Source organism: Tauraco erythrolophus, chromosome 2 (assembly GCF_009769465.1).
Source record: "Tauraco erythrolophus isolate bTauEry1 chromosome 2, bTauEry1.pri, whole genome shotgun sequence".
NCBI lineage: Eukaryota > Metazoa > Chordata > Aves > Musophagiformes > Musophagidae > Tauraco > Tauraco erythrolophus.
This window is the reverse complement of record NC_141466.1, coordinates 121938681-122069161: the sequence shown is the minus strand read 5'-3', so window position 1 is coordinate 122069161 and position 130481 is coordinate 121938681. Positions and strand designations below refer to the sequence as shown.

The 130481-nt window shown below is 44.2% G+C and overlaps 2 protein-coding genes across 5 annotated transcripts; one reads left to right on the top strand and one right to left on the bottom strand.

The window, feature by feature from the left end:
• The first annotated feature begins 17743 nt into the window (after positions 1-17743).
• VPS54 (VPS54 subunit of GARP complex) lies at positions 17744-69739 on the top strand. Of its 3 annotated transcripts, XM_086631852.1 has the most exons (23): positions 17744-17837; positions 28420-28581; positions 29050-29291; positions 30737-30815; positions 33689-33723; positions 35056-35187; positions 37829-38214; positions 42756-42882; positions 43957-44064; positions 47263-47318; positions 49210-49306; positions 49786-50123; positions 52034-52163; positions 52621-52802; positions 53622-53734; positions 55046-55109; positions 56906-57011; positions 60420-60507; positions 62130-62251; positions 62362-62442; positions 65987-66094; positions 67001-67095; positions 69104-69739. In XM_086631852.1, exons 2-23 carry the CDS (start codon positions 28446-28448, stop codon positions 69207-69209), a joined length of 2931 nt encoding a protein of 976 aa, XP_086487978.1. In that variant the 5' UTR covers positions 17744-17837; positions 28420-28445; the 3' UTR covers positions 69210-69739. The 3 variants fall into 3 exon arrangements, with proteins under 3 accessions (XP_086487978.1, XP_086487979.1, XP_086487982.1); XM_086631853.1 differs by lacking the exons at positions 60420-60507; positions 62130-62251; positions 62362-62442; XM_086631856.1 differs by lacking the exons at positions 65987-66094; positions 67001-67095; positions 69104-69739 and having other exon boundaries at positions 62182-62251; positions 62362-62419.
• A 912-nt stretch (positions 69740-70651) lies between these two features.
• UGP2 (UDP-glucose pyrophosphorylase 2) lies at positions 70652-97088 on the bottom strand. Of its 2 annotated transcripts, none has more exons than XM_086631000.1 (10): positions 97060-97088; positions 90648-90775; positions 89994-90101; positions 77345-77530; positions 75698-75831; positions 74761-75058; positions 73470-73667; positions 73037-73279; positions 72483-72587; positions 70652-71543 (listed from the first exon to the last, which is right to left on the bottom strand). In XM_086631000.1, exons 2-10 carry the CDS (start codon positions 90759-90761, stop codon positions 71436-71438), a joined length of 1494 nt encoding a protein of 497 aa, XP_086487126.1. In that variant the 5' UTR covers positions 90762-90775; positions 97060-97088; the 3' UTR covers positions 70652-71435. The 2 variants fall into 2 exon arrangements, with proteins under 2 accessions (XP_086487126.1, XP_009986952.1); XM_009988650.2 differs by lacking the exon at positions 97060-97088 and adding an exon at positions 96433-96451.
• Positions 97089-130481: the final 33393 nt, after the last annotated feature.

Below are 130481 nucleotides of genomic sequence, written 5' to 3'. Positions count from 1 at the left end.
CCACTCCTTGGCTCCAGCGCTCCCCCAAGATCTCTGAGCTTCTTGGCTGCTGCTGTGCAGAGCATCAGGGAAATGGCAAAACGGGAGGAGAGTGCCAGGTCCTGGTGTGGAAAAGGGGGAGTGGACCCTCAATCTGGTGTCTGAACTGTAGAGCAGGAGAGCTGATGGTGGTCCTCCAGGTCTGCCTACATGAAAAGCATTTGGATCCTGAATAATCACTCTTTTGTAGAGCGAGGTCCATCCAACCCCGTTGTTTGGTTTCCAGTGGTGGATGTGAGTGTGTGCCTGACAGGAGTAAGAATAGGACAAGCAGATGTGACACTGCCCAAGTCTCATAAAAGTTGTGCCTCGGAGACTTTGAGTGAAAGGTAGCATCCTTGGATTTTTCTTCCTTTAATACAACTGCATTTGAGTTCAAATAGGCTTCCAGCACCTGAAAATCTTGTGGTGAGGAGAGCCAAGGCTCAGCCACACACTATGAAGTGCCTCTTGCTTGTTTTGAGCCTGTTGCCTGATGAATTTGCTTTAGACCCAATTTCTTGTGTTAGAAGAAATAGTTAATTACCCTTTCCCATTCACCTTTTATCTGCCACTCTTGATTTTGCCGCTAGCGTGTCCAACTGTCTGTCCTTGTCCTACTGCCCCTCTTGCAGGCCTGGCAGGAGGGAATGGGAACCAGCACTGAAGTTGCCCTAATTTCTGCCCTGTGATGTTTGCCTGGCTCTGCTGGCAAGGATGTGTTTGTGCCAGCAGCGAAGGCACCAGCAAATACTCGGTTCTGCTACCACGCGGGGGGGTTGAGACATCTTGCGTCCTTTGCGTGGGCACAAAGGACCTTACGGATCAACTAGAGAAGCACTTTCCTGCTGGCAGAGGCGACTCCTTTGTAATTTGGCAATGCCAGCAGTATTGTGATGTTTTTATTTTGAATGCTTGTGCTGATTTAGTGTCACTAAACAGCTCTGAGGCAGGAGTAAATTATTCATGTGCTCCGACTTCCTCTGCCGCATCTACGTACGTAGAAACAGCTCTGTACTGAGATCGCTACAGGAGATCTGCTGCCTTTAGAAGCAGGATGAGAGTAGAGTCCTTTGGAGTTATAACTCACACCAGGATTGTCTATCGTTCTTCTTCCTAGCAGAAAGGTCTCATGAAAAGGTTTCCTTTCCACAGCACACGATGTACTCCTAAGGATTCCCCGTAAGCACGCTGCACGAAGCGTGAGCGGCATGGAGAGGGAAGGTAGGAAACGATAGTTCACGTTTTCAGACAGTAGATGAAAGTGCAGTACACAGTTAAATCACTCGAGGAGGGAAAAGCTTCCTTATGTGTGTTCTTTACCAATAACTCCCAAGATCATCCTGTCTGCTTATTTAGAGCTCATTGTCTTTTGTCCTTGTATTTGTTTCCGCTTCAACCCTCCCCAGAAAATTAAATCAGATTCACTTTTCTCTGACAGTTTCTCAGCCGTGTTCACTGTGGTTATAATTATTTTTTTAAATGTTTCTACTGAAATACTTGACTTTTCATGCACTGAACCATGCTGGCTGGACTCAGGCCCTGCAAAATGTGTTTTGGGTTATTTTTGGGAATCTGTTCTTCAGATAGGGCTTCCCTTCAGTCTCTCCTGGCAAATGTTGGCAATGTGAGCTGGTAAAGGGTAAGGAAAGAGCGATGGCTTTCCTCGGAAACAGCCACATGAAGGATGAGCATTTCATCTCTGCGCTGACGACATCCACTTCTTTGCCTGGATGATGCTCAGATCTCACTGAGCCTCAGCACTTCCCATGTCTCAGTACTCTCATACCTGTAAAATAACTTTTAAATACGACCATCTCACAAATGGGATCTATCTGTGCTATTCCCTTTGGTTGCAATTTAGGAGCTGAATGAAGATGAAGCCTTTAGTGCTTCCATATCCTCTTCTCCCAAAAATAATAATTTTAGCTGATCCCAGACGATTTGAAAGAAAACAAATGCAGGCAGTGTTATTCTAAACTTGCCTGGATGCAAAGCTAAAAACTGCAGCTTGCTGTCATGCGCTGTAGGAAAGGAATTGAGTCAACTCATCCTTTCCAAAAAAACCCATGCTGTTTTTTTATTTTTTATTTTTTCTCTTGTGTGGGAGAAGGAGCGAATTAGTTATTCAGTGGAATGGGGACAATTAAAAGCAAATGCAGCTTCCAGCGATGCTATCGTCTGTTCTGTTAGCCCTGAGCAACATGGAGACAACCTGGCTTTTTAATTGGCCTCTTTTTTCTCTCTGGCTTGTGCTTGCAGTTGGCACGGTGGCTGGCATTTTCAAAAGTCTCCATAGCACTGCAATGCAGGCGTGCCCGCTGTCGTTTTGCCTGGACAATCACCTAAAACGTGACTTTAAAGAGGATGAGAGGCTCCAAACTGCAGGGGATTGAGATGGTATGGTCTCACCTGCCCAGCTTGCCTTCCTGTGAAAGGGCAGGTCACCTGCAATGACGACATGTCCATGGGTCCCACCACAGCATGAACCTATGGTGCCACCCTCCACCATGGCTGGAGGATAAGCGTTGTCCGAGATGGGTCGCAGGGATGTGGGCACCCCTCCCATCTGCTGTCCCTTCCCTGCAGCCTGTGGTCATGGGGTCCTCAGTTCATTTAATTAGCTTGCTTCACATCTAAAGGGGAGCTAAATCAATCACAAGGTCTTTTAAATGCCACATAACCTCATGGAACATGGATATTTAATGCTTTTTCACTTCTTCACATTAAAAGTGGATTCAGAGCAGCTTTCCTGAGAGGCAGGGTAAGCGATGCCGAAGACCTCAGCTCCGCCATCGCTCCGGGTGTTTTCAGTGTTACTCAGCGTTTCTGCCAGCGTCACTCTTCATCACTCGGAAATCTCGCTCTGCCTGTTCTGGAGCAGGAGAAGCAGAAGGTGTGTGCAAGTGCCTTTGGGCGGTGATGAATCAGTGCTCATGTCGCACTCCTTGGCAGCTCCTGGCAACTGCCTGCCAGGGAAAGCCATCGCCAGAGCAAGTGCCTTTGCAAAAGAGGGGCTTGACTAGAGACCGTGCCAGCCCTAAAGGGAAAAACCACTCTGGCTCCTCTGTCCTTAGAACAATATTGCCAAATATACAGTATTTATACAGCCGAGTGCGTTTCATACCGTGGAGGCCTGGGATTAGTGTTCCTCACAACAGCATTAATGTATTTATAGACCATGTGTCTGCGTTTTGCCTTATTTTTATCTTTATAGGCTAATGGCTGATAAAGCCAGGCTGTATTTATGTTTCTGCGGTGAAAAATATGTTGAATTGTATCACAGAAGAGGTTTAGGCTCTGCTGGCCCCAATCTTTCAGACTGTAATTTAGGGGCTAACGCACATCAGAGAGGTATAAAGGTGTGATGTGAGATGTTGGCTTCCCCAGGACATGGCAGGGGAAGCAAAAAGCAGCTGTGGGAGTCCCCAGGGTGGGAGTATTCAACCCACCTTTGCTCTCAGTACTCAGCAGTTTCTAAAAATTACTTTCCTCAGCCCAGCTTGTGACTCAGATGATCCTTACGCCCTGTATCCATACTGTCAGCCATCGCCTTAGGTTTGCTGCCCGATCCTGAGCGGCAATGTGAAGCAGCCTCAGGTCCGAGCGGTTCTGTCCCGTCCGTGGCAGAGCCTCCACCAGGGAGCTGTCAGCCAACCTATTTAACCTGGGCTTTTCTGATAGGGAAGAGTGCTAATCTTTTAGTCATAACTTTTAGTCATAATGGCCGGTCAGCCTCACCTCTGTGCCTGGCAAGGTCATGGAGCAGATTCTCCTGGGAACCATGCTAAGGCACATGGAGAGCAAGGAGGTGGTGGGTGACAGCCAGCATGGCTTCACCAAAGGCAGATCGTGCCTGACCAACTTGGTGGCCTTTTATGATGGGGTGACAGCATCGGTGGACAAGGGTCGACCAATGGATATCATCTACCTGGACTTGTGCAAAGCTTTTGACACTGTCCCGCACGACATTCTTCTCTCTAAACTAGAGAGGCATGGGTTTGATGGATGGACCACTTGGTGGATAAGGAATTGGCTCAATGGCCGCACTCAGAGAGTAGTGGTCAACGGCTCGATGTCCAAGTGGAGACCGGTCACGAGTGGCGTCCCTCAGGGGTCCGTGTTGGGCCCGGCCCTCTTCAACATCTTTGTCGGTGACGTGGACAGTGGCATGGAGTGCACCCTCAGCAAGTTCGCCGATGACACCAAGCTGTGTGGTGCCGTCGACACGCTGGAAGGGAGGGATGCCATCCAGAGGGACCTCGACAGGCTGGAGAGGTGGGCCCGTGTCAACCTCATGAAGTTCAACCAGGCCAAATGCAAGGTCCTACATCTGGGTCGTGGCAATCCCAGGCACAAATACAGACTGGGTGGTGAATGGATCGAGAGCAGCCCTGAGGAGAAGGTCTTGGGAGTACTGGTGGACGAGAAGCTCAATATGAGCCGGCAATGTGCTCTTGCGGCCCAGAAGGCCAACCGCATCCTGGGCTGTATCAAGAGGAGCGTGGCCAGCAGGTCGAGAGAGGTGATTCTTTCCCTCTACTCTGCCCTCGTGAGACCTCACTTGGAGTACTGCGTCCAGTTCTGGAGCCCCCAACATAAGAAGGACATGGACCAGTTGGAGAGGGTCCAGAGGAGGGCCACGAAGATGATAAGAGGGCTGGAGCACCTTTCCTATGAGGACAGGCTGTAAGAGTTGGGGCTCTTCAGCCTGAGGAAGAGGAGGCTCCGGGGTGACCTTATAGCGGTCTTCCAGTACCTCAAGGGGGCCTACAAGAAAGATGGGGAGAGGCTGTTCAGGAGGGCCAGTTGTGATAGGACAAGGGGTAATGGTTTTAAAATAGAGGGAGGTAGATTCAGATTGGATATTAGGAAAAAATTTTTTACCATGAGAGTTGTAGAACACTGGAACAGGTTGCCCAGAGAGGTGGTGGATGCTCCATCCCTGGAGACGTTCAAGGCCAGGTTGGACGAGGCCCTGAGCAACCTGATCTAGTTGGAGATATCCCTGTTCCTTGCAGGGGGGTTGGACTAGTTGACCTTTGAAGGTCCCTTCCAGCCCTAACCATTCTATGATTCTATGATAACGTTGTTCCATACTGAGTCAAACATCTTCCAAAATTCCATTATGACTGCCTTTTATCCGCCAAACTTGCTCTCTCAAAGGAGGAAAGCAGGTTTGCCACAGGTGAGTTTTTCTTCCAAAAAAACCCATGCTGATTGGCATTTTGTTATTGCCCTTTACACGTGAGCTGATCAGCTTTCTCTTTGTTTTGCTCAGTATGGATGTCAGATGAGCTAGTGTAAAATGGTAGTTCTGGCTCTCTTTTGAGTGCTAGATCTTAGTGTCTCTGGAATTTCCCTATTATTTGAAATAAAGAAAAGAAAGTCTTTCTTAAAGAAAAGAAAGAAAGGAGGAAAAAAAAAAAAATAAATCCAGTAAGGGTTCCTGGATTGCATCAAACTTTTTTTCCATGAGTTTTAGATGCAAGCTTCTTCCCATCAGCTGATTAAAAAATGCATTGTTTGTAACGTAATCATGGATCCATGGAAGTCCTCTCCCGCCTTAGTTTGCCCCATGGCAGGGTTGGTTCTACCCAAATCCTGCTTGTGAGTGTTCATCTCGCTTACCCTTTCAAAATTCGCAGATTAATGGAGACTCCACAACCTCTCTAGGCAGCCTGTTCCTCCATTCAACTACCCTCCTAGTGAGAAATTGCCCCTCATCTGGAACTTAAAGCCCTCCAGAAGGAAAAATTTAGCATATTACTTCTTGTTATTGCCTCCACAACCCAGAGGATGAGGAGGCAATATGTTTTTCTCCCTCCTTCTAACAGCCTTTTACATATGGGAAGGCTGTGAGCATGCCTCTTCTCAGCCTTTTCTTCTCTACACTGAAGCTGTCCTTTTGATCTTGTGCTTGCCAGACTGCTGGGGTTCTTGCTTGTTTCCTGTGCTCTGTCTTCAACTTTGCCACGTTCTCCCCGAGCCCTTCCGCTCACTGAGAAGTGAGAAGATCCTTGCCCATATCCTGCATGACATATGTCCTTCCAAAGACTCCTACCTCCCTTCTCCAGTGAGGAAAAATACCCTGACGGTTCTTCGTTTCAGTATGTTTCTGTCTATCAAGAACCATTTCAGTTTTGAGTGCCTGAGCCCCAAACACTGAGCCATTTGGATCTTCTACAGAGTCCTCCTTTCAAGTTTTAACCTCAAGGTGAGAGAATTGTTCACACCAGAACAACCCTACACAAGCAAATATTGGTACTGCTGTGCCGAGGATTGGGGCTGTGCATCCCTGGCATAGGGGTAGAGCAACTTCCACCCTGAAAAACATGGAGAGGCTCCTTCCCTGCCACGGGCTTCTGTGCTTCTCTTGGAGCATCCCTAATTCACCGTTCTTCGAGGGATAAATACTGCATTAGGATGGGTCCTACGCAGATCAAGTCTTACGCAGCCAGGCTACTCCCATCTTCCCTGTGAAAGCAACTCATTAATGAACAAAGCTAAAACTCCCACTCTAATACAGTAAACTGAAGAGCAAGTTGAGACCAAAGACTGACTTACCGTTTGGGGTTTGTTGTTTTGTTGCTTGTTGGGTTTTTTTCCTAAAGAACAAAACAACTCCAAGCACTTCTGCAGAGTTTGGAAATAAAGATGTTACAACTTTTGGCAAAAGGCCTGCCTGTAATCAATCGAAAGCTTCCCCGGCATGACACTGAATGAACTCATCCAACAAATGGACCCGAAAGTAAAAAAGGGAGCAAAGGTGCTTAACAAGCCTTAAACCTCTGATATTCAATTTATTAAAATTTAATGATGAGCTATTAATAATGAATGTGTAGCCAGGAAGATGGGAGAACTGCAGTATAATGGCCTCAAGATTTCTAGTTAGCCAAATTTCTCTACAGAGCTGGGAAAGAAGAGGGCAGCTTTCAAAAGGATGAAAAAGCTCCTTCGAGGGACGAATATAAGCAGTGGTCTGCAGCAGTTTCTGCAGGCTGGATACATTGGTGGAAAAGTGTTTTAAGTGTTTCTTTCATTAAAAGCTGAACTAGGGGTAGGTGGTGCGCATGTCGTGTACGGAAAAGATGATCATGAATGCCAAGACCTTGAGTCTAACTAGGGAATTGGGGTCATTTCCTCACTGACGGTGATTTCCTGTGTGAAATTAACTCTTTCTTCCTGCATCCCCCATCCCTGGCGGTATGCACGCAGAAATGCAGCCTCCTGCCTCTTCAGCCAGATTTTGGGAGCCGATGTTCCCAGCGCGGGTGGCTGTCAGGGACACACCAAGCCAGGGACATGATGAACACAACACCTTGAGCATAAGCAACTCACCCATTCACCTCGTAGTAACGTTGTCTAGACCGTTTCCTTTGGTGGCTGCAGGAGCCAGTGTTATTCAAGAGAAGATACAGCACATCTGTGACTTCCCTTTCCTAGCTGCCCGGCCAGCTGCCTTATCAAAGAGAGAAATGGAGTAGGTTAGACATGGCTTGTTGCTGTAAGCCCATAGCGGTTGCTTTAGGATCACGTGGGTCTCTAAGATTAATTAATGCTGGATTTGGACGTCCCCCTAGATACAGATAATAGGTTCTCCAGTCCTGTGGGACCTCTCTTGTCCCCTAGAGTTTTTAAAATTGTTCAGTGACAACCGTTTGATTAGTTTCTTGAAGGCTCCAGAGTAAATTCTGCTTGGCCCTGCTGGCTCTGAATTCCTCTCATCTCTCTTAACTATTGTTTAAGCTGTTCTTCTCCCCATCTGGCCTGTATTTCCTGTCTCTGGTTGTTAGTATGAAACGTGTTAATAAGCATCTGGATGCCATTAGCATATTTTGTGAGAACAGAAGCAGGATAAAAAGTAGAAATTGAAGGCAGAGCCTACATAGAAATAAATCTGTGTTGTTTTGTGTTTGCATCAGGAGCAATCTCCCAGAAGACGACACCTTTGCACCTCTCTTGTCCTTGTGAATCAGAACATTAGGACTGATTAATACTGGTCAGATAGGTATAAAAACACAGTACAGACAAGGGAGTTGCCACGTGGTAATAAAAAATGCTTCCACAGGATCTAGAGAGTGTTAGAAAGAGCTTGGTGTGCCTGTGGTCATCTCCAAAAACCCCATCCCAGTAAGCTTTCCTGTTCTGCCTCTGTGAGCAGGGAATAGAAAGGGGCAGGACAGAAGTGTGCTGATCACTTTTCTCCTTGCTTTTCAGGGGTGGGTGAATCCACCGAGTGTATCTGAGGCTCTTTTGAACAGTCACCAGCAGATGAAGTAATTTGAGGCCTCGCCCACACTGCTGTTTATTCAGCCAGCTGCTGTAGGTCTTTTAACAGAGGTGCTTTTTGATATACCATGGGCATCTTTCTAAATCAAGCACTGGAAAATGTCACTTTGATTTTGACATGCTGCCCACAAATTATGATGTATTTTCTGTTATGTAGTGTTGTCAAGGTGAAGAAATGAATTAGCATGGATTTTTAATTACTTTGATCTTGAACTCTAACATAATTCGGAAGGCAAACATTGTCCTAGCCAAATAAAGAGGTGGTGCAACAGCCTATCAGACCTCTGGTGAGGTGCTAAGCCCTGAAAATGCAAGAAGATTATTTCATTCTTGTCTCCATCTCTAGCTTCTTCCATCTGGCTGCTTAGTTCCTATGGAGGCTTCCGCTGGCAGCAAGCAGACACCAGGAGACAAGAAAAGACATGTATTGTCTGAAATCCTGGTACTCTTCATTTCTGGAAATTTGGGGAAAGGCTGCCATCTGCTGTAACACAATGCAGTTGCTGGAAATAAATCTGACCTAAATCAAATCATCATAGTCACGTTGAAGCTGTGATGAGCTTAGAGTAGAGGCAAGATAAGACAAGCGAAGACGAGCTGTGCACTTCAAGGCAACGTTGATGCTTTCCAAGTAGATTGCTCTCCCAATAACGGCTATGACCTATCCTGACAAAATCACTCTCTTGGAGGTAAAGAACCATCCTTGTGGGCCTCACCTGCTTTAATCCCTGGCATTTCCAGTTGAGGTCAGGGATGGACTGAGGCAGCGATGCGTATAGCACCATTCAGGCTTGGGGAGCCTGCTATGAGGGGACACTGTACTCCTGTCTCAGTTTAATTTAGGTGCTCCTGCTAGTTCTGCAGCCAACTGTAGAATTTTAAAATACACAGAGGTGTGTGTGGTTTTTTTCTCTCAGTGGTACGCGTGTCATACCTAAGAGAGCAACGAGTTAGCTTGGCCACTTCTGCGTTATTTGATTGGGATTCCTGTGGCTGTACTGCTGGACCTTGCAGCCTAGAGCAGAGCAAAGTCTAAGAACACCTATAATTCAGGGCCTTTATTGCTGATCTTTAAAAAAAATTCGTACTGAAACCTGTGGTAAAATTATAACCAAATTCATCTCTCTGAAAGTCCCTAAGATCCCAGCCCTGCTTGCTTGGTACCTTCTTTAGACATCACCAACTTGGTCTGCTTTTTCTGTACTTTTTTTCTTTTTCTCACTCCACATCACCGCTTGCTATGAAACTGCACATTTTGACTCACAAGTAATCTCAGAAACCAAAGCTTTTAGTTTGCCCAAGTAAAGACAGACTGAGAGGCCAGAAAGAATTGTTCCAAATAAACAAGTTTGCATGGAAAAAGGTGGGAGTAAAGGACAGGAGCTCCTGACACCCTGCTCGTTTTGTAAAAAGAAATTTACTGCATGGCTGTGGGGTGGCAACTCCCGTGGACACATGTTCCTGGAGTCCTTTAAGAATCAAACACTTCCTCTCACGCATGCTCAGATGAAAAGGATGCACTTAGGAGCTGTAGGTTTTAAAAAAACTGACTTGTGTATTGTCTGCCTGCTTGTGGGCACGCGTCCGTCCCTCTGCCAGATGGTGCCTAAAATCCAGTAAAGTCAAGATGTTTTGCTGCTTCTGGGAGATCAGGATGGTTGGAAACAGTGAAGTCTGAGAAGGAAAATAATTGATTTTTGGCTGTGTTTTGTTACAGTGGCCAGGAGATCTAACATCAAATATTGCTGAAGAGATGGTCAGATCCAGATGGCAGGTACTCAAGCCTAAAGGGTGGAAGTGGGAGAAGAGAGAGATGCCAGTAAAAGAGAGGTAAATATTTGTGAGCTGTACAAAGGTGAGGGTCAGACTGGTGAAAACGCTCAGGGTGAAATGAAGATGGAAAAAAGAAAGGGGAGAGAGAGGAACTTCTTCAGAAGTATCTCAATGAGCAACGGGATTAGAGAAAGAGTCTACAGGCTGCAAAAGCAGAAGTCTCACTTATACCTAGCAAAGCTGGAGGGCTTGATAAGGTATCTTAGTCCCCATGGATGATGTAAATAAACGCTAGATGAATTCCATACGCATCAGGTATGCCTGGTCTTTACACAGAGATTCCTTGTTGCCCAACAGGAGAATCTCCTGTTGTGTTTTTCAATAACTTCCTGTGCCACCATTTAATTTAAAAGTAAAGCCCTGTTGGAGTCCCTGGTTGATGATACTGGAGTTGCTGCTCGGACCAGACTGTTTCCCATTACACTTCCCTGAAAACATCCCACCAGAATCCCTCCTTTTGTAATGTCGGGGTGGCAGTGGCTGAATTCAAAGGGAGCGCTGCACATAACAAAGCTAGCCTGGAAAGCTGACATAAAAAAAAAGCCAGAGCCCCTGATGACTCAGGTATTAATGTACTCCACTTATAGCAGCACAATAAGCTGCTATCTGATAAAATGTGCTCACTCCAGACACAGAGCAAGAGCTTTTAATTTTACGCAGCCTCTTTATTGGAGGCTGGCAGGATCAAGAAGAAACTGGGTTAAACGCAGAGACATCTGCAGCACGTCTGGCGTGCTGAGGAACGACGCAGAGCCAGGAGGAGCTCCGCTACCATTGCAGGCATAGAAGAACAAATGCCGTATCATTTAGGAGCAACGAGAGAGATTTGGTATCCCTGTTTTATGGACTGTCCCTATGTTGTGACAGTGTCTTAACGGAGTTTATTAAGATAACTGTCCTAGACAGAGCTGTTGACTGCCACTACCCTGATCCAGCCACTTTTCCTTCCTGCAGGCCCCTTCTTCTCACGCTTTGTGCATTCTGACATGCAGCAGTGGCTCAGCTCATCCCCGTATCTGAAGCAAAATGTGGATATTGTCCTCCGGGGTCAGACCAGGTGCCCATCCTGCCCTGCATCTCACCTCTAGGCAAGGATATGACATGTCAGGTGGTGGTCCGTGAGCACAAAGGTGAGCCAGTCATCTGTCCTCTCTACGTGGGTCTGATCCTGAGCTCTAATAGTCAGCACTTGGTTGGCATGATAAAAGTAATCTTCAAAATTGTCGTAGGTGTTCGTTTTGAAAGCCACTAGTGTTGCCCTATAAAACTGCCATCCCGTTCTGCACCTTTCTAAGCTCCTGTCTTGAAAGGTTTCTTGTGGCATTGAGCACCATGCTCCACTTACACAAGGCATGGAAATGTTTCCTGCTATTGGCATAAAAAATTCAGTTTTTATATCCCTTCACATGACTGAAGACAAGGAAAGCAGAAACTCTCCATCTGCTTTCTCTGCAGTGTTCATTATTTTACATATTTCTTTTATATCTCTTGCTTTCTCCAAGGAGAGCTTTTCCTTGATGTTTTGTTGTTCCTATCACTGTTGAATGCTGCTCTTTTAGAGATGGGATTACTCGCTACACTCAGGGTTCCTGGGGGACCTGCCCCTCTAATTACATTTAATCATTCTTTTCTCTCATATTCCTTATGGATCCCAACACCTTGTTCATTTTTTACTTGTAGTACAAGCTGAGCAAAGGTTTTCTGTGAAAGTTTCTAAAAGCTAGCTGTACCAGGGCCCCACAAGCAAGGAACTTCTAAAACATTATAGCATCCCAAGAAAGGAGCCCAGATATTCCTACAGATAACCCAGCTTTTACAATAGTTGGCTACCAGTTCTGCCACCGAACAGTAATACGCATTTCCTTACCTATTATTGTCTCTTGCACTCTTTCATATCTGGGAAAATGTCGAGCTACATTGTTTTTCTTACTGTCTATTTTCTACATCACAAACCCCACTGTTTCCCCTGTTTCTTTTCCAGGAAGACTCCCCAGAAGACTCCTCAACCAGAGTGAGCGTAGGAAAAAAAAAACTGTCATATTTCTGTTGTTTTTTGAGAGTGCCAATTTAACTCATGTATCTGAAGAAGCAGCAGTAGAAAAATTTTCCTGGCTAAAACTCCTGGGGATTGGACTTGTTTACCCAAGGAGATTCTTTGTAGGACTACATCGCACAGGCACAGGAAGAAGGATGTTTGTCGTTTTATATCACCAGGGCACTGTAACACGCTGGCAGCGCTGAGTCACGTTCTCCCGCAAAGCCAACGTGGCCCTTGACAATCAGTCGGAAGTGGAGATAACCAAAATGCTACAGTCAGAAGACTTACTGTAAAAGCCTACTTTACGGACATAAGTTGTACTCGAAGAGGTAGACAGACAACACATCAAGTGAGCTATGGTTGACTGACTCACAATTTCCTCACCAAACTCTGCTGGTAAAGAAACGACCATTCTTATCTGCAGAGAACCGTCAGCACGTTTCAGGCTGCGAATGTGAGAGTTCACAAGACCAGCCACGCTGCTGTGCCCTGGGGAAGTTTTTTAATGGGTTAAACCAGCCTTTCTTCTCAAAGTCACTAGAAACCACCCACAGTATCCCACAGTCCAGGGAGCAGGGAGGAGATATCTTGGGCTGGACTGCTGTTGCTAATGCCACCGTGGTGTTTAGCCAAAAGATGACAGTCAGAAAAGCAATCAGCAGGAGGTAACTGCATGCCTGTCACCCTTTCCTTCTGGTCCACAAATATTATGCAGCATTAGTTTATTCTTCCCAAGGGGAACAGAGGGCTTTGCTGTTAACAGAAAATGCAGCAGAACAGTAACAACGTTTAATTCGGAGATAATGTCAATGAAGCATAAGGTAGAAAATCAAACAATTAAGGTAGAAAATCAAGCAATTTCTTACTTGCCCTGTGTAAGCAGAAACCAAGACTCTCTTCATTGCAACTGAAAAATATTAAAGGTCATGGGAGGGCACATGGCTAAAAGGTCACCTTGAGGGTACAGCTTTCCCCTGTGTTTCTGGCACAATTAATCATTGTGGATTTGAACATTCCTCTCTGGTGAAAGAGAAACACAGACCTGAGGTTTTCAGCCAGATCAGTACTTCCTGGGCAAATGTCAACTGAGGGGAGGTCCAGCTCCACATAAAGGTCATTTCATGCTAAGCGAGTGATTCAAAATTTCTTTCCAAAGCTGCTCTGAGTGATGGCCTGAGATTAACCTGGCAGGACATCTCCCTAACTGAGGTGAAGACGCTTCACTATCAGAGATCTGAACTTCACCAGCTGAGCACTGAGGTCAGTCCTGCACATTTGGACTTGGCTCCGGCTCAGTTTGCAGTCCAAGACCGGACACATTGCAGTGGTGTGAGTGTATTGGCCCATGACTCATCCAAGGGAGGCACAGAAAATGTTATCCATGCTGCAGCACTCACTCTCAGCCTCAGGCTGACCCATGGGGCTGGAGAGGGGAAACCTGGATTACCATCGAGGCTGTGGGAAGGGCTTTCCCTTTACAAACAGCAGCTGTAGTTAATGACTGCCCACAGCTGCTCCTCTGCTGGGGATTCCCTTTCTTTTTTGTCTTTCCCTTCCCTTCCTTTCCCATCCATCTCTTTACCAGTGGAAAGAGGTTATGTAGATACTCCTGGATCCCTTTCCAGAAAGTCAGCCTACTGAAAGCAAATAATGAATATGCTTTGGGCAAAGCTAAACTTTCCATTTTGCTCACGAGCACTTAGAGGACCCATAGGGAACACCTCCAGCCAGCCGTGCGCAATGACAAGGTGGCAAGGCAGGAATGCCATCCTTGACCCACATGGCTGAGGATGTTCATCTGAGACAACAGTAAGTAACACAAAGCAAAAGCAGAATGGCAACGGGGGACAAGGCTAACACGGCCTCTATCCCTCCCACAGCCTCTCTGATTTCATTGACTTTATCCACGTAAGTAAATCCTGTAAACTCAGTCTTTCTGCAGTCTGGATCTATATACAGCGGTTGGTATTACCTTATGCTCATGATCCCTCACTTTATTGCAACTGTATCATACTTTGGGGATTAAAAGATAGGTAGGCTCCAATCAATGTGATCCCCAACTGAAAAAAAAAAAAAAAGTATTTTTTCCCCACGAGAAGCGTGTCAAACATGTGCCTGCAGTCTGAACACGGCTGAGGCTGTTAAGGACAAAGATTTCTGCCAGGTAGTAGAAAAGCTGCTACAAAGATATGGTGATTGACATTTGCGGGTTGCTGGAGGGAAATTTCTGTAGGCTTCCTAAAAAGTATTAAATATTCAACTCTTTTTTTTTTTTTTACTGCTTTTGCTGTTTCAGCTTCCAATAAAGCCTGTTTGAGCTGTGCTGAGCTGATATTAATTCCAGTGCCACAGAACGCCAAGGATGGTATTTTGAAGCATGAGGAGGTACATCTTTATTTTCTAAAGCATATCTAGGAAAAGTATAAAGGATGCAAAGAGGGTGCACCAGTGGTGGTCATGACATCAGACACTGAAGCCAACAGTTAGAAGTAATAGTAATATTAAACTAGTACTTCTTTCTGGTAGTGTCACCTTTTCTGCTCTTTAAACTCACCATAGAAACCAGTTACCTCTTGCAGGGTAAGACAAGAGATCAGATTTCATTGCAACTCCACAACCAAAGCAGCAAATGGTGCTATTTCAGCCTACTTCAGTGTCTCCTAGACTGTAGTGCACACGAGAGGCAGTATCAGCATTCCAGGCTGAGTGGCCAGCACTCCAGTCCACATAGGAGCACGTTAAGCTGTGCTTTCAACAAGCTTTACAATGAAAACTTTGGTGCTGTGGGAGTTGTGAGCCACGCAGACATTGTAAACAGTGCCAGGAATATTCTGATGCAAAAAGCTTGGGATCCTCAGCAGCAGGTTTCACTCTCCAAGCGTTGCGGCTTTAGGGTGCTAACCTGAATCAACAATAGCAACAACAACAAAAACACCTAAATCTCTACCTGGGCATGAAATGACCACTTCCAAACAAGGCTGAAATGTTTTACTTACTGGAAAACAGCGGTACCCAAACTGTAAATGAAAGAGAGTCAAAGGTGCTCCCTGTGCCCTCAATAAATTGTGATGTTGCACAACTAGGGCTGCAAGACATGCAGGCTTGGGCTGTGATTATCCCAGCAAAGGATCCTGGACTGATCTCCTGCACATTCACGTGCCTCTGTGTGGACTGTGGATGAGTTTGTTTGGCTTTGTAGCATCAGAGCAGCCGGGGCCTTGCAGATAGGGAAGTAATTGCAAGGTAGGAATCTTAAGATCCTTGTTTGTGCTCCATGGCATTACCCAGTATTTTGCAACCTGAAACCTGGGAACCCACGGGTGCATCCAGATGTGTGGTGGCGTGAGAAAGTGAAATTAAGCAGTGAATGCAGGAAAACTGCAGCCACAAATTTCCATTGGCCTCTGTGGATAAATGCTAATGAAATCCTCCCACCTACTTCTCTCAGGTGTTCCTTTCTGTAGCGTCCTAAGGTCTGCAGAACGAAAAAGTGACTTGAGCTCCACAACCCCACAGGAAAATAGCTGTGTGCTAGGTAAGACAGCAGGTTCCACAAATAGTTGTGACCCAGCAGGTTTCATATCTGGGTCCAAAAGCTGTGACTCAGCCTAGCACTTAAGTTCATGCTAATGTGAGGCAGGAGAGTAGTCCCACTGGAAACAGCAGCTGAGGTGTGTGATACCAGCAGCAGTACTCAGGAGTGACTACCTGCGTCAGTTTTGCTGCTGGAGACAAAACACAGCCTTGAAGTGACACAGACATGTGTGGTTCACCCTGTGAGCACAACATCCACGCACCAGGCTCTGCTGTGGGATGTACAACGCCTTGCTTGCTGATGGGTCTGTGCTTTAAATGTACCAAATCTGGTCATCCTTTGGGATAACCTTTCACAGCCTGTGGTAGTGATGCTCGTGTGTATCTTTAGCCTGATGCAGCCTTTTGCCATGGTGCAAACTAAGTCTGATGGGAAGAATGAAATGAGATACTGCAATATGCAGCATCCCCCCGACAGCCACCATCTGGAACAGAGCAAATAATGGTCTTAAAGCAGGGTTGTGTGGCAAACAAAGCATCTCCACAAGTCTCTTGTATTTTCTTCCTGCTATTTATTTATCTTTTGTGTGTATATATGTATTTCTTTCTTCTGCATCTACAGCTCGTTCCTTGTCTTGCAAAAATCCCAGCCTGCTGCACCAGCGACTGGCACAGGGTAGTCATGGGTGGCAGCAGCTTTCTGTTGCCTTTAGTACATATGACAAGAGAAAAGCTGGAGGCAAGAGCCTGCTACCTGGCAGAGGAGCCTCCTGAGCTAAAGGATGAACACAGGTCCAGCTCTCAAGGAGGCCATCCAAGAGTCCCTGTGACTCCCAGGTGCCTGATCCTGGCCGTGGCCGTTTGGGATTTACTGGTCCAGAGCTTGCAAAACAAATCTGTACCCAACAAAGGTCTGTCGACATCGAGGACCGAAAAACATCTTCAGCCCAGCTGGGGCAACACCGATCCGTTTGGTGTCAGCGCAGGGGCAGACACACAGATGAGTTAGGGAGCTGCAAGCCAGGGTGGGATTGCATGGATTCCCACACACATGGAGCATTTACGCAGCCTGCAGCCACGTGCCTCTGCTCGTTAACACAAACGGAATTAGGGTTATTAATTAATCAGACCTTCCGTGCGTTTTGATACACCTTTTGTTGACCGCCGCAGGATTACGGCCGAGAAGTTGTGTTTAAGACGCGGCGATGGAGGCTGTTACTGCTTCGCTGGGACCGGGCACGTCCCTCCGCCCTGGGATGGCGGTGCCGCAGCGGCGGGGCTATCCATGGGGCCTCTCGTCCCGCGGGATGGCGGCGGACACCGCGCTCCCCCTCTCCCGCCCCGGGGCCCCTCGCCAGGAGCCACAACCGCTCCCGCGACGACGGAACCACCGCCCCCCGCGCCGCCGGCCAGGCTCAGCCCCTTCCGCCCGCCGCGGCCGTCGCTCCTCCCCCGGGCGGCGGGGAGAGGCGGCGCCTCGGTTCCTCCCGCCGCTGCCGCCGCCGCCTGGGCCGCTTCCTGCGCCGCCCTGCGCCGGGGGGTAACGACGTGTCGCCGCGGAGGCGCCGGCGCCGCGCTAAGGCCGCGCCGCCCGCCCGGCGCCGCAGGTAGGCGGCGGGGAACCCCCCCGCTCGGCCCGGCCCGGCCCGGCCGCCCGCCGCTAGGCCGCCGGCGCAGGTGCCTCCCCCCGAGGCCGAGGGGCTCTCCCGGGGAGCGGCCGGGAAAGTTGAGTTTTCCCGGGTGTCCTTTGTCTTTGCGAGCAGGGCCCTGCGCGGGGCGTGCGGGGGGGAGGAGGGCGTGAGGGAAGAGGCGCCCACCTCCAGGCCGCCCGGTTCTCCCCTTTTTCTGCAAATTTACGTTCCGCATTTCCATGGTAACCCCTCCCGGTGGGAAACGGGCGGTGTCTGAAATCGGTGCTCCTCTGGCGGGGAGGTGTGGAGCGTGTGGAGGTGTCAGCATTCAGCCAGGCTCTCCTGGGCCGCCCTCGCTCATCTGGGCTCGCTTCTGCAGGTGAGCCACGTCCTGTCCCTGAGCTCCGACACCGGCTGGTTTTCCGTACGATGCGACACGGAGAGATATGACGACGGCCTCCCTGGGATGCCCCTGGCGTGTTCTCACTGAGGTACGGCTGGATCCACCCGTATTGGTCACCAGACACAGGTTTTATAAGCCGTTGGTGCTGGCACGGAGAAGTAAAGTTTGGAGCAAGTGTCTGGGGTTTTTCTCTGGAATGCCGGCACGTGACGGCCGTGTTAATGGCAACCAGGATGGACTGGGACATGGAGTGCTAAAGGGTTTGTTGGTTCCAAAAACCGTTTAGGATTGCGATGGTTCCTGGATTTATAGACAATCCTAAAATTGTGTGCATAGGGAAACGTAATTTCTTACCTCTCCTTACTGTAATTTTACAAACATAGTGTGTCCTGTTGAGAGAAATACCAGGTGTGTTTGTGAAATATCGACCTCCTGCACGCTTAACAAAAAACTATCTTTGACTGTCCAGTTTGGGCCTTGGTATTTTATTGATTCTCTTTTCTGATTTTTCTTACGTTCTCAAAGTACTTAGGATTTCTGCTACAGAACACCAGGTGATCCCAGATGTGTAAAGTACCTATTTTTTTAGTAAATCAGAATATTTATTTCCCTACAGATTTGCATGTATGGGGTTTTTTTTTGAGAGTTTTAAAGCGTAGGTGGTGTGTTGATGTTATTTTCTTACCTGTGCACTATCTGAGGGAGTCCTGATTGAGACGAAGTTCTGTGGACATCTGTGCAGCTGTGGCCCTGTGCCACCACAGCTGCTTTGCAGTCCTATGAAAAAATGCTCTTACTTAAAAACCAGACTGCAGTGCATTAGTTGTTGTAGTGGCTGCAGTAATTACTCCTTTAGCCTGAGAGCCAGTGTGACTCTTTCCCTAACTGTGGTACAGACACAAGCTGTAGTTGCCTTGAAATCCTCTGGGCATAGGATGGTGCTTCTGTTGGTAGGAAAACAACGCCTAAAATGAACTAATTGACAGGAGATCTACGGCTGTCTAAGCAAAAGCTGATGTGCATCGTGTGGACAGCCTCACTAGTGAGATCTGAAGGCCACATGCTAAGAAGCAGTTCTACCTCTCCCATCCCATTTGCCAGTTAGTAGGATCTGTCCTGGATGTCCCTGTGTCTTCAGTAACGTCTTTCTCTGTAGTAGGAGTCTGGTGTATGTGTGGAGGAATTTTGCCTTCCTGTTGACAGCACGAACATCATGGGAGGAGAAGGGGATGTATGTTTCCAAGGTTAAACAGGAATATTGTTTGCCTGAGAAGTGTCAGGAGTCAGCAGAGAGAGTGGAGAAAGCAGACCACAGACTTGCTCTTTGGCAGTTTGAGCGGGAAGAAGTTGAGAAATGGAATCATGTAGGTATTGTTTCTTCTTTTGAGGCAGCAGCTCTGTGTAGAAGCCACTTCTGCTTTCATTCTTCAGACTTTTGGGGAAATGAGGAGCTGCAAGTCTCTCAAGAAGAGTGAAGGGCCATGAATATCTTACCGTCCTTCCAGTTGGGAAGCACAGTTTTCTGTTGGTTTCTGTTTCTCCCCCTCCCTCCCCTCCTTTTTTTTTTTTTTTACGCTTTATTTCATTTATTCCTCATCTTATTTATGAATGTAGCATAAAGAGAGAAAGGATGAGCATGAATGGATGTTCTACATATGTATTTCTGGGGCCTCATATGTTTAAGTCCAAAGAAATATTTACCAGCACATCTAAGATTTGTCTTCCCCATTTTAACTTTTTGCACCCATTTCACCTAGGTGCTAGGTTTTAAAAAGGAGATCTGAGTGTTCTTTTTCAAAAGGTAAAGAATCCTTAATGTGTTCACCTCATAGTCAAAAATGGCAGATCCATTTACTGGTCAGATGTTCCAAAATACTTATCTTTGAATAGCGAAAAAGCTAGGATATTTCAACTCTTAATGTGGTTCTTAAAACAAAAAAAGGATCCGCTTGGGACACGGGGATGTGTGTGTTTCAGATAGGTTATTAGAGTTGGAGTAGCATGTCTGGTGCTTTGCAATATGGCTGAGAGTTCTGATCAGTTTTACATACTTACTGTAAGCAGCAGTGTAAGACCTTGCTTTTGTTTTTTGGCATTCTATGTGTAGCATAACCATACTGGTTTTTACATTGTTAGGAATATTCATTCTTGCAAACGAAAGCTCTTTGAGGAATGGAAAGGAAGTGCTGTGAATAGAGCTGATGTGTTCCGTTTGATCTTCTGTTGGGCAGGTATTAACGTCACAAAAACGATCAGCAAACATGAGTGGCACTCTCTGGTGCTCACCAAGGCAAAGTTTGGATGGTCTTGTTTGCTGAGTGCTTGCCCTACAGAGTGACTTATTGCCTCCCGCTAGTGGACTGGCATCCTATGTCAAGGCCACTCGATCAGGCTTGCAATGAGGAATGCCGTGCCTGCTTTTGGATAATCCCTGGTCTCAACTTTTTGCATGTTGTCAAAACTACTAAGTGTTTTTTGTTTGGCTCTTTCAGAGTTACTTGGGTTGTTCAGGGCTTTGGTAAGGCTTTGGAAACAACGCATGATTCTCATGGAAAATCACATTTTTAGAAAACTAGTTTCAGATTAACAAATTGAGCCTAGCCCCACTGAAGGTAGCGAGTGGAGAGCCTGTGCAGGGGAACTTGCTTTTGACACAAATTGCTGTGAGCTTCTTTCAAACTCCTTTCATCAAGTCAGGACCTCAGCGTTAATGATTTTTGCTCTTACTGATGCAGTTCTTGTGCCTTTCCTCAAAATGTCACTGCTCCGTGGTCTCTGCCTTTGACAGACTTCTAGCTGGAATGCCTGCCGGGCATTCTTGATCTTCGTTCAGCTGCGTGTACCTCTGTGGAGCTATATGAGATGCTCATATTTCACCATTTTCCAAGGGGATGATGCACACTGTAATGCTGATGCGTGAAAAAAAAGTACAAAGAGATTTCACACTCATCTTGTGTGAGAGTGCGGGCAGCTAACCACAAGGCCTTTTTTCTTCTGACATATATTTTTACTGCTTTGTTAATTGTTTCTGAATGATTCTGCCACCCCTGGCATGGAAGAACTTGACGCATAATGACCTGAGCAGCTGTAGGAAGGTCTGTTCCTCCAGCACAGAAGCTGCCTTCCGATTCCAAATTAGTGTTCGCCATTGGGAAGTTAGGTTTCCGGATGAGAGGAAGTGCATTTGGTGCATTAGCTTTATCACAGATGTTTCATTTAATTGTTTTATTCAGTACCTGAATAAAAGTGAAATATTACTTTTAGGATAGTTTGTCTGTAGGGAGATAAATTGCTTTCCAAGTTTTGGCAAGATGTTTACACTTGTGTATTAGTCTAAATAACTTGTGCACACGTACATTCAAATAACAATACCTTGTTCAGTGATAGGGCTTTTTGGGGTATTTTTTTTCAGAGGATCTTATTCTTGTATTTAAAGAAGTGAAGCTCAGCTAAAACTCTTTTTTCATTTATTGTTTTCTTTTAAATCTACTGTTCAGGTGACTTCAGCTGGGGAGGGCAAAAGAAACAGGTGCAAAATAAAATAATATGAAAATCAGATGCTGTTTTACCCTGGCCTTGTAGTTGACCCACAGTGCTTTGCAGTGGGGATGCAGCTGTTCTGTTTGTTGTTTTATAGTTAGAGTACTTTTTTCCCTTTCCTGTTTCCCCATTTGAGGAGAGCATTTTGATATGGTGTTATGAAAGAGATGATATAAGGGGAGGGTGGTGGCATTACTCTTTAAGCTATTCAAGTGCTCCTGCTTTTCCACTTCCCTATTATTATTTCCACTGTCCCTGTTATGCAGTTTGCTGAGAAAGTAGCACAGTCTGGCTCAGCTCAGCACCATCCAAGGAATTGCAGAATATGCTGGATTGTAAAAGCACATGTGGCTAAGCAGAGCTGATGAGAAATGCAGATAACTTATATATAGCTTCCTTGTTAGGTTGCTTTGGTCCCAGCAAGGCTAGTAAGGATGGTCATCACTCATGCTGACTTTGCAGAGAAGGTATACCCTCAGTGTGGGAACGTGAGGTTTGGGGTACTACTAAAAGGTGTGCAGAATGCACTGAAATACCTGTGTGTTCATGAATACAAATATAGGTATATTTGTTAGGCTTTCAGAAAGGCAGGGCTGACAGACTTATCTCTAAGTTTTATAAGGATGTTTGGTGTTGGAGTGCACACCAAATGTGGATGACTTGTCACAGGGACAAGTCACAGCTACCCTCTGACTCTAGCCTCATCATCTCGACAATCATCTGAAACCCCGGGGTGGAAATAGGTGTTCAGAAAGAGCTTGAGTTAGCAGAACAGCTTCCACAGCTTTAACCTCATTCTCTGAAACTGCTTAAACATTTCTGCTGAAAGCTAAACCACCTTGACTCCCCTGCTGAAAGGGGGATGTCTGTCTTGGGGCACAGGGGCAAGCATGGAAACTTCAGCCCGAGGAATTGGCTGGTTGAAAGAAGCTGAAAGCTTGTGTTAGTCCGGGCTGGTTCACGTCGTCTTACTAAGGCAGCGTGCACTTTGCTCATACCATGGTTTCCTTGTTACAGGGTTAAATCCTGTTGATTTAACAAAAAGAGCTGGATAATGACGAAGTGGGAAAGCTAAACTTTTGAGGACAGAGTAAATATATTAGACAAATAACAGGCATGTTATTGGTGTTGAGGTCCTGGAAGAAATCTCGTGTGCATTTTTTCTCTTTTAATTGTGTTTCAGATATCGCTTTTCTTAGTAAGTATCTCCAATATTTATCATTTCTTCTAGGAATGGTGAAATGTTTTGCTTTAGTGTGATTTGTGAGTGGTGTCAATTGTGAGTGGTGCATTTTCTATTCCGAAGGGTGTTGGGTAACCAGAACAGTGCTTTAAAATGTTTTGATTTCACTCTGTTGTTGCCAGACAAAGCCATGAAAAAGAGCAGGGGCTTTAGCATGCCATTTGTTTTGACAAAGAAACTTCTTGTTTCCTTACCTTTGGGATGCAGAGTGTACCTCTTGAGAAGTACCTAGTGGTGTCCAAGGGTGGCTCCTCATGGGCTATGTGGAATCCTTAAAAGAGAACTAGCTCCGTGTCCTGTGGTCAGATGGAAGTCTTGGTCCCTTTTCCGTGGGTGCTTAGTGTCTCTTCTCAGATGTCGCTATTTTTGAAGCCAAAATCAAGTTTGGAGAGCAGATTCTATGAGCTGTATGAAGGGCTGGAGCTAATAAGCTCCGTGTTCCTGGGTGCCCCTTGTAGTACCAGCTAACTTATCAAAACTACCATTTTAAGTTGAAGGTATTACTAGTAGGTTGTAGATATATTTGCATTTGGGAGGGAGAGCGCAGAGAAAGAAATATGGGTTTCTTTAGTGCATAAATTAAGACTTACTTCAGGCACCTCGCAGGGATTATGCTGGCTTCATAAATTCTAATTTGTGTTGTTAATACAAATTACAGCTTTACAAACTGGAGTGTGCACACATGAAGATTCCGAGTAAAAATGATTAGCTCATGTGAAGCTGCTACCTGAAGTAGGAAATAGAAAATTGGTTGATGATGCTAACGAAAAACTGCCAGAAAGTGAGGAAATATGAAATTAATATCCATGAATAGGTGAGATTTAGTTTGCATCTTCTATAATACCATGTTTATATAGAGATAGTACTGGATGTTTTGGTAGCGAAGACTTACCATCTGAAAAACAAAGAGTGTGGATAACACTCAGAATACAGAAAGGCAGTTTCTGAAGAACTCTGTGCAAGTGTTGGTGCTTACAAAAACAAGCACATGCTCAAGAGTTACAACCATCCTGTGCAATTACTTCTGAGTAATACGCTTTGTTGTTTGTTGTGCTGCTCTTCTAACTGCTGAAACCTTGCGTGTGAAACTCAGGAGTCAGAGAGTAGTCATCACAGAAATGACTTCTTAAAATTCATGTGATTAATACATTACTGACTGCACAGATCTTCTGTTTTGCTGACTGTACAGTATCCAAGCAAGAGGTTATTACATTTGTCATCCGTCGTTTTATTCCATGCTGTATGTCATACGACTGTGTCATAGAATCATAGAATGGTTAGGGTTGGAAGGGACATCAAAGATCAACTAGTTCCAACCCCCCTGCCATGGGCAGGGAAACCCTCCACTACACCAGGTTGCCCAAAGCCTCATCTAGCCCGGCCTTGAACATTTCCAGGGATGGGGCATCTACAACTTCTCTGGGCAATATGTTCCAGTGCCTCACTACCCTCAGACTGAAAAATTTCTTTCTTATATCCAATCTAAATCTCCCTTCTTTCAGTTGAAAGCCATTACCCCTTGTCCTGTCACTACATGCCCTTGTAAAAAGTCCCTCTCCAGCTTTCCTGTAGGTCCCCTTTAAATACTGGACCTGGTGAATCCAGATCACCCCGGAGCCTTCTCTTCTCCAGGCTGAACAGCCCCAACTCTCTCAGCCTGTCTTCGTAGCAGAGGTGCTCCAGCCCTCGGATCATCTTCATGGCCCTTCTCTGGACTCGTTCCAGTAGCTCCATGTCCTTCTTGTGTTGGACACTCCAGAGCTGAACGCAGCACTGCATGGGGGGTCTCAGGAGAGCAGAGTAGAGGGGCAGAATCATCTCCCTCGACCTGCTGGCCATGCTTCTTTTGATGCAGCCCAGGATACGGCCTTTTCCTCCGGGCTGCTCTTGATCCATTTTCTGTCCAGCTTGTGCTTGTGCTTGGGACTGCCCCGACCCACGGGCAGGACCTTGCACTTGTTCTTGTTGAACTTCATGAGGTTCGTACAGGCCCACCTCTCCAGCCTGTCAAGGTCCCTCTGGATGGCATCCCTTCCCTCCAGCGTGTCCACCACACCACGCAACTTGGTGTCATCTGCAAACTTGCTGAGGGTGCGCTCGTGCGTGTCATACCATAGCTCCTAAGCATATTGTCGAACAAGGATTTTTTTTTTAAATAGAAGAAGCTGTAAGATTGTTGAACACATGAAGATTAATATTTCATTTTCAGACTGTAAGAATATCGTAAATTCAAATCATAGAAGCTATTTTCATTGTTGCGATGATTGTTTTTTTTAATTTGTTTTTAATGTTTAACTTCAGTGATATTAAGTCGTCACAGTGACACTGTAATTTAATGCCATTTTTTAACTTAAGGAAAATAATACAATGTGTGCAAAATAGACTTAATATATTGAAGGCATGTTGCAAATACAGCCATAATCCTATAAGTGTTTCCGTTATTACTCTTCTATCCTCTTGTACCTTTGAAGTTTTTTTTATTGTGTTAGTTTAATATACATCGCTAGACAAAATGTGAGTAAATGATGATTACTGGAGAGAACAGAGTTAATCTAACCCCGTTTTAATTGTATATAATTTAAATATTGATGCCGTTAAGTTACACAGTTGCACATTCTCATCGCTGCACATATGTTTTTCTAAGTAGGAGGCTCAGGGGACTCAGCATTTCATAATTCATTCTGCACAGCTTGTGCAGTTAACCTCATTTATCTGCATTTCACTTGCATTTAAAGTTGAATGAGTTAAAATATTCTGCAGCAGTTTCGTTCTATGTTCACATTAAGTTTCATTTTTTTGTTATGTTTAAATCAGCAAATGTATATATTGTTGCATATTTTAAAATGCTGATTCGGAAGGCTTGTTCTAGATTCACTTGTCTATAGAATGCTTAGTAGTACAGCCCAAGGAATGGCTGTTCTTTTGGTGAATGAAACTGTTTTTCTGTTGTCTGCAAGGTCAGCATACACAGAAGGGCTCAGGTGTAGGGCAGGATTTTTGTCTTCATGTAGACTTGCCACATCTTCCTTTTTGTAATTTCAATTTAATTCGAGTAATTTTGTCCAGTTTTCTTTTTCTCTCTGAAGCTATACTTAACTTGGCTAATTTAAGGACTGCAGTTTGAGCAATGTCTGATTTTGGGCAGTACAGATGGGTTTATTCCTGTGCAAATGTGGCTGTTCATTGAGGTTAATTATCCATAAGGTCCTGACTTACGAGGCTGCTGGAATAGCTGTTAACTATGAATAATTTAGTACAGCATCATATTGCACACCACTTAAGAAGGCCTCTGCCTGTGAATCCTTACTTCTCGAAATCCACTCAATAGTATGAAGGTTACTGCTTGTATTGATATTTTATTTCTTTTTGTTCTATTTTAAGATTTGTCAGTGTACAAAGACAGTGTGTATATTTTATGGTGATAAATAATAAAAATACCTGTGCAAGAGTAGGCATAGTTTGTTTTTGAAAAGTAGAGGTATTGAACTAGTCTTCAGTGTTAAATTGTCTGTTAAATTTATTTTAAATTTTACACTGTCATAATGCAGTTAGCATTTTCTGCACTGAGATTTACGTAGTGGAGACAATTCACATCATAGAATGTACTTTTAGGCAATACCTCATTGTAGGGGAAGGAAAGAGATTTAACGAAAGACTTGCTAGCAAGAGCACAAGATTTCCCTGCTTTCTACAAATTGTCTTAGTTGCTCGTACATCTGGGCAGAGCAGCCTGTGTGTCATATTACAGAGGCTCTTTCAGGAGAAAAACTGCGGATATATAACTTTGAAGCAGTTCCAAGTGCAGATAAAGTTACTGTATGCCTTTAGGAGGCTTAGCACTGGATATGTTTTTTTTAAAGAACACTAAAACAGTAAGAATTCTGTCATTATCATTAAGTAGCTTTTTCACAAAAGCGCCTCAAAATACTAGGGAAGAGCTTCGTAAAGAAGTTGCTTTGGAAACATCAAGGGAAGAACATGAGGATATGAACATGTAACAGAAGTAGTAGTGAAAAAGTTTTGTTTGGGGCGTTTTGGGGAGAGAGACTGACGTTTTATGATATTTAAGGAAGGTCTGTCAGACGTCTGGGAAGGTTTTTTTTTCCCCTTTCTGACTACTTCCAGATTTCTGTTTAGTGTTCCCGTTCTCTATCTCGACTAGTAAGTTTTTCTACGATAAGAAAGAAGGGAATCCCCTCCTGAGAAAAACAGGAGACAGATTTTTCAGTCCTTTTGCAGCGTTTTTAGAAAGGATTCTGGTGGTCTATTTTCACGCCCTTTAAAAGTCACTTCTAAAAATGACAGTGGATGCACGTTATTCTCCTGCATAGCATCAGCAGTGGCACGTGATGGACAGAGGGCTGGTGAGAATGCACGTTCCTGTTCACGAGGATGCTCTGTTATAGCTGTATGTATCTTAACTCATCTTTAGAATTGTTTTGTAGGACACTTCCAGCCTCGTTTAGAAAGCAGAACTTTTTTTTTTCCCCCAAATGAGATTTGCTGTAAAATATGTGATGCTGTTAGAAGTTGACATGGTGACGTACAGTCATCCCTTGGTGCCTGCTTCAGCGATTGAAGATAAAACAGACCTTTTATCTTTTTCTGCTCCTTCACAGGGTAGTAAGTAATTTAGGTGTCCCTTAAGGGTTGGTAGTTAAATGTTAAGATCTTGCTAGATGTTTTTATTTCTCTTTAAAGGCGAGGATTCAGATCAGTCCCTTTGAACGGGCACTCTTTGAGCTGTACATTATGGGGATGTTTTAATAAACTCTCAAACCTGTAATAGTTTTGCAGTTTACTACTGGCTCAACTGATACTTTCATGGAAATACAGCTTTGTTTACAGGTGGGAAGGACTCAGTATGTTGTTCATCTGGTGTAAAATTTTTAAGGCTGTTTATTTTCAGAGATTAAAATTCAACTGAGAATTAGTGGGACTTTCCTTACTCCAGAGCTTTTTGATCTGTGTTTTAATTGTCTTCTCTCTGCAAATGCTTTTTATGTTGAAATAAGCTATAGTTTACCTTACTAGACAGCCATGAAAAGTCGAATTGCCATTTTTCCTGATTTGAGTGATAAAAGATGTCAGTGTTCTATGCATGGTGCGTACTCCTGCTTTTCTGGTACGCATCGTGCGCTCGTATTCGTCAGGTTCTGATACGTCTGGAGTCTGATGATCTCAATTGCTATAAATCATTAATGGTATCTTACATCTGTGGGTGGCTGTTGCTGGGTTTGTCTGAATCACGAACCTGGGTTGCACATCTCCTCCTTCGGAAAAAAGCAGGTCACCTCCTGTTGCTGGGGTCCAAACATTAAGGCACTGTGACCGAGGGAGGGCACAGAATATCTCACCCGCCCCCGTTACCTTTTTCGCTGCAGCACGTAGCACCCAGTGGTTAAACGTCCCTGCGCGTGGCATGCCTCTGCAGATGGAAAAGGTCATCTGCTCCCTGCAGCCACTGAAGATAGTAGGTAGGTGGGAGGGAAGAGAAGATGGAAGGCTATACATTTGTCTACCCAAGCTCCCTGATATCCGTGAGGAAGTTCCACTGCGAATGTGTGCACTATGGCTGCAATAGTTGTGGCAATAGAAAGGAAGAAGTGCCTGAAGGACTGATTTTTTTTTTTTTTTTTTTTTAATGTATGATTTTATTGGTGCTGTGTGCAAGAGCAAGCTATCCCCCAAACCTAGAGGTGTGGGAGGAAACAGACTATGAAGTTAATTCTGCCTTTTATTTTGGTGTTTAAAATAAACTTCCCACTGTTGCTTTTGAAATGTGTCAGTTAAAAAAATACTATGTGGCTGATGGCATGTCATTGTTTTGATACAATCTGTGAACGGACCTTTATTAAATCTGTGATATTTATTGTTTCTTGTTCAGCTTTTTTCAAGTGGTGATTTTATGCAATGGCATCAAGCCACAGTTCTTCACCAGTGCCTCAGTCAAACAGCAGTGATGCTTTCTTTAAAAAAGAAATGGATGCCACGAAATGCTTTCGACCTGTGCGGTCGCTGCCTGATGTGTGTCCCAAGGAACCTACAGGTAATGTCGTTGTGAAAGGAGAGTGAAAATGCAGTTAAATTTGCTAATTCGTTTACAGTTCATCCAAATTTTTTCGTGTGCTGGGTGTAGTGAGTCTTGTTTCAAAGTGTGCTGTAATTCTGCTTTATACCACCCAGTGTCCCTTTGGAGCAATGGGAGAGCCTTCCTGTTTGCAGCTTGGTTTTAGATGGGATCTTACTTGTGTGATTCCATGTTACAGCTATGATCCATACTACGTGCAAGAGAAGTGTGAATGCACCACTGTGTTCAAAACTCGTGTTGGTTAATCTCACAGAAGAAATGCAAATTGAAGTGTTGCAGAAGGAGAATATCATGCGTCTTTTTGCATAGATAATTCTGATCCACTGTGTAACTGTGGAAACATGGTTTGCTCAAGAACCACATTTTAGCAAAAATGCAATTTTCAGTTTCTCACCTTAACCAACTGTCTTGTCTTTTGTGCTGCAGGCGATCCCAGTAATTTATGTGACAGCCCATCTCTAGTTGTGGATCAGCACAGATGGACTATTTATCATTCCAAAGTCAATCTCCCAGCAGCACTAAACGATCCTAGGTTAGCAAAAAGGGAATCTGATTTCTTTACAAAAACATGGGGAGTGGACTTTGTGGACACTGAAGTCACGCCTTCATTCTACCTCCCACAGATCACCAAGGAACATTTTGCATTATACCAACAGGAAATCACGCCGGTAAGAACCCCAGATTAGATGCACGTAGTACTGGGGGCCAGAAAGAGATTTGAGATCCTTCTTCTAATTGAAGATTGTCCTTGTTAGTAGTTCCTCATACAGTTAGCTGATAATTAATTTGTTCTTCAGTGCTTGTCGGCTTTTCACTAGGCATTTCTTGTTTTATAACCTCAGTGTTCGTAGTATGGAAAATGCTGTCTAAATTCTCTCTAGGCAATTTCACTTTTTTTTTTTTCCATTTGTTTTTCTGAATACTGAACTCTGCACCAGGGCTTACAGTTCATATCTATTCTGACTAGTTCTTAATCTTTTTTCTGTAAGGATTGTTTGATGATTGACTCAGCAGTACAACATAGCATTTTCGGACCTTCGGATCAAATACAAAACATGACTATGTGCTGTAAAGATTGGAGAGATTTTTAAATGTCTCTAATTTAAACATTTATACATTCAATTCTTAAACTATAAATAGGGCTATTATCGCAATGATTTCTTTTGTAACAGGAAAGTTTAAGCTACATAAGGACACCAGGACCAGTAGGAGACTTCTACAAACTCTTAAAATACAGATGTCAGGAAATATGTAGTAGTATTTTTATTTTTTCTTAACTGGAAGAACATGTAGAAGTCTCCCACTGTTTTCTGCTTCCTTGGTTTGTAACTCTCATTTTTTTTGCTGGTACAGAATTTACTTGTGTAAATCATACTTAAAGTGTGTAAAAAGGAATTGTTTGTAGCTGAACCATTGCCATTAGTTCACACATTCAACATTTAAAATATTTTAAGAGTTCATCTGTTAGCATGTAATGCAGTGATTGCAAAATGAAAGAAGGTTTGGGGAAGAGGGAACTGACCCGTTATGTAGCTTCTAGCAGAGATCTGCCTGACATCAGTGGTCTTTAGAAACCTAATTTCTTACCACTACCGTCTCTGGTGGTATTTACACCTGTAGATAAAATTTGAAGCTCAGCATGATGAAACAAGACATGTGGTGTCAGCAGGGTGCTTGTTAATAAGATGTGGAAGCAATATTTACTGTGTTTTGATTTAATTTAGCAAAGAAAAAGCATTCGCTGTACCTTAGTGTGATTTCTGGATTAGACAGCAAATAAATGGTTGGATATGTAATTACAATTGCTCTATCTTATTATGTAGAGAGGTTATTACTTCTCTTCAATAACTTTTGTGTTCGTTTTCTTTTGAGATGTAAAGAAATTGACAGAACAACATGTTGACCAAAAATTTCAACCTATGGTACCTTTCACCTGAACAAACATCATCTGAGTTTTTAAGAGGCGAAAAAAGTGTTGTTGTGAACTTGTCAGGATTATTTGGTGTAACGCAGTATGTGTCACTGAAAATGTTCTGAGTGTTCTGTTTCAAAGAAAAAAAAATCTTTTTAAAGTCTCAGAGTAATTCTTTAATATTAATTTTCTCTTTAACAGAGAGAGAAGGTTCATGAAAGATGCAAGAATATTTGTACTCCTAAAGATACCTTTGACAGGACTCTCTTACATACCTACGGTACAGTCAAAGCCTTCCTTTAGTTGTTAAAAAGTAATTTCTTTAATGAATGCTATAACATACTGATCATCTCCTTTACTTGTTGAAGGGCTTCATTTGTGAAAAAAGCTGCTGGTGAATGATAATTGAAAACCCAGACGTGGTTGACTAGAAGAATTCATGACCACTGCTGATATCTTATAGGTCAAAATGCTTGTGATACCTGCTCTTAAGCTTTTCCGTGGCATCTTTGCATTCATGGCAGGTCATTATGTCCCTGGCAGTGTTTTCTTCAACTTCCTTTTATTTAAGATCCGTTGAAACTGTCGCATGAAATTTCTAGCAGCTGTTGACCTCTGCGTTGAAGAATGGCAGCTCTGGGCCATTTCTGTCCCTCTGCCATGAGGATCATGGAATGGCTGAGGTGGGAAGTGATGTTTCAAGATGATCTAGTCCAGCCCACCTGCTCAAGCAGTCACCTACAGGAGGACAATGTCTGGCTGAGTGTTGATTTTGTCCACGGGTGGAGATTACACAACCTGTCTGGGCAGCCTGTTTCAGTGTTTGACCACCCTCACAGTGAAAGTGTTTCCTTACATTCAGATGGAGTTTTTCGTGTATCACTTTTAATGCCCATCGCCTCTTGTCCTGTCAGTGGGCACCACTGAGAAAAGCCTGCTCTGTCTTTACACCCTCTTATCAGATGTTTAAAAACATGGGTAAGATTCCCCCTGTGCTTTTCTAGGCTAAACAGTCTCAGCTCTCTCAGCCTCTCCTCCTATGAGGAGGAGACCTCTCCTCTGGTCTCTTATTCATATTTGTGTCCCTTTACTGGGCTCAGTCCAGTATGCGTAGGTCTGTCTTGTACAGGGAAGCTCAGAACTGGGCATGCTGCTCCAGATGTCTCACCAGTGCTGAGTGGAGAGGGAGGATCACCTTCCCTCAACCTGCTGGCAATTCTCTGCCTAATGCGACCCAGCATGCTTTGCTGCAAGAGTGCAGTGCTGGCTTCTGGTCAGTTTGTTCTCTACCAGGACCCCAGGTCCCTCTCTGCAGGGATGCTTTCCAGCCACCAGACCTCTAGTGTGTACTGGTGCTTGGGGTTATCACTCTCCAGGTGCAGGACTTTACCTTTTCCTGTGTTGAACTTCATGAAGTTCCACGCTGGCCAGTTCTGTGGTTAGGATTTCTCTGATTACTGTTAGCAAAGATGACCTGGAAAACGTTTTTTGATGTCTGCAGCTGTAGCAAGGCTGAATTTCAAGGTTTTGTGGAAGTAGTTCAGCTAATATGAAACTAGACAAAGGAAGGCAGGAGGCAAAATGAAAAGGAAAAGAAACACTTATAACCTGGAGCAAACTTTTGATAATTTATTTTAATTTATTTTCTCAAAAACGTTAGCATAAAAGGGTTCATTTGCCAATTACTGTTTGATCAGGTGTGTCTATACGAATGTCTACAGGTAATGCAGCAAGAAGCATTCAGTAGTTTACTCCTTTTGATCAAGTTCTTTCAATTGGCTTTCTTTCTCCTTTTCCATGTGAAAGGAAGCCCTTCTGTAGAGTTACCAAGGCAACTGGGAGCTTCTTGGGTAGATGGACAGTTCCTAGTAGAAGCATCATTTAGTAACCTGAAATTCTGTAATTTCTGTAGTTTTTTATTAGCGTTGCCTGTCTTCCTCTAACTTCAGCCCACAAGACTTGGCCTTCCACTTCCGTAAGAGTTGGTCTGTCCAAAGACTGAGGACAGCAGGGTGATTCCTTGGTTGTCTTTTGTATTTCAATACAAATAAAGTAAAAAACAAATAAAGTAAGAACCGAAGAGGTGAGAGGAATGTGGGAGGTAATGCTGATGTAGCACTTTCCATGTTTGTCAGTAGACCATGAGTAGACCATCCAGCTGAGGTATGGGCTTGCTGTTTCTAAATTCCTTATCTTTTTGGTAAGGAATTTAGAAAAAGGAATTACCTTTTTTCTAATTCCTTACCTTTTTTGGCCTCTGATGTGCCCCCACTTCATGATGCACACTAAGTTAATGAGCAGGGGAGGAAAAGGTGATTTTGGCTGAATCTCAAAAGTCTGAATTTGCCTTTTCGGGTTCTGCTGGGGTACAAGGATGTACCTCTTTTCCCAGCTCAACTGTCTTACCCCCTGCAATTGTCTGGTCAGCTTACTTCGAGGGAAGGGCTGCTTCTGTGCTGCTTGCTCAGTGTTTTCGGGACTCTGTCCTGAGTCCTCATTCATTCTTCTTGCTAGTCTTTGCGCATCCATCCTCTAAGTGCTGTGCAGAAGTGATTATGTGAGCAGCTTCAATCTGGGGTGTTAAAATTGGGGTGATGTCAGAGAGACCTTTTACTGGCCCTTGCCAGTTGACTGAACAGTGCATTGAAGAATGCGAAGTGCTAAGTAAATTGCTTCGTATGACTAACATTTTTGCTGTCAAAGCAGCCGAGTGCAAGCACCGTTGAATACTCTTGAGCATGAGACCTAAACTAGAAAGCACAACAGAGTGTTTCAAAGCATCAGAATATTTCAGGTTGGAAGGGACTTCAGAAGGTCTTTATTGCAACTGCCATCTCAAAGCCAGTTCAGCTGTGAGGTCAGGCCAAGCTGTTTAGGGCTTTATCCAGGCCTTGAAAACCTCCAAGGAAGGAGAGTATCGAGCTTCTCTGGGCAGTTTGCTCCAATGCTTGATTGTCCTCACGGTGAAAAGGTTTTCCTTGTGTTCAGTCACAACCTTTAATTTTAATTTATAACTGCTGTTCCCTGTGTGTCCCCTGTGAGGAACCTGGCACCGTTGTCTTGAAAATGTCCTCATAGGGTTTCATAGAGTTCAAGGTAATTGTTTTCTGTTGTTTGCTCATGAATGACTACTTGTGTTTTGTTTGATTTTAGATAAATCCAGGACAGATCTGGAACAAGTACCTAAGGTATGGTTCCTGTTAAGCTTTTATAAGGATTTCTCACGTGTAGTCTTGAATATATGAATGTACTCTCTTTGTAGAAATTTTGTCCGAGCTGATTACTTGAGCTGATTCTCAAGAGGATCTGCAGTGCTCAGAATTTACATAAACTAAGAACAATCTGCTTTTTCTCTCTTTTTGTTGTTGTTGTTTCCTGTGGTCTTGATTTTTGTCTCACTTAAAGTAGAATACAAATGCCATTAATTCTTTCATCTTCAATAGTTAAAACCTCAGAGCTGGGCAAAATTAGCCACTCTGTGTTCTAGGAGGGAAAGGAGACTGAAGAGTTTGATAGAAGCTTGAATATTTCATAGTGTACAACTTAGCGTTAGGTTTAACTGCTTGAATCCTTGAGCAAAGCTGTCTTGCATGTATGCTTGTGGCGTGTATGATGTCTTTTTTTTTGTGATGGGTTGACAAAAGACACAACTCCAGATTCCATTTCAGTCTGAATAATTTTTTCTAGGTACATTAAGAAGTCAGAATGTTAATATGGGTCAGCACCTCTGTGCCAGTTGTGTAGGCTGTTACTTAAATAGCTGTCACTGCAATGTTTAAAGTCCAGGAAACAAGAACATTTGAGTGTGGTGTGATGCTATAGTCCATGTTGAACCTTTTAAAATTACACTTCATAAATACGGGGAAAAGGATACTAATGTCTGCCTGGAAGCTCAAGGTTTATACCAGTTTTGTCAAGTAAAAGTAAAATTATCAGGGAGAATTTTATATTAATAGTTCTCTGAGATGTGTAGTGTTAATTTACATTTTACTGACTCTTTCTGTGACCAGCACATTTGCTGCACTGTGCTAAAGGAGATCAGTTTGAGGCTCTGTTCCCTCCCAGGCAACACTTGCTGCACCCTAACAGCTGGCTGGATCCTCAGTCTGGCAGAAGCTATGGCCCCAAAAATGAGTACATCAGCAGTAGGATGCCCCTGCTATTTAAGAACGTTTGCTCTGATCCTTTAGAGGATACACCTGCAGTTTAATGCTGCCTACGTTTTCACCTTCAGGATGTTTAGATCATCTTGGGTGCTTGGTAACCTCTGTAATTTTGGAGCTGTGACTTCCACTCCTAGGAAGATAAGACTTTGTCAGATCACACAAGCTTTTAAGGTGTAAAGTAAACTGGTTGTAAGGTCTGGAATGAATTTGTTTGTGTGGATAAATGAAAATTTGGTTTTTGAAAATCAACAAATAAGGTCCCTGTTAGCTTCATGAGACAGGATGTGTGTTTAACTGGGAGGAAAATGTAGGAGCGAGGGAGGTGCATTTATTTATTTTGTTTTTCTGTTTCAGATTTTTATGAAACCAGATTTTGCCTTGGAAGATTCCTTAACATTTAATGCCGTCTTACCATGGTCTCATTTTAGTACTGCTGGTGGAAGAGGAAATCGTGATGCAGCTTCCTCCAAGTTACTTCAAGAAAAGGTACAACTTTAATACAAGATGTCGTTACCCGTCGCAGCTGTTACTTACTTCAAAGAAACTCCATTGCAGCTGTTCTGCTTTCTGTTGAGACATCACTGTTGTGGACTTTGTTATCTGTCCTTTTACATCAAGCTGCAGATTGTTAGTAAACAATGCAGAAGCATCTTACTGAAAGAGAACTCTTTTCTCCGTGCTAAGTAAATCTGACTACCAAATCTGGAAAAAAGAATCTGTATTTGGCATAATAACTGCCTCTTCATGACTGCTATAACTTAGTGAAGGAGGTCTATATTGAGAACTTAAGAGTTGTGGAGCTGTTTGTTAGGGAGGAAGAGCAATCCCATGAGAAGGGAAAACTGGAGGTTGTGCGCCGTTTAAGACTATTGCTTTCTCACTTCTCAGGAAAACTCCAGATTCAAGGCACTCTGGTTTCTGTGCTAAAGGAAATGCTAAATCCTAAGGTTTTTGTATGTCATGTCATCTGGAAGGATGAGTTTTTTGCATTTCATAAAGGATTTGAGTGCATTACAGAGCATGAAAGCAGAGCTGTTTCTTTCATATTGGAAATAGAAGTCTTGATTTTTTTTTTGTTAGTTATGTAGTCACACTGTAGAAAATCAGTTAATCATTTTAATGGTGCAAATATCCATAAAATGCTGATAGAAAATCTATGTAATTTTGTAGTCTGTTTTCTAGCGTTAATTATCCCTCCTGTTCCACCTACTAAAGCTTCTAGGAGCTAAGGAGGGGGAAAAAAAAAAAAAAGAAGAAATTAAAAAGTAGTGAAGTACCTTAAGAAAAAATAACATGAAATCTTCCAGAAGGTGTTTCCACCTTTTCTGGAGTTAGTCTTCCTGCTCTTCCACCAGGTCAGGAGGAAGAGACAGGCTCTGCTGGAGGCTAACTTGACCCTTCATTGGTTTGTCCTCCACACCTAAAGTTGGAGGAATAAGTCTTTGGAGTTTCCTGTGGCAGTTGCTGTCTGAACATGAAAAACAGTGTCTGGCACATGCTTTAAACTGGCAGCAGCAGGATGGACACTCAACACGGACTTTGAGCGAAGGAGACCCAGAGCCCTCTCTGATGCAGTGGAGTGAAAATAAGGCTTTGAATAGCCATGAGCCACGCTTCTTTGGAGAGGTGATACAGATACCTAAATAGTATAGAACAGTTCTGTTTCCTCCAAAGCCACAGCCACATGCCTGACAAACCAATGATTACACTGCTTTGTATTACTGAAATGGGCCCAGATTTTGTTGTTTTACTTTTTAAAGGCTCTGATCTGCACGAGTGTAATTTACACTTACAATGTGTAAATAAGCACTCTAGTGCCATAATTATTCTCAGCTCCAGGCACCGTTTTTCAGCAGGATTTTGAAAACCCTGCCTTAAGCACACATACTTAGGCTATTAGTGCTTTTGGACTGCTGCTGATCTCCTTGAACAATTTACCTGTTTTTTTCTTCCTTACCTCCTTCCATGTCTTGCCCTACATTGGGACTGTAAGCTCTTTGAGGCAGGTACTGTCATTTCGTTCTGTTTGTTCTGCTTCACTTAGCGTAGTGAAGGGACTTCAGGCATCTAGTTGGTACAATCACATAAATAAATGATCATCATAACCCCTTCTCTGATCCCTGGGTCACTGTCTGTCTCAGCTTTTCCTGTGGGCTAGGTGTGACACAGCTGGTTGGTGGAGGATGTTTTTGATTAAACGTATTACAAAAAAGATGGGTTTGCATATTGTGTAGATCTCCAGTATTAAATACACGCAGGATGAAAATAACTATAAGAAGGAAACATTCTCCAGCTGATTTTCTTTCTATCTTTAGATGGGCCTTTTGAAATTCTGCATGAGGTTTGAGTGCTTGGCACCTCTTGGAAACCAGGTCATCTGAGTATTAGCATTCAGATGAGCATCCTAATGCCTCAGCCCTTTGAGTTTACATATTCAGCATACGCCAGAACACAGAGCTTTTACAGCTCAAATAATCAGGTGAACCCAGTGGTCTGGTAACTGTTCAACATAGAGAATTTGAATTTCAGGTTCTGAACGTAACAGGCATACTCTTGTCTCTGGGAATGCCACAGTGCCAGTGCACGTGAAATACACTGCTGCCAGAGACGTCCCGAGGATTTTTCTACGAAGAAGATACTACAGCCTTTGAAATGAACAGAGGCATTCCAAAGCCTTGTCATCAAGTGTAGCTGGGCTGCATTTTTAGTAGCTTCAGTGACCCAAAGTGTACATAGTGTATTTGCATATGTATGCTCTTCTTACTTGCAAGCCAGCATCCAGAGCTGTCTCCTGGTTAATGGCCATATTCTGACAGTGCCAGCGTGCAACCATGTGGTACAAAACCTTGGGTATTTTAAAATTAATTGCTTTTCTACCTTGTCATTTTCAAGCAGAAGAGGCATCAAGTCAGCCTTCCCAAAGTGATTTTGAGCTCATTTAAAAACAAATGATCAAACCACAATGGGTAGTTATTTGCTTACTAATCTGACAAAGGCTTTTAGTTTTCATTAAGAAAATTTCTTTGTGATACAGTAAGACAAATACCCTGAAAGTGTATTTGCATAGTGATAAACTCGCCGAGTTGTAACAACACTGGTTGTTTTTTCTCCTCCCTCCTCTTTCTAGCTGAGCCATTATCTGGACATTGTGGAAGTCAATATTGCCCATCAGATTTCTCTGCGCTCAGAAGCATTTTTTCATGCAATGACCTCTCAGCATGAATTGCAGGACTACCTCAGGAAAACCTCCCAGGCTGTAAAATTACTTAGAGAGAAAATCTCCAAAATTGATAAAGTAATGTGTGAAGGATCACTTCGAGTTTTAAGACTGTCACTCACCAGAAATAACTGTATAAAAGCATACAATAAACTGAAATTAATGGCTACTGTGCACCAAACACAGCCCACAGTACAGTTGCTGCTATCCACTTCTGAGTTTGTTGGAGCCTTGGACTTAATAGCAACAACACAGGAGGTGTTACAGCAAGAGCTTCAAGGCATTCACAGTTTCCGGTAGGTAACTATCTAGGAAATGAATAAAATGCAAGTAGAACTAGAATGTGTTGAGCACATTATGTTGGCTGAAGGGGTTTGTTTTATCTTTGTTCTTTCTCGGAGGACCTAGTACAAAATGTAAGTGTGGCATACACAGTGTGACTAATGCATGTGCCAGAGATGATTGTTGTTTTTTTTTAGGAGGGGACGAACTTTTAACATCTAGATGCTTTGTGCTCCATTCTTGTCTACAGGTGTTTTAGGGGTGCAGAGGTGATATCCAAGCAGTGGCTGGACCTTCATCTTGTAGAGCTTGTAGCTCACAGCTGAGAGAGAGAGTTTCCAAGTGGTGTTCTGTGATCCTCATGCATGCAGCACCCCAGAGATTCTTTCTGCACAGCTCCACTCTGGTTCTTGCTACGCAGCTCCACTCCAGGCCTGTGTCTTTAGTGACTGACCTAGGCTTGTGGTGTTACAGGAATATACACGGACCATGTGTCAAATAGGTCAGCCTCCAGCCTGTGCTTGTGCTGGAGGAAGCTTTGCAAGCGAAAGCCAGTGCAAAGCTGTCAAAGCATGGCTCAAAATTGGTCAGATGGGATGTGTTCAGCCATGTCTGCTCTCATGGAGAGCTGTCTTTACAATGGCCAGGGGGTGCTTCCTCTTGCTCCATCCGACTGAGAAATCCGGTTCTGTGAGCTGCTGAAGTTGGGAAGGGAAGAAACAGTGGGAAGGTGCTGCCCAAGCTGCTGATGCTACTATTTTTTCCCCATGTTTGCTACAGTGATGGGAATTACTGAGTCCAAGGTCCTGTTTTGGCTGCTTCCGCTAACAGTGGATGCTTAGAGCTTGACTTGGGAGGTGCTCTTGCACTGGGCAAAGCCCTCTGTGATGTGCAAGAGTTAATACGGTAGAATCCTTTTAGCTAGTGTAAAATAAGCCATCATAACCACCACACGCAGTTTAAAAGTGTTGTATGCAAAGCTGCCACTGTGGTATGATGCTATCAGAAGTAGGGTGTGTTAAATCAGGTCTGAGACTATCATCATCAGCCAGTTGAGGAGCTGCATACTTAGTTTTGTAAGTTGATGTTGGGGGTGGTTTTGTTTTCTTTAGAGGTTATGTGGTTCCTACAACACCCTGGTGGTCCCCAGCTTGCATAATAAAAGCATGGTTGTTGCTCAATAACTGTAATGTGAATATTCAGAACTTTGTACGGTTACTACTCTGTCTGTTCTGATGAGCTCCTTTTCCAACACCCCTTCTAGCTGGTTTGGAAACAGACTCGAATTTTACGTAGAAAAGAGCTTAGAAAAAGTCTTTTAAAAATATATAAAAAATTAAATTAAAAATTAAAGACCTGACAAACTGTTGGAAGGAAAGTTGTTAAAGCTGTTAGTCTTTTAGCTTAGATGGTCCGTCTTCAGACACCTCAGTGTGGTTTCTTTCCTCTTCACTGTTCCTACTCTCAACCATTTGATTATGGTGCAGAGCCCTTGACTGAGTCACGTTTGTATTTACCTTGATGATAGTATGTGCACTTCTACAACCCTGTGACAACATCAATGGCAATGAGTTGTGTTTTGCAATTGAGTAAGCTCCATGCTACGTCAGCAGAGTGCAATTCTGTTGTCATTGTGGTTGGTACACTTGATGTCCCAAGAGCGTACTATTGTTTTAAAATTACACTCAGATATGGATCATGTTTGCAGGTAAATGTTCACCTTGTCTGTAACAAGTAATTTCTATGAACAATGCTTAGTTGGTTGCTTTGGTAGAGTAAAAATAGTGATGTGAGGGGGAAATGCCCCCTCTGCTTTGGATATTAAAAGTTCAGAAAAGTGATTTAAATGCAGCTTAACTCATCACCCGCCCTGGAGATGCAAGTGCAGTTGAGAAGCCCAGAATGGTTGTTCCCAAGTCTCACAGTGGCCTGTATGTATAGCGTGTCTGGAGAAATAATGTGCAATGGAGAGATAGAAATCTGGATAAAACTTTTCAGTAGAATGTTGTGTTTCTTAAAATAAATCTAAATTGATGGCATACACAAACGTTTCCGCTTTTTCCAAGACATACCAAATGGATGCTATTGCTTTGTTCTGAGCAAGAATGCTGCAATTGTCAAGTGAGTTAAATATCCGATTAGCTTCTAAATCAGTATCTCATTTTTCTAAATAATTAGTATCTCTTTTTTTTTCCCCTAAATAATTTGTATCTTATTTTTAAAACTTGTTGCTTCAGTGTTGTGCATGAAAGCTTGTAGAATTTGCTTTTGAACAGACAGCTTTAAATTGAGTCATGTCACAGAATCATTCAATATAAAGCAGCAAGAAGACTACTGGGATCATCCATATACAAAAAAAAAGTCTATTCTTGTTATCCTGTACATAGAAAAAATATAATTTAATTGTACTTACAGCAAAAACTGAAGGCACCTTAGTGGTGCTGTGAAGGAATAAATTGGTGTCTTTAGTCTTGGTTAATATCCCCAGTGATTGCATGTATCAGTCGTAACTGTGTGATTATTGCTTGCTACTACTATAGGATAGAATTAAAATTGTAGAGCTCTTTGACCTTTTAAAGTTCATCTTTTTTAATTTTGCCAAAAAAAAAGGTATTTAATGTTTTAACGAAATTACAAATCTCTACTGCCAGTTTTTACGTTGTTTTCAGAGTCCTTGTTGGGGTGATGGAGATACAGCATTTTTTTTTTTTTTTTGCACAGATATGCTGGCAAACCACACTTTTATACTCTTTTTTTTTTTTTTATACAGTAAAACATAGGTACTTGGAAAAATATTTCTCATTGGTATTTTAAAAGCATTTTTACCCTGCACTCATAATTTTACATCAGAGAATTGTAGTATTCAGCCATTGAAAGGACCTGATGCGTGACTGGTACCTCTTAAGAGGTAATTGCCAGCGCATTGCACTGGAGTATGAATTAAAGTTTGACTTGTTCCTGTGTGTTTCAGGGTGGAGGGGCATTTTTGTTGTTAGGGGCTAGAACATCTCGGGTGAAGTGGTGGCAGCAAGTGCTGGGAACTCTTGTTGGACAGTTCCATACCTGAGGTTTGAGAGGGTAGGTTACGTTGCGTTTCAACGGAGTCAAGCACGATTACAGAAATAATTTACTGAAGAGCGTCTTTATTCTTACCTAAGAAGGAGCATTTGTGTTGTGGGTGTTAGTCCTACAGTAAGTTTTGCAACTCCAGTCATTACATTGCAAATAATAATCTTTATTTTTTTTCTTTTGGGTTCGTTTTGAAATGTCCATGATGCAACTGACTTGGATTTTCTAGAGGCCATTTTTGTTTAAATTAAGTGTTTGAAATGTGTCCACTTTGTCCATTCCAGACAATTCTTGATCAACAATTTCAAAAGCAGGCACATTCCTGATTGTCTTAAAATTAAATTAAATTAATCTGCTGAACTCAGATCCAGCAAGATTAATTCAGTTCAGGCTTCTGGACTTCTGCAGGGAGAAGCTACGCTGGCATGATGCTTCCTCACACCCTGTCACTGACTTTGCTCTACATGGGTTGCAAGGCTGGATCCCGTGGGCTTCGCACTGATACAGCAGTGCTCCTACCAGGGAGTTTTTGCTGCTCTACGCAGGCTAACGTCCAGCTACACCAGCGCTGAGTTAAAACTAGTGAGCCATGTGGGTTCATCCTCCCCATTTTGTATCCAGATTTATATAAAATATCGCAGCTGCTCTTAATTCTTATTGGCAAAGTGTCTATTTTTTTTTTTTTTTTTAAAAAAAAGCAAAAGCAGTCTGAATTTTACAGATATTTGGTGATTAGAGCTGTCGGTGGAAGTTGCAAAGCCTGGAGTGTTTGGCATCTCTGAAATTCCCACTTTTAATTTTATTCTGCTAAAAGTTTCTCTAGCTGTACAACTTTTAAAGACTGGTTTGACCTTTCCGATTTGAGAAGTTCCCTTGTGGTTCTGTATGCCAACAATCTGCAAAATATGGTTTAAAATCTGCAATACACGGAAAAAATATTTCTATTTTGGAGTAGCATAAAACCAGCAAATTTGAAAACTCTTCTGTATTCTCTGAAAGCCATCCTGTCGTGTAAAGCTATTACTGTATCTCAGTCATGTGAATTAAATCTGTGACCACATTAAAAGCTCAAATGTTTGAAGTGAAAAAACTTCCGGACTGATGAGTTGAGGAACTGGACAAGCAAATAAGTATTACTTCTTTTAACACCTATATACTGACAAGCACTGAGTATTCTTGGTTCTGGTTCACTTCGTTGGGAAGAAAAGGTACTCAGCACCATCTAAAAAGAAAGAAAAAAAAGCCCTACATCCGATTTTTACCCTCCATCAATATTCAAGTCCATATGTTTTGTTGAAAGGTGATGGTGCCTCTGAAAAATGCATGGTTTCAGCTGCTCTAACAAGTGAAAGATTTGAGTCCCCCATTAAGCCAGCGTTGATTGCATGGAAATTACCTGCTGGGTTGTTGTTTTCTTCAACTGTGAACTAATGATTCGTTTTCAGGTTGATTACGTAGCTCATATCTCGGTGGCTGTTTTTCTTAGGCATCTTGGCTCACAGCTTTGTGAACTGGAAAAGCTGATAGATAAAATGATGATTGCAGAGTTTTCAACTTATGCTCGCAATGACTTAAATAGACCCCTAGAAGATGATTGCCAAATTCTAGAAGAGGTATGTCTGTTCTTGAAATAAGCTGTCTGATGAATATGTTTGCATGTTTAACATACTTAATTAGCACCAACTAATTCACTCAGGTTCCTAAGCAACATTATCATTTTATACTATTTCTCTTCTTGTCCAGCCCGTGTTCCCCCTGTCCTCCCACCTCTTTTGTGCTGGATAAAATTGAATAATTGTAACTAAACTCATGGAACTGCAATCCAGTCATACTTTATATTTTTTCAAAATGATCAATTCTCTTTTATTTTCTGATTAAATGTATAATGAGTTCACTTCATCACCTCAACGTGTATGTGTAAACGAATGTGGACTGTCATATCTACTTGACTGTAAAAATGCAGTTTTGCAGTGAAAGCTGATAGTTGCATGTTGCTCTCATTCTGTCTCCCTGTGCGTTTATGAGCGTTTCTATCAAGTGTATAGTTGCCCTGAGTACGCGCTTTGTTTGCAGTATATATTCCACATTCCTTTGAAAATCATAAACTTTTGAAGGTTAAGCTATTGTGATTGCTTTCTAGCCAGAAAAGATTTTTCTGGATTTTCCCTGTACTGTTCTTCAGTAATTTCTAGACTCTATTTAAACTGTTTAGTCTTGTTTCATGCTTGAGTTTAACGAACTATAACGAATGGCCATAGCACTTAAATGTTCCCATTTTGCCCTTATGGTTTCTTCCCACCTCTGTGCTGCCATGTGATAGATTCTCACTTGTGCTGGCACGATTGTATTTAGTGTCATTCTTGCTCAGGGTAAGGAAACTCATTAGTCTTTAGAAACATCCATGTTTTTAAGCACAATTGGATGAGCAGAACTAAGGAACAGGCATGAGAGGGGCTGGGAGGAAGTGACAAGTGACTCCTTTAGCTGGTATTGCTGTAGGGACCTTCGTGTAGTTAAAGTACAGCATTAGTCTCAAGGCGCTGAACTGATCTAAATCCTGTTCACCATGTGTTTAATACATGAACTTTTTTACTGCTGTGCAATTTCTTGAAATTGTTTCTTGTCCTCACCTTGATTTTTTTTTTTAGTGTGTTTTTTTTTTTAATTTTCTTTTTTCTTCTTGATAGGAGAGACTTGTATCGCTAGTATTTGGACTTTTAAAACAAAGAAAGCTAAATTTTTATGAAATATATGGTAATGAAATGATTATTACTGCAAAGAACATAATTAAACAGGTAAGCTAAACATTTCTAATGTATCTGACAAGGTTGCCTCAACCCCTTACAAATTATTTACTTAAGTAGTTAAGAACAGCTCTGATGAAGTTTTTTGGTGGCTGATGGTCTCTCATTTAGAGCAGCTGAGCTTGCAGACATGAAGGACTTCCTGAAGCACAGAGGTCTGTTTGCAGAAAAGACCTTCTGGAAGGAGTAGGTAGCATAAGTACAGCAGATCACAGCTTTCTCTGTGCAATTACTGGGTTTTTGAATCTCCTGATTTTAGCTTATTTTGTTTCCCTTCCCTTAACACACAGCTTTCCTGAATAGTATAGTTGTGTCATACGCTATGTTTAAAAAAAAACAAACACCAAACAACCAAACCAAAAAAACCCCCAACCACTAAAACACGCCTAAAAGCCCCTCCCAACCCTCTAAAAAACAAAACCCTCAAGTTCTTGGTGTAAATCAAAAAACTTGCCAATTGAAATTGAAATAATCAAATTCCCAACAAATGCTACATTGCTTCCCTGAATGTTAGCACAGACCTAGCATAGGCACATGATAAAAGGCTGGAAAACATCCTTGCCTTTTTCTGAGAGAGCAAGGTGAAGTAAAGGAGGCAGAAGTGCTTGCCTGTAAAAAAAAACAAAATATATTTTTAAAAAACGAATCCTTGTCTACATTGATGTGGTAGTTTGCCATTTAGAGGATTGTAGCTGTCTTTTCAAACCAAAAATCTTTGTAGATAAAACCAGCTATAACCAACAAATGAATAAAGTTCTGATGACTTCATTGGGGAAAAATGCACGAAATAGTTTGGGCAGTAACATGATAGCTTTTGCTTGCAAACAAAAACTTAGACTGAACTTTGAGCGTGTGTTTGGTACTTTTTAATTTTACTCATCTTGTTTGTTTGCATGCATATGTGAGAATATTTTGTAAGGGGTGTTTTTTCTCCCCTAAGGATATGTGATTATTTCAGGAGTTGTGTTCTGATGTGTTACGAGCCACTTCTGATTTGTGTCTCAAAGGCTGCGAGATAGTCAGGTGGTGGATTTACCATCAGTTGAAGACAGTGTTTCCTGTCTACATAGGATAGCGTGCTGTCCAAAGCTGTGTTGGGAACCCAGCTTTTAAAAGTTTGGAGGAGGAGGATTATTATTATTAGCGTCATGATGATGATTTTGGTTTAAGCCAGGTTGGCTCCCCAGGTCCACTTCACATTGTAGCCCCGTGGTTTTGTCGATCTGGTTGTGTAGGACGAGCCTAGGCGCTGGCCGGTGTGGCCAGTAAACATTGTGGCAGAACTAGAAGACAGACAGTGTGTGCAACTGCACCACCACTTCTTGTGAGGACTTGGTGATGATGTGAGCTCTTTCCTCACTTGACCCCGCTACAATTTGTATGATGTTAAGGACTCCTGCCCCTTGCTGCTTGTTCTCTCCCCCCCGAAAGTGATGGGTGCTGGGCTGAGTTGTTTCCTTGCTCCTTGAAAGATCAGCAGAGTGGAAGCGAGCACTACTTTCTAGTCATGCTGTATTACTCTAAGCCTGGAAAAACAAGAGCATACAGCTGTGTGCAGCTGCTCTGGGCCTTCACTTGAGGTGTAACACCTCCCACTCCCCCAACCCCACCCCCGCTCCCCCCCCAAAAAAAAAAAAAAGTGTGAATGGATAACACCAGTATAAAACTGTTGATCTGCTCATCAGTCTCCACTGGCTTTTCACTTGCCTGTGTTACCAGTCACAAGGAGACATTTTTTCCTTTAAATTCTCTGTTTAGTTGGATAATAGGCAAGCAGTGCTCCCTGTTTTACTGCTCATTCTTGATCATAAAGTGCTTTTCCCATTCTGCTGGGAGTATTTGTCTTTATGTTGGATTTTTCAGGTGTCACCTCTGCAAGTTTAGTCAACTTCCGATGTAAGTTTCTATTGAATAGGGAAAAAAGGATGGGAGTATTTCTGTGTGGTTTGTGCTACATGTTTGCATTGTGACCTATTGTCTCAACTCTCAGATATTTTTCCTTAATAAAGGAAACGGTTTCCTTCCCACATCTCAAATGTGCTTCTTGTTCCAATGCATTGCTGGGCTGTTTTGGTCAGTACTTCAGTAGCTCTTTATTGCCAGGCAGGTGAAAGCGGAGGTGTGTAAGCACTGAACACACTGCATAGTTCAAGAGCAAGGTCTGCTTTTTAAGAAGCTTCTGTACTGACCACTGTTACTCAAAACACAGGTAAAATCCATGTAGTTTGAGACAGCAGCCATCCATCACCGTTTGGATTGTGCATATTCACTTAAAGGCAAGATGAGCTCATACGCTACTGACTCAATTGATCAAGTTATTAATTGACATTTTGAGAGAAAACCCCTAATTCGGTCTAAATGGAGTTGATTTGTACCTAGGACTTACAAGTAATGTGAAAAGAGATCAGCGAACGAATTACCATAAAACAATAGATATGTTTGGAATTAAAATTGATTGTTCTGGAGACTCAAAGAAACTGGCCAGTTTTGTGTGTACAGGTTGAAAAGCAAATGTCCTTTGAGGAAAGGCCACAGCATAGCAATAAAGATGGGGAGGAATCTAGGGACAGAGGCAGGCGGTGCCTGGGAAGCGAAGAGGACAGAGAAGACAGCAAATACCATGTCTGCCAGGAGAGCAGTTGAAACTGGGTCTGCCTTACCAGTTGAAAGCACAGGACTGTAGGTGTGTGCTTCCACGCTTCCCTGGTGCTGTTCCTTCCAGTTTAAGTTGGTTTCCAAGTCCTATATTTAAAGCTGAAAAGGATGTCAACCAACATTTTCCAAAGTCAGTCACTTTGGAATATGTCACAGAACACGGCTTCTATTCTTAAGTTCCTGACCTGAGAGATGTTTTTGAAATGATGCTTAGCATCCATGCTCAGAAAAGCAGGTCTCTTTGGGATGGAGCCACTGTGTCCTCCAGAGCTTAGCACACAGCTGGGAATGTTTTGATCATCTGTATTTTGCAAACAGATGTTTGGGGGGGGATGGTTTTGGGAGTTTCTTCGGGTTTTTTGTTTGTTTGGTTTTTAGAGAAACAAGTTGTTAAATGATACAAATGTGTCTTTCCTTTGTTTTACTTTTTCTTATTTAACTTGAGGATTATTGTGTGTTTTATGAAAGTCAGCAGCAGTTAGAAGGAAGCTAAGATCTTTTTTTGTTTTGTTTTTTCCCCTTTAAATTTGACAGTGTGTGGTTAATACGGTATCGCAGATAGAAGAAATAGATACAGAAGTGGTTGTTAAGTAAGTATACAGCCAGATTTTTTTTTTGGTGGTGGGTGGGGATAGGAGATGGATGGTTTTTAGCATAGATAAATTTACCATTCTAATCTTTGCTTAAATTTCCCTATAATTAAGGATTATCCTTCTGTTTTACCTTAAGTCTCTGCTTCTGTCTGCCTCTGTGAGAATATTGTATATTCCTCTTCTTGTTTAGATTCTAATGTTAGCTTAAATTAAACTTACCTTTAAAATAAATACTGAAATTCTGTGCATCTCATTTGCATGAAGCATAAACTTCTGTATTTAGTAGTATGTAGTGTTTTCTGTATCTCTGAACTACTTGAAAGCATTGCCTGTTGTCATAATGTGGGATTTTGTATCAAAACACGTCGGTAGTTTCAGTACACCCCACATGGATGAGAACAGGAGCTATCCAGAGAGGAGCCTGGACAGCTTCAGCCGTAGCAATCATCTGTCAGGAGCCTCACAACGCCCAGCAAAGGCAAATTTCACGTCCTATGCCTAGGAGGGAGCAACTCCTTTCAACAGGAGAGGCAGGAGCTGGCTGACTTCAGAGCGGCTTTACAGGGCAGGACCTGGGGGTCGTGACGGAGAACAGGTTGGCCGTGGACCATCAGCGTGTCTTTTCTTGCAACCGCAGCCTGGGCCATGGTAGTATAGCCAGCAGGTCAAGGAACAAGACATGGAGATCCAGGGGAAGCCACTGGACTGGTTGGGGGCTGAAGCATGGAGCGTAGCAGGAGCAACCAAGGAAGCTGAGTCCCCCTCCAGCCTGAGGAGCGGAAAACTCGGGGGAGAACTGCCCACAGCTACTCCATGGGAGGGTTATAGCAAAGCTGTAGACAGAGCCAGGCTCCTCTCAGCCGTGTGCAGGTGAAATATGAGAGGCAATGGGCAAAAGGTTGGAAGATGAGAAATGTTAGTTGTATCTTAGGAAAAACGCGTTCCCTATGAGGATGGTCAAACACTGGAACAGGGGCCCAGAGAGGCTGTGGTGTCTGTGTCCTGGGATGTAGTCAAGCCTTGACTGGGCAAGGCCCAGAGTAACGTAGTCTTGTTGGATCTGCGTTGAGCAGGGGTTGGACAAGGCACTTGCAGAGATCCCAGCTCCAGAGGCCCGTGCCAGATTCTGTTTTTCTGTAGCTCTACAATTAATTTGGCTCAGGAAAAGTTTACCCCAAAATAATAAAACCAGACCAGCTGATAAAGCCAAGTGAGTGGCAGAATCTGCATGGGATTTGTACCCAGATTGGGAAAAGACTGGGCACAGGGTCATTTTTAAACATTGGATGATTGGTCACCGTTCTCCAATGTTTACTATTCTGCAGTTGAGTCCTATCTGTGTATTATAGAGTTTAACTTTTGTTCTGTCAGTGGCTTTTCTGCCCTTTGCTACGAACAGCTGACTTGCACTTTAATAGCAGAAGTGGTCTCATTGCAATGCAAGAGAATAGGCTTAATAACATGGCTTTTGTAACGCTTGCAAAATATTTTTATGTAATTTTTTTGGTAATTTCTTTTTTCCCCCCGACATGATTTCTGAAAAATCTTACTAACCCCCCTCGCTTGTTGGTAACACATACTTACCTTGGGGATAAGAGGAAAAGAGCATTGTGCCCTGGATAAAACTAAATGGTAAATGTGAGGCTTTCATTTTTTTGGTAGGATCTATTTTTATATATCTCCTTCCCCATTCCACTTGCATACATGGTGTTGATCATGACTGTTGTTCAGGTGATGTCTGTTTTTCTGCCAGATAGAAGTCTACACAGTGTGTAATTCCTCATGGAACTTAGAATTCCATTTAAAACGTTTTTTTTTTTCTTTATGTGCTTGTAGGCATCATGGCCAGTAAACATTTGCTGTTTACTGAATACTGCTCTTTTTTTAGGCTTGCAGACCAGATGAGGATGATGAATTTTCCTCAGTGGTTTGATTTACTGAAGAATATTTTTTCTAAGTTTACCATCTTCCTCAAGAGAATAAAGGTAAGACATTCATCTACCAAGAGCGTCACGTAAAATGTGACGTGAAATGGAATGAAGTTACTTTCCATTTGAAGTCTTAAGGTGTTGATTTTGCTTATAGATTTCAAACTCTTGATTGAAAGAAGGATATGTGAATATCAGCATCCAGGGCAAAAATGATTAGTGCTAACAAAGAGAGCAGTGGGAAGGAGATAATACCTCTTGTTGCGTGATTACATCCGTTTCAGGCTGCTAGGGATTAGGACAGAACTTTTGTATGTGTTAGATTGCTCCAAATGAGGTTTCTTTCACCATTCTCGGAAACATCTGATATCAGTTACTGTCAAAGACAGATGAGTCGGCCTCCGAATGCTAATTACACAGTAGAAAATAAAGCCAGAATTTTATTTTTGTGGGTAAAAGGAAATCTCTTTCAAGCACAAGCTTGTGGCACAAGGTTTTGTGGGTTTTTTTGTAATAAAAGTTATATTTGATTCTAGGCAACGTTAAATACTATCCGTAGCGTGGTTTTCTTGGTTCTAGACAAGAACCAAAAAACCAGAGACCTGGAGGACACCTTGCAAAAGAACTCTGCTAAAGACAGCACGGTGGACACGGAAGTGGCTTACCTGACTCATGAAGGCATGTTTATCAGCGATGCGTTCAGCGAAGGGGACCTCCCACCCGTAGCAGCTGACACTACCTCTCACAGAAACACTTCCCCAAATAGCGAGCCCTGTAGCAGCGATTCGGTCTCCGAACCGGAGTGTACTACTGATTCCTCATCCAGCAAAGAGCAAACGTCATCTTCTGTTACTCCAGGGGGAGTGGAGATGATGTAAGTAAACGTGCTGCCTGCCTCTGCTTTGCAACCTGTCAGAAACAGGGTGTTAGGTGAAGGCGGTTGTTTCCAATGGTACAGGACAAAAATTACTTGGGAGGAATGTGCTTTTCTAGGTAAGTGAAGTGGAACGACTCTTCACCATCGCCCCTAGAGACTGCCATCAGACTGTGCTGTCCTCAGCTCACCTTTGTCTCATTTATTTGCCGTGCTTTCACTCTGGTGTGTAGCAGTAGGGGTACTGAATATGTCACTTCTTACAGAAAAGGGCCCCTTCTCCATCTGTCCTGCTGGGGAGCCCTCTTCCGTAGGGAGCAGGAGAGATGCAAGTCTAGCCTACACGAAAGACAAGATTGATTGTCATGGCTTTAGCAGGCAGGCTTCTCCTGTCCTGTTCCCTATCCATGTTCCCTATGGCTATTTTTTCCTTTGTGTTGTTTGGGTTTTTTTATAAGCTGGCTTCATGGAATACACCTTGATAAATTCCAGAGAAAAATCTGGTGTTCGTTGTCAAGTATTAGACTTGCACAGTTAAATTAAACCATCTCAGTGCTTTGGTAACACAGGCAGTGCTGCCCTGTCGTGCTCCGGACTCCAGAGTTGTAACTTTTTTGGCAACCTTTTATGCATACCTTATTTATGGCTGGGAATCAGAGCTGCCTTTTAAAAGAACCAGGCAGGGCATGTATGGGACTTGAGCACAAGCCACTTCAAAAGCCAGTGTGTCTGGGATACAGGGTTCTATGAAGCAAAATTGAAATAGCACTTGTTACCCTGCTAAAGATGGAAGATGGCAAGTGGCCTGCTCGCTCTAGCTGATTAATACTCAAATGTCTATGCTTGTGTGTTTAGGCAACTGTCAGTTTCTATAGAGACCTTCCCCTTGAATCACAATGCTGGCTGAAGGAGGTAGATTTAAAATAAGTATGCATAAAACGTGCATAAAACAAATTCAGACCTCTGTATGTCCAAACATCTGTCGTACGCTGGAAGAGAAATGCAATGTGAAGAAGAGTCCAGGGTTACAGTGAGGAGCAGGGAAGGAGAAGGGGGTTGGATCTGAACTGGTCTGGAGCACTTTGCCAAGTTAGCTAAAAATATAGCACCCAGCTAGAGCTCTTGAGCAATAAAGTTGTTTCTGAGGCTGGTTGCATAATTTTGTTCTGGAATGAACTTACTCCATCCCTCTTCTGGTTTTCTTTGCACCTCTGCTCTTTGTTTGGAGCAGGCTAATAAAATTACACAGTCATGACATTAGCCCAGTTGCTGCTCTGTAGCATCCTGTGTTTTCTCTCTCCTCTGATACCGTCAGTCCCTTGAGCAGCCACGCTGGAGCAAAAAGTTGTTATCTTAACTAATTACGTGAGTGGCAGAGCTGTGCTACGGGCCAGCCTCAAAACAGTAGACAAATCACAAAAGGTTTTTTAAAGAGTGCCAACTTAGGAACCTGAAGTGTAAAGAGCTAGTAGAATGACAGCCTATAGATTAAAGGTGGTGGGGAGTGCAGAGTGTCTGTTTTAGGCCTTACACTTGCTTTGAAAGAAAAACAATGGGCTTTATCTGTCATGGACTTACGATGCTCAAGTGTTACAGGAGCTGGGTAAATTTTGCCTCAGTAAATGTTAATATTTATTGGATTAGTAATGGCTATAATGTGTTTTCTCTTAGACAGTTAATAACAATTAGATGTGGATTTAAAACAAAATATAAGGATATGCAGTTGTGCATTTCCTGACATGACATTGACAGCAGCTTAGAAGATCCCACCTGTACAAAGTGACTTTGGTGATTAACTGACTGTCTACATTTGACAGTTGCTGCAAGGCTCTTTCCTCCTTCAACCTGTGAGCAGAAATACTTTTTTTTTAATAAATTGATGCTCAATCAACTGGTTCTGTCGTTTGTAGGATCAGTGATGACATGAAGCTGACTGACCTGGAACTGGTCAGGCTGGCAAACAATATTCAAGAGTTGCTTTATAATGCCTCTGATATCTGCCATGATCGTTCAGTCAAGTTCCTCATGGCAAGAGCGAAGGTAAGGAGCTTGGATCGGGCTGCTGGTGGTGTCTCATCCCTAATGAGAATTTACTCCCGAGTTACTGGTTTAACAAGTGGGAGTTCTGAAATGGCATTCTCCATTGAAATTAAGTAACTGTTCCTGCTGCCACAGGCGCTTGATGTTAATTAATGCCCAGGGCACCACAAGCATTAACATACCATGTCATTGGAAGGCAATGTTGGTTTCTGCTACTTTTTTTTTTTCTCCCCTTTTTAATATTCTGACTTGCTGTCTTTGAAGCTTCATGCAGAGAATGCCTATTTATGACAAGATAGCTGCTTGCACTGCAATCTGCCTTCTCTGTCCTATGTAGGATTAAATAATGTGCCTTTTAAAATACTAGTAGCCCTCAGACATGCTGAATAGTTGTTTCTTTATATTTCTGAGTTTTTGTGGTGTTGTGTCTCCTCACAATGGTTTTCTTTGCATATAGGATGGCTTCCTAGAGAAGCTGAATTCCAACGAATTTGTTGCTCTTTCTCGCTTGATGGAAGGCTTTATCTTGGATACCGAGCAGATCTGCGGCAGGAAAAGTATGTCCTTGCGCGGAGCACTTCAGAGTCAAGCCAATAGATTTGTGAATAGATTCCATGAGGAGAGGAAGACGAAACTAAGGTATCTCTGGGTAGAAGATCTTTGTGTTCTTACATGGGTAATTTTATCAATCATGTGCCAGGCAAACACAATCTTTCGTTGCCTAGAACACTAGTAATTGAGTTGTACTTAAGAGCAGGGGGTCAAAAAACTATATTAAAACCCAATTATTTTCAATTGGTTTAGACTTTTACAGTTTTCATAACTTATTTTCTTCAAACTCAATTGTTCTTATTTAGATGACAAATAAGGACAGTAATAGCTACAAGAAGGACTGAAGACTGGTATTGTATTGCTCTGTCTCAGGAGTTAAGTAACTTCAGGATAATTCACTCCCAACTGTTTTTAGAACAAACAAACAAACAAAACAAAAACCAAAACCCAAACAACCCCAAGCCCAAAAAACCTCCAACAAAAACAACAATTTTTTTTTTAAAAAAAAAAAAAGGAAAAAAACAACAAACAAACTTGGGGAACAGCCTTCCCTGTAACATACATCAAGTCTTTTTGCTCTCATCCATTGAAAGCTCTTAAAATTCCAGTATTCACACATTACTTCAGTGGCAGTGATCTCATAAGGATCTTTATTGCCTAGTGTAGTCTTTTGTCCCTTATGATAGATTGAATGAACAAATTGTGAGATCTCTAGGCTGACTTTTCTGTTTTACTTCTGCCCATTGTTGGGCACCTCTTTCTAATGAAGATGAATAACATAACATTTTGGGCCACTGGCTTTTTTCAAAGTACTGTATTTTTGATTCTACGCTGTTACAGGCAGGAGAAGCGTTAAGACAAGGCATTTCATTTTCTCAGCCTCCTGTCTTTTGTGTTTATAACTAGCCTACTTTTGGACAACGAGCGCTGGAAGCAAGCTGAAGTTCCTGCCGAGTTTCAAGATCTTGTCGATTCAGTGTCAGATGGCAGAATTTCTCTACCTGAAAAAAAAACAGCAGGTGTGTGTCTTGCAGTCCTACTGTTAACTGAGTTTATTATCAGCAAATGCTGCTATTGAATGTTGATGGACATATTCTGATGTCACTCTTGATCTCTCTTTGCTCACCATTTTGTGGAGAGATCAGAAGGAAGTTGATACCTTTTTTCCTTTCCTTTTGTCTGTACCGATGTTGACACTTCTTGTGCTGACCTTAAAAGATTGTTTATTTATTTTTTTGAAAATCCATTGAAGTGTTTGCACAGGGCAAGGAGCTACACTTGTTATACAAGTATTCCCAGTGCAGAGGCTTACAGTCTCTGCACAAGTTTAGTATTTCCTCAGAACGTACCACTTGAGTGTTGCGAGGGACCGAGGAGCATGTGTGTGCTCAGCCCTCCTTGTGTTAAACAAAGCTTGCTCCTTCCCACGACTTCATCTGCCAGTTGTTCACATGAAAGGCAGCACGCTATGTGGCTGCTCCTGGAAGCGAAAACTCATGTACTTTCAATTATTTACCTTGCCACAGAAACCTCATTTGACCTCAGACAAGTCACTTTTTTCTCCTCGTGCTCTATTTCCCCGTGTGTAAAATGGGAATGAGTAATGCGTTCTTACCTTGTGAGGATTCTCATCCAATGCTGCAGTGATGAATGTGTGCGTGAATGGCTAGAACAGGAAGAAATCATGCATAGAGGGGAAAGAAAATGGCAACAGACAAGTAGGAGGAAAGTACAATAATGTCATGGTGGAGAAACTCCAACCTCCCAAACGGAATGTAGCAGAGACAGAGAGTGTATTAGGCAATAATCGCTCCAATTATGGAACACAACACCAAAATACACTCATCGACCATTGCTCTTAAAATAAGCTCTTGCAGCTTCCTTCAAGAGGACAGGAAACTGGTGGCATGAAAAACTGCATCAGTAAGAGCTTCTGCTCTGGAGCCTGAGGAAGAAGTGGTTTGAAGCCATAATATTAATATACACAGCAAATCATTTAAGAATGTGTAGTAGAAAACCTAGTGACTTTTTCCGCTTTTCTTCTATTTGTAACCTGTTGTATTTCAAGTTCCTAAGTCTATAATGGCTGTGGGACTTTGGGGGATTTTTGATCTAAAACCCCAACAGATAATAAAGCAACTTTACAGGTCGTTATAATTGTGATGGGTAACCAACTATATAATAAATATTGTAAAAGAGAGCCTTGCTCCAAAGATTGGTTGTGGTTTTCAAGCCTTAGCAAGTGAACACTAAAGTTACAGAAAACAGCATTTTTTGGTGCTTGTTTTTAGTTCAACTCATCCCTTTTCCTTTCTTGCTAAAATGTCTAGCTACTGAAGAAAGAAAGCCAACTGAATTCCTTATTGTTGAAGGACAAAAATATGCAACAGTTGGGTAAGATGCACTCTTTTCTCTTAGCAGTGGGTTAGTTGGCAAGAACTTTTGAGTAGAACTGTGATGAATACTAACAGCTTTAGGAGTCTTATTTAAATAAAAGAACCTCTCTCCTTCTACAGACTAGTTTTTCTTTAGTTCCCAAACAGTTACAAAATGTTGCAAGCTCTTCTGCACATTAAAAAGCTGTTTCTTCTCTGAATGACTGAAATTTATAGTTTTGTTTGAATATATTTTTTTCTAATAATTTCATGAAAAACATTTTGTCACGAAAATACAAGTTTGTCTTCATAGTACACTGTTGTTATTTCTTGCAATATAGGTTATCTCTGGCAAAATACATGAGTCCACTACTAAATGATTGCTTATCTTATTCAGAAAAAGAAATAAGATGTGGGCTATCTCAGAAGCTGCATATGCTATTTCTTGATATCCTGATTGCTTTGGATTGGAAAGTAGTTTCTTAAAGCTGTTTATATCAAAGACATTTTAAAATGTATAATACTTACATACTTCTTCCATTTAAAAGCATGCTGTTTCCAAAGACTGTGAGGCTTAAGCATTAAATATATGTGAGAGTGATTTTGTGGAGAGAGTAAAACCTGGAGATCTCACTTCCCAGAGTCCTCACATCAATTTACACCAAACTTAAAAGTTCTGATTTACATAACGTCTTTGACCAGCTGTCATTTTATGAGTTGCTTCATGATGATGTGTCATTGTTCAATTGGAAACAGAAGCTGATGGCTCAGAACTTCTGTGCCAGCCAGCTGATACCACTGCAAAAGAGAATTTCAGTCGAGTAGGAGCATTTGAATATGCTTTAAAAAGATAAAGTTTACTTGATAGATGTGTTTGCTAATCCATCTCTGCTCATTTGAAACCTGTTATATTTAGCTCTGTGAAGCAATTGTCAGCTTCATGTTGGTGCAAATATTTGTTTTAGTCCCACGCACTTCCACATACAGTTACATTGTATTTAATCAAATAAAATGCATTCACCAAAAAAAAGCCAAGATGTTACCCCCATATTCTCCAGATGTTTCTTTTCCGTTGATTGTTGATCATCTTTCTGCACTCTACAGCCTAAAGGAAGAAAGAGGTTTTGTTTTTTCGAATGTTAGAATATCTACTCTGAACGTTTGAACTTTCCTTAGTTTTCTTGTCTTCTATGTATTTGAATTCAAAGAAGCATACCTGCTCTTTGTGGAACCTTCCCTGTTCCATCCAGTAGCTCCCAAATTCTCCAGTCCCTACTGAATTCAGAGGAAAATACAGGTGTTGAGCATCTTTGAATATTTGGTGCTGTTTCTTCACAGCTGCCTTCTGCCATTGTGACTCCTTAACGTATTCGTTATGTCTTTTTCAGTGGTTGTCATTGTCTACATTCTGTGGATTTTTATACTTGCTCAAAGTTGACCAGAGTTACACAGTAGTATAAGGAAAGAGCTTTGGATTTTTTTATCCCCTGCCAGCATCTGTGTGGAGACTTCTAGTTCCACAGTAGCTTTTTTTGAGATTAAAAAGTTATACCAGTAAACCTTAGAGATTTTCTCTCATATATGTTAAGTACTTTTCCCACACGCCACTCTGTGGAATGGATGTTCTTTATAGCCATCTTTATGTAAGTCATCTTTTATGTTTTGCTTCTACTTCAGATCAGTTAGTGGGTTTATTTAATGCTATGATCTCTAGCATTAGGTAGCTTTCTGTGAGCATGACTGGCCTGTGTTTGATTTTTTTCCAACATCGTCTGTGCATTGAGATGACATATTTGGCTGTTTCCTCTCTTGTAGGACAGTATTGCTGTTAATAAGAATAATCCTTGAGTACTGCCAGTGTGTGGATAACATTCCTTCCATCGCCACTGACATGCTTACCCGCCTGTCTGATTTACTGAAGGTACGACTCCTCATGTACTGTCTGTGCTAATCAGGGGTGTTCAGGGCAGAGAACGTGTCTTACTCTCTGTAATGCTTCACTGGCTTTTATAATTTCAGAGAAATGATATAAATTGTCTAGAAATGATTGTGTTTGTTACCGCGTCATAAGGTAGCCTTTTAAGCTAAAGGCATTAAAGATTCAATTTGTTGTGAGAATTAAATTCGGGAGGGCTGTCTTTCCTCTTGTTCACCTGAAATATTGGAAAATCCCATCTAGTAGCATTTGTCATAGCTGCCTGTCCTTCAGGCTGGGTGTAGGATTAATGCTGCTGAAGAAAAAGCAATTTGATCCCAGATGCCACAGAGATATATCTATATTGAAGAAGGAAACGAGTCCCTTGGTTTTTACAAGTCAGTACAGGTATAGTCAGTAGAAGCATGAAAAATAGTATGGGAAGACACTTCTGTTGTAAAATCTAAAGATGATGAAAGACCAGGACCTTTTTGCCATCTATTTCTCACTAGAGAAGAGGAAAGCTGGTAAAGCACAGATACTGCAAGGTAATATAAGTAAACAATAATAAAGGGAGCACATGAACGCACCTTAAAACTGTCACAGACACACAGACACACAGACACACAGACACACAGACACACAGACACACAGACACACAGACACACAGACACACACGAACGATCCAAAGCCTAATAGTTAATGTATTTCAAGGTTGGCACTTGTCTCATTACCCACAAAGGTTATGTCAGGTGTTAGAGTTCTGAACATAAGTATAATCGATAAAAGATGAACAGATTCTATTCTCCAAAGTGTATTTTACGTAGGGTGGGGACAGGGGAGGGGAAACACAACCAGGAGACAGACCTTTAAATAATCTTCCTGTTGGTAGTTCTTATCTGAATGATGAGATTCAGGAACACTCCTCCTTGCAGTCATCATTCAGATTCATCCACAAGCCTTCCCCTTTTGAAAGCACTAGCCAGGGCAAATCAGTCAGTCTGGGACTGGGAATGCCCCTCTTCACCTCTCGTGCCCCAGCTGCTGCGTCATCTGAGTCTTGCAGCACCTTTTTGCAGGCAGACAGAATAGAAGCAGATGCCTCAAACTTGGCCAGATTTGCATCTCTGTGTTACTTCTCTCTCTGTACCGCATCTCGTTCTAGCTCTACGTCATTTGTTTTTTGTTCCTTGATATTCAACCGTCATGTGCAGTTTAATTATTGTATCTCCTATCTGGCAGTGTGGTGCCATCAATTGGAGAGATGAGAAGAGCAGCTAGCAAAAACAAAAGCTCGTTTATTACACTTTGAACAAAATAAGAGCCACTCAGGGTGTCCTTGCAAGTCACTACACTTTTTATTTGACAGCTGTCAGAGCTAGCAAATTTTGAAGGTAGCGAGAGCTAGTCTTTATTGTGCTGGAAGCTGCAGAGTGTTCCCAGGTAATGAAATTCCAGGCCGTTTTAGACTTTGGCTGCAACCAGAGTGAAATAACACCTGTGTATGAACAAAACCACGATCATAATTACGGGAGTTGTTTAGCTGGTGCAGACAAGAGAAGGCTGGCAGCCGCAGTGCCGGAACGCAGAAATGCTTTCCTCCAGGCAGTCAGAAGGAGGGGATATTGCTCTTTTGATGTTTTCAGGCATGCTGCTTCCTTGCTGCTTTGTCTGCAACAGCCCATCCGATAACAGCGGTATCTATGAAAGTCGGGGGAGAATATGAATGTCCATCATCCTTTACAGAGCATGTTTTTAGTGGTCTGCCACGCAGCCAATGAGTTGGCGCTAACCTGAGCTAAATACCTCGGAGCAGCTTAGGCTGCGTGGGATGTATCTGTCTTTGGCTCAGTGGATCTACTTCTCAAGTCCACCAGGAGGCATAAGAAAAGGTCTTGCTTTCCAGGAGGAGGAGATGAAGTTAATGTCAGGCAGTTTCAGATCCTGAGTTCTGTCTTAGAGCATGGTGTGCCTCTCTCAAGTCGGGGGCCAGACGTAGCTCAGGTTCAGTGGTGGCACTAGGTCTGGGTTGCTTTTCTGGCCCTGGATGTACCACCCTGGCAGCCCACAGCGGGTGTGCGGTGTTCACAGCATATCCTCTCTGGATAAAAAAAATTGTTTCCTGTTTTTATTCAAGGAGGGTTGAAATTTTGGGTTTGTTCTTGCGTTATTGTGAAGCGGGATTTTGACCTTAAAAAAAAAAAAAAAAAAAAAGGAGCTCTATGTGAGGGAAGTCCCCTATGTTGCAAACACAAGCCGTGGGCAGCTTTGCCACAATTCCTTGTGAATCTTTCTTCAGGTGCAAGAGAAAGGGTCAGCTCTCTGTAGGTTTTGCCTCCCAATTTCCACCCTGGTGTCAACATTTTGTTCAAATGTGAGCCCTGGGACTTCTGCTCACCATTCAGAGCAGGAATTAGGGACAGCAGCAATGAATCCTCCATCTCTACTGCATCACCCAAGCCAGTCTACAGTGTCTGGTGTCTCAAGCTGAGTGGTGGAGCAGAATTCCGAAATAATGTGCTAAAAGGAACTGTTTTACTGTCCAAAGACCTTGCTGACCTGCGCGCATTTAATGATAACTTCTTTTCTCCTGGAACCAAGTTAGGAATATCACGTCATGAGTCATCCACTATACCTGGAATTCTTACAGAATTGTTTTTTGGTATGGCTTAACATCTTCTGCGCATCACTTCTTAATCTCGGTATTTTATAGTCTGATAAACACAGATTCAGCCACCTCAGCAGCAGTAAGTTTGGGTGCTTTCAAGTTTTCTTTAACATCAGCAGCGGGGAAGGTCTAGAGCCAGAGCAGAAACTTGTTCTTTTGCTGTTTTACGTTCTGATATTACGCTTTCCTACGCTACTCAGCAAAACTAGTGAGATCCTTACCCTTCACTCCACCCAAGGCCCTGGTTCAAGAAGTGCATTTTATAGATTTCTAGTATAAAGCCATTCTTGTGTACAGCTTTCAAAGTAAGGCTGAACATAGCTAGTCTGCAGCATCTGACTTGCTGCTTTACTCTCACACTGGAGAAGCCTCACCCAAAGGTCTTGTAGAGAAGCAGAAATTAGTCCCTCTATTGAAATCACTGAGCAGCTAACTGTGTTTTTAATAACACTGTTTCTACTTCCCACTGCTGAAACACTGCCTTGAGTGCTTTAGCATAAACTGAGTGAAAAAAAATACTATGGGCCAGTGACTGCTGAGAGTGGTGAAAAAGTTCCTTTTGTCTTACTAGTTAACAGTCGCAGACTCCTCTGTAGCAAGGAGTATGTGAAACTCTGGTACTGGCCTTCATTTATTTTGTAATAATCTCTTTAATCTTGCAGAATTCTATTGATGATATTTCTAAACTGGTTATGTGAAGTTGTTAAAGTCAGCATAAATTTTCACTGTCTTTTTCTTTCTCACAGTATTTCAACTCCAGAAGTTGCCAGCTAGTGCTTGGGGCTGGTGCATTACAAGTTGTTGGTTTGAAAACAATCACTACAAAAAACCTAGGTATGGATTTCTGTGTTTAAAATGTCAAAGCTCGTTCTCCTGCCTGTTAAAAAAAACAACAACAACAACAAAAAACCTAAATATTTACGATAAACTGTGTTTGTATTGTGGTGCCATGCGTGGACCACAGAGGGTCATGAGACCTTGCTGGTTAGAGGGTAAAACATACAAAAAAGGCAGTGAATTATCTGATTAAAGGGTGCATTAAAATCCATAAAATGATTTTGCTGTCTACTGAATCACTTTAAAGGTAAAGCTTCACTGTGTTACATGAAGGAAACATAAGAACAAATACAGAGGCTAGCAAGTTTTCCATGGAAATGTTTTGACTGTGGGAAGGTGTAGTTAACTTTTTCAGCGGTGGCTTTGGCATGCTTGGGAGCAGCTTAGCGCTGGGATCTTGAGATTGGAGGTGTGTAGGTGGAGGAATGCAGCCAAACCCGTCTCCCCGTGTGTTTCGCTGAGCTGTGCTCTCCTGTCTGCCCTGTGGTGCCATATTCTGGAACGCCATGTCCTCGTAACAGCTCCCGCGGGTTGTAACCGCGTGTCAGTGCTGTGGTTGTGATTTCTGTGGGTGGCTGTGAATAGAATAGTTGGTCTTTGTGTGGTTGAGTGTCCCGGCACAGTCAGGTAACTTAGGGCTCTCTGTCTGCATGCTGAATCCAAACTATGATTTGGGCTTGAGAGTTTCCTCATTTTCGGTGTCTCAATTAGCTGAATTGCCAGCCCCAAGTTACCTGCCTGGGCTGCTTTAGCTGCTCTGAAAAGCTGGGGAGAACTAGGTGCCCAGTTCCGTGCTACGGAGAAGTCCGACATGCTACTCAAGACCACCAGTTTTAAACTATCTCCTGAAATTAAGAGCCTTTGATGGGTGGGTTGAAGAAGGTGTTTGAACTTGCAGTTGCAATGTTTCAGGGTGTCCTGATTACCAGTCAGCATTTCACTTTTAAAAAGGAAATAGCTTGAGGAGAATCAGTGGAGAGGCTTCCCCCAAGGGGCTGTGGGCTGTAGAGTTGGAGCAGACACAAGTGAGCAGAGAAAAGCCAGGTCAGATCTTTGCTCCAGAAGGCTTGGCCAATGCGATGACCATGCTGGCCACCTTGTGTCCTGCTGCCGGCTCGGGCCCTGGTGGGCACAGGAGAAGCTTGATTTTGGGAATCCTGCCTGCACCACAGGCAGGAGCGGGCTCTGGCAGCTCAGCATTGGCAGGGCGGAGTGTTTACACACACCTCCCGCAGAAGAAACACTGATGCCTTGAGAACGTGGCTGCCGAGGTTAGGTAGCTGATGAGTCAGGTCTTTTGAGATCTCTCTGATGTCTGCGTGTGCTCAGGGCTCAAAATGTCAAGTAGGCACTTAAAGCCTCTTGTAAAATTAGTCCCTTATCCCGTATCTTACAGAAGCTGGGTGTGGGTAGCCAAGTACTAGTCCAATGTCTTCACTGGGTGGGGTTTCCCAGTGGAAACATATGTTTACCTCCTCTTTTTTCAAAACAACAAACCCCCAAACATGTTAAACTGTGTCAGGTCCGTTATTTGTATTAAAGGAGATGAGCCATTTTGTATAGACTGTTTCCTGTGTAATAATTATTTTTCTTTCCCTCTCTCACTTCTGGATTTACAGCCCTTTCTTCACGTTGCCTACAGCTAATCGTACACTACATTCCTATTATCAGGGCTCATTTTGAAGCTCGACTGCAGCCGAAGCAGTTTAGCATGCTCAGGCATTTTGACCACATTACAAAGGTAATTCTTTTGGCATTTCCTAATTAAATGCAAAGTTCTGCTTTTCAACATCCACCGAAGAGTACGAAAGCCATTAGCCAATAAATAAAACCTGCTTTCTTCCGTTACAGGATTATCACGACCACATAGCTGAAATTTCAGCAAAGCTCGTTGCCATAATGGATAGCTTATTTGACAAACTATTATCCAAGGTAATGATTTATGGAAATAATTATACACTCTCTAAATTGCAGTTGGAGGTCTGGTTGTGTACAGCCTAGATGTTTCAAATGGAGTCTTAAACTTTCCTAATCGAGACTCGTTTGAACTTCTTTAAACTGTATAAACACAAAACTCTGCCGTACTTGTGAATGTGTTTTGTCTTAACATTTGCCAAGTGAGTGTCATTTGCCTTTATCCCCACAAAAAAAATTTGTTTGTTTACTCCTTCAGCAGTAACAGCAATGCTTTGGCTGGTGCACATGCTCTGGTGTTCAGAAACTGAAGTGCTCTCCTACCCTCAGCAGTTTTATCCACTGACAGCTCTTGTCTGCAGTCAGGCGGAGCCAGTTCCTGTTTCCTGCTCTTCCCGATGGTGCCTCTTTGGAATTGGGGAGCCTGTCATTTCCCACAGCTGAGGAAACAGCGAAAAACTGCTGAGGAGGAAGAGTTTTTGAAGGGGAAGGACCAACCCATCCATTGGGCTGCAGGCCTGGGGACCAGAGGTCTGCCTTAGCAGTTCCTGCTGCATAGCAGCATTAGTAGCTGTCCCATGAAGTGCTCGTAGTGTTTTTTGGGTTTTGATCATTCATCAGCGGAACAGGTTGGTCCTGGGCTGGATCCACTCTCTCAGACTCACCTCAAGGTGGAGTACGCTGAGAGAGAGTACCCCAAGATGGGACCTCCTGGGCTCACAGATCCAATAGATTAAGTACATGAGCTTTTAAAGCTTAGTGTTTTGCTCTATGTCTTATGCTCTTTTAAAGCTCTCTCTCCATGAGAGAAATAAATTAATTCCTTAGTGACAGATTTGACTGATTGGCCTGGGCCAACCTCTTCCTTGTAGGAGCTCCTGAGAAGCACAGAACCTCCCTGGTGGAGCACAGGTTGATGAGGGCTGCAGAGGCAGCTGTAACAGGCAGCATTTCTGTCTTCCTTGCTGTTTCTATTATTTTATTGTTTATTTTATGTTGTGCATTTTCTTTTCATCTGTTTCTTTGGACTAATAAATAGTGTTACCTAAACTTGGAGGCAGGAAAAATCCTCAAAGCGTTTAAATGAGGATTCCTTGCCCCCTGTTGCGTTTACACTTTTAAAAACATGTTTATGCCCTTTTCTGAAGCTCCAAATAGTGATCTGCTTTTTTAGGTTTTTGCCCCACATAAAAATACCTGTTCTGTGAAGTAACATGGCTTTTTGGCCACTTCATCTCTTGTCTCTTGAAAATAAGACAAATGCAAGAGTTTAGATTGTTGATACTAAGCAAGTTAGCCCACAACAAACCAGTAACACAGTCTATGTTCTTGATGGTAGTTAGTAAGTACCCATGCCTTACTGTCTTTCCATCTTTACAGCCCATTCTCCTCTTGTGAGCTGGCATGAGATAAACTGGCAGTATTCCTGTCCTTCAGAGTTCTTAAAGGCTTGAGTGAGAGTGCCTGGCTGACGTGAATGCAACCCACAGGGTGCAGGAGAAGAGGAGACCGTGGGTCGATTTACCTCCATTCCTAACATAATACCCCGTAATTTGGTTCATCTTGTTCCTGAAATAATGACGTTTTAGCACTGAAGGCTGTGAAGAGGAAATTTGCAAACGGGCATGTCAGTGCAACCAGTGTCAGTGTGTTCTTTTTGGTGAGAGTCCAGATATTTCAGTGCTTTGTGGATAAAGTGGTCACCTACTTTAAAGGATGTAAATCCGAATGAGCAAGCGAGCGAGTTCCATAGCAGCGTGGCTCCAGCGTGCTTTAAAACCAAACATTGCACAGTCTAGAAACCTGCTTTGTAGGAGACAAACGGTTTGTTCCAGGACGTGGACAAGTTACTCTTGTGATTCCAGGCGCTGCTTCCCTCTGGGAGCTCTGTGGAACAGGAGCTGTCTTCACGCAGTGCCACCGTGATGAGGCTGTGCGCTCAGCGGGGCGTTCCACAACAGCGCGGACAGTTCCCAGCATCTGTCTGTTAACTTTGGCAGGGAGATAAAACAGCAACAGGGGTATTTAACAGCTGTCATTATCAGTGAAAAAGGCATAGGTTTTGTAAAAACAATAAATGTTCATGGAAAAAAATCCAGTGCAAGTTCTTAGCTTGTCTTGGAGCTTGCTGGCTTGTGACTCTTTGGACAGAAGAGCAGTAAATTTTTCTCTGATCCATCATGATATTACCCGCTGTTGACCTTAGCTGCTGGAGATAAAAATTGCCACCGACTTGCAAGGCTGGAGCTCAGGTTTCTTTCCGGTGCTGTTGCTTTTCCCCCGTCAAGGACAGAGAGTTTGCTTGGTCTGTAGCCACGCAAGGGCCATCGCTGCAGCTTCCTTGGGCTCTACTGGTAAATTGTAAATCTTTTGTCGCCCAGCTCTCATGTCTTGAGGCACAATGCTGTGAGGTTGTCCCACGCAGGGAGCAGGGCTCCTGGAGCAGTCAGCACTATTTTTTCTGCTACTTCTCCTTTCAATTGGTTTGGCTTTTCCATAAAGGCTTTTTCAAAACTCCCTGTTTCTTTTTTTTTTTTGCTCTCACGCTCAGGCAAGCTTTGTTCTCTTTCACAGTTCAGGCTAGCATGAGAGAGAGCGTCTCCTCCAATGTGTTTGTAAATTATTTACTTATAATGATTCAGCTCTTCCACTGTATTGTGCAAGGTTCTGTGGGGAAGTAGCACCCTACCAAAGGTCACCTTACCAGTGTTTAACCCAGGCCTGTGCCAGCAGAGCCTCTCCACCAGGAAGTGGAGAGCTGGCTTCACTGTTCCTGGAACAGTTTTTCAAGGTGCTTCTGAAATCACATTCAGATCTTCCCTATCCAGGGTGGGGACATAAGAATTTTGTTCCCTCTGTGGCAAACCCCTTGCCATCTGGTGGTTTTCAGTGTCTTGTTTCTTGATCTCAGTCACTGAGTCCTACTTTGTTTTCCAATGTATTTCTGCAATGTTCTTGTGGGTTTTTGGGTTTTGTTTGTTTTTTTTTTTCCTGGTCAATATTGAGTTTTCAGGAGCTTCCATTTCTTTATGCTTTCCTTTCCTTGTTTCTTCAGAAATTTGTATGTATGTGATTGTAGAGAAGTCGTTTTTCCTCATGAAGTGCTTGAGGGGCATGTTCAGCAGAGGTAGAATTGCTTGCCTGTCATTGAGTCACACAGTCTGAAGGAAGAGGGCCGGCTAGCAGGCCACGTAGCGGGCACAGTGATGATCACCTCTGCATCTGTAATGCATAGGGAAGTGGAAACGGGCAAAAAGTAAGTAGCAAAGGGAAGCGATGCAGATTAACAAAGATGAATAGATGAAGTTGGGAAGTGCTCAGATTTCCTACTGGTTTGAGTGTTACTCTTTGCTTATAAAAAGAAGTGCCAAAAGCTTGCGTGATGCAAGTCCTTGGCTGAATCACATCATGCCCAGCACTGTTTTAATTTGTGATGTGCTAAATGAACCTTGACTCGTGACGTCATTAGCAACGCAGGGCTTGAGACGGCTGTTGGAAACTCTCCTATGTAAACTATTTTAGAGAGGCAGAAAGGAGTAACTGGTTGTGTTTTCATTTCCAGTATGAAGTGAAAGCTCCTGTTCCTTCCGCATGCTTCAGGAACATCTGCAAGCAAATGGCAAAGATGCATGAAGCTATATATGATCTCCTTCCTGAGGAGCAAACTCAGGTGAATGTTATTTTTGAGGTTGATGTAACACCTCCCTTGCAAATGCAGATGAACTCGGTGAAGAGAGAGACTTCTGCTTCATCTGGGGGGGGGGGGAAAAAAATCTCTGTTGAGTCTTTGTGAAACCCACACATCAAAGGGGCTGGCAGCAGTCGTGCAGACAGTTCAGTTTGAACTGAAGTGTTTGGGTGTGCAGGGAGAACGATGAGACACACAAAAAGAACCGACTGATTCCAGCATTTTGGGTTGCGTTTTAATGCCTAGAGAGGTGAATCTTCAATTCAGGAATTAGTGCTGGAATTCTACACAAGCGGCAACGCTGTGGGGCTCGAGTACAGCCCTTTTAGGGAATTCTTCTGTAGCACTGCTGAAACTTCCTGGCTTCCGAAGGTCCCTGAATGTATTATGCAGCCAGATTGTACCAGATGTGCTTTTTCCATATTTTGCTGCAGTTACTGCTACTGCAGAGCTGTAAATCTAAGGACGGGAAGGACTGATACAGTCACTGAACGCACTAAGTTGTAGTTTGTCTTTTGCACTAAATTAAATGGTCTCTTGGAAAAAAGACTTAAAGTGATTATAGTGCAGGGAAGAGATTTGTTGTCTTCTCGCTTTAATACAAGTTGCTAGATGTTTCAGACAACAGGGAAGAAGAATTCCTGCTCCAGAGAAAGTGTCCTCTATAGGCAACACGTAACAAATAAGTGAGGGTGTAAACTGTCCTGTATGTTATATATTGTGCGTGGCCAGAAAGATTAGGAGGCGGAAGGACTGGCAGAAAGGAAAAATCACATGGAATGTCAAAACAAAAGCAAAGGTCAGCGATTTCACAGTGTATTTCCTCGCTCTAGGCAGTGATGCAAGCTTGGGAATGGTTCCTTACTCTGGTTCTGTGGTATCTCCTAGATGTTGTTTTTACGAATTAACGCAAGCTACAAACTTCACCTGAAGAGGCAGCTGGCCCATCTAAACGTGGTCAATGACGGAGGACCTCTGAATGGGTATGTTTGGGCACTTTTGTTTTTTACTGCTTATAAATAAGCAGGCTTTGTCTTCTGCCAGAAGTCGTGATTGCAGGATGCAGCCATGCTCTGTGTTTTGGTATGTCCCATTGGAGCTTCCTTACAGTAAAGGGCATGACTTGTGCCTTTCCATGGTAACTTGGAATGCAGTCAGCTTGGTAAAAGATTGGGAGTTGGGCATTGTCCTACTGGAAACCTGCTGTAGGTTTTCTCGGTTGTGGATTGCTTTTTCTTCTTTTGTGTAACAGCAGTAGCCACAGTTTAATTCTCAGGAATTGTGTGATTCATGAAACAGTTTTGAAACGTGGATGATGACTCATAGCGCTAGCAAAGTAAAAATAGGAAAAAAATGGTATTTTGTCTGTGCAATGGGCAGCTTCTATACAGGAATTGTTTTTACAGCAGAACTAGATTTGAAACAGATTATGCTCACAGAGCTTTTCCCCTTTCCGGCCCCAGCCCAACCCTCCATCACCGAAACAGCTCAGTGGTACCTCCTGAGAGGGTGTGCCTGGCTGTGCCTGGCATCCCACACCTCCCAGGGGAGCGTACAGCCTCTTGCAGGCTGCGACCTACTGAAAGTTGGATCGTCCCCTGGAACAGTGGGGTTTGTAATTATTCTTAATGGCCTGGGGGCGTTTATTTGCGGCGTGGTAGGGGTGAAGTTAAGTCGGCCTACCCACATGCAAGAAAACGTTGTCTGAGGCTGAAGAAGCCGGAGAAGGAAGTTTATAAATGTTTCAGATGTTGCTGGAATGAAGATGAGTTTTGTTCCTGTCACATTTATTCTTAGTTGTCCTGCTTAAGCTTATTTATTCATCCTGGTACCTTGTGAGAGTCTATCTGAAATGGTTTTCTGTACTTGTGGTGTCTTTGCAAGACAACATCCAGTTGCCTTTGGCACTTACTAAGGTATTTGTAAGCCAACAACCTTATGCCATAGGAGCGAGGCCGCAGCAGCCCCAGGATGTGTTCGGGGTGCATGTCACACTTGGGTTTCTAGTCCTAAACTGTGTCTTGTGCTGTCTTCATCCTGCTTGCTTGTTTCTGTGAGATGCTTGTGGTTGCATGGCCTAAATGGATCCCTTTTTGATAAGGAGGGTTGGGGCAGGTGTTCCTGGCAGTGTATTTCCCAGCGCAGTTGTCCTTCCTGTCGGAAAGGTCTCTTGTCTGCAGCTGGAAACAGTAGTGCCCAAGTCTTTCTTCCATGGCAGCAGTTACTTCAGAACCCCTCGCCCTGGGAGCGTGTCATTGGGGCCTTTTGAGAAGGGACACCTCAAAACGCTGGATTTCACTTGCTACTGTTCCAGTACTGACCTAGTTTTTAACACGCTTTTTTTCGGATCCTCATTGGATTTTAAACTGCTTGTTTCTGTAATAGTAGCAAACATCCAGGTCTGTGAGTCCTCGTTAATTCTGTACTATGAGAACACAACTTTTGTGCCTACCTCTTGCTGCTTTCTAACTGGAAACACCATGATGGTGTTTCTGTCCTCCCCCGATATGTTTCACCGCTGTAGGAGAGATTTTGAACTCTGTATAAACTGTTACAAACAATGTTGCTGTTTGGTTGCTTTTACATTAACCTTCTAGAATACGGAAGTGACCGTTGCAATAATTAATATTCTAAATTGCAATGGAAGCGGGGGTTTAAGTCTGGATAAGCCTGGGATTACAGCAAGAGAATAGAAGTTTTAGATGCCTAATTCCTGCTGAATTTTTTGAACTCGTCGTTTGATCTCCTGTCCCTGTAAGTAGTTTTACACCTAGCAGTAATCGCGTTAGCTGTGATCGCTGCTGTAAACCAAACCACATCCGTCGCATCGAGTTTTGAACCGATTCTTAAAGCACCTAATCCAGGCACAGCGTGTGAACACGTGGCGTTGTCCACGTGTGCCCATCACAAACAAACCCTGCTTGTTTTTCTGAGTGCTCCGAGTGGACGCGACAGGTTCAGCTCCTAATCTTGTTGTATGTTTCACTGCAGACTGGTGACTTCAGATGTAGCTTTTTACACTGGAAACCTTCAAGCTCTGAAAGGCCTTAACAACTTAGACCTAAACATGGCTGAAATTTGGGAGCAGAAGAGGTGATAATCCACCGGGAGCAATCACTTGGCTCTGACAACAGACCGACTTTCTTCTAAGCAGCGTGACCGACGTGAGGTGAATACGTAAGACCGGCGTCCAAGAAAGGGCACCATTGATAGTCGGGGAAGCTGGACTCAGAGCGAGCTGCAGGGAGTGATCTTCCCAGCGTCCTTCAGCAAGAAACAAGTGATCAGCTGTCTGTGCAATGTTTGTTTTGGGTTTGTTTTTTTTTTTTTTCATTCTCTCTGGAAACAGACTCAGGTTTCTTTGGACCAAATCCAAAAGAACACATAGCTGTAACACAGCTGTAGTTGTCTAGAATGCTCTGTATATCTTTATATTAAAAAGATGCTTTGCATTTCTTCTAGTGCAATGGAATTCACATGGTGTCCCACCTTATTTAATGATGGTACGATACAAAAATCTTGCAGTTGGACCTCTGTAGAAAATGTTTTTCTCTATGAAACTATGCTGTTCTAAAATTTATTTTTTTACAGAACTTTATATAAATAAATGTCTTTTGATTGCTTGCATATAGGATTCAGATTTGTTAGGGAGCAGTCCTGTTTCAGGGAATTTCTGACAGCTGGGCTCTAAACTGCCATCTGAAGACAGGATTTTTCCAATTGTCAGTTCACCGAAGCTATTACCCACAGGATGAGAGAGCTGTGAAACGATCCTCGTTAGCAGTGACAGGGTTAACAGGGGGCTTCTGGTGGAATTGGAAGGAAGTAAAAAGGCTGGTGTGGGGCTGGTTTCCTGCTGTTACTGAACCCTGGGCGTAGGCAGTAGGGTGAGGACAGGGAGTGTTTCAGGACTCTGCCAGTTGCTCCGCAGTACTAAAGACACGAAGCGGTGCGTGTATAGAGACCGAGGAGGACACAGAAAACAGGGCAGGAAGAATTTTAAAGTTTTTAGGCTGCTTATAAAAGGTTGCACCATTAAGGAAGGTGCAACTGAAATTAATTTATTTAAGAGTTTTTAATACTACCTTTTAAGACTGGACGCTGCCAGTACTAAGTACAAGTGCCTGTGTATTGCACCTCACACCTCGTTACCGAACCATAGTCCGAGTGCCTAACCCTGTGATGATTATGTACGACGGAATGGTCTACAGCGTGTGCGTGTGGTTTCTTCAGACAGGCATGCCTATCTGTTAGCATAACAGATGTCGTTAATTGTCAGTCACAATAAAGCTATAAAATCACAGTTGTTTTTAAAGACCAACTTCTTTAATGATACATACCAGTGTTATACTAAGCTTATAAAATAAAGTTGTCTGCATGTAAATACATGAGAAACATTAAGAAATCGATAGTGATCAGGACAGGGATTTCAATTCCTGTACAAATTCAGAAATGACTGAAGAGAAGATAAATTAACATACATGGCTGTGACAATATGAACATGGGTGTAGTCAACATGATCCATTTATTGAAAAAAAAAAAAAAAGGGCAGATCAAGGATTAAGATATTGACAGGAGATCCAGCCTTAAATGGGATGTGGGAAAAAAAGCAAACACCACACGTGGATACTGAGGCATTTTTCTCAAGTATTAGATTCTTTGGGTGAGTTTGGAACACGGACGATTCCCACTCTCACGATACAGAAATGGAGGTATTGACAGCCTTACCCCAGTATCTTGACATACAGTTGGGATAGGACATCCCACTTGTAGTTCGGGGGGGTTAAAGAGGGCTATAGGGTGGGATGTTTGTGAGCACACGAAATACAGGGTTTCTAACAGCCCGTTTTAACAGCAGTAGTGAAACTTTTGGTTTTCAACTGTGCCTGCCACTTACACTTCATAAAAAGCCACATGAGTAGCTTAATGGTGTTGTCCCACATGTATTGCTTCACAGCTTTATTTCTGCAGCTACAAGCAATTCAAAACTACTGACTGTTGGAGGCAAGCCTCTTAACTTCTTATCGAAGAAGATCTGTCCATCTTACCGCAAGACAAACAGTATTGCACTTCAAGGTTATATTGACTGAGTCACAGAATCTCTGTAAGGACTGAAGCATTACTTAGCACATCCGTGGCGCTATGTGTCTGCTTAAGAAGATAAGCAAGAGAAATTAATTTTAAATTAATACTGCAGGGTACTGTGAAGATGACAGAGCAGAGGCCCTCTGTGTACTTATATTTCTAACGCTTAAAAGGTTCTTCCATTAGGAGGCTGGTTCAGCACAGCAGTCGACAGAACCGACTGTGCCCTTTCCCTGACTCAGTGGTCCAGGATCCGAAGATTGCCAGATACGATTTTGTTCTCTAGTAGAGCTCCAGCTGGGATGTCAATTCTGTCGCCGTGATTGGCAATGATGATAACTGTTCCCTGGATTTACGGAAAGGAAAACAAAGTCATTAGAAACTTTATAGTTTCGCTTGGAATGAGCGAGTAGTGTTGTCTGGAGGACAGGTTAGGTGTCAGCTGTCACAGCCAGCTCCTGGATGCATTTAGTTGTATTGTTTCTGCATAGGCTTCCCCCCCTCCGCTCCCCCCGCCAAAGGTTTTAAACAAGCACTGGTGGAAACACGGTAATTACCAGCATACTCGCTACTATCAGCTTACAAGCAGAGCTGATGCCTTCTTTGAACATACGTGCTTGCTGTAAGCACTCTTATCACGTCTCCTTGCTTTTGAGGTGGAAAAATGTTACCCGCACCGGTGTGTCATGGCACAGCTCACCATTACAGCTGCAAGGAAGGCAGATAAATACACAGAAAGAGCTGGGAACAGGTGCACATGTGTGCGTCTGCAGTCTGACAATAGCCCAGGCCAGTTCAAATGCATGGTTGTTGCAGGACCATGACAATGTTCTGCTAGGATTGACCAGGTCCCATGGAAGAATTTGAGAGAGAAATTAAGTTGCTCAGCTTCGACATTTACTAATAAATGGAGAACCCCAACCGGATGAGAAGGAAGGGGCCTGGGGCTGCAATGCCAGCCTGGGAGGTGAGGCATGTACTCCTTCAGCTTGTAGAGCTGAAGGACAAAGGTACAAGCGTTGTTTTGAACACAGAGCCATGAGGGCTGTGGAGTTTTCAAGGTTCACAGACAAAGCTCAGCTCTCCCTGGGACTCCACAGAGAAGCAGCTGTAGCAGTGACACCGTGCACACACAGTAAGGGTCACTGTTCATTCTTGGCCAGTTACTTAACTCGCAGGAGTGCTTCCATGGGCTGGGTGTGCAGGCACCGATTAGGCAGGATCAGTTACCAAGGAGCAGAGATCAGTCATGTTTAAAGCAGGAGCATCCCAATTACACACTCACCTTTAATGAAACGTTCTTCCCAAATGTAACATCACCTGAAACTGTGAGATGATCCAGCTCCAGCATATCTGGAATACTTTCAAACCTCCGCAGGTAATCTTGAACCTTTTAGACAGAGGAAAAAACAGAGACAGTTTTAAATCCGTCTGTGGAGTAAGACACATGCGGGAGCTTCTTGAAAACTCCCTTTAGAGACTTTTCCAGCATTTACATCTTATATTAAGAGTTGCTACTGTGAAAGCAAGGTGGTACTGTCATTTCTTTCAGAGAGAGATAACTATGAGAAGCAGCAAGGGCAGCATCTAGCGAGCACACCCCAATTCACCTTCTGTTCCCTCAGGTGATGGGGTGAAGGAGCACCCAACAGCACCATGACGTTATGCACAGGTGTTAAGTAGTTTGCGTTCTAACAGCCTAACAGTTCTTTACAAAGAGCAAAGGGAATGCCCAGATAGCCAGCTGCAGATGAAGTAAACCTCACTTTTAGCTGACTTACTGCTACAGACTGTATTTTTATTCAGAGATAAAAACAAAGGATAATTCTAGGATTTTACCTTCGTGAAAGAACTTCCCAGTTTGACAAGAGGCACTGTTGGAAATTCACGTTTCTCGCTCATCGTTAGAGATCCAGCATTAAGGCTGTACAAATTAGACATCACGAGCAAGAGATCTGACGTGGTCTTAACAGGCAGAAAACGACTACGAGGTACGTTTATCCCCAGAGAGTTCTCAAAACTCTTAATAGCAGCGCCGACTGCAGTCTCCAACTGGATAACATTCAAGCCTCCATCCAGAGTCTGGAAGAGAAAAACTCGTGTAAACAACCAGCAGGTAACAGCACTGGGAGCTAGAGAGGAGCGTAAGGCAGAGCTCTGTGTTTACCGACAGACTGGCTCCCTTTTGAAAGCAGCAGTCTCTGTTCAGTTACCTAGAAACAAACAGTTCTTTTGGGTCCATTTCTTCTAAAAAGTCTTCCTAGATGATTACCTTTGGGTTAACAATGATCTCCATGTCAATAGCATTTTTCTCTTGCAGCCTTTTAATCGCAGACAGAGCAATCCACAGATTGTTGGTATTGAATATTTTGAATTTTGACACAGACTTGAATTCATCCACATGTGCTTTGGGGACCTGAGCTATCTCCACCAGCCTCAGCTTGTTTTCATATTGTGTAAGTGTGCCACCCTGCAAGGGTCAAAGAAGAAGTTTTAAGTCCTGTTCATGAGACAATGGAGAAACTCTCCTCTCACCCCAGAGAGACTCACTATTTTGTTGGCATTTAAAGTTGAACCTTAGTGAAAACATGGTGCTCGTGTTCAGCTACCAGGTTACTAATTATAGAGTCTGTTTAAAGTACAGTCAGAACTGTCACACGATCATGTTTCAGCACTCCAAGACAGTTAATTCTTTAACCAAAGTTGTTGAGAACCTTTTGCAAGCGCTGCTGTTGTCAAAAATCACCTTCAGCTGTACTTCACCAGATTATAGAGCAAAATCTAAATTAAATCTGATGGTTCTGTGTTTGTGGCACTTACTGGAGAAACGAGTGGCACTTCAGTAACCTGGACTGTATTCTTACAGTGCGTTTCTGTGGTTTTTACAGGACTAAGTCAGAGCTTTCTTAATATCTAATGAATATTAGAAAAATATTATGAAAAACCATGTTTCTTCCCCATCCTTTCGAAGCAAAGTACAGTTACGGGACAAATTGCCGCATGCTACAAGTATTTGATACACGCCATGAACATCTGACAAGTTGCCAGACCTGGACTTTGTACAAAGTCCAGCGGTTAGGGCCGGAGCAGACTGGCAGCCACACCAAGCCGAGTTGAGCAACACACACCTTGGCAGCTGGGTAAGTAGCTCAGGTACTTTTTCCGTCAGTGGAGATGGATACAGCTGCTGTATCCCACCCCTCAGTGCTCTACTTTTACCATCTCCAAACTTCTCCCTGGTGTAAGTGACAGTTTGGAGAAGGTGTAGAGGTTGTGACCTGCACCCTGCAGAAATCACTTGTGTTTTCAGTCAAGTCCAGGCTGTCCTGGTCTGCTGCTGCCCAGAACCTAGATTCAATCTGTTCCATGAATTAGAACTTCATAAACTTGCTGATTTTGTGCATCTCAAATTAGATCGCAGCTGATGTGTTAAATGGTGCCTGAAATAGCTATAAGAAGATTTAATGTATGTCTGAATTCATGCATGCAGAGGAGACGAGAGGCTGAGATTTTCCCCGCCACGCCAGGCATTCGGACAGACGTGCACAACTCTTTCCCTTTACCTTCACATCCGCCCTGGTTTTGTTTGTGACTTCCATGACAAATTCACAGCGTTTTCCGTTGGGTGGGTTCATAAGATGGTTAAGAATGTAAAGGTCCACAGTGGCACCCAAGTTATCTATATTGGATACAAAAATATATTCCTTCCCCTCTGCGATAAGGTTATCCAGCAGACCAGAGTTATAGAAACTGGCGTAGATATCTCCATGGCCTGGGGGATACCAGCACTCTGTATTCTCTCCTGAGTAAGATACATCCTTGGCTATTGGCAGCAGAGTTTCCTTGTTAATTCTAGGATACCTGGGAAGACAGGGGGTTTTGTTAAAAGTTCTCATCGATGTCGGACTAGCATAAAGAAAACCAAAATGCAATAGTAAAGGTGAAACTGCATGGGCTTTTTCATGCAGTTTTGAAGATACACTTGCTAGGTTCATGTAAGTACTCGGAATTGAAAGACCCATCCAAATACGGAGAAGCTGCAGAATGCAATCTCTCATTCAAGAATTTAAAGCCACAGTTCCCCGACCAAGCTGTTTTAAGCTTTCCTCTGACACGTGGGTTCAGAGCATGCCAAGCATCCCTCTGACATCATCAGCCACTTTAGGTTAGAGCTTGTTCTTGATAAGAAAGCCATGTTCTGTCTACCTCCAGAGCCCAGGTACCCTCAAAGCAAATTCAGGAATCAAGCAGCCAGCACCCTGTACACCATCATTCATACATTTCTGAGAAACTCTGTCCCCCCCACACCCCTCTCCCTAATTTTAATACATTGCCTTTGACAGAGTGAAACGTCAGGGAGTTAAGCAGAGCCAAAGAGAACTTAGGTACTAAAGACACTATTGCTACCTCGGCATTCCGAACTAAAAACCCACACCGTTTGGAATACGGAGTGACAAGCTAGTTTTTCCTTTCACCCTAAGGGGAGAAGTTTTTTGATACCTGCTTTGATTAAAAGTATATATCTTCACACGGCTGTGACTGTATTTCTGCAAGATTTTCTTTGTGTCGTCATCAGTGTTGAAGGAATTCATGAGAACAAGAGGAACGTCGGTGTTGTAGGATTTGTTTAAATGCTGAGATGGGAAAGAAATGGTAAATTCAGCATGTATTATTAGCTTTAACTCTGACATCTATGATTTGGGGAGAAATAAATTATTAGATAAAACAGACTGGAAATAATAAATGCATGAGATGAGAGAGATGCCAACAGAATGGAAAATAAATCAGGTAAAAGGAAAACAAATCCTTCTAAGTAGTAAAGATAAGGCCCACATTAATTAACTTCTGTGTTTAAATCTGCATTGAGATTCAAAATTTGAAAAGCACGACATCACAGAATGATTATTTTAGATTTTAGGCTATAGTTGATAACAAAAGGCAAGTTTTTCCCCAAATTAATAAAGTCTGTCAGGGGGAAGTTTCAAAATCATCTCTGCACAGTAAGCACTTTTGAGCTGGTTTTCCCCAAATTACTGAAGTCTGTCAGGGTAAGGTTTCAAAACCTTCTCTGCATAGTAAGCACTTTTGAGCCTTTTTGGCATGCTACGAGATGGACAACAGTATCAAGGGTACATAACAAAATGTCACATGTAAATTATTGGGGCATCTGTAAAGTGGAGCTGAAATACACAAGAGCATTTCCACACGGACAGCAGAGCAAAGGCAAAAAAACAGAAAACATGACAGCATTCCAACTGTGCAGAAAAAAAAAAAAAGATGCTTCAGTGAGTTCAAAGTTTTGTGTATCGGATCGCCCTCGTCGTCTGCTGGGGAGTGTTTGGGATCATTAACCTCCAGAGAGTTCCACAATGGCCCTTCTGAGAAAGCACCCAAAACACTAAAGGATTAGATCTGCCTTAGTTGGATATAAATTTAAGTCTAGTATAGAACTGTCTAACACACTCCAAACAAAACACCACACTGAGGAAAAAAATAGTTGGAGATCCAGAAACTATGGAAAAGATACGTCTAATTTCTTACTCTAATGACCGTCTTAATTATCTGCTGCAAGAGGAATATTCTGCATTAAAAACATAAGCTGAAATGTCCTCTCTCAACACCAACAGCTGTTATTTCCTTTTACTTTTCTTTCTTCAGAGGAAAATGCCAGCAATCACTTCCAGCATGAGAGTTTTAATTCGACAAGGATCTCAGAGCTGCTGTGAAGGGCTTTGTTCTAATGCACATAAAAAAAGCTTTTAAAAAGCTAAACTTAGACTCACACCTGGAGGAGTCGGGAACAAACCCAGGAGTTAGCCACGCCAGGCCAGTTCTACAATTGGATTGTTTGTGTTTCTGGACACAACCATTGCTGTCCGGGTTGGTGTGCACAGGCTGAACTACGCTTGTGCTAACATGGGGGGAGTGGACGGAGTTCAATTGCCAATTGCTCTGTCCCTTTCATGCCTGTTCTTCCCAAAGCAAGTCTCCACTTCACCACTAGCCCTGTGATCAGACCTCATTTCCCTCTCCTCTTCCTTTTGGCAAGAGATCCACTGTGACCTCTCTTAAAAGCTCATACAGAAAGGAGAAGCTCAGTACATCTTGCTTCCTTCAACGCAGGAGAAAAAGCCCATCGAAAGTTACCTCGATCTGCTGCACTGTCAGATCCAAGAAGGTGTTCTCATTCCGCACCCCGATAAGGCTTTTTGGGCCTTTACAACCCATGCTTGTGCCCAAGCCGCCATTTAGTTTCACCACCACCAGCTTGTTCAAGACAGAAGCGATGTTATCGGGCAGTCCTCTGGCCTTTATCTTCTCGTAGGGCTGGATCTGTAAAAACAAACAAGAAAACCCAGCAGTCAAATATTTGGAAGGAAATTGCTTTCTCCCTAAAAACCTTCAAAACTTTAAAGTTGGCAATAATGCCCACATTTATTTATATGATTTATGACGCTAAAGAAAATGAGTCTACAATAACCTGATTTGTTACAATACAAATAACTCGGTTTGTTACTACAATAACCTCTTTTCCTGAGAAGTTCTATAGACTTCGTGACACCAGTCACCATCAGCTTCATCCAAAAGGTGTCTGTCTGCTCTGCAAGGTAGGGGGAGCGGACTCAATGGTGAAGAGGGGTAAGGAAGAAGTCAGGCCAGTTACACCACTTACCACAACGCTCCTCTTGTCCTGCAGAAGGAGAGGATGTCTCCTTCAGAGCCATCTAACTCAGTTCGCCAGTAAGATCACTCCCTTCAGTCAGGCCATAATTTAAGAACACAGGCCCTGCATGCAGGACATCAAACTTTTCTTCCCTGAGCAGCTTAAACTCGCAGCAGATTTTTTTGGATACTTTGCTCTGAGGTTGTCAGAGGCAACATTCCTGGCAAAAGGCTGGTTCTTTGACCAAGTCTAAACCAATTTTTATTCCAAATACTAGTCCAATATAGTAATTCATCTGTCCTAACAGCATGCTACAAAATGGAAGAAAGCTCCTAGTTCTCATCCTGCCATTTTGGGGATGTGTTTGTCCAGCTCACATTAAACCTTGCAGAAAGTCTTCTACTTTGACAGCTATATCCTCCAAGTTTAAAAACAGAGCATGGGCTACATTTGGGGCTAGTGATGGAGAGTAAAAATCAGGTTTGCAATGACAGCGTGCCTTGCACAAGGCATTGCTTGTCCCCTAATCCAAAGCACCTAAGTCCAAGAGACAAAGGTAACAATGCAGCGGTAAGTACCGTGCCAAAACCGTTGGGGCAAAATCAGCACCATTATCCTGCAGCCTGCCCTTCTAGAGATTCTCTTTTGAAGAAAAGCCTTCGTGTTTCAGTGCCGCGTGTATTCTAGCAGCAAGAAAATTATTTTAGTTCTGACAAGGGGCGTGTAAGATCCACAGCTGATTTCCAAAACCAAACACATATGGAGTAGTTTTCAGAACTGTGTTTGCTTTGGGCAAGTCGGGCTGGGGTTCAAAAGGAAATTCACACTGGAACAAGAGTCATATTTCTTACTCGGATGCGCGGGGGTAGAGAGGAGAGTTTGCGCAATTGCAGCATTCCAGTAAGCCACAGGCAGCAGATGAGAGCAGATCCCTCACATTAAGGAAATTCTGCCTCACACAGGAGCCGGAAAGCTTATGGTATACATTTAAAGATAAGATCACTCCATAAGTTACTACATAATGACTATCTAAACTCCCATTACTCGAACAGTGGAAACTGGCCCAGGAGGAACGTCCCAATGCAACTGCTTAAGCTCGTTCCGTTTAGAAAAATTTCCCAATGAGTAAGATACGTACTGCAAAAAAGCAAGCGATTAACTTAACTTGAAAGCCCTACTTTCTCACTAAAATATTTTTAACTAATATGAAAACACTAAATATAAGAATAGCACCAAATTCCTTGTTGAAACACTCTAGCTGTTGAACATTAAAATATATGTCAATGTTGTGACTTAATTTTTGGCTCAGTGGGCAGTGTTACTGGAGAACACGACAAATTTTGCTAGGTTTATGATACACACCCATCAAAACAAAGATATGCAACTAAAATTATGAGGCTTGATGAATAAGGCTAGTAATTGCTTTCTTTTAATGCAGTTTGTTTTAAAGCTACATTCTGCAGAAATGCCAGGACTTTCGCTGTTTGTTTCTAGCAGGTACTGGGAGTACAGGTACCCCCAGACTATACTGTTCCCAGGAGAAGAGGGAACATCCAGACTTGCTTGTGACTCTATACTGAGATTTAACCAACACATTAAAGATCCGAATGTTTCCATTTACGTGCTCTTAACCAAATTCTTGCATTTCTCCCTACCCAGTAAGTTCAGACTCCACTGTACACTTCCACGTTTCAAAAGCAGTCGAGGTTCCCTATCCCAAAAAGCCCTGAGGCAGCGGATGCAGGTAAGGAGCTTTAGAAGCAATGCACAGACTATCCTAAGCGTAAAGTTATCGTCACGTTAAAGTTACATACAATTTAGCTTGTAAAAGTAAGAACGAAAAGGGAAATCTTATGTATTTAAGCTACCACTTTCCAGCTAATCACAGCCATGGCAGTTAAGCAGTTTTTATTTCACTCTCTCAGAAGGTAGAAGGTGAAAGTGGAGTTATCATGGCTCAGGCAGCAAGCAGTAACACAATCCCTGCTGCAGTCACCTGCTAATAGTCAGTTCTCCTCAGAGAAAGAAATAAAGTGATTAAACAAAGCAGGTGGTGTTGGCATGCTGTTTCCCATTTAATCTGGGGAGAACGCTGGCCATAGAAACAACACGTCATTTGAGTCATTGACAAGCACACAGATTTGTCAGTAAACTCTGCATGGATCAGTAAAGGACAAGGGAGTGGAAATTTGCCAGCCAAGGCTTTAACTTGAATGCTAACCTTCAGACAAACAGAACTTTGATCCCTATAAATTTACCTACGCCACAACAATTTGATTCACACATCTAAGAGTTTTCAAGCAAGGTTTTGAGGGAGTCCCAGCATTCCAACAGACAGTGTCTCAGTTCCAACTTTGTATCATAAGATCATGAAATAAAACACAACACTTAGACAACAGGGCATTACTCAAGTGAACCGTGTAAAAAGTACACTCAAGCAAAATTATTTCTCTAGATTTCTGCTACCTTGAACTGAGAATTAAAACCAGTCTCCTTCCTGGTTAACTAGCTGGTTAAAACCAGCTCTCTAAGATCCCTTCATTAAAAAGGCTGACAGTTTTAAATGTGTGGCTTAACTGATTATGAATAATTTATGCAAATTCCCCTTAGAGACCAAATACACTACTGAAAGGTTTCTTAGTTGGACCTACTTTGCTAGAGAAGCAACATGGTGAAGTCCTCCCATTCCAGCTTTCTCATGTGAGGGTGTGAGAGCATTCATTTTAGGCAAAAAGGTTCCTTATCTGGCAGTATCAAGAAATTAAACAACCGTTCTAATCACAAACACGTCTTCACAATTAGTCACACAGCGCCTGGAGATAACAGGATTGTGCCATATATTACTCCAAGGGTACGAAATATTGTGAGCAGAAGGGAAACATTTGTCCATTTTTGCCTTGCTTTTCTCTCTGTGCCCTCTCTCAGATTTGCTGGTTATGATCTCTGACCAACTGCAGCCTTTTCCCATTCTCCCTTTTCTACCCCCAAGCCTGGCACAGCTTCCTGCCTGCAGGTTATAAATTCTGCTCAACTGCATCATCCAAAGATGACAGAAGGTTGAAATAAAGTAAGGAAGGAGACAGCTGAGGTTGATAAGAGGGAAGAAGGTGGAAGATAAGGTGACAGCTAGAAATGAATGGAGTCCCAGGGCGGAGGGGCAAAAGACCCTAAACCAGACCTGAAATAACAGGAAATAAAACACCAAGCAAACTGTCAGTTTTCCAGAACAAAACTCTACTATGGGGCTCAGGCACGAGACTTCACAGAAGATAACAGTGTCGCCCAGTAACACAAATGTCAAACTAGTACATCTTATCAAAATATTTCTCTCCACATTTTAAATTCAACAGCAGCATTTTGAAAGCGTCAGCAAAGGCTTAAAAGATGTATAACCCAGGATAAGCAAAATTGGGAGCAGCCAAATGTGGCTCCAGAGCAGTTCAGGTGTGACTGAGCCCCGGGATGAAAGCCCCATCACGGTGCAGCCCAAACGCCTACCCTTCCTGGGAATGAACAGCCTGGCAGCAGGTCCCAGGAGGGCTGTGGTGGGATCTGACCCTACACCCAGGTCTGCCCCAGGCCAAGCCCACCCTGCGGTGCTACACCCTGGGGAGCAGGCACCTGTTCCTAACCACAAGCTCCTCCAGCAGCATCTGCCCTTAGGTCTCTCTGAGGTAAGGCTCTTAACAGATTTATTTTATTTTTTTTTTTAATTTGGGTTTGTGCTTGTAAAGTTGGGAGCTCAGCATCCTTGGAGATCTACAAAATGAGTTTGTTTGGCTGTTTAGGCAGCAAGCTGTTGTTGTGCCTCTTTTTAATGCAGATTCATTTATAAAGTCTAAACAACCCACAAAATATTTTTTAAAAGTTTAACTTCATTCAGACTTCTGGTAAATAAACAGCAACATCTGCATTCTCATATGAAGCTGTAATGTTACACGGGGAAGATGTTTTACATCTTGAAACAAATCAGAAGCTGTAGATTTACTTGGTTTTGAAGTCTCTGCCATGTTCTCCGCATCGAAGATGCACAACACATCGGCCTTGATGTTTCCTGCTCCTTAAAGGGGTGAAGAAGGAATAGAATCAAGATCAACCTAGTAACAGTTACACTATTTTTACAGGGCTTGTACTTTCTTCCCCCCCACCAGATGTGGCAGAAGAGGACGACTGGAAAAGTCAAATCAAGAACAGCAGCTTAATAAGCAAGACTAGATGTAAGGTGAGAAACTGGACCTATCCACCTGTGAGGTCTGAAGGAAATATCCCTCCCAGCTCTTCTCCATTTCGTGGTGGCAGAAGCCTACTAGGTATTCTCAAATACTATTCTTCCTTTTCTGCAAGCAGAGCTCACTCTCCCTGGCCCTGAGTTGTTTTCACGTCATCCAGAGGTTACTAAGCTACTAATACTTGTCCCTTGCATCTACCCTGGTTTCCAACACAATTCTGCCACCTGCATAAACAACGTTGAAAGAATACCAGGAGGAGAAGGTTACTAAGTTGGGGCAGCAGTAGCAATCTAGGAAAAAACATAGTGTCAAAGCCACTTCCTAAAGACTCACATCTACTGCTCTCCAAAAGGACCATTTCAGATTGCCCCCACACAAGCACTTTATGTGACAGAGGAACACTACAGCCCTTCATCAGGCAACTTGTGACTAGCAATAGAGTTACTCAGCTAAATTAAGACAGAGAAAGCTTTCAAGACTGCAGAGTTGTTTTATTTATAACTTAGCTGAGAAGCTCATTTCTTCCAGGAAGTTAGATGCAGAGAACTGGGAGACTAATAACTTAGGGGAAAAAAAAAAGAAAAGAAAACAAACAGAAAATATACGTGCATGGCTTATCATATACGCATGTGCTGAGTGTACACACACAAGCATGCTCTTTGAACCAGTGAAGGCTCCTTTGAAAATATTAAGAGATGACAGTAAATAAGGACTAGGAAAGTCAGCTGCTTTGGATATGAGGAAGAGGGAAAACAAATTGCACATACGGTACCTTTCCTTAGTTGGACAAAAAAGCCAAATTATGAAGTCTACTCAAAGGGCAGCTTGTATGGCAATCTTCATGACAAACAAATAAAAACTTTATCACTCACATAACCATGCCTCAAGGGATTGCCAATCAGCTACAGCTGACCTGAAAATATCACTAAACGCTGGAGGTTTATGGATCTTGCCACCAATAAACCCAAAGTTCCTGCACGGCATGCCCTCCATAAAACAGAAGCGACTGACCTAAGCAGAACACCACACAAAGACAGCAGCAACAACAGATCTAGCAATTCGTTATCAGCAAGCAGTTGTGCAACCAGAGAGAGGCACACGCTAGACTGGTCTCGCGTCGGAGGTGCCTTCGCATCCCCAGATGTCTCTGTTCATGCAACAGAGCACATCAGCACGACTGAAATAACACATACTGAAGCCAGGGCAGTGGGACTGCCTGCATCTATCCAAGCCATCTATTAAAACAGCATCCACTGCATTTTCTGCCTGAAGACTTCAGTGCCCCCTAACAGGGCCATGTGGCAAACAAGACGACTTCATCTGTTCCCACAGACCACTGCCTGAGGCAGTCCCGAGCAGGACGGTTGCTGCATCGGCATCACGCTGCCACGCGCGCTCACTGACTCCTATCCACGCTTTCTGAGGCTATGAGAAATGAAGCAGGTGCGAGGGAGAGAATCTCAAGGTCACTGAGGCCAGTAGAGCCTGGATCAAAACCACAGCTTCAAGGTGAGCTGTAGCATGTAACAGGTTTGCATGTCAGATCTGGCCATGTACTCATTATAGATCCAGAGGATAGAACCAGTCAAACGAACTTTTGCAGAAAGGGACTTTTTTCATTTGAGATTTATTGCTAAGTTGAAGCTGGGGGAGGATGAAGAAAGGAAGGATATAAAGAATTGCACTGTTCCAGTTCCAACTGGAGACCGCACCATTTTCACCAGTTGTGCCAAGCTCTCATAAGGAGAATTTAGACCTTAAGCACTACCTTACAACAGCTGTGGCCGTGCTAGACAAGAATAACAGAGACACATTCTATAAGCTTGAGGTAAAATGATTTTAATGCAGGAGAAGTCCTTTCCACTTCATGCATCCCTTTCCTTCACTTTACCCTTCCTTTCCATTTCATGCATCTCTTTCCTTCATTTTACCCTTTCTTTCCATTAAAAAGAAGACTACATAGAAGAAAATCCTTCAGCAATCTTCTAGATACTATGCAAGGATCTTTGATATAAGCAGGTCTGCAGAATGTTAATATGCAAAAATCAAACAGAACTGGGGCTTTCTGATATAGTGCAATCCCTCTCTTATTCCACATGCATATCCGTTCAGGAATACCATCTGTTCCTAGTTAGTTTATTCTATCCACAGTTCATTTATTCTGCTGTATTTTCAAAAGGAAACATGCAGAATAAATGAGAGGCAGGACACAGATACAGCATTTCAGCATGGCAGGACACATCTGAACAAACTCTAGAAGGTAAAAGATCCTGAAGGTTACCAGCATGGATCTGACAGAAAGGCAGGGACAGCTGATACAGCATAAGGGGTCATGAGCGTAGGAAATGACGGCAGATATCCAATTCCAAGCGCACAATGAGAAGAATTAACACACATGCGCACATTCTCCCAGTTGTTACCTACAGAGACTGTTGCCCAAACTACTAAGCACTTTTTTCACTCCGTAACTATACTGATCCTTACGATCCCTGTACCCACAGACCCTTACCTCCCAAAGGCCAACACTGAAATTAGCTACTCAAGGGTCAGGGTAGCTACACACTCTCAATGGAATATTGCTCCCTAGAAAAGCACACAGTGCTGCCATTTCACAGAGGACACAGGTGAGAAAATCTTTGCAAAGTTCCTAGAACTTTTCAGGAACAGAAGCGTGCGAAAAGCAGAATCTCACTGTATTTTGCCAACAACAGAGATTACGGTCAGGCTGGGTAGACAAGCTTAAAACCAATCGTTTTTCTCACTTACCAAAGAGATGATAAACACTGATTTTAATGTACTGGAAGTACATCAGAAAGCTTAACAAATGATTCACTACCAACAGGATCTAGAGCAATTTACACGGTGCTGAGCACAGTCAGGGAGAGAGATGTGACTAGATCCTTACTCCCTGCCACCACTTCCCCTCCACTTGAAGGTCAACGCTGCTCCATATTAGACTGCAAATGGATTTAAAACATTTAGGTTTGAGCTTTAGCTGGGTGGGATGCGAGCCACACCCACAATGTTCAGACGCCGTCTGAAAAGCCAAAAAAATTATTTCACTTTTCAAGTCTCACTGTGTTCTTCTTGCATCACTCACAATATAGCTCTCCAAAAAGCAGAAAGTCTGCCACTCGGTTCAGGGCCAAACTGCCTCAAAATCATTTGCTTTTGCTAAAGTGCCAACTACCCTTTTATGCCTTCACTATTGTGTCTGAAACTAGCTTATGCAGAAAGCTCAGAGTAAAATCTTGATGAAGTTAACAGTTCCATCCAGGCCCTCCATCAAGGATTTAGTTCATTGGATGTTGCATCAGCTACAACACAAAATTTATAACTCAGCCTCACTAAATATTTCAGTTTCTTTTGGCACAAGCATTGGAAATGACAACTTGGCAGTGAAGCCCTGGCTCTTGAAGGGTCTATTAATTCAGAGAATAACAAATGTCAAGAACTCAAATTCAAGCAGGATCCTTGCAGCATCAGAACTGCTGGATGCCAGTGCTATCATCTAGCAGTTCCAGTCACGTGTAGGCACTAATATGCAGAGCTACCTCATCACCTACGAGTGTACACACAAGCATAAGAAGTGCTCCACAGTAATAAAAATCAGTTCTTGCTCTAAGTGTTTGGAGCAGTGGACTTGACAAGTAAGTGCTGATGGGGAAATACTTCAGGAACAAAAACGGGCAGGAACGACATGGCTGACAGATGCATGACTACAGTGTTACTCATTTGAGAGATGTCTCAAAATGATTCTATGATTCTATGACATATCTAGCTGCTTTGGGTTTTGCAGACAATGTCACAGAAGTGATTTTCATAACAGTTTGCATGAGGCAACGTCGGGAGTTTGACTAATTAACAGATTTCAGAAGCATACTCCTACTCCAAGGAGGTTTGGAAGAGTTTGCCAGAGACAGACAAAATGAGCAACATCATGGGTAGCCTGGAAAAGAATACACCCATATTAGTCAATATGTGCTTACACAACAAGGAAATATTTACTCAGCACCAAGGGACAGTTTTAGAAATAGCACCAAGTGAACCCGTAAGACCTGCTTCCAGAGCTGAAGATTAGGAAGGCATTTTGCTTTTGAGTAAGAGCACGACATTCATTCTTTTCCTTCATGATATACTTCACTGAGATGACAACTTGAGCTGCAGACAAGAATCCAACCACAGGGGAAACAAAACCTCTTTTCACACTCACATTGCTTCAGAAGCTGTCTTTACATCCTAGATGAGGTTTTGCATTGCTCTTCTGAGGTTAACTTGATCACTGCAATTCCCTTGGAAGCCTCCCCACAGGACTTTGTGATTGCTTCCAACTCAAACAAACAGATCACTGCAATCTACATCAACAGGATTAAATTACACTTGCCATGTCCACATTCTTTACCTCCTCTCCTTGCTAACCAGCACTCTTAAGGATACTTTCTTCTCTGAAGACTGTAACAGTAATGGGTCCTAACTATGCCAGCTATCGCTGTAAGCTTTTGGACTTAAGGGAGCAAAGCACTTGGAAGGAAAAAACAAGTCAGAGGTTTACCAATATCACATGAAATGGGTTCAATCTTCTGTTATCACTGTCTGGAGCTTACCATTTGCTTGCCCATTGGTATTAGTTGTTACACTGAAAACATGGAGGTCAGGAATGAAATCTCCCATTGCAGAGAAAAAAGGAGGAATATTAAAAGACAATCATGTCTGTTTCAATTTGCTGACAGGAGCCTTTATTTGTCAGTAGATGCTTCAGGAAAGAACAAAAAACATGCTAAGAATAAGTACAATGGATAACGCATTAGATGACCCATGGAAGTCTGATCAGAAGTCTGCTCCTGTATGGCACAGTCCCGTGGCATTGAACAACCTTTCCCACCTAAGCTGAGACTCAGAAGTACCTTATGTAAAATAGAAAATTGAAGGACAAAGCCTGTAAATGTAATAAACTATGCATGAACTTTTTTAAGCTGTTAAAAAAAAAACCAAACAAACAAAACCAAAACAACCCACAACTAGTTTTGCCACATTTTTGGTGCTTTTATTTTTCTTATATATATATATAAAAAAATATATATATATGTCTGTATGAATATATACACATATACATACACGCAGGCACACATATACCTAAATACATACTTTTTGCTCTACTAGGTATCAGCTGAAGTTTATACATGCCAGAATTCTCAGTGCTTTGGACTGATCAAGTAGCAAACCAATTCTGCAAAACAATCACAGGCAAATAAATTCACTCTGGGGAGAGTAGGTTGTTGCTTTCTAGGCCATGATACTTGCAGTGCAAGATTCTCAAAAGCAAATAAGCTCCCCACCACCACTTCATAAAACAAGGTTGTCCAGACAGGCAATTATAAATCACTTGCAAGATCACCAACCGACTTTCCAAATGAGTCTTGTGTGTACCATCTTCTCTGCTGTTCTAACAAGACCAAGAGAGTACACTATGAGGTTTTTATAGCTAGGAAAAGAAAAAAACTATAAAAAAAATCAACTAGACCTGAACAAAAGCACTAAGATAAAATGTGCATATATTCACAGATGGATACCTGTCCTAAATAACTCAGTACTGCAGTCTTTATTATGAAGATCTTCTAAAATTATCACTATTTACCCCTTCTAAAAGCTCCTACTGTTCTTACCTATACTAGTTACAATGATAATTCTGAAATTCTGATCTTGAATAAATGGATTTATATCTAATAATTGCACAAGTCATTTCCCACCCCCCCAGCAAAGAAGAATTTGGGAGAAGTTACACTGCAGGTGACCTGAAAAACGTTTCATGTGAGACACCTTTCACTTTCCACGGTATGCCCCCCACATGACTGACATATTAAAAAGGTAGTGGAGGCAGGATAAATGCAAGCAGGTTTGAGGTTGGCAGGTAAATGGAACTCTTATAGTCAGCAAGAAAAGAAAAAATATTCAATAAAGTTAAGCTTGCTCTCAGTTTTTGAGAGCGCTCAGCCCGCCTCCTGTCAGATCAGAAAGTCTCTAATTAGCACCTTACCCAAGAAATCTTCAAGCAAGAGATACTTATTATGAAGTGAAGGAGGGATGGAAGGATGTATGTTTGCAGGTATTTTTCCCTAGCTTTCTGCTGTAACATTTATCAAGTATGATTGTTTGATTTGGAGTTCATGCTAGGAAGCAAAATTTCCTCCAAGATCACGCATGAATGTCACCTGAGCCAAAGTGACACAATTTTGCAGGAGTCTTACTGGTTTGGGTTTTTTTTTCCTTTTTGGTCAAAAGTTGCTACAGGGCTAAGGGACACAGATAAGAATGAGCCAGTGCAACCATAAGGAAAAAGAGAGATACTGTTTCTAATCTTGCCCTCCTTTCAGCCCTCTGTGACCATCAGTTAGACCTTTGTCTAACTTCTTCTTTTAAACAGCTTGCCTTGCCTGGGAATCTCCCGTCAGTCTCTTTCAGCGTCTCGTCATAACTCTCCTGTTTGACATTTGCTCCCAACATCCTACCTGTTAATTTTCAGTCCCTTACAGAACTTGAAAGTTGTTCCACTGAAGGTGTGCAAGGCTTTAAAAATAGACAATAGCTCTCCCTCTCCACAAAGCTGCCCATTCACTCGCATCAGATTGCTGTCATTTAATCCCTGGCCTATCTTGACACAGAGAACAGTTTATTCCTTTCATTGTTGCAACCACCTTTTTACATATTTAGAAGACTTATCGCTCCCCAGAGTCTCACCCCCTCTAGACTAAAAGCAATCCCCTTTTCTTCAGCCTTCCTTGTAAGTCTTGTTATCTAGAACTCCAGTTTCTCACCTTGGCCTCTTTAGTCAAGGTGGATTTTTCTCCCCAAAGCAACACTTCATTCAGCGTTACAGCAAAGAAGAGAGAGACATCACATGTTCTTGAAGTGAAAAGAAAACACTCAACCTTGGAAAAACCCTAGACTTGCTCTAAAACAGCACCATTCTTCAACGCTTTAGAGAGCAGTGCTGCATCTGTTCTGGAAGTAACTGGGCAGCCTGCCTTTCAGTTGGAAACAGAGCCTCGATTGAAGCGCCACAGAGAGGCTAAGAGAAACCGCAAATGTGTGAGGACACGGAAGTCCTGCAATATCCCGAGATCACTACACTGGGAAAAGCAGGAATTTGTAGCACAACTACACCGTTAGTTACGCAAGAGTCAAAAGACAGCCTAAGGCCACAGATGAATCAATAAAATGAGGTTAGGTTTAATAGGAAGCGTTTGTTTCAGTACTAAACAGCGCGGAAAAAAAATATTTAGTGCTTTTTCAGCAGCAGCTCAAGTGGCAGGTTATAAGTTATAACAACATAGCTGACATTAGAAAATTACACTCAAAAAACCCCCACAGTCAACTACTTCTTTCAGATTTCTTGCTTTTACTGAGCTGCTGTAGATTACAGAAGTTGCTAAATGAGCTATATAACCCAGCCCACTTGCCATATGTCCCTTCCAAATTATTTAGCAGAATAGATTGCTGGAAATCTGCATCTGAGAGGCACAACCTCCTTTCACAGGCAGGAGGGAAAGGGGAACAACAAGGGTCCTACCTGCTTCCCCTCTACCGCAAGTTTTACTATTTACTCCAGAGAAGGTACCAAATGGTAAGATGGCATCTGTCCCGTTTTTTCCCCCTGCTCAAAGAACAGCTAACAAAATCACACCAAAGAACTTGACACATATGTTAAGGAGGACCTGATGTTTGGGAACACACACAACATATGTCAATAAAGAATTATTTTCCAGTTAGAACCCAATGTGTTGTCCTGCGTGATTTTACAGAACCTTGGCAGATGTAGCCATTCTATGGGTGACTACATCATTTGTTACAAGTAGCAATTATCAGTTTCATGTTCCCTGCAGACTCTCACTTCGTTGCAACTTACAGAATCTTCTGGAGGTCTCTGAATCTTCCCCCAGTCCACAGATGGTCCCTTTTCTTGTAGGAATCTATGAAATAGCTTCTTAAATCCTTCCAGGTCCTTTTTAGTGTGCTACAAGGAAGAAATGAATTAGTTAATGCTGGTATTTAATGCCTACCTATTCAATCACAAGAGCGCTTCTACAAACCTGATGTACAATCTATTCACAAGAGTAATTATATCAGCATTGAAGTAGAAACATGCTAAAATCTAAGCAAAATCCTAAAAGGTACCAAAAGTTCGTTTCCACTAAAACTCAAGGTACAAAACCAACTTGGGTAACTAAAAGACAAGTCTTTTGTCAAAACCATAACCATTAGAATTTGGCCCAGTCTTTAGGACGACAGCTCTACTCTCCCTCTCTGTAATCCATTAAAGATTACATAGAACCTTTAATAACTAAAGATGATTAAACACTTAACAATAACTCTGTCACACAGTTTATATGGAACTGAAAGTCTTCTGCCGAAACTGAAACCAGGCTACTCTTCCACCCAGGATCAGTCCTAAAAATAAGGATCGTGGTACTCTGTAATTTGTCTCCCTGTACAATATTTGCCTCAATTTCCTGCATCTAATTTCTCATTCTTTGACTTGCGTCCACATCGTGCTCCTTACCTCTAGCTCATTTGAAGATGCAGTCGCCAGTATCTTATCAAGTTCTACTTTCATTGAATACTCCAGCTCTTGTCGAATGACTTCCTGAAACTGTGAAGTGCCAGCTTGAGACATTGCTTTGCTGAAATCTTAAATAAAAACAAAAACACGAGTTAAAGGAGAAAGAAGAAAACTAGTTTATTTAGACTAGAAACAGCCTTCAGTTTTCTTTTAAAAATTAATAAACTCATGTAATCTAGTCTCATCTTATTACTGTGCTAGCACTCCAGGAATCTAAAGTTTTTGTTCTTAGTAACATGGAGAACAGACCTTAAATTGGGGCACAGAACAACACCCTTTCTCTCAAAACTCAAAAAAGTCCCAAAAGACCGATGATCCACCTCAAGAAGCGTCCAAAAATCCACAGCAGTACGCTCTTTTGCCAGAGAGCCAAAGAATTCACATCCTACCACATCAATATGCTTTAGCAAGTAAAATTGTGAAAAAGCTTTTCACTAAAAAAATTCTTTTATGTAGAACATTGTGATCGAGAGTATCCTTCTGTTCACAACAGCAAATAAAAACATATGCTTTAATTATTTATACAGCGCACTTTCACATCATCTTCAGTTTGTTCCAGTCAACAGTCCCTTACTTTATCGTACGAGTATTTTCACACTACAGCAAGCATTTCAGTTACTAAGCAACCTAGAAAATTAGTCTGTCTATCACTTCAGCATTTGTTTTGCTTTGGAAAGTGATAAGCTTCATAAACGTGAAAAAGAGTAAACGCACAAATGTTCTATATGGTCAAGTCCACGTCGCAGAAAGAAACGGGAGGTCACACGACTTCATTTTCCAACAGAAAGCACTTGAAGCGAGCGCGTTCTCAAAAGACATCCTGAGTATGTTCTGTGAAGACCTCAGTTAATTTAATTTCTGCCAAATCCCTTGAGTAATCACTTCTCTGTAACACAGAGAGTGATGTATTGCCAAATATAGCTGGATCTGAGAAACACCCTGAATACTAGTGCAAAAAGGGACGGGAGGAAACTTTGCAAGTGAACAGAGTGATACTGTCAGAAAATATCATTAGAAGATTGCACCGGGTTTAAAGTGTACTTATTCAGAACATGCGTTAAAAGGCTGTTCTATTGAGAACGCCTAAGAAAGCCGGAGGCAGTTCGTTTTAATACAATCCTGATCTGATTTTATTTTTTCAAGCAAAGTATTCCACAGCCTCAGACTCAGTGACAGTATCTAATCCTTGCTTTGAAGCCCACAGAAGCCATTTTCCTGACTGCACTGTTTTGCAGGTAGGGGAGGAAAAAAAAAAAAGGAAAAAAAAAAAAAGACAGACAAGTGCTGCAGTGCACATACTGTGTGTGGTGCAACACAGGGGGAACGCCAGCTCAAGATGAACACTACAATGAACAATAGGTTCTTTTTCTTTATTTCATTTCATAGTAAAAACAGGTATATAGTTGAAAGCCTGTTAGGCGTATCTTTCCAGGTCAAATATGGGAAAACACAGACAGCTCTTTGTTAGGAAGCACTTCCTCCTACAGAAAATGAGGAGGTCTGTACCAGCTTAATACTTTCACACCGGGCTGCTGCACGCACTGTCTTTTCATTCACACATTTTGGGGTTGATGCACACTGAAACACTGTTTAAACTTCCAGAGAAACGACTGCTGGGAGATACTTTCACACACGTGTAATCCTCCCTGCAACATGTTGTAATAGGTGACTTCTGTTACAGCAACAGCAGTGGCCATTTCTCACAGCTCATCAGCCTGCAAAACAGCTGAACCTCCCAGCGTGATGCAACGCGTCTCGGAAGAAATTTTGCAAATATCAAGGATTTAGCAGAGACTGTCGTTTGTGCTGTTAAAAATGTTGAAGCTAAGTGAGGCAGCTCCAGCTAGCAACTTTCCCAGCCTGCCATGTAAGTAGGAAAACCTTGTTCGCTCATATTAGCCAGAAGACTTGGATCTACCAGATCACTTAGAGATTAAGTGATATCACAAACAAATCAAAAGAAAAAAGCATCATAGAAGTAAACGTGTGATAACGTCCTAGTTTGTTGTTCTTTTTTTAATAATACTATAAATTCTCCACAATTCAATGAGCAAATGCTAAACTCATTTGATCACCAACATCTTCGCAGAGAAGCAAAGCAAACCTGTTGCTTTTTCCAATCACCAAGCCTCAAGCACGCAGACCAGCTGGCGAGATGGGACGTTTCTTACCAAAACCCAGGCTGCCAAAGCTACCGGTGCTGCTGGCTGCACTCTTCACTGGGGACAGGGAATATTTAGGCTTTACATTGACCATCGAACAACCAACTGCAACCACTTGATCTCATCCAGATTCAACATGCCAGGGCACAGTGGCTTGGGGAGAGCGTTTTTAGTACTACTATTATTATTATTTTAGGGAAAGAGAGGAAGGACGTGGCTGGAGTCCATGAAAACCTGTGTTTGCTTGGTGCAGGAAATGTATCTATTCTGCATAGGTCAGAATTTGAATGCTGTAACTAAGCAGCCAAGAGAAACGGCAACTCAAAGCTTTTCTGCTTTTAACGTGCCATTGCAAGGCAGAGGCTTTTAAGCATTTATCTGAAGAGATGTCCACTAGGATTTGGACTGGACGCCGATCTACAGCACTCTCTGAAGGCTCCCCAAAGCAAGACCACGGCAGCAGCATCGGTGCACCCGCTCCAAACAAACTCACTCGGTACTAGTTGCTCCTGTGCTGCTGCCCCTCAAGAGTGTTTGGGAAGAATCTGGTATTTATGCACCACAGCCTACTGCCAGCAGAAAGGCAAGTGCAGTCCTTTAACATGAGCAACTGCTAAATTTAACAGCCTGGGTGAAGGTTTATTTCTCTTTTCACCCTAGCGGCAACGAGGAAGTAGAAAGGCCAGTGCAACCACATATCTGAAAGCAGTTATTTCCTACAGGCAAGTAAAATTTCCTCAGGCTATAATGAAAAGTAGTTATTGTGCCTCTAAAAATCAGATGGGAGGCAGGGGTGTTGGATAATTGCAGGAAGAGATTTCCAAGGGTACATGCGGCCATAAACTCCCAAACTATCTTTAAAAAGAAATGCCTCTTCCAAGCTGTTTTGCAACCAATGCCTCAGATTTCAGCCTAAGCCCACTTTTATGGGACCAGTGTTCTTGAACACTCATCTGAAGGAAGAAAAGGGTGGGATAAGGTAGTGGAAGTCTCTTGGGGGACCGGCCCACGCAGGAAATTAGCACAGAAGAGCATGACTACATAGTTGTGGCTTCAGGAAAACACTTGACTTTGCAAAAATGACCAGCCAGGCTCCCTTATTTTAATGTCTTCAGTAGAAAGTGCTTCCTCAAGAAGCAGAGAAAGGACAGCTCTTTAATCAAGCTCGCGGCAGTGTCTGATGCATGGAGAGTTTCACTCAAAGCCTCCTGCCCCCACTGTTATTTCTAGCACGCTTTTGTGCTCTGCTGTCATTGCTAACCTGGCCCCTGCCCTCGCAGCATGAACTCCAGCATATGGCAGAGGACTTGCAGGTTTATGACATGTAACTTTATAACTGACGTATGAAAAAGCACAATACCATAAATCAGATCAAGCTAATACAAAGGAGGTCTCCGTACGCTGTCAGAAACAAAATAAGGGGCAGATGTTCTCAGGAAAACTGCACAAGAACAGAACAGCGGTGACCCCTTACTTAGGGGTTTGCACATATTTCCTCTCTGCGTCCCTCCTCTTATTCTACATTAAAAGCAGAGAATGCATTAAGATCGGTTAGTTTTGTTCACTATTTCACTCAGAAGAGAACTTCACTGCCTTGGTACTCAGTACACAAGGACCTAGCACAGTAGAGAGTCGTGGACAAGTCAAGAAAGAAGTCCCCTCTCTCATAGAAAATTGGGAATCTTTTGGGCTGAGGGTTATGGATTATAATTACTTTTGCAATCCAAGTAAGCACACAGAAGGACCTCCAGCAGAAAATTATTTAGGTCTTCTTGGAGCCAGACTACTTGCATAAAAATCAAGAAGGGCAGCCAGTAAGTTAAAACATGCAGCTGAACTTTAAATGCTCTATCCTTGAACCCTGTGCTGAGGGCACAGAGCGAATGCCTTAACTTCCACCAACTCTGCTGAAAGTTCAAGGCAATTTTTATCCCTGATGAGGATAAAAAACTCTTTAAATATCCGCACCAGAATTCACAACGCTAATAAATATTACTTTGCTTGATTTTTAGAACTGAACATACCCACTCAGCCTTTACAAACGTTTTTCTTTTCCTACTACCAGAGGCAAAATTTGTCAACATCAGTTGGATTGAAGCATACGTGAAGTGAAACCTTAATGGATGAGCATGTTAGCCAAGCTAACTCAGAAGTTTGCAACCTCGGACGCCGTTCTTGCCAGCTGCACACACCAAGAGTTTAGGTGTTACGCTCAGACACAGCTGGATTTCACACTCTTGCAGTTGATCCTCATGCTAAAAATATCACTTGATGTTGGCAACATGTTTTAGTACTATTGGCTTGATAAAAGAGTACTTACATGGCGGATACTTTTTAAAAAAGCTTTTAGAATTGTCGAATCTTTGGTAATATTTTAAAATCTGGTTATAATCTTTACATAGGTTTCTCCAGCTTTCAGTTTCACAAATATCACTTGCCTGTAAGATGGCTACCTTCAGCAGTAGGCTGAGATAAGCCAATTCCATTTAAAAAGAACAATTCAGAACGTTAATTTCGTAACATACTTGACAGCAAGAAGGGGCTTATCTTGATAACTTTCAGAGTGGCTGGCTGAGCAACATGGCTATAACACCTCCCTCTCCCCCCCTTCAGCTCTCTGCATTTTTGCCCAGGTGCCACAGGACATTTGCAGACAGTCGATGCATTCACACAGCAAGTGTTGTACGCTTCTAGACATCCACTGGGTGAGCTACAGCAATTTCCCAAAGACTGCGAAGGCCCTCGGTTTCCTGCAACATTCAAGTTCGTACAGCAAAAGACCTATTCGTGTTCTTTCTGCAGGCAGCGTTACATTTGTTGATAGGCCGGTGTGGATTTATATTAAGGAAACCTACAAGCACAGATTCCATTACAAAACGCACACATGCACCATTAGAAACATCGGAAAGGAGGAAAAGAAAACTGCCACAGCAATGCACCAAAGTCATTTTTCTTCCTGAAACGACCTCTTGTAGGCTGGTTCCCTGTTTCGCAATAAAGGAATCTGAAACTCAGACCACGTACACGCACGCTTACACATGCGGAGAGTAAAGGAGAGCGCCGGAGCCTATCGGGATCGCAAAACACCAAAATACACTCAAGCCTCTGAAAAAAAAAAAGTGTAGATGCTCGACCTCAGTGCCCTTTCTCCCCCAACTTTAACAGACTTGTTAGTGAAGGGAGATGATCTGCACTCGCAAGACCCCCCCTGCATACTCCAGATCCTGCCCGTGCATCAGCCGTGGATAACAGCCCTGCCGCTACAACCGCCCGGTTTCACCGTGGAGACGTCTGTACCGCACGACAGAGCCACGCATCCACGGAGGGCAGCGAACCGAGCAGAAAAGGACCGGGGGCGGCCCCGCTGCCAAATAACGAGCAACACTTCAAGGAAGCCCTTGCACATCGCGACTCGGCTGCCGATCGGGCTGCTGCACCTACCGCTGTCTGCGCGCTATCGGGCTGCTGGAAAGGAGGGAAAAAAAAAAAAAAAGCAGAAATCTATGCACGCACAGCTGAAGAGTCGGAAAAAAAAAAAATAATTACAAGGCACATCAGCTTACCTTTCACAAAAGACGACATTTTCGCTCTTTAATAAAATAAATACTTTGCTCTTACAAATAGAGACCGAATCGGTTGGGGCTTTTTTTGACCCCAAGGCTGGGGAGGAAAAGGCCGGGAGGGGCTCGCTGCCTCCCCGCGACCCGACGGAGGCTGCACGGCGGCGGGGAAACGGGAGAGACGGCGGCCCCGGCCCCGCTGGGAGCAGCCCGCCCGCCGCGCTGGCCCCTCAGCCGAGCAGTCCCTCCCGGGCCGGCGGGCGGGAGGCAAACCCCGAGGAATTTAAATTTCATCAATGGAAGAGGCGGACCCGCCGCGCCCCGGGTTTCGCCACCCCTCAACCCTCCCCTCCTTTCCCCTCCCCGGGGCTCCCCACACGGCTCCTCCCCGCTCCCGGACGGGACGGGACGGGACGGGACAGGCCCGGCCGGCCGGCACGGCCGCCCCCCACTCCGCGCGCCCCGCGCGGCCCTCAGGCCTGAGGGCGGCCCCGCCTCTCCCTCAGGCGGCGGGGGGGCCGCGAGGGGCCTCCCGCCGCCGCCGCCGCCCCCTCACACGGCCACGGGGAGGAGATGGCGGAGGGGGGGGGGGGGGGGGCGGGGGGGGCGCGGCGGTCCCGCCGTACCCACCTCGTCGCTGCCGGCACCGCGGGCGGCGGGGGGCGGGGCGGGGCGGGGCGGGGCGGTGGCGCGGAGCCCCGCGTGCCGCGCGCGCGCCCCCGCCCACTCCCACACTCCCCCCTCCCCCTCCGGCGAGGGCGCGGTCCCGCCTCCTTCCCGGCGGGCTCCTCGCGGCGGCGGCGGCGGAAGTGGGAGGGCGCCGCGTCGCGACACGCCCCGCCCCGCCGGTGGCGGGAAGTGCGGGCGGCGGGGCGGGAGGCGGAGCGCTGGCTGGCGTGGGGGCGCGATGGCGGCGCCGCTGCTCCCCGCGCAGAGCGGCCCCGCGCAGGGTCCGCGTCCCTCGGGGGTGCGGGCGGCCGCGCTCCGCCTGCCCGCGGCCGGCGTGGGGCGGGCACCGGCCAGTGCCTTCCGCCGGGGGATGGGGCGCCGGAGCGCGGGGGCTACCTCCAGAGCTGGCAGCGGGAGCGATAGCGCGGGATGTCTCCTGCGAAAGCCGCTCGTGATTCTCCCCGCTGCTCTTCTGGGATCCTTCAGCCCCGCCGGAGACGCGTGGAAATAAATCCTGGTTGCTCTTCTGTCGCGACATCCGCAGTTCCAGGGTGGGAGTTTTGGGAAGCGGGGCTAGGAGCCGAGGTTGGAGACAATTCAGTGCCAGATGCCTGCAAAATTTCCCATTTATTGTGCTTATCGTGAATTCAAGCACCTTCACCCACGGCCGAAACGCCTTTCCGTCCCAGATGCCGAAGGCAGAGCATCGCTTCTGGCCTCAGCTGCAGCTTCCCGCGTTGTTTGATGTTTTCCCTGCATTTGCTTGAACACGCTTCCCAGTGGTGGCTGGGCATCCTCCTTTCAGGTGTCAACACCCAGCTATGGCAGAAAAGCCTGTCCCCCTGCCCACCACCCCAGCACCCCGCAGGTAAATCACAGCACCCTTTGTTTTTATTGGCACACAGGAGCCGACGGTGCGGAGTCCAGCGCTGGTGGGATGCAGCGGCCTGAAAGGGCTGGGAGCAAGTACCAACTCTTTCTAGGCTCGAGGAGGAGAAACTAGGATCCGGGAAACATGGATCAGCAGCTTTGCTGGTGGGGCTGAGGGTGCAATATGGCCTGGCTGCTCCACACTGAAGCATCGTCCCTGCAGTGATGCCTGCAGAAGGGAAATGCCTCCGATGCTGCTGTGCAGACCAACATGTTGGCCTAGGCCCACCTAAGCTGGTGACGTGGGTTGGTCGTGGCTCCCTGTAGAGTTGGGAAAAATAGGCAACCCCCAGGATAAGCCGGTCAGTTCATTCTGGGGTCCGATCTGGATCTTCCCATTTCTGCCTCTTGGCTTCAAATAAAACCAAAACTGCAGAGACCTAAAGTGCTCCACAAATTTTATATCCCAATCCACTCGACCTAGGAGCATCCCCTTGCAATTTGTACCACCAGACAAATGCAGCAGCTCGCTGCACACTGCCTTCTCAGTGTTGAGGAAGATGCTTCTCTTTTACCTTGGGACCACCAGCAGAAAAGTCCTGGATTTGCTCCAGGACTTCAGCAAAGTCCTGATCCTTCTCCAGACGTCGATGGGAGCTTGCTTTTACCTTAAATGAAAAAGCAGCCCCACTCCTGTGCTTGCACTGTTAATTAAAGCGCTTTGCTTAAACCCGACACTCTGTTCCTACAGCTCAGCACTGCTACAATCCCACGTCCAGCATCCTCAACCCAAAAATGCAAACTAAATGATCTCCAGACAGCACCAAAACAACTTTTTTACAGCCATCCTTTTACAGGATAATTACAGGCATAACTTACAGGGTAATAAACAGGGATAACTTTTTATCTGCTTGCAATAAAACTAATTTCAGTGGCCTGTCTCACTGCGGTGGAACCAGGAGAAAACATTCCCTTCTTCACTGGGTTTTATGGAAGTAAGGGAAAAAATCGATGCTGAGCACCAATGGTGTCGGTCAGGTCACCGTGTCGCTTAGGATGGAGGCAACCAGAATCAACCCATCTGAAAACAGCAAATTTTGATAAAACACTGAGTTCCTGGAGCTGTGATGGTGTCTTTTCGGGATGATTAAGGAGGTGAAGCTGATGGGGCTGATAGAGTCCCCCTGTGCATCTTCCCCCAGCAACTCCTCCTGATTCCTTCAGCGGCTGCCAGCTGAAGGACAGACGGAGGAGAGGCTGTGCAGCACATGTCCCTGGCCTTATTTTAAAAAACTTTATTGTCCAAGAGCTAGGTTAAAACGCGAGAGAAAGGTTTTTCTCACAGGACACGTGCAAGCTGATGCATACAGCCTCCCAGTGCCGCTGCTCCCAAAAACACCAACCGGGGATGTGCAGGGAGCGACGTGCCGGCAGCCCGTCCGCCCGCGCCGACGTTTTGGGTTAAGTAGTCATAGAAACACTGACAACAGGAGGTCGAAATGGCTCAAATTAAAAAAAATAAGCTTTGGATTCCGCTGTGCCTGATGTCACCATCTCACTGTGGGGGTTCGGCATCTTCCAGGAACATCGGGCTGGACTGCATTGCTAACGTGAGAGCAAGAAACAATGGGAAAAAGGCACCAAACCCAAACTGCCGCCTGGTTTTCATGCCTCATAAATAAAACGCCTCGTAAATTAAATAAATAAATAAAATAGTTGTGGTTTCCTTTGGTTTCATCACCTGAGACGCCGATGCGAGATGCTGCCAAAAAGCTGGTCCTGTCCTCCCTTCACTCCAGCCCTTCTCCTCATCCCACTCTTGGCTCAGCGCCGGCGGGTTTTGGCTGGGACAGTCGCTTTTCGAATGGGCTCGGTTCTGGCATGGAGTGAAGAGGAGGTGAAAAAGCCCTTCTGGGTAGCCAGCATCATCCCTTCATCTCCCTTTCATTTATTTCTTCCTTAGCTCTCCCTATTGAGTTTCCCACTGAGGACATTTATTTTCCCTCCATCCTCTGTCTGTTTTTCAGCCACTTCATTTATTACCAATTAACTGCCTCGCCCGAGCTGAGCAGGATCTGCAGATAATGGAAATCTGGGTGTTTATGGGGGAAAAGACACAGCGCGAATGCCAGGGAAATGCAGCCAGGAGGCGCTTGGAAAGCCAAGGTGTGACCATTTTAATTTACTGACTAAGGAATAATAGAAAAAAAAGCCTTTTTTTTTTGTTTGTTCTCCAAATAATATAAATAGCAACGCAGATGTGTTATGGAAATTTCTCCGTTAAGCTGAAAGGTGATGCCCCAGCTAAGTTTCCTTCTGTCCTTGCAAGGTCTTCACCCCATCAGGCCGAGCAGGGGGAGACCCCTTCCCCATCACGCCCAAAGCCCTTCTGTCCCGCAACCTTCCCTGAGGCCATTTCGGAGCAGGGGCTTGAGCCTAATTTATGGCGTAAGGATAGAGCAGGAACCAAGAGAAAGTCCTGGCTGCCCTGGCAAGGCCTGATATGCACCCAGGACTGGGAAAAGAGGAGTGAAGGTTGCAGCATTTAATGTTTTTCCTAATTTTATAGGTCTGCCCTTCCTCTGAAATGATCTACCTTTGGTTTTGTTTCCCCTGGGTCTCACTTTTAGTAAAAACGCTGTTTAATATTCCTGGATATGTCATTCTGCGTGTATATAAAAATATGTATAATTATATATATTCTATGTATAGTCTATATTTTTCTATATTTTATAAATATGTGTTTATATATTTATCTATAATATAAATATACATATGTAAATCCAAGAATTTATATATGTGTATTTATATTATATTACATAGAATCCCAGGAGGTGCATCCGGGCATCCAGCAAAGCAGACATGCTACACACACAGATCCCTAAGGTTGTGTGTATGTCTATTTTTATAGAAACGTACATTTATATATTTATCCTATGAATAAGTATTACTATATATAATTATGTATTCTAGATATATTATAGATTTCTCTATATTATAGAAATATATGTATCTATAATATGAATGTGCATATAGAAATAAATAATATTAAAAACTAAGATGTATAGAATATATATAATTTTCTATAGTAATATATTATTATCTTCTTTAAAAAAAAAAATAGGTTTTTGACAGGAAGAGACGGTGAATGTCTGGGAAACAGTAAAAATCAACCCCTCAGCCCCCTAGGCTGGGGCAGATGGGGTACTCTCCGCCTGAGCTCCGCCGTCTCCTGTTTGTCCAGCAAGTACAAATGCCCACCTGATGGATTCCCAAGTTTCTCTAGAAACTCGTTCCCTATGACCAACACCCGTTTGCAATATTTCATAAACGAGAAGAGGGTCATCAGCGAGCACCATCTATCCCACTCCAGTTTCCCCTTCAAACTGTCTCTCCTGGCTGGGAAGCAGCCGAGTTCCAACCATACCTGCTCAGGCATAAGCCCAGGAGGACGTAAAGCGTCGCATTTTTAATTTAATAGCCCCAAAGAGATCAAAGCTTTCAAATCGCATCATCAAAAAATATCCCTCTCGGGCCACCAGTTCCTTGTACCCCAGGGCTCCGACATGGGGTGCAGAAACTTGCGACTACATCCTTCTGAAATCTTTCCCAAGCCTTTAAAAAGGTGTAAAAACCCACAACCTATGGCCAGCAGCATAAGGCTGCTCCAGAATTGAACCAGGTGGAGCTGAGTGAGCAGAGCGCGGGCCGGGAGACCCTTGTAATTGGGGCTGAGCATCCCAGGCAAACTGTTGAGGTGCTTCAGCCGATTGTTGTGGGGGCTTTTCTTCTCCAAATGTTTTTAAATTGATTTAAATTAAAAATAAAAATAAAATAAAATATTTAAAATATAATTAAATATGAAAATAAATTAAAATAAAATAAGTAAAAGAAAGTAAAATAAAATAAAATATTTCTTCTAATCCTATGACTTTTCTCTCTCTTCCTTTTACATGCTTAAAGCAAGGAAGCGCAGCACACTTTTGGGGCAAGAGCTGAAAGCTGCTGGCTCAGAAAGGAGCCTGGTCGCACCTAAAAACCCTCCATTAGTGACCTCGAGGATGGCCCGAAGGTTTCAGGCGCTCGGGCTCGGAGCTGCAGCTCCCTTTCCAAGTGTTTTTGTAACGTAGCAACCCGGGAACACAACAGAGGCAGCAAGGGCAGGGTCTCCCGGCTTGGGGGTGGTTTCAGTGGTGGTGGGAACGGTTGGAGCTGCTGAGGGGTCACAAGGTAACGAGGGTTATTTTGTCCACAAGCAAGCTGGATAAAGGCTCTGGAATAATTCAACGTCTATTTTTAACTCTCTTCTTGCAGTAGTTTTGCATCGCTTGGCGCCTTGCGGCACGTCGGCATGTGAACGGCACGCACGTTGCTCCCGACGCGAGGCTGTGAGGGGACTTCGTTTGGAATAACGGAGCCCTTTCTGGTCTGGAGATGCTGGCGTGGCAGAGGGGAGGGCAGGGTTTCTATATGTCCTGTCCTGTGAGCTGGTTCTCCGCACGCTGGAAGTCTTTCTGCTGATTTTTCATAGGAAGTAAAGCCCTCGGGACAAGCTCTCATGGCAAATGACAGACGAGTCTTGTCCTTATCACCACCCGGTCGTCACCCTTTCACATTTGTCCCTGGGCTTATTCCCACCACTGTAATTAAGGGCAAATCAGGTGTCAGCTCGCTCCGTTGGACACGGCTGTAGGAATTCTTGGCATGGTGCTCTTCCTTTCGGGGCTGGAAGCCAAGTGCTGGAGAGATGGGAGGAAAACAGCTTGTTATAGCCACGGTGGGGTCAGAGCCACGCACTCAAGGCTGGACCCAGGACCTAGCTCAGACAAAGTGGCTGTGGTTGGACTTCTGTATGCCCACCCAGAGATCCCAGGTGGGGAGAACCTCACAGTGCCATGCCAGGCTCAGCCACCTCCCAGTGTCTGCGCCTACCATTGGGCAGGTCCCCTGCAACCAGGCGCATGGTGGACCTCGGCACAGGGAAGTCACACCGGCGCTGTGGGGCTGATGTGGGTCTGGAAGTACAGTAACGCTTTGTGTCTGCAAGGGATGGGGCTGAGCCACTGGATGGTGAGCCTCTCCGATGATCCCTAGCTGCCCCGCTGAGGTTGGCTGGGGATGCTAGCATCAAAGTGTCCTGCTCTGGGGCTGCAGGTGAAGCCAGGAGGGTGAGGAGGCTCTGTTGAAGAGGCACCGAGACTGGGCTGTCGGTATTTCCATGCTGACGAGAGAGATGCAACAGGGAAGCAAAACAGAGATGTCATGATCCCTTCAAGTATCAGGATGGGGATGAGCGGAAGAGGCAGCCACCTCCTCACCCTGTGTCCGTACTTGACAGCTGTAGCTTCTCACTCTGCCCCAGCAGACCCGCTCCAGGGGCACAGAAGGTACAGCAAGGAGCACATACCTCAGTGCTCGTCCAGCTGGGAAACAACACAGCTGTGCCCCATGGGCCAACACGACCACATCCTTGAGGTCACAGTGGCCTCATGGGTTCCCTACATAATGAGTGATTTTATCAGCCCTGGTAGCCTGTCATCACAACCTACAGCTTTTCCCTTCTAATGATGAACCATCAACGGCCCCGTTTGGGCCCATTGGCTTAATCAGGTCAGCACAGAAGCTTTGATGAAAGTCTCTACTGGTGACTACTCCTGTGGGTTTGGTGAAACATCTCAGGAGGATTTTGGTGACTGACCTGCAGCCGGAGGTGAGGGGATAGAGTTACCCAGTCCTCTCTCTTGCTCCACCTGGCCAAGTGGAGCATGAACAGGTATTTGACTGGCAAGTAATTAGGTCTTAAATGTTGGGCCTGTAGAAAGAAAGGACATGCACTGGGGCATGGAGAACCTGGCAATGAAAACACAAACATGTTGGTTAAGAACAAGACTAAATGAGTGATTGTAACTTCTCCAGTTTCTCCACCAATAGACTGTGGGTTTTTCTCTATGACTCATAGATCTGCAGAAGAACAGAGGCTGGTGGGGGCCTTGGGAGCTGGGACCTCTGAAGGTCTCTCCTCCAAACCCTGTTAGATCAGGTTGCTCAGGGCCAAGGTTTGCACCTCCCAGGACAGAGATCCCACAGCCTCGCTGGGCTCCAGTGTTGGATCTCCCTTATGAAGAATACATTTTTTTCCTAATATCCAACTGGCATTTCTCATCTTCCATCTTGTACCTGTTGTCCCTTGTTCTTCCCCTGTGTAACCTCTGAGAGGAGCCTGACTCCTTCTCCATCTCTGCTCTGGCATTTACCTCTGCTGGGCTTTGTGAGGTTCTTGCCAGGCCACTTCTTAGTGCTGAAGGTGTCTGGTCTCCTCTCTGCATAGCTCCTGTTCTCATTCATGTGGGACGTACTGAAACTACTGACACGTTTCTACACAAAATCCCAATTATGACAGCAGGGTATGCCTTCAAGTAGTTAAGAGGTATATGCCTAAATGCAGTAGTTTATGCTTCATGGAACGAGATTCATAGAATTTCAGTATTTATTTTAAAAGTAAGTTTAATTTAAGGTAACAGAACCTGATGAAAAGGAGTAATATACAGGAGTAATATACAATATTCTCATGGAACCAAACAGAAGCAGAGGCTTAAGGTGAAAGAAAAGCATAACCCTTAGTTATAGGGAAAGGTAAGCACAAATTAGAACAGTAAATTTATCTATGCTAAAAACATCCATCTCCTATTCTCACTGACCACAAAAAAAAATAATCTGGCTGTAAATTTGCCTACCAACCACTTCTGTATCTATTTATTCTATCTGCGATACCCTTATTAACCACACCTGTCAAATTTAGAGAGGAAAAAACCAAACAAAACCAAGGTCTTTGCTTCCTTCTAACTGCTGCCACGTTTCGCAACACACAGAGTAATCCTCAAGTTAAATAAGGAAAAGAAATACACAAGAAAGACCTACTCATATCATTTAACACCATGTTTTTCTAGCAGCCCAAACCTGCACAGCATACTGGGGACCATGACCTGGGCTTCTGCTCCAGCACCAGATCTCCACAGTTGGCTTCCCACCAAATGTCCCTTCCAGAAAGGTGACCTTTTTTTTTTTTTCCCAAATCTGCACTTTTTTTTTTTTCTTTTGTATGGTTACCCAAGCAGCTAATTTCTGAGGGAAAATGAAGCCTGTGTTCACAAGCCCACGTGCAGAAGTACGATGGAGTTTGGAAACAGTGATGATCAGCCAACTCCTGCTCCTGCAATTCTGCAAAACCAACCAGAAGACCAATCCCAGTGACCCTTTTTTCCTCCTGAAACGCATAAAACTAATCCATTTGCATTTTATGTGATGGTTGTGCCAAGCCAGTACCTTACTGACAGACTGTCAGCCTCCTTCCCTGGCATGTACGGGGTTATACACACAACTGCTGGGGTAAGGAACCAAATATCACCCATTTTCAAGCATATAACAAGTTCTCCAGGCCAGCTGATATTTTCTGGGCCCCTGTGGTTCAACTGGAGGAAGCATATCCCGTGGTGCTGGTGCTGCCAAGCACCTGGAGGGATGAAGGATGGAGAAGCCCTAAGGGCCAATGGTTAGCTCCAGGGTTTTAGCTGTTCCATGTCCTCAACGTTGCCTTTGGAGGAACCAGCTGAGAAACCCTGGACCTGCTGGTTTGCTCTGTATTAGCAGGCTGCTGGTTGGGGTGACAGGATCGGGAAGATCCAACAGAAAGACAGAACCGAAGCTGCTGCATCCCAAAACTTCATCAGCAATGTGAGCCTTCCCGACAGCTGAACGCCTCTCCACAGCTGCTTCTCATGGGTGTAACACGTGGTGTAAATACCACCTTCATGAGGTCACGCTGCAGCAATGTCACAGAAGAGGAATGAGGCATCCTCACGGAGATTTGGCAGGCTCTTGCTGGACCAAAAGTCTGGATAGCCTCATGAGCCTGGAGCCGCGGTTTGATGAGGATATCCCACCCCTGGGAGAAATCTGCTAAGAACATGTGGTCCCTTTGGGTCTCCAAGGTCCCTTTAGTTCCCCGATGTCCCTTCAGCTGCTCATATTTAAGGAGATTGTTGTGTTTTAACCCAGCAGGCAGCTAAACACCATGCAGTCCTTTGCTCACTCTCCCCCCGCAGTGGGATGGGGGACAGAATCAGAGGAATAAAAAAGTGAAATGAGTTGAGACAAAGACAGTTTAACAGGACAGAAAAGGAAGGGAAATAATAATAATAATAATAATAATAGAATATACAAAACAAGTGATGCTCAATGCATTTGCTCACCACCCGCTGACGGACGCCCAGCCGCTTCCTGAGCAGCGGCCGCTGCCCCTTGGCCAACTAGCCCCCAGTGTTATTGTTCAGCATGACATCATATGGTATGGAATATCCCTTTGGTCAGCTGGGGTCAGCTGTCCCAGCTGTGTCTCCTCCCAGCTTCTTGAGCACCCCCAGCCTCCTCGCTGGTGGGGTGGGGTGAGAAGCAGACAAGTCCTTGACTCTGTGCAAGCACTGCTCAGCAACAACTAAAACATCAACGTGTTATCAACATTATTCTCACCCAAGCTCCGAAACACAGCACCGTACCAGCTACTAGGAAGAAAATTAACTCTATCCTAGCCAAAACCGGGATGGAGATGTAGGAGGAAGGCACGAAACGCCAGCTGCTAACCCGTTCCAAGTGATAGCATTGTTATCGTCGACTTACTGCTTTCAGTTTGTTTTAATTTTAGATCTGCTCATTTTGGGCGCATTCTCTGAAAATGAAGTCTGTAATAGAAAGGAGAAGATGACACATTTATTGCTACAAATGAGCATCTTTCTCATCTCTTATGTGTCTTGCATTTTTAGCCAAGTTGCCCATTGCCAGGCAAGCTCCCCAGAGCCCCAGGGACACGCTCGTGAGGATTTTTGTGGTGAGACAGTGACTCCCCACAAAGCCTGCCCTGAACTTTTATCCCTTCTCTGATGGAAATGCGTGGATTTCGTCCTTTTAGCTCTCACCTGCTCCACTTTGGACTTCCCTGCTCTGTCTCCACTGAAACAATTCTGTTTCACAGACTCTCCCTAAAAAGAGCACTTAGTAAATCCTTTTAATTAAAGCCATATTTGTGTCCCTTCCTTAGTTCAGAGAGACAAAAGACTTCAGCTGGATCCTCTGCTAAAATATTTTCTTCCTGGTACTAAATAGTCATGGAGAAGCCAGACAAAAGCCAGAAAACAATGTATCTCTAGTGCCCATGCCACATACCGCCACTGTAATCTCATTTTGGTGGCAAACGTGGAGTCTCAGAAGCGTTTGGATAACATGTCACAGCTGCTCAGGCTTTGCTGGTGGCAGCACAAATCGTCTGGGAGCACCATCAGTCGCCATCCTTTCCACCCAGTCTCAGGGTGGAGGGGGTTAAAATTTGCCTGAAGTACTGTTCTTTAAATGTTCGATCATAAATCTGTTTGATGATTATAAGTAATGTTTACTGTGTTTTAGCCATTTTCAAGGAGATGCTTACCAAAGTACAACCCATGCCTTTGGTGAGGTCCTGGAGGCTTCCTGAGGGCAGTTGTGGTCCCTCCTGGTGGGCCAGGCTGTAGGACACAGCACTGGTGGAGGAAAAGACTGCAGAGAGGTCAGCGAGCAGCCTCACGCCGCAGAGGGAGTCTCTTCAGCAAACCAAAGCCATACAGGAGGCCTCCAGCAAAAGTAGGCGAGCCCAAGCCATGGTTACACCTCAAAACTTCTTGAGAAGAAATGACAGCACTTTCCCAGAGAAGGGATTTTCCATTTCTTGATCAGAAATAGTGACTCCAAGTCTTGTGAGTCCCTCCCACTCTGGGCAGCAAGGGAGAGGACCACATCTGCGCCTCGATGCCGAGCGACATCACGTCCTGGGAGGGCATTAGCGCTGCTGGGGAGGCTTGGAAGGGAGCAGTGCAATATTTTTCCCATTAATCATTTACAGCACAGTGATGTTGCCTTCGGCAGAAGTGGACGGTCCTGGTGCATAGGTTTTTGTTTTCTGCAGCGCTGCCGAGTGATTTGCTGCCTAACGTGGCATGTGAGTGAGAGGCACAAAAACCCAGCCAGGCGCAGATTAGGTTTGTGCTCCCCGCTCTGCATCCTCCTTGACAGGGGAAGCCTGTCTCAGGCAGATCTTCCTCATCTGGCTGCAGCAGACCTCTGGCAGCTTGTATGAAGCATTGCAAGTGGCCTCTCTGAAGCCATCCACACCTCCATGGCCTAAATTAGGGAGTGGATGTCCATGACAAAGTCCTTATGGATGCTGCATTTGCAGCGGTAGCAACAAAGGGTAAATCCCGAGGTCCTGACTGATCTTTTTACCCATCAGTGAAATTGTTCTTCGATTGCAGCCATGAAGAATGAAACATCACAAACATAAAGCCAGATCTTTCTGTCCCTGATTTTCAATCCTGATCAAGTTGCTATTGGGGAAGAATCATAAAAGCATTTAGGTTGAAAAAGACTCTTAAGATCATCAAGTCCAACCGTTAACACTGCCAAGTTCACCACTAAACCATGTCCCTCAGCACCACATCTACACAGCTTTTCAATGCCTCCAGGGATGGTGACTCCACTACTTCCCTGGGCAGCCTGTTCCAATGCTTGATAACCCTTTCAGTGAAGAAATTTTTCCTAATATCCAATCTAAACCTCCCCAGGTGTAGGCACACAACAAGCCCAGAGGGAGTATTCCTTTCTCCAAAAAGCCCCTTATCAAGGTAAGCACAATCAATGATTGCTAAGGATCACCACTCAGCACCCCAAAATTAGAGGGCAGGATTGGAAACCAGGTCTCTGAACGTATGACTTCTGGACAACATGAGGCCAGCAAACAACCTGAGCAAACAACCTCATGCTGGGCATCAGAGAGAGACAGAACTACGGAAGGACAGGAGACGTGGGGGGTGTGTCTCTGCTACCTTGGACTATACTTATTACTGGGACCATATCACGCAATGTGCTCCAAGAGCTGTATTTTACCTCATCGACAGCTGCTAAAAGCCAACAGCATTTACTGTTTGGCGACTGGGTCCCGATCATGTGAAAGCGGTTGCTTCAAAGCCAGGTTTCCCACCTCAAACACACCTGAACTGTTCAAGAGCACTTTTTTTTTTTTTCCCCTAGTTTCCTTAAGCCATGACGGAACATGAGCGAGTTTAATCTTCTACTACATAACTTTGCCGGATAAATCCAGAAGCAACAGGTTACAGAGTTATCAAGGGCAATAACTGTTCTCTGCTCGAGTGAAGAGGCTTTTACAGGAGTTTGACTGTATTGGTGGAGGACTAGCTTTACAACACAGGCAGTTTCTCCCTTCTGGGTCCTTGAGCTTTATCTGTAGCTGTGGGAAACGACCTCACACGCCACCAAGATCAGGCTCCAGAGAGACTGCAACGGCACCGCCGCATAGCAGGGTAGCAAGGAGCATGCAGGAACAAGAGGCTCTCACTGAACACAAGTTGCACGGAGGAGCCAAATCCTGCGGCTTTCAGTAAAAAAGCTTGGAAACCGATTCTTTAGGAAGGGCGAACCGTGGGGTTGGAGAGGTTGCCAGCTGGAAGCCTCAAATAAGAAAAGCAACAAGTTGATTTACTGCCATGGTGAACGTGTTGGGCCACGTTCCTGTGTTAGCAGTGGGGGGACAATGCTGTTGTCTTTGTCAGCCACACAGATTTGACCCGGTGCTGGGCCAGGCAGCAGCTGAAACCGCTCTATACAGGCATATGTATAGTGTGACCAAGCTAGCCTGACCTTTGGCATCTCTTCTCCATGTACTGCCACACTGGGCTTTAAGGTAGGGCTTGCCATTCTGCCCTTTAGAGAAGTTTGGGGCTGAAAAAAGGTAAAAAAAACAAGAAGTAGGCCTTTTTTCATTTAAAGGGAAATAGGCTGAAACAAATCAAGGCCAGAAAGCCACGTGGCCATGCAAGAGGTTAAACTAGCAAGTGGCAAGCGCTGCCTCTCAGGAGGATGTGCCGTTTTTGCTTGGTGCTGTTCCTGCCAGGCCTGCAGCTCCAGAGGCTGCTCCACATTCCGCCAGCTTCTCGGCTGGTGGCACCTCCTCCCAGCCCAGCACAGGTGCCAGCTTGTCCTTCTCACCCTCTGTCCCAGTGGCAATGTAAAGGTGGCTCTGCTCCAGCAGCTGCACGTCATAGCCAAACCCTGCCTTTGGCTACAGAGCCACCACCACCCCGCCTTGTCACAGCCACTGGCTCTCACCTCACAGGCAGCTCACCGTTTGCTGGCTCCAAACATGTGGGAATGCAGCGGGCTGCTGAGGAACCCCAACCTGCAAGGATCCACACGCCGGATCCTTTGGAGAGCTCTTCCCCAAAGAAGAGAGGTCTCAAAAAACAGCATGGTGAATCAAGAGCTGGTTGAAGCAGCATGCAGGTCTGCTGGAGCACCAACCCATGCTCCTGTATGGCCAGGTCCCTCTTTTAGGGGTCTCCCACGAGGATTGTAGTTATTATAGCAAGCACATTATTTATGGGAAGTGAGAACGTGCAGCCCCCGCAAGCCCCCGCCCCCCCTGCACAGTCCCCCATGGATGTTTTACATGGTGCTGCAGGACTGAAGCTGCAATGGCTGAGCAGAGATGAGCACAGCAACGTCTTGGCTGCTGCACAGCCTTTTTTCACCCACTCAGCATAAGACCCAGCAGCAAAGGACCTTGCAACAGGCATTAAAACGATAAATACCTAAGTGACCAACACCTCAAGGATTGTCCTGTACTTCAACAGCTTCTTGGGTCTCTTCCACCATGCCCATGGCTATCTGTTGGTTGCGACCTTGCCAGCCAGCAGATTTCACCCAAATGGCTGGGAGGTGGGCATGCAAAGCCACACAGCTGGGAATGTGACAGCCTGTCAGGAGATAAGCACAGGACTTTTTTCCTGGAGGCAGAAGTTTGGTGAGATCAGCTCATGAATTCAGCTAGAGGCACGGAGTAACTTTTGGCTTTTTTAGGGGCCTGGAAGATTGGAAGCTTCCATAAACTTTAATGGCATATTTCTGCAAAACCATTAGTAGAAGCTGTTGAAAAGCAAATTCTAGCCATTTACAAGGACTCAAGTAACTCCAACAGCTATTCACTCAACAAGAGCTGGCAAAGCAGCCTTCCCTTCAAATTTCATAATCCCTTTTGTCAAGAACTTCCTTCTTTCTCATGTCAGTTTTTAATTAAATTTGCTCAGGATGGACATATTTTCCTACCCAAGCTACTTCTCTGTGGACCAGCCCAGGGCTGCATTCAGCCAGGCAGGGAGCCTGGGTCAGCCACTGGGCACCAGGCATCACGATTCCCCAGGAAAACCACGATTCTCAGCAAAATGAGACGTCACCTGGTGTGTCCCGAAGGGCAACGTAACAGGCGGCCTCCGGAAAGCCCAACTGCTCGGCAATTGGATCTTTTAAAGCTGATTTAGAGAGACTCCTCATCTGGTCAGAAGAGAGGGGGATATGGCTTTTTAATGGCTTTTTAATGGTGTTAATGGAACCCGGGGAAAGGGTAAATTTCTTAACTGCTCTGCTCTCCTTTTAAAAAAAAAAAAAGGCACAAAAAGAAATAGGCACTACACATCTCACCCTTTCCCAGGTAAGGGAGCGACTTTGGTGTGTCACCCTTCACCTTCAAGCTTTGTCTACAGAGCTGAGTCATTACTGCAGCTAATTAGAGACTTCAAGCTGATTATGAGGATTGCAATAAATGGAGTTACAAAATCTCTGGGCCTGATACTTCTTAATACAAAAGCCACTTTACACTGACCTGGCCTTAAAATATCCTGGGATGACATAAAGGGCTCTTAGAGCAAATGGGATGAGTCCATCTGCATTGGGAGGGACTGGCGCACATCACTGACCACCCGCGTCCGAGGCTGATGGGACTCTCAAAGACCACATCTGCCCCCAAGTGAGATGAAAGCATCTTTCTGGTCACAGAGAGACAGGTCTTTCGCAACAAATTCAGGCGACTACCTGAAGAGCTGACTGATATCGATCCAATAAAAGCAGAATGAAACCTTGCCAAGTCCATTTGTGGGTGCCTCTAGGGGTATCTTAAGACCTTAACAAGCCAGTAAAACTCTCCTCCGGGTTGATTCTGCCAGCACTTCCATGGAGGTACTCTACCTTAAACCTCAGGCGTGTTTTAAACTTGATACCAACCTGAAGAGAAGAGCTCAACTTTTCCATATGAGTGATACAGAGAAAGGAAAAGAGCTTCCCAGGCTGTTTTAAAATGACTCAACGCAATAGATACCAGCCCACTGTCCACAGAACAACTTTTGAACCGAAAGCACCAGGGATGCATGATGGTCTCGAGGCCTGGAGGTGACCATCTGGGGACCAGGTGCCAGTGCTAGCCTCAAGCAAGGAAGAACCACCCTCCTCAAAACCCTGCCAGCCCCAGCAGCCCCAGAGCTGCTCTGTCCTCACTCACAGGGTCCTCCCAGAAGCTGCCGGTGGAGTGTCCCAGGGCAGAGGACTGTGCACGCACAGCAATAATCTTGGCAGAGGAAGGAATCTGCAAAGGAAAACCTTGAAACCTTGTCTCTAGGCTAAGCACAGCTCCAAAAATATGACAATAGTCATGAGACCCGTGACCCCAGTCACCCGCGTAAGGTTACTGCCGCAGTGACATTTGGATTGCAGCATCATCTGTCATGGCTTTGAGTCAGCAAATAGGTGCAGCCAAGGGTTTAGGTTTCCTTACAAGTAAAATAATACAGGGAAAGCGTTTTGCCAGTGAGTATGCTCCATCCAACTCCAGCAGCTCCCCGAGCCTGCAGGGCGGAGAGGGAGAGAGGTACTGCATGTGTTCGAACTCACGGGAACGGCACCTCTATTCACCCTAGGTACTGCGAGGTCCTGGGTACCAGCATCTGGGTGCACACAGGAGATGATGTGGAGAAGCCAAAACACTACAAGTTCTCTCCCACTCACTTCCCAGGGCAGATGAGCCCTCTCATACACAGAGGCAGCGCTGCTGTATGAGGGTAACCTGTGATACATAAAAGAACATGAAAATCCATCCAAACCAGTATGCCTAACTGGTGGTGTTGGGGAGAACGGCTCGACCCTGGCTGGTGGAAACCAGGACACCATCTCCTTCAGCCTAGGCATCCTGCCCTTCCCCAGCACCAGTGCTTTGGGCAAGGCGGAGTGCAGAAAACCTCTGCAGACATCTTTCCTCATTGGCAGATTAGAAATCTTTGGAAGGTCCTTTCTTCTGCAATAGGAGGTTTTGCTGGGGAGCGAGTATGAGCTGTGGGATAACACAGCAGCAGCCCCACATCTAGTGGGCTAGTGGAGAGGATGGGAACAGCATGGATCCCTCCATCAACAAAACTAGAGCTTGAATTGCTACTACAGCTATTTTGGGAGTAATTATGGGTTAAGTAGGATGAAAAACTGAGAAGAAACCTGTTTCTGCATGGGGAAATGATGCTTGTGTATAAATAAAAGTATGTATGTATGTACACAAGCATTTTCTGATTTAAAGAAACATACATGTTTACCTGGCTTTACGATCTCATATTAAAACAAATAAACAGATCTAAAGGTTTCTCCGTGTCCTGAAACCGTCCTGCTGCCCTCACCTGTCTAAATGTCTGATGTAGAAGAAATACTGAGCCAGGATACAGAAAGGCAGAGCGGGGCAAAGGACTAGCACAGGTGGAGCTCAAAACACTTTGGGATCATGTCCTGATCGCAGCCGATATAAAAAAGCACATTGACAGACCTTCCTACAATCATTTTGGTGGCATGCGATTTCCTACTTCCTCTCATTCTTCCCTCACTTTCCCTCTAGGACTTCTCTCTGCAGACATTTCCCACTCTTAACGTGCTTCTTCCCCAACCACTGTCTTCTGCCATGATGCTTTCTCCCCCCAATTTGCTTCCCTGTTTCCCTCAGAGGCTGCAATGCCTCTTCCCTCTCTTTCCTCTGGACCATCTAGAAGGAGGGGAGTCCTGAACCCATCCCTTGACCTAGGCGCAAGATTAGGACCATGTGTGACTCAGGGAGCACTTCCAGACATGCCATAGCTTTGCTACAAAAGCCATCAGAAGCAAGACAGACCTCAGCTTGGGAGATCTGCTCCTCTGCTTTATGAGCAGCAGTGTGCTCGGCTTTCAACGCCAGCCCTGATGCATTAGCATATGGGCTGTGGTCTCCATGTTTGCCACAGCTACAGTCCTCTGGGAAGCGCAATGTTTTTGGGAAAAGCAGAAAAGCCTCCCTTGTTGTCCTCATGCTGGCTGGATTACACCCTGCAGAAGACAGAAGCTATACCAGCCTCTGCAGCATGGCAGCTGCAAGGTCAGAGAAGAGCCAGAGCTGAAAAGTTACCATCTAAATTCAAATTCACACTTTTCTCACACATGGGGTGCTCAGAGCCTGATTTGAGGTTCTTCTAAAATAAGGACCTGGCTGCTCACCTCTGATCCAGCTCCTCTGAAGCTCAGGAGGGTTTAGATTGTTTGGAGGCTCTGCACAAACCAAAACCGGAGACACCTAGCAGTCTGTGAGTTAGCAAGCAGAAAACATGGACACAGAGTTTAAAATATCAGGGCTGTATTTGCCACTCCTGTAAATCCTGCAGTTCTGCTATGATTATGTCAACTGCACGGGACATGGATCCCCCATGACTTCATCCCAACCTTTCAGAGTGTCCCAACCCACGCTTAGCTGGTGACCTTCCTCCGGGGCAACTTGGGCACAGACATGGGTAAGATATTTTAAGAGTGTGGATACAGCCTGCTCTTTGCCAGTTGGCCTCCAGTGCCAAAAACCATCTCAAAAGCATGTTCCCAGCTTGGACAGGACAATTGTGAAGCTGTGTCTAACAAAAGCCTTAAGAAAAAGAGTTACAGAAATACACCAGCAGCTTCATGTTTCCCAAGGGGAAAGAGATGCAGACTGCTAGCTCCGTCACCAAGAAAACATGTTTGCAGTAGGAACCGCTCCATCAGCCCAGTCTGGACCCAAAATCCCAGAAGGGAAACATCCAAAACCTTTGGACTCACAGCCCAGTTTTACACTAGCTCGTGCACTGCATACGTGGCCAGGGATATTCCCAAGCGTAGGTTCTTAATCCCCTCTGTAGGTAAATTTTTAGTAGAGCCCTGGACACTTCTGGCCAAGCCAACCAGCCCTGTCCCAAACCATTCCCCAGCACCACTTCTAACTCTGCAACGGGCAAAGAGGTGTCTGAGCAGAGTGGGCATCTTGCATACAGAAAAGGTCTTCTCTGCCTTTGGTGGGGCACCTAAAGAGAAAGGCAGACCTGTATAGGACTGCCATAGAGGGAGAAACATGCTTTACAAGTACCCACCTGCAAGCATCAAGGTGGATCAGAAGCAAAGTGAGAAAAGAGGCATTTTTCTCTCTGGCTCATTAGCAGAACTTCAAGGGGAATTGGGTCACACATCCCACATGCACCAGGAGCCAGTGGGATGCCAGGAGCCAGGCACTGCAGAATAACACCTGCAAGAAACCCTTTTACCTGGGCTATAGCCCAGAGCAGACATCTGCAGCCCAACAAACTGCCCCCATCTGCCTGCTATTTTAGAGCCAAATAGCTCATTATTGCAAACGAGGAGCTGAGCTTACAGGTGGCTTGGTTTGGTACTATTGCATCTGCTCCTGCAAATGCACCAGCTCCCGTCTGAGCCACCGTGGAGGAAAACCAAGCAAAACACTACCCTAAGGAAAACCTGTATACAGCAGAGCTGTCACTGTGAATGCACATAAATAATAGTAAATCAGCATGGAAAATATATCTATGGTTGCTAGGCAAATTAATGTTCCAGCATAAACAGCAAATATGAATTAGCTCAGGGCACACACATGGGAGCGCAGCCTTTGCGGGGGCATGGGATGCTTAAAAGCTAAATGCCGGACAAGGCAATAACGCTTGGTGGGAACGGAAGTTAATGCCCTTTGTCAGAAAAACTGGGCTAGGGAGGAGGGATGCTGGCTAGGGAGAAGTTTGGCAGCGCATCGCTCCTGTTAAATCTTTCCTGTATGTGTTTAGGGGGGAGCTCTGGCTAGCTGAACTTCTCTCTACCTTTTTTTCAAGCATGCAATAGGTAACGGCTTGTAATTCCTTACGCGCAGCTTTCCACATCTTCCAGGTCAATCCAGCACTCCCATTTTGCTCTTCTGGAGCAGACCCTGGCTCGGTCCTCCCTGGTGTCTTGAGGCCAAGCTGGCAAGATAGTTAAAAGGCACTGAAAATAGCAGGGGCTATTGAAAAGGCAGCTCTGTGCCGGGAAGGCTGCAGACAGACCTCGGGAAGGGAGGGAAAGTTGCATTACAATCCCTGCACTGACAGCACCACACGCCGAATGCACTTTTCATCGTCCACCGCTGCAGAGAGAGACAGGGGAGGGTCATTGAGCTGCTCCTTGTCCTGGTTCCGACCGCTCCAGTGGCATTGGTCTTCTTGTAACCCTTTCAGACAGAAAGGAGAAGCCAATTCTGTGCTTTTTTTTTTCCTTAAAATCTATCCTTGTTGGAGTCAGCAGCATGCTGGGCCTTCAGTGGAATATTTTCAGTGGCTATGAGTCGTCCTGCAGTTAAATAACAAACATGGCAATAAAACAACAGTACATTTTCCTGATACAGTGGACAGCGTCTATTGTCATCGGTTCTTAAGAAGCAGTATTATTTATACGTGGTGCCTGTCCTCCTTTTTTATCCAGTTGCCTGTTCCCCAAATGTTTTATTGGCAGCAGATGCTAAATATATGTCACTGATTCTTCATGTATCTTGTTCTTTCGATATTTAGCAGTTGTCAAGTTTTTGTGGAGTCTTGCTTGAGAAATGAAAGTTAGATGGCCGGTGCTATTCAGTTAGAGACGACTCATTTCCTAATTTTTCAAACAAAGGGTATAAGCAAGCAACTTTATTTATATCAGCAGCTACTGGGAGTGAACCTATGTCCTGCTCCAAAAACAAATTCTTTATAATTAATTCTGTCCTTAAGCATTTGCCATCTAAGTGTTAAGTGGCATAAGACAAGGAAAACAGCTGAACACCAAGAGGAATTTAAGTTTTAAAATGCTATTCTTACAAAACTCTTATTGCCTCTCTGAATTGTACATTTCCTACCAATAATTCTAGCAGGAAGTTGTCCTGCTAAATACAATATTTTTTCCAAGACTGGCTTGTAAATCCAAACTATAATGAGACCCACTGAGAGATTTGCTGTTTCCCTGGGAAATTAAGGGGCTAAGCATGTCCAGCTTTACCAGTACGCACAGAAAAGTGCAAGGGACACTAGCCAAAATCTGCTTTGCAGAGAGGGACATCCAGCTTGTTTTAAAGAACTGTGCTCCACTACTAAGGAGCAGCAATTCCTGCAAAGGGAAGGGAACCCATCTATGGTGTCCTGGATCCCGGTTCAATGACAGAACGTGTGTTTGGGTATGCAAAGACAGAATTTGGCCTTCCACTATCATCACATGAAAAACTACTTTAATATGATACACGTGGTGATGCAAAACCCAGTCTGGCGTGTGACTCGTGTTTAATTTTCCTACTATAGCTCAGCAAACCTCTATCCACGAGGCTCCACGTGACTTTTTTCATTAAACTGTACAGCATGTACCAAGCCCCCTGTCTTTAAGGTGACATTTCATATCCCTGTGGAGGAGGGACAGTTGTCAGGGCTGTGATTAAAATAGATCCTTGTTTGTTGGCATGACTTTTATTTGGCTCCCAGGAGATTTGTCAGCGAGCCCTGCTACCTCTCCCAAAATAAGATATGCCTCAGGAGGATGTGCTCATAATGTCCCGATGGATACTATCAGCTCCCAAACTGCCCTTGCTTGCACCCATCCTCGTTGGGCTGGTGATCTCCGAGCACCTCTCCATCACGCAGGCATGAGGACACCCGGGCTGCACGCAGGTGTCTGGGATATGTTGGCAGAGCCCTTCCACCCAGTAAGGAGCAAACCTGAAGATCTCCTGGTACCACATAAGGCAAAGCATAGTGGTTTTGTGGGAGAGCCAAGCGCTACAATTCAAGGTCCTAAGGCTGCATTTGCTTGTGCTTATGCAGTTCAATAACTTTTGGGAGACCGCAAGGACTAGTAAGAAACCTTGGGGGTTGATGTCCCATAGCACGTCCATCACTTCGTGCAGCCCCGGCAGTGAACACAGCTTCAGCTAAAAATAGGGCTGAGCCGGTGTGGCTGAGCCCACGTAAGCAGCTCTAATGCAACACCTGCTAATCGCTGGCTCCCGGGCAAGACAGGCATGCAAAGCTGTCCTGCCAGGGTGAGTTTCCAGGGAGAAAGCTGGAACAGAAACCATTTTCTGATGTTACTCTCTCAAACGGAGCAAAAGAGAAAAAAGGAGGAGCAGCTGTGGCCGTGCATCAGGTTAGACAGAGAGACCTTGAAAGATGCTCATGTGCTGGTAGAGGCAAGGCAGAAAAGATGGGAGCTTTGCAGGGGAAAATGAGACAATAAAATCATTTTGTGACTTTCACCATCTTCTTGAAAAAGCCCTGTAAAAAACTCCAGCAGCAATTAGCTCAACGAGAGCTGGCAAAACAGCCTAAATCCCCTAAAAGCAACAACCCAGGATGCAACCACTGGTGTCCCATGCCATGGAGTGGCTTGTCCCTGGACAGTAAGCTTAAAACAGACATCATTGCCACTTTTCTCCAGACATGCCTTTTCACTGAGTCTTACTCTGACTTTGGTAGCCTCCTGATAGGGATGTGATACCTACCGTGACTCAGACCTCATCAGCTCCAAGTGTCTCAGATCTCCTTTTTTTTATCTCGTCATGTATCCCAGCTGGTTCAACAACTTCCTTGGAAAAGGAACAAGCTATAAAAATACCTTCTCCCTTATAACTATACGTCTTCCACCTGTTGTCCCCTCCTCTAAATCCTCAAAAGTCAGGCCTGGTATTTTTGGCCAGGTGCTGGCAGACAAGACCCGTGACTCAGTGGCACTTCTCCTCTGAAGGTGAGAGCTGATGAGGGCTGGATGAATGCCAGAGCTGGAAACCAAGGCCAGCTCAGATCTGTCTGATCCACCTTTCCCAGATGGCCACGGATGACCACGTCTGCCCATCACCTGGCAGCCCTGCAGAGTGAAAGACCAGATGAAATAAATACAAAGCAGCTTAAATGTTGCTTTAGAAATACATTAGGTGGTTAGGATGAGCAGGTTTTCTGCTCTCTGGAACCAGGAAAGTCCCTGGTTTGTCTTCATGTCCAGCTCAATATCAAGTGGGGCTATTACAGAAAAAGCAAAAGCTACTTTTTTAATGGTGTTTTTTTTTTTTGTGACAACAGCTCCTAGGTTGACTCAGTTCATCTTGTCAAAGGGATTTTGATAAGTTCAAGGTTTCATTCTTGGTATCGGTAGGGCAATGTGTGCACACTGTGAATGCATAACCTGCTCCCAGGCTCTGGCTTCTGCCGTTGCGTGTGCCGGAGGACTGGAAAACTCCAGGAGATTAAATATTAACACTTACTGCAGCACATCCACTTTGTTCTAGATCCAATGCAAGCTCTTTCTCCCAGGAATGCGGAGGTTATAGTAAGCTGAATGACGTGAGAGCTCAGTTATTATGCACAGTACTGGTAGTGAATAAAACCTTCAGTTAAGTTGATGCCATACTCCCATTTTGGGTAGGGTGAATAGCTACACAAATAACATAACAACATCTAATCTATCCTTCCAGCTCTGATTTAACTGTGAGATCGATGTGTATGCTTCTTTTAATTACAGTTCTTCTTTTCTGTCTGCGCTGTGACTGCTTGGGGAAAGTCGTTATGTGTCTTTGAATGAAACCCTCCAGGGAGACAGACCCAAACCATTCCTTTTTCCCCAGTTGGCGTGATTTGTCTTACGGCACTTATAATGTGCTTCACCAAAGCATCACTTGCAGTTTCACGTACAGCAAAGAAAATCTTGGATCACCTGTGAAACAGTCACTTCTTCAAGGAAGCAAATTTAGGATCAAGTCATAAAAAGCAGAGGAGAAAGAAACACTTGAAAAGGGAGGGTTGCACTGACAGCACGCAGCGCTGAGAGATACTAGATGCAATCATAGTTCAGGCCTTTCCATCTCCTTTATATTTCTCTGCCCTGCTGAAAATTGATGACCGCTTCAAGAGCTCAAATTTAGTGGCAATTATACAGCTACACAGGGAGGATGTCAAAATAGTTATCGAGAAAGAACAGACAGAATACGATTGTGCAAATTCACCTCCCAGCCCCATCATATCTTCTGTGGCACAGCTAGGCAGGGGTGGGTATGCTGTGGATTGATGATTTGCTTCCCCCTCCCTCCCCTTTCACATAAATGTAATAAATCTCTGAAAAACCTGTGCTCATGTACAAAAGCTAACACATATGTGCTCACCCCAGCAAGTCTGGAAGGGAAACAGTAGTTTGGCCAAACAATTCATCTTTATAATATTGATTCTGTCAAAGTGGCATAAATGGAAGAAAAGCCTTTAAGTCTAAGTACCAAAGTGCTGCCTCCATCTGATATAATGAACAGGCGTTTTCGGGAAGCGTGGTACCCTGGGAGCTGCCTGCTTTCCAGACTTCTGGCAGGTCAGCTCATGGGCTCCGATGAAACTGTTTAAATGACAGTGGCCTGAAAAATATCACAACCTTTTGCTTTTGCAACCCGAATTGCACAGCAGTGTATGAATCAGGAGAAATGGGGAAGCATGTCCCAGTCACTCCAAGTTGCTCAGGTATTCAAGGACACGAGCTGCCTTAGAACGGCGCTGGTAAGAAATCGCGTGGGAGCAGCACAGATGGCCCAATGTGAGTTTCTCCAGCTTGGACTCTTGCCTCTCCTTGCATTGACTTTTTACTGTAGATGGGGGTTCAGCTGGATTTCCAAGCAAGCCACAGCTCCAGGGGTTGCTGCAGTACACACCATGTGTTCCCACCTTGGAGAAGGAGGAAGCTCGCCTTCGGCACCGCTGCACACCCGGATGAAGTTGGCCATTAGATACAGCTGACTGACTGTTGAAACTATGCCCAGGAATGGAAGAAATTACTGTGCTCTACCCCTCCAGACCCTCGTCTTGACCTGTGCTGGATCCTTGCTACATCCAGAGAGAGATTCCGCTGCAGCAAGGTCTGGGTGGGGACAGGGACAAGAGCCTTCTCCAGGACGGAGAGGCCCTACAGACCCCACATGCTCCTGACTGAACTGAAAGATTTGGCTCAGTATTGATGAGAGGAACATGCTCTTTCAAGGGATTTTTGGCATATTTTGTAAGCCCTGCTCCACCTCTGCACTCAGGGTCGTTTCCAAGCTCAGGCTCTCCTGCTGTCGCTGCCTCAGTCTTGATTTTTGACCTGCATGATTTCTTCCTAAGCCTTTCCTCCAGCCTCAGTTGGTGGCTTTTACCCAGATTTCTTCATGGCAGTGGTGATCAGAGTCGCCCGAGCAACATTTTTCCCTCTATCTCTGACCCCATGATGTGACTCCAGTGGGGCAAGACAACCCACGCCCCTGTCATCCATGCTGGCTGCCATCTGTACTCTGCCTTTTTTCCCTGTCAATCTCGTTTGCCTCGCCAATGCCAAAGCAAACACAGCAGAGGAACCTCACGGCGCAGACACTTCTCCTGCCACGTGCTCTCACAGCTGTCTCCTTGCAGCCTTTGCTGGAGCTTGGTGGCCCACCAGCTTCCTTGAAAGACGCGCTGGGCGTGACGGTGCTGCAGCTCGTCTCACGCCTGCCTGAGCAGTGGGTCGGGTCATAAGATGGATACCATCCACCCGACATCTCCACATGTTGACCTCTTCTCCCGTCCTACTTCCACCTCCCACCGGCACCTTCTGTCCCATCTCCTTGCCTGCCTTCTCCTTACTGCAGGGCTAATCCATCCTTCCTTCTTCATTCCCCTAAATTCTCTCGTTTCTGCCTGTACTCCCCTTCTCCCACACTCGGTCGCTTTTGTGATGATCCCTCAGACCAGCCTGGCTGTGTTCCTGCTCCTCTTCTTTCCACTTAATCAGCTCCTCCTAAGTTGAGGTGACCTCCTTGTCCTCCCAGCTAGGTTGTCTTTCTACCCAAGTCACGTTTCCTTTTTGTGCCCTCTCTCTTTGGGGTTCAGCCACTGGTTTTGTGAGCTTCAGGCTACTGGCTCCTTTGACTCATCTGATCGCTGTCTTCTGCCTCTTGAGATTTCTACTGCTAGTCACCATTCCTGACTGTCTCCCTTCACTTCGCTTTCTAAAATAGGTTAACTTGTGCTAGAGTCAAAAACATGTCTTCTGTTGGGAGAAAAAAACAGACATCTGTTTTTGTTATTAAGCACACCAAAAAAAAAATTTTTTTCTAAAGCCATTCTAAAACAGAAAAAAAAATAACAGATCTTTTGTCTGAAGTGAACAGAAGATGATGGCCCACAACACAAAAAGAAAAGGAAGGGTGCTAAAACTGAAAATGAGGGATCACGTTACAAATAAGTTGTCTGGACAGTACAGTGTCTACCTGCTGGACAGGCAAAAAGCGTCTTGAGATGAAGCGCAGGAACTAAAAACTTGTCATGATGAAAAATACCTGGTGCTATCAATAGCATATAATGGACTGAAAATAAGAGTGAGAAGCAGCATTGATTTTGCACCTGGCCCTGCTTTTATCAAAGTCCATAACCAAACCCCAGTCAAAATCAATAACAAAGTGGTTGGGAAACCACAAGACAACTTTGATCAGGTTGTGTCTCTGTGGCTTTGATCAGGTTGTTCAAACTGCGTTTCTTGACCTTTTTCCATTCAATCTTCTTAGAAAAACTATCCAGGAGACCCTTTGTGTCGTGATACCCTAATGTTTACATTTCCAGAGAAAAAAAAAAAAAAAAAGCCAAGGCAAACTTTGAGCAATCATTTATTACTTCTTTTACCTTTACAGCTCTTCTGTTTGTCCAACTGTGTGCATGAGGGTATATGAGGATAGATGGCTCTTCCCAACCTTTCCCTGCTGCCTCTGCAGCCCAGCAGCACTGCCCACGTCACGGGCAGAGGAGCACCACGCAGGAACACTGTGAGTCAGGTGACAGCTTATTTGCTCAACTTATCACCCCCATTGCCAAGAGAAATCTTACCCCTGGGCAGGTGTGGGCATATCACATCACCTCTTTTGTGGACTTATCAGGAACCAGATGGCTCAGGACAAGAAGAAAGACTACAATGTTTGCAATAAGAGTCCGGAACATGGCAGCCCTTCTCTCACTGATGAAGTATTTGGGGATTTTATGATTGGTATGTTTGATGAAGATATATAGTAAGGTAAACGTCGCAGGCAATATTTCGGTCATATTTTTTTTCCACAGAATTCAAGAAGTTTTTCTAAGATTATCTGTGTTGATGAATGTGTCAATGAAGTATGTTGCTTGGGTGCTTCAAAAGGGACAAATGTCAGCTCCCAGAGTTTCGGCAGTGTCATTGGTGGCTTGTAGCAAGGCAGGCTGGGATTTGGAAGAAGAGCTGCAGTAACCCTTCAGCCATGGGGTGCCTCTGTCCTCCCTACAGCCGATCTGGGAAGGCAATTACCTTGTGTACACCATACACTGTCCAGCTCCCTGCATTCATGGAACGCATTGTCAGCAATTTCCATGCCAAAAGCCAAGATAAAAGGTTACTCCCTACTCATTGCATGACCAAGGTCGTTATCCAGATTAAAAGACCTGGTTGAAACACCAAGGACTTTCAGTGCAGGTTACTCTGAGCCACGTCTCAAAGCAGCTAGCTTGTAGCTTTGGAGAGATCCTTCACCAGATATTTTTTGGTCAGGTCTTTCCTTCTGTTGACTTCTCCAGTCTGGAAGGGAAAACCATCGGTGCTGAAGAGCGTCAACATCAGCCAAACCCTGTATTGTGTTTTAGAATAACAGCCTCATTCAGTTAATAGCAGTAGGGGTGGGAGGCCTGACAGTGAATTGTAGAAGTGTAGAACTGTAAATGTAGAAACTCTGAGCCACCTTTTTTTTCCCCATTCACCAAAGATAAATTAAATTTCTGGGGATTTCTTCCACCATCAAAGGTTTCTCTGTGAACCAAAATGAAGCATTTCAGTTCTGTGCTTGGGTGAAAAGGAAAAGAAAGGAAAGGTTAGTTTCACGTTACGACAGAACTTTTTGGGTTGTGTCTATCAAGTAGCTCAGAGCTTCACAAAGAGCTATTGCTTCTGCTGTCCTCTTCACCTGTAAGCTCAGGAGAATGCCCAGACTCCTGCATATTTTGGGACACAAAGGGAGCTTCTCCTAATCTCACCTTGTAGAAATAATCATACAGCAGCAGAAACTGATACTCTCAGTACCCATTTACTATAATCTCCATGAGGAGTTAAATAGACTTACACCACCCTTTTACTCTCTGGATCAAAAGACCCAGAACTAGGATGAAAACTTTCTACACCAAAATAACCACTCTTTGTGAAGTTACTGTTCGGCCAAGAAGCATCATTTCTCTAGATGACTTCCCTGCCTGCACCTGGCAGGCACCCTGAGACAGCAAGGCAGTGGGAATAAGGGAGGACAAGGTAAATGGCTCTTCTGTTTTCTCCTGCACCTACATTGCACCTGCTCCAGTTAGAGATCCACAGGAGACTGGGAAAGATTTGATCTTTTTCACTCCAAATGAAAGAGGAGCACCGTTTCTACCATAAATCAAAAAGTAAACATTCACCATTAAAAAAAAAATTAAAAAATAGAGTATGAAGCATCAAGAGGCAGATCTTTATGTCCAGCATTGCAGGGTTGTGCCTTCTTCTGTGGCTTCCCTCCAAGTCCTCCTCAAGCCCATGCAGCTGTCCTGTGGAGACACCTCGTTGTTCAAGTGGCACCTTTGGTTTGGGTGCTGGTTGCTGGTGTCAGGGAAAGAGCACCTCTTCATTGCACTACAATCTGTGCAAAATATTTTAACTGCTAGTGTGCCAGCTGGAAGGTGAAGCATGAAGTCAAATTTGGAGGTGGGAGCTAAAGGAGACAGGTCTAATCCATAATTTCCATCAAATACCCACTCTTCTTCTAATGACTTTTTTAGCACCTAGTGCCCATTTCAGACAAAACCCGAAATGTTGCATGAGAAACTTAGTCTCTCAGATTATTCATCACTTTTAGATCAAACCAATTGGCCAGTAGATTGGGCTAAATGGTGTTTTCCATTTACTTGGTACTCATCAGCCTGCATCTGGATACTGCATTCAGTTTTGGGCTCCCAGTACAACAACAATGTCAACAAACTGGAGAGAGATCGGAAGAGACCACTGAGATGGTGTATGAGGAGAGTCTGAGGGGCTGAGGCTTGTTCAGCACAGAGATGAGGAGGCTTCAGGGGAACCCAAGCCAGGCTCTTCACAGTCATGCACAGCAGATGAGAGATAACAGACATGAATTGAAAGAGGGGAGTTTCTCCCTAGGTATTAGAGGAAAAAAATTACAATGAGGTTAAGTAAGTACCAGAGCAGGTTGCCCAGAAAGGCTGTCCAGTGTCCATCCTTGGTTTCAAGACTTGACAGGATAAAGCCCTGAGCAATCTGGTCTGATCTCACTGTCAGCCTTGCTCTGGGCAGGGGTTAGACAAGGGACCTCCCAAGGTCCCTTCCAACGTGGGTGATTCTACAGCAACATGACATACGGGCCCAGTGCTGGATAAGAAGGCCATGAATCCATTATTTTCAAATTCCTGAGGTTTTAAAACACACGTCTATGAGAAATGGGCAATTCGGCCAGAGAGAATCAAAACCAGACAAGGACATGGGCTCTACCCTGATGGAAACTTGAAAATGAAGTTAAAAAACACCTGTCTACTAGTCATTGAGGGGAAAATGTTATTTTTGCTTTCTTTTCCCCTTGCTGCATGTGTTTAAAACTCTTGCCCAGCTTGAAGTTAGCCCAATGCTCAATTTGTCCTTCTGGAAGAACAACCTTTGTTATTCTTCCTGCAAAACACGTTCTCTTTCTTCAAGGGTTTACAGGAGGCATTAGTCCCTCCAGCACCAGTGATGTATGTGCATGTCTGTAGATACTTTTTCTCTCCTGGAGCTGTGCCTGACGTGTTTGAGATAAAGGGTGGCCTCTAACACAGAAAGGTCCTGCTCCTAAAAGAGGACTCTCGCTCTCCTGAGATGGTAGCAGGAACAGGAGCCATGTTCTGCCAAAATGTCCTGTCTCTGTAAAATACCTGATAGCAGTGGCACAAGTGTTTGTTGCTGACTGGCCATCGGCAGAGGTATGATACGATCAGGATGATGACCTGTGAAGGACTCACTGTTATCATGCTGAGTATGAAGAAAAGGTTGGAATGACGTACAGGAAAGAAAACCTGATTATTTTTTATACTGGAGAGAGGTGACACGCTATTCATTTCTGGTGTGTTTGTCAGACTGGCCTCTTACTGGAAAGCCCATCTGTCCAAGCTCTCCTTGTTGCTTTCTTTAGCGTGAGAGAGACTAATCATCTGGGACCATGCATTGTTTTTATGAGATGTCTCTGCTCCCTGCATAAAACCTCTTTAACAACAAAGCTTTCACAGGCATTTTTCTTATGGGCATAACATTGCATGATCAAGTTAGGTGCAGTGTGAGTCTCCTTACCGTCTTCACAGAGGACAGACAGGTCCAAGGCAAATCTCAAATGTTTGATGAACCCTGCCTGAATCAACTAGAAGCACAGCCTGTGATCATCCAAGGCATTAAGGGACCATCATGCTCATAAACTAACCTTGTTGATGGAAACCAGAGTAGTCCACTCACACATCTGCAGTTAATCTGTTGTACACATGAACTCTTGTGAGACCCCATCTGAAGAACTGCATTCAGCTCAGGGGCTCCCAACATAAGAAGGACATGGAGCTGTTGGAGCACATCCAGAGGAGGGCACAAAGATGATCCGAGGGCTGGAGCACCTCTCCTATGCAGTCAGGCTGAGAGAGTTGGGGTTGTTCAGCCTAGAGAAGAGAAGGCTCCAGAGAGACCTTCTAGCAGCTTCCAGTACCTCTCTCTGCATGACTTTCCCTCTCTCTGCATGACCTCAAGGTTTATCTGTTCCTGTTATTTCTTCCTGGAAGACTTACATTTGCATTTTTATTAAACCAAGTTATTTATTTGGAAAAAACAAGGATTTTTTTTTTCGGTGAAGACCTGTGTGCCTAAGAGAGTCTGTTTTTCCTGACTGCATCAATGAGTATAATAAAAGATGTCATCCCTCCCTTCAGATTTCATTTTGCCTACAGACTTAGATACTGCCTGGACACCCGGACATTCAAAGAGAAAAAATAGCAACTATTTTTGTCACTGTTTACTTTGGTTCTTAAGCGTGTTTATAATGCATAAATAATTAAACTGAGTGCTCCTACAGGAAAATCCAGAAATGACCTCCTCACCAAGGTGACCAGGTGGCATCACAGCAAGAAAGGCTCAGAGAAGGCAAAAGCAGGGCACAACGAGGACTAGCTTCCTTCTCATGCTGTGAAACAACTTGTGCCTTTTCTGCTCAATGAAAACAATCTCCAGCAGTGAAGGAGAAAGGACAAGAACCTTGTCTGCATCTTGGGCCTCACCACCCTCCCATGTTACTCTTGTTTTTTGCCACTTTTTCTCATAGTGAGCATGACAACAGGACAGGTCACCGTGTGCAGTGCAAAGACCAGGTGGCAACACACCCGTGTCACTGTACCACCTCTGTGGAGAGGGAAGGTGTCTCACCATGGCTGGACCACAGGGTTCCCCACTCCGATGCTGCCCAATCTCAGCACGTGTGTACTCTCCCATTCTCCTCTGGGTTTGTTCCTAGAAGCTCTTCAAGCAAATTGGCTTTTTGACCTTCACCATTAGCACGATGCTTTTGTGGTAGAGGTACAATCAGTGTGAGGACCTGGAGGTCAACAGCATGATGCAGCTAAAACCCGTAGATTTCAAGCCTTTATAAATTACATCCAACCTGACAGTGTCCTCTCCACTCAGAGCAACTTCCAGTATTCCTAGCTTAGTTAAATAAATCATCAAAGTGCTTGCATGACTGCATATCTCCATGCATATTCAAATGGAGTGACATGTGCACCACATCAGTGCAGACACACATCTGGAAACCACGAGTCTCCTTCTACACCTCCCATGTCCTGCAGATCTTTACGGCCCCTTGCAGCCCTGCGAAGTTGCCACAAGTTTCCAGCAAGCTAAGAAACCTCCACAGGATTAGCAGAGGACATGATTTCTTCTGATCTACTGCTCATCAGCTGAAAGAAGGGAAACTGAAGAGGGATGGAGGAACAAAAAGAGGGGTGCAGGTCGTTCTGCTGAGCCCACCTCCCCACACGAGAAAGTGGCACCTATGAAAGCAGAGGAAATGTGGAAAAACCTGGATCCAGGCATGTCGGCCAAACTGACACCTCGTTCAAGTGGCAAAACACTCAAAATGACCCCAAAGCAAAGAGTGAGGAGTGACTCCACCCAAGTGAGTCCTGGGACGGCAGCAAGGATCTGGGGGGAAACTTGGTCTTTGTTGACTCAAACAACTTTGCTGCCGTACGACGCAGAAGACCTGAGCTCCAGACCCACACATGTGGTAAGCAACGTAGAAACAGAGCCAGGAGCATGTGTGGGATGACTGAAAGACAAACAGACAGACGGCACCCTGCTATTAAAGAAAACAATGCTCTGAAAGCGAGACCTTGGGAATCTGATGGAGAGCAAAAGGATGGGAGCTGGGGAGGGAGAAGCAAGCCTTGAACAAGCCATCCTGATGTGCTGCTTTCCCAAGGGGCTGCAAATCAAAGAGGATTTCTTCTCAGCAGAAGGAGGTCCAGCAGACAGCCAGCTCCTCACTGCAAAACCAATAACGGCACACCAGGAAAGCATTCCCTTCCCAGGGGGAGAGGCAAAGGCAACCCCAGCGAGTGATACTTTGTGCAAAATTTTCTATTTTCCCAAGCAGAGAAGCTGAACATGAGCAAAATGTGGGGGCTTCTACCACTATTTGCAGGTCAATAGGGGTTTCTCATTCATTACAAGATGCTACAGACTAGAAAATAGGGGAAACATTGCGTGCTGCAGCTGTGGTGAAGACGTTCATTCAGACAGCCACGAACCTGCTCCATCAAACAGGACCCACGATGACGATCTTGCTGAGATGCTGCCGAAACTCATTTGATGCACAGATGCACACACATACATACATACATGTCTGCTCATGTGCTTACACATCTGATTCTCACCAGATCTGAGCAGCGTGGCTGGTAGGCAGCCCCGGGAGCCAGAGTGGGAGGAAGAAATGAGCAGGTGATTAATTATTCAGCAATTGGTGTACACCCAAAACTCTCCCAGCGCTGACGGCTGAGCCTGAGCAGCCCTGGAGAGTTTTGGTCTCTGCCCCACACCTCCGCCAGAGGCGGCCGGCTCCGTTGACAGGTTGGCCATCGCGGTTTCACGGTCTGTGTTTCAGTGCAAACCCGCCTTAATTGACCAAGGAGTGGGAAGCTCCAACGCAAGCAGAAAACAGATGAAAAGAGGAGGGATAAGATCTGAAGTGGCAAAGCTTAGTCCACCAGCCTGGTCTGGGTACCAGCCATGGCTGCGAGAGCCCAATGACAGCAAGGGGCAGCCCCTGAGCATCATCCTACTCAAACGTCTGGCCCATCTCAGGCTTGCTAACAAACACATTAAGCAGGCTAAGAAGAGCATTTTGGCTTTTAATATTTTATTAGCAGCTTATTTTATTATTTTGTATGTGTAATATATTATTTTATATTTTATTAGGGCGTGCTCTGCTCTGTCAGATGATACTAGTCACGGCAGGGCTTTGCCGAGGACTTCAGTTGCCTTCCCCTGCTCTGAGCAGACAGATTGGCAAGGCAAGGGCAGGAGTGGCGAAACACCCTCAGGTATCACCCAGGCCCGCCATCCTGTGTTTTGTACCTTCTACCTCCATTTAACCCTCACCTTTTCTGCCCAGTATGATGCTGGTCCTCAGGAGATATATAATGTGGTCCATTTATTCACAGATCAGCTATCAAAACCTACCAAAACTTTTATGAATCAGTGTCCCCACAGTCATGGCAACAGGATGGCCTAAATTCTGCTGCCATTTGGCTTCAGTGAAGGGCTCGTGTACCTGGGAGACAGTGAAACAGATTTCCTTCTTTTACCCCACCGTGGGAAAGGGGGATATAAAAAAGGGAAGAAAGGATGGCATTTTGTAAACCTCTCCTTGTCAGTGGAAAGACAGCAGAGGCAGACATCAGTTCCGCTCTGCAGAAGGACAATGTCCTCTTCATGACACAGCAGACAACTGCAGGAGAGCTGGGAAGGTATCCCCATAGGCTGCACTGGACAGAGATGGAGAAACAGAAATAGAAACCAACATGCTATGATTACACGTTTGAGCGAACAATTGGCTGCTGACAAGCAAGATGACAAAGTCTTGCTGTATTTTTGTAGTAGAGAGCTCATGCAAAGATTCAGAAATATTGCCACGAGCTCTTTCTCCTTCAGGAAACTTGCGATAAGCGGACAGAATAAGATCCTAA

Excerpts from the sequence above, each read along its gene's own strand:
- VPS54 (XM_086631852.1), top strand. The coding sequence starts at position 28,446 with ATGGCATCAAGCCACAGTTCTTCACCAGTGCCTCAGTCAAACAGCAGT. Across the intron at positions 33,724-35,055 it reads ATCTGGAACAAGTACCTAAG|ATTTTTATGAAACCAGATTT; the intron begins GTATGGTTCCTG and ends TTTCTGTTTCAG. Across the intron at positions 49,307-49,785 it reads TCTTCCTCAAGAGAATAAAG|GCAACGTTAAATACTATCCG; the intron begins GTAAGACATTCA and ends ATTTGATTCTAG.
- UGP2 (XM_009988650.2), bottom strand. Across the intron at positions 73,280-73,469 it reads AGATCATTGTTAACCCAAAG|ACTCTGGATGGAGGCTTGAA; the intron begins GTAATCATCTAG and ends TTTCTCTTCCAG. Across the intron at positions 71,544-72,482 it reads GGAAGAACGTTTCATTAAAG|GGAACAGTTATCATCATTGC; the intron begins GTGAGTGTGTAA and ends CCGTAAATCCAG.